This window comes from Hippopotamus amphibius, chromosome 9 (assembly GCF_030028045.1).
Source record: "Hippopotamus amphibius kiboko isolate mHipAmp2 chromosome 9, mHipAmp2.hap2, whole genome shotgun sequence".
NCBI lineage: Eukaryota > Metazoa > Chordata > Mammalia > Artiodactyla > Hippopotamidae > Hippopotamus > Hippopotamus amphibius.
The window spans coordinates 97,726,194-97,840,540 of record NC_080194.1 but is presented as its reverse complement, the minus strand read 5'-3'; the positions used below and the strand labels follow the sequence as shown (position 1 = coordinate 97,840,540).

General features: G+C 39.0%; 3 protein-coding genes across 15 annotated transcripts; 1 reads left to right on the top strand and 2 right to left on the bottom strand.

The window, feature by feature from the left end:
* Positions 1-869: 869 nt before the first annotated feature.
* On the bottom strand, positions 870-93,871 carry ALG9 (ALG9 alpha-1,2-mannosyltransferase). 11 transcript variants are annotated; one of them, XR_009047452.1, is made up of 17 exons: positions 93,649-93,860; positions 92,666-92,804; positions 91,702-91,836; positions 86,306-86,376; positions 81,895-81,983; positions 78,291-78,426; positions 74,415-74,502; positions 74,127-74,232; positions 66,961-67,083; positions 62,518-62,672; positions 59,940-60,069; positions 59,158-59,305; positions 57,862-57,991; positions 26,198-26,328; positions 13,870-13,970; positions 6,363-6,429; positions 4,343-4,479 (listed from the first exon to the last, which is right to left on the bottom strand). XR_009047452.1 is itself a non-coding variant. In XM_057695213.1 (16 exons), the coding sequence occupies exons 1-16, from the start codon at positions 93,777-93,779 to the stop codon at positions 4,036-4,038; spliced, it is 1,869 nt and encodes a 622-aa protein (XP_057551196.1). In that variant the 5' UTR covers positions 93,780-93,871; the 3' UTR covers positions 872-4,035. The 11 variants fall into 11 exon arrangements, 7 of the variants coding, with proteins under 7 accessions (XP_057551191.1, XP_057551192.1, XP_057551196.1 ...); XM_057695213.1 differs by lacking the exons at positions 6,363-6,429; positions 13,870-13,970 and adding an exon at positions 872-4,073 and having other exon boundaries at positions 4,361-4,479; positions 93,649-93,871; XR_009047451.1 differs by lacking the exon at positions 6,363-6,429.
* On the bottom strand, positions 92,678-101,644 carry FDXACB1 (ferredoxin-fold anticodon binding domain containing 1). Its single transcript, XM_057695204.1, has 6 exons — positions 101,362-101,644; positions 100,965-101,121; positions 99,828-100,031; positions 99,508-99,666; positions 95,423-98,469; positions 92,678-92,804 (listed from the first exon to the last, which is right to left on the bottom strand). Exons 1-5 carry the CDS (start codon positions 101,531-101,533, stop codon positions 97,287-97,289), a joined length of 1,875 nt encoding a protein of 624 aa, XP_057551187.1. The 5' UTR covers positions 101,534-101,644; the 3' UTR covers positions 92,678-92,804; positions 95,423-97,286.
* A 6-nt stretch (positions 101,645-101,650) lies between these two features.
* On the top strand, positions 101,651-105,340 carry CFAP68 (cilia and flagella associated protein 68). 3 transcript variants are annotated; one of them, XM_057695216.1, is made up of 4 exons: positions 101,651-102,000; positions 104,007-104,237; positions 104,775-104,841; positions 105,043-105,340. In XM_057695216.1, the coding sequence occupies exons 1-4, from the start codon at positions 101,959-101,961 to the stop codon at positions 105,210-105,212; spliced, it is 510 nt and encodes a 169-aa protein (XP_057551199.1). In that variant the 5' UTR covers positions 101,651-101,958; the 3' UTR covers positions 105,213-105,340. The 3 variants fall into 3 exon arrangements, with proteins under 3 accessions (XP_057551199.1, XP_057551200.1, XP_057551197.1); XM_057695214.1 differs by lacking the exon at positions 101,651-102,000 and adding an exon at positions 102,964-103,216; XM_057695217.1 differs by lacking the exon at positions 104,775-104,841 and having other exon boundaries at positions 101,659-102,000; positions 105,043-105,132.
* The last annotated feature ends 9,007 nt before the right edge of the window (positions 105,341-114,347 follow it).

Below are 114,347 nucleotides of genomic sequence, written 5' to 3'. Positions count from 1 at the left end.
AGTGCAATGTGGTCTTGACCCCAGATGTGCCAACAATGTTCTTGAGAGGCAGGTTTACAAGGGTTACATGTTAAGGTTCTATGTCATCAGTAAAGACACTAGGGACCCAAGAGGGTTCAGGAAGTAATCACAAGGGTCTGAAGTCTAGAAGAGAGGGAGACCCAACCTGGCCCTAAAAGTTAAGAGTAATAGGGAGAAGGATGACCTTCTGGGTGGGGAAAAGAAATTCATCAGGGTGTGGACTTCTCCCTCCTGGAATTATAGTAATAAAATATCCTCTCTAAAACAACTTGGGAGAAATAATCAAACCAACTTCCATGGGCACTTTGGGTCCTATGGTAACCAATGGTATGAAACCAGATGACTATGAGAAGTTATTGGCTATAAGGTGCAAGATATAGGGATATTATGAATTCATTCACAAAAAAAAAAAGTTTTATTGCTCCTGACAACCTCTGACAAATTACCTAAATGTTAGATATTACTAAATCACATTTCTGTGAATATTAAAACTCTCAAAGCCCAGACATTCTTAATCTAGAAACATAACATGGACTCAGAAACTCTCTTTTAGGCACCATGGTGACACACTAAGTAGTTCCTACTGTGCTTGGTTTTTCCACAAAATAATACTAACCCTCGCTGCGTTTTACAACAGCTTCTTCCCAGAGTTTTCAGAATAAACATTCTGGGCTAGTTGGTGTGCAGAGGGCAGGTCTATACACTGAAGGGTGAAGGTGGGGGTGATGGAAGGAGTTGACCCCCTTCAGGTTTCAATCTCTATCAAAGATTTAAGAGCTAAAAGCAAAAGAGGAAATAGCACCTTAAGAAAAGGAAAATCAAACTGTCAAGATTTATTTAACTTTTTCTTTCACAGAAAATACAAGTATGTAATGTAAACACTGACATGTGAAATAAAGTACAAGGATCAGGAAGACAAATGAATTGAACAATAGTCTTGCTCTAACACTGTAGTGCTTCCTGATTTCACTTGCAGCATGAATCACATGGTTATATAAATTATATACTGGAAAAATTAAAGGCTACATTCATTTAGATTTACCAAAACACCAGAGAGCCTCTGAAATCCAACAGTGTCATATGGAAGTCAGATCTTTCTGTTGCGAAAAAACTAAAGCTGAGCACATGTCCACTTATCTGTTGGCACACGGCATTTGATGTAGGAGCCTAAGAAGGAATTAACACATGAGCTTAATATGCCTGTGGAGGCAAAGATTAAATTGTGCCTCTTTTCCCGCTTCAAAGAAAATAAAATTAATCAAATGTAAAGCAGAGCTCCACAACACCGGCCAGAAAACGGCACAATCACAGTGAATTATTTCAATAAATCCCACAAAATGCAAAACACAGTAAAGGATTTCCATTTATGCTTTGCCCAAACGGTCAATCCAGATCTAATGCTGCAGAATTACATGCGGTTTTCAAGGTTCTTTTCCCAGAACTCCAAACTAGAAAAAATGACCCAAATAAATGGTTGGGATCAAGAACCACCTTGATTTAAAACAGAGAATCAGTTTCTAAGCTTGAATTCAGTAATAAATTGTGCGGGCTTCACTTTTCTGTTATTATCTCAAGAGATTAGAATGTGTGGTCTTTCTTAGATGATACCTACCAGCTGACAGGTATACTTTGATAATAGATGCTACTACACAGGCTGGTTCAGTAATGGGACTCAGTGTTGTAAGATGTGAAGATCAGAGAGCCCTGCCACTGCCAATACACCTGACTCCCCTGCTCAGCTCCATAATCAAAGGTTATTACCAATAACCTGTAGCCCTTCATTCCTTGATAGTCAACAATCTGTGGAGGAAAAAGTACCTCAGATACTTTATCCTTACAGTGAGCAGAGCAGTCAGCTCACACTGAACACTGATTCTCTGGAGGAGAAATGCTACCCTCACCAGGTGTTCTGAAACTCTTTTCCCAGGCAAAGCTAAACTCCCTGGATTGCTGAGGTGGAGATGTTCTAATGCATTTATATATCATGTGAACAACACCTTCACAACAAAAGCCGTTCGCTTCTATATCCCTTACCTACAGAACCTGGGAGAGTGTTCTGCAATTCACTGTGCTCTCACTAAAGATACACGTAGAACAGAGAAAACCAAAATCACATTTTAAAAGGGATAGGAACTGATATTCTCAAGGAATCCCTAGATCAATCATGGCTTTTTTTGTGCTATTACAATAAGTTCTTGCTCAGTAGGCTTTTTTTTTTTAACATGCAAGATGGTAAAAGCGGTCAGCATTGTACACTTTGATTAGAAATAAGCCACTCATTGTGGACCCCCATTACTGTACTCTCTCATTTACCTCTGCAAAAATACAGAGCTCTGGCCACTGTGAAGGACAGTACACTATTACTGCAGGCATGGCGAGATATTTAACTAAAACTTCTCTATCCTATAGTCAGACCACATGTGCCAATATGTGCCTTGGAAAACAGTAATCAAGTACTGAAAATGAAATGCAGAAACCTCTAAAGCAGCAAGCAGGACCCCAGTTTATTTTCACTCTCCAGTTATCACTGTTCTACGCTATCTAGACCTATTACCTCACCAGTCCTTCAGCCCCACTCCAGATATTCCTTCAGAGGGAATCCCAATGAGGAGACTCTTTATATGGTAACTAGCCATTTCTTCCTCTGTCACTTCTCCTCTCTTGGGACCCGTTCCTACTGAAAATCCCTTCTCTTTGAAAAATAAAAGATGGAAACTGAAAAATGAATGCATCCTACTTGCAGATACTAGACACAATTACCCTTAGGGAGATAAGGCACTATAATGTGACCCCAGACTGACTATAGGAATGGAACTGGTATTGGATCCTGTGTGGCTGCAAAGGAGCTTAACTTCCAAACATGAGCACTACTCTCCTGCCACAGGCCAGGCTGCATCCCGAAGTACTGCTGTGATGGTCTAACCAACAGGCAGACTGGAGGCTCCAAAGAACTCAAAGAAACAGATAAAATTCTTCCTTAAAATAGAAAGTTACATTACCGATCAGGTCTCTGGCCAACCTCATCATTCTTTCAAGTAATGTTTTCATAGTCAAGTGCGGAGTGTGGATGAACACGGGATGAGAAGTTAGGCAACCAAGGTTCTGGTCCTAGTGCTACTACTTATTGGCTGTGTGGTCTTGGGCAAGTCACCTTACCTCCCCCTGCCCCCTGGTCTCAGTTTCTTCACCTGTAAAACAGGGATAAAACCACTTGCTTTGTCTACCTCACGTCATGACTGTGAGGATCAAATGAGATAATGTGACAGTGCTTTGTAAACTATGAAATACTGTGTATAAAGGCAAAGTATATACTTATGTTTTAATTAATTTAATTTAATTACTTTTAATTAAGTCCTATCATTGCCTATTTGACTAGAGGTGCCCCATGCAGTATGTGCTTTGCAATAGGTGCCAGAAATCTACATTTGTTTTTTTTCACTAGGGTTGTTTACAAAAGGGGGATTCTTAATCTCCTCGGAAACAGCCTCAGAATAAATTACTTCAAAATGTGAGGTCATCCAAATCTACCAACTGACAGAATTAATTTTCTCCATGTACGTCCTGTACAGTTATAGTCTGGTCTGTTGATACCTTCATACAGAGAAGTCTTGAATTCAAGAAACAGCATGCCAAAACTTAAAAAAAAAATTAAAAAACCCACCGAACCCCATATAGTTACAGTTTGTTATAAGATGAAAACAAGAGGCATCCTATATAATGAAATTAAGCCACAGTTCCTCAAATGGTTGCCTTTTTCCTGAGATAACTCCAGGACAGGGTCCTAGTCCTGTGAAGGGCTTTAGAAAAGCTTAGTCTTCCTAGAGGTGAAAAGGACATGTAGGCTGGCAACTAGGCTGTGCTCGTTTTCAGTACTAGGATTTGAACGAGAAGGTCTGCTAGGAGCTGCCAAAGAGCTTTGGTGGAGAAGCTCATATGGCCCAAGGGAGGCTAGTTCTCGGATGCCAGGCCAGAGTGTAGAGAACAGCTCAACACAGCCATCCAGTCCCGGGACTTTCAATTCTTCCTGAAAGTTGGTTCTGCTCTTCTCCGGTCTAGTAAATAATTGAACAGAAGAAAAACAATGAGATGTGGAGCAATGTTATCTACCCGGACTTTAGGGCCTTTCTCCATCTAGCTGCACAAAGTGTACATGCAGAACAGAGACACAGACAAGAAGTGAATGTGATTGACTCTGACAAGCCCAAGGCACCCAGATTCCAGTATTCTTGTCAGTTGGCCTTTATTACATATGTTACAAGCAATGACTTGGAGGGAGTCCTGTCAGTGGAATCACCAGTTAACAGGATGGCTTCCTTTGGGCCACAGGCATGGTGCTAACCTCCGCTCTTCTTCCTGGTTTGCTTTGCTTTCCGGGGTTTGAGGATGGTGTAGTTTGCATACACTGTATACTGATCTGACAGGAAGGGAACATAGAATGCCCGCAACAACTGTGAAGATCTGAAAAACAAGAGAAAAAAAGGAAAGACAGAATTTTCTCATTTGAGAGAATTTACTAATGGTATTGAAAATGATTAAAGGAAATAAAAGAAGCACTATGGTAAGGATTATATTTTATATAAGCAGCACAGAAAAGTCTGTTATTTAGCTACTAGATCTTGATAAAAGACTTAATCAAGACCAAGTACCTTCTTAACTGCATCCAAATGATACTCTCTCAATTAAGCCACAGGATATCCTTCAGAATAGCTCTAGGTCTGCACTTTGCATTAGAATTTGCCATAGAAGAGTTCCAATTCAGGGACTTCCCAGGTGGCGCAGTGGTTAAGAATCTGCTTGCCCATGCAGGGGACACAGGTTCCATCCCTGCTCCAGGAAGATCCCACATGCCGCAGAGCAACTAAGTCCACGCGCCACAACTATTAAGTCTGCACTCTAGAGCCCGTGAGCCACAACTACTGATTACGTGTGCCACAACTACTGAAGCCCGTGCGCCTGGAGCCCGTGCTCTGCAACAAGAGAAGCCACCGCAATGAAGAGTAGCCTCGCTCACCGCAACTAGAGAAAGCCTGTGTGCAGCAACAAAGACCCAACACAGCCAATAAATAAATAAATAAATTTATAAAAAAAAAAGTTCGATTTCAATCAAAGAACTGCTATTACAGAAATAAATTCTTAACACCTCGAGGTTTCTGTACTTAAGAAACTGTAGAGATGCCAAATGCTCCAATGATGCTGACTCCAGCCCTAACTTTTCCTACAGAGGTGAAGAAAACATGTTCTGGGCTTCCTCTGCATACTGTTCTGGCAACTCTTAAGTCAGAGAGTCTTTTTACTAAAATATAGATAGGAACAGCTAAACACTTGAATTTCTCACAAGTTTTTAAAGAATGTGCAAAATACCTCACATTCATTGAATACCTAGTATTGAATACGCACTGGGAAAGTGCTTACACTTCAAAGGATATTATTTAATCCACCCAGTAACCCTATGAGGAAAGTGACATTATCCCTATTTTGTAGATGGGAAGATGAGAATTACACAGATTAAGTAACTTGATCAGGGTCACACAGTAAGTGGTAAAGCCCTCATGCAAATCCAGGTTTGATTCCAGATTCTGCATTCTTACCACTCAGGTTTATCCTACCTCCCAGGAACAGGCTAACAGGATTCATCACTTCCTAGAAAAAGCGGCAGTGACAGTTTTAAATTCTATATGAAGTATTACTTATTGACTATGGTTTCTAAGTCTAAAAACCAAAAGTTGGCCGAGAGACTGCCAACCTAAATGAGGTGGCTGAAGGGTGTTCCACTGCCAGTCCCCTTCCAGACTCTCAACTTGTAAATGTCATGTCAACGTGGCATTTGTACTGGCAGCCTACCCCAGGGTTTGGCAAACTCCTGTGATGCCTGCACACAATGATATCGTGCTTGGCATACACACCTCTTAGAGATTCTTCCCAACTGGGATGCTGGCAGTGCTCTGTGCTCCACAGAGATGCACTTCACTTCAACAGCTAACAGCTCAAGGGCTTCGATAGTGAAAAGAGGCTTAGAAGAGAGACACACGAGATAAAGTAGCGCGCCTGCAAACAAAATGAACAGGAGGAGGAAGCACCTACCTCAGTCAAAAAGAAGTTAACTTATTCTTTCTGTCCATGCTGCACAGATAAGGGGAAGGTCAGAACAGAAGGTTGTAAGCTGGAGCAAAATCCTGCAGGCTTCAGTGTAGTAGAGACAGGCTAAACCGAATTAAGCATCATTCCTGTTCCAGTTGACTCCACACTAAAAGCTTCACTATACAGTCAGTATATATTTCCAGTCAACTCAGTCCTTGGTATAACATCAGGTCCATTGGGCCTAATGTTACTTTTTTACTTACTTTTTGGAACTATCCCTTGCTATTTGGAAGGACTGTTATTTCATAATTTTATTCTTCTTAGAATCTTCTGAACAACAAAGGAAAATTATACTTATTTTCAAAAATAGAATAAAACTCATTCTATCTTGTAACTACCACATGGGTTCATTGCAACCTTTTATAAGTTTAAGCTATATTATAGAATCTTAGTAGTCTTTTTTTATTTCTGCATCTGGGATTATTTACGACTATGCTTAAAAAAAAAAGACAAATGATAAGAGAAAGGAAGAGTGATGAAATCCCCAAAAAGGACGATGCAAAAGTGATACAATTACATTATCCTTCAATTTTCACACAGCATCGTTCAAAGTATGCGTCATTTTCCAATAAGTACAAAAGACTTGAGACACCATCTTTCTAAGTCTGCATTTAGCTTTAACTGAGCGCAGCTGAGAGTTCAGAATTTGAAAATTTTCTGTCCATTATGCCAATGAGAAGAAAATTGACAGAGGAAGGCATTTCGCATTTAGACAAGTCAGAAGATGAATGCAAAGAGACAAACAGCAGCACTCAAGACTAATATGATGGTAACATTTATCATATAAGCAAAATTTCAGACTGTGAGTCTTTAGATGACCACATACTAGACAAGTTTTATAACTCAAGAAATGATGAGTGAACAGTATATTGCTAAGAACAAAAAGGAAACAGGTGTTCTCATTCAGTTAGTCATTCAACAGGAAGGACTCTGGAGGGGTTCAGAATGAGCCTCCCCAAAGCATACAGCTTTAGCATGCAGATTATTCTGAGTTGAAGATAAGGCCCAACACACTCAGGAAGAACTTTCTACCTCCCCCTTAACTACCTAAAAGAATCTAGATAGGGAACCTGGCTCAGAGAGAGAGATATTACCAGAGATAATTTTTTTTATCTGAATGACATATCTGTGTGACAGGGCAAACATCTGCCCTTCCTACTGTCCGGTCAGCGACCCTCCTCCCCTCCGAAGCCCCAGGACCTATGCTGTTCCTTAGCTCAGGATGGCATATAAGCCTCAACTGCCTGACTTGTCTTTGAATCTCCTGTTTTTATGGGGCTCCTGTACACATGAAATTAAATTGGTTTTTCTTCTGTAAATCTGTCTTATTTGATTATTAGGCCAACCAAAAGAACCTAGAAGGGTAGGAGGAAATGTTTTGCTCCCCTACAACTTCATCCTCCAATATTTCGCAACAAGAACTTGGACTATCCTGTTGTGCTAAAAGGGCATTCTTTTATCTTTTAAGGAGTCTGTGTGCCAAATCTTTTTTTTTTAATTAATTAATTAATTTATTTATTTATTTATTGGCTGTGTTGGGTCTTCGTTGCTGCACACCGGCTTTTCCTAGTTGCAGCGAGCGGGGGCTACTCTTCATTGTGGTGTGCAGGCTCCTCATTGTAGTGGCTTCTCTTGTGGAGCATGGGCTCTAGCCACGTAGGCTTCAGTAGTTGCAGCACATGGGCTCAGCAGTTGTGGCTCACAGGCTCTAGAGCACAGGCTCAACAGCTGTGGTACACGGGCTTAGTTGCTCCGCGGCATGTGGGATCTTCCTGGAGCAGGGATCGAACCCGTGTCCCCTGCACTGGCAGGCGGATTCTCAACCACTGCGCCACCTAGGAAGCCCAGTGTGCCAAATCTTATTTCATCCAGTTCACGAATGGACAAGTGCTGAGGGCAGGGTAATATGCAAAAGTGACCAGAAGGATACAGATAATAAAGAAATAAAAAATTCAAAAGATTGATCATTCTGATGATATTTATAAATCTGGAAGTGAAAATGTTTAAATTATGGAACAAAGAAAATAATTTTCTTCTCTTTGACAAAATTATGAGCCATTTAAGATTTCAAAAAATTCTTTAAGTTTTGCATTTTGATAATACAAATGCAAGAAGAATCAGAAATAACAAGCTAGAACCTATTAGAGATATATCTGAAGTCTGGAACCAGTATTTTCAAGATGTATATATTACAGGTTCATGCATGACAGCTGATGAATTGAGCAGTTAGTTGAATTCAGAGGTGCCCATTTCGGGTATGTATATTCAAAACCAGGAGAATATGGAATAAAGATTGGGGTTGCTACATTTAAATTATTACTAAATGTTGTTACATTATAATTATTAATAAAATTTCAAATGAAGTTTTTTTTAACTATCCTTTCATTTTTATTTTTATAAGTTATTTATAAAATAACTTAAAAAAATGAAAACAAAAGGGGTCTTTTCGGCCAAGATAGTAAATGGTGATGACTATTTTTATGCGGATAGGTCATGCCAAAGAGCTCTAAAAGATTTCAGAAAACTATCTTGGGCTATACACAGGACATAATCATCATCAAAAATACTGACCTCCCTAAAATGGAAGGAGGGCCATTATGCATTACTGCTGAATGCAAAAGGCAAGCTGAAACAAAGGTAAAAAAAATAAGAGAGATTGGGACAAAATATTAACCATATAATTAACAGAGGAAGAGAATCTAGAATATACAAAGTATTCTTGAACTCAATAAGACAAACAACTCAAAAGGAAAAAACGACAAAGGATACATACAGAGAAAACAAATGTAAATGGCCAATAATCATGTGAAATAATGTGCAATTTTACCAGTAATTGGGGAAATGTAAATTTAAATACAATTTTTCAATAATCAGGTTTCCAAAAATTGAAAAGTCTGACAGTATCAAACACTGGTGAGGAATTAGGAAACTGATATTGCCAGTAAGTGGAAACATGCAAGAGCCACTTGGAAAGGCAATTTTAACAATACCAATTAAAATAAAAATTATGCAGTCCCTGCAGATGATTTTTATTCTGTACTTTGCACCATACTGCTTTTTTAAAAAAGCAATCTACTTTGTTTTCCTTTTGTTACAATAGAAAACTTCAAAGATACACAAAAGTACGTGAAATATATTACTTGTAATAATTTTTTAAAATGAGTAGACAAAGTTTTAAATAAAGGAAACCTCAAATCCTTTAACTGAACAAACAAAAAAACCCTATGTGCTTACTATGCGTAGAGCTTTGTGTGCTGGCCCTGAAGACACAAAAGCCTCTGTCCTCAAAGAGCTAATAACCTGTAGTTGGAAGAAACAGACTACAAATGATACATGACCGTAACGCAGCATACACTAAATACTAAACAGCCGCTAAGGAAGTTCAAAGTGATAATACAACACATATTCAGAAGAGAGGACAAACACTGAGGGCTGCATAGGTGTGGAAGAAGCATTTACTATACATTATTTCATTTCATCCGTCCAACATTCCAAGGTACACTAAAGCAAAAAAAAAGCAACTTGCCCATCCGTAACCAAATTTATAGGCACCTCACATTAAATGCTCTGTCCACTCAGCAACAACTGGAGAATGGCTTGAATAAAATCCAAATTCTAATGATCTACAAAGCCATAGGAGACCTACCCCTCACTTACCTATCGCACCTCACCTGTGCCCTTTTCTTCCTTACCCACTACACTCTCATCACACCACCCTCCTGTCAAGTTCCTCAAAATTACAAGTCCTTTCTACTATCAGTGAGGATTTCAAAGCCCCACCGAATGTGTTGTTTGGAATAACCATCTTGCAAGGACAAGCATGTGTCTGATTTGGATACATCAAGACACCCAAGAAGCACTGGGATTCTCCCATGCTTCCTCAGTGTACAAAGCGTAAGAAATTTAGCATCAAATTCTAGATAATGTGTTTAGGAAGCAAGGAGGCATTTCTAGTTAAGCCTGAACACGAAACAACATAAGAGGTGGGAACTAAATGTAAGGAGAAGTTAAGAAAAATTTATCATCAAAGCTTGGTACTGGAAAAATCCTTATTAGAAGATAAACCATTTTGATTTTTTTTAAAGATTTATTTATTATTTTATTTATTTATTTTTAGCTGTGTTAGCTCTTTGTTGCTGTGTGTGGTCTTTCTCTAGCTGTGGCGAGCAGGGGCTACTCTTTGCTGCTGTGCGCAGGCTTCTCAGTGCGGTGGCTTCTCTTGTGGAGCACGGGCTCTAGGCACATGGGCTTCAGTAGCTGTGGTACATGGGCTCAGCAGTTGTGGCTCATGGGCTCTAGACTGCAGTCTCAGTAGTTGTGGTGCACAGGCTTAGCTGCTCTGTGGCATGTGGGATCTTCCCAGACCAGGGCTCAAACCCATGTCCCTTGCATTGGCAGGCAGATTCGTAACCACTGCGCCACCAGGGAAGTCCCTGCTTTTGATTTTTAATAGCATTATCTATCTCTAACACCTAAAGCCACTAATTTCTTCCAGTGGATGAAGTGAGTAAACAGTCAACACATACACTTTTGAGCTGGGATGGGAGGAGTCTGTGATTTTTTTTTTTTTTAACCAAAACAACAAGTTGATTTGAATTCTTCATTTCTAATACTATTAGCTGCTGTTCTAGATTAATTTCTTCCCCTTCAGTAGCTTTAATATGTTATGCATGACTGAGGTCTTTCAAATTGTTATACTGTTGCTGGAAGAAGGGAAATTAAATTGGTCATTTGTCTTTGTGAAAGAAAAGAGCAGTTGAGTGCTGGAATAACATGCACGTGCACAATTTCATACACACGGAAACAAACATAAGACAACCACAAATCAGAACAAAACGAGTGCTGATCAAAACGCACACAACGTCTGTAACAATGTGAAATGCCAAAGCATTGCCCTAGGGGAGCCCAGGCGGCATCAGCTAGGGAGATGCAAAATATGTGCCTCTATCATGGACACTGAATTACTTCCCTTCCCAGTGAGAAAGTCACTCAAGCAATTCAAGGATGAAACGGACGTGGACAAAGCAATTGTCTGTGTAGCATAATTAGCTGATGGCTCAGAATGTTTTCTAATTCAATTACCAGCCCTACTTATCAGGGCTGGGGAGCACTCTGCTGTGGAGATTTCAATCTCCTCTTGCGGACGTCAACGGAAGACTGGCTGCCAGTCCCTGATGTCACCAGTTCAACAGACAAAATGGAAATGCTGGGTCAATTTTTTGTTTTAAAAAGAAAACATCCTAGTGCTCAGGTTTTCTCTTTTATTTTTCTCTATCTCTCCATCCATCCATCCATCCATCCATCCACACATTACTATCCCTGTGAACCTGTAGTCTGAGTTCCCTGCCAGTTCTCTTTTTAATGCTAGCTCCCCCTCGTTCTGTCTTTGTCTCTTGCTCTCTCTTGCACTTAGTTCACATTTCACTGACAAACTTCCACAACTCTCAAAACAGAACTGGCTTTCCGAGAAATCATCAGTTCTGAAGAGAATATCAAAATTCAGACTTAATCTTAGCCATAGTCAGTTTTTAGTCTCATATCAAGCAATTGATACAACCACTATGAAAAACAGGATGGAGGTTCCTTAAAAAACTAACAATAGAGCTACCATATGGCCCAGCAATCCCACTACTGGGCACATACCCTGAGAAAACCATAATTCAAGAAGATACACGTACCACAATGTTCACTGCAGCATTATTTACAATAGCCAGGACATGGAAGCAACCTAAATGTCCATCAGCAGATGAATGGATACAGAAGATGTGGCACATGTATACAACAGAATATTACTCAGCCAGAAAAAGGAATGAAATTGAGTTATTTGTAATGAGGTGGATGGACCCAGAGTCTGTCATACGGAGTAAAGTAAACCAGAAAGAGAAAAACAAATATTGTATGCTAACGCATATATATGGAATCTAGAAAAATGGTACTGATGAACCCAGTGGCAGGGCAGGAATAGAGATGCAGATGTAGAGAACAGACTTGAGAACACCAGGGGGTGGGGAAGCTGGGACATAGTGAGAGAGTAGCATTGACATATACACACTACCAAATGTAAGATAGATGGCTAGTGGGAAGCTACTACAGAGCACAGGGAGATCAGCTTGATGCTTTGTGAAGATCTAAAGTGGTGGGACAGGGAGATTGGGAGGGAAGCTCAAGAGGGAGGGGATATGGGGGTATATGTATACATATAGCTGATTCACTTTGTTGTACAGCAGAAACTAACACAATACTGTAAAGCAATTATACTCCAATAAAGATTAAAAAAAAAAAAGAACTGCTCAAAAAGCTGATATGCAGCAAAAATGTGGCTGGTCTTTAGTATTCTTTAACAGGAATGGGGTGAGAGACATTACTCTTAATGGTAAGACAGACGTGACATTTATTACTTCTCCAAACAGAGAAATGGACACAGGAGTTACATGCTACATGTTAATGCTCCCCTAGAATGTCAGTCCCTTGAAGAGAGAACTTATCTGTCTAACTGCTGTACTCCAGCTTTAGAACAGTGCCACATGAGGTGCTCAGTATATATTCCGGGAACGAATGAATGACTATGCCCTGACTAAATCAGAGCATCTAGTTTACCTCCCTCACTTCTGGCAATATTGATCTTCTACAAGGAAAAGGGAGTATCAAAAATACTGTGAAGCTCTTCTTTCTCTTCTCTTTCCAAACAATTCAGTCCTAAAGCCATCAGCTGGGGCAGAACAAAGCCGGAGTCCTCAGTGTGCGGGGGGGCGGGGGCGGGGCAGCTGCCACGACCAATGGGGTGTTAGAGCGCAAGTGAGCAGCAGAGGGCAAGCATCTCAGCACACAGAATGTTTTTTCCCCAAAAGTTTTAATATTTGGGGGGAAGGGGTGACAGGGAGGGAGGCTTCACTTACTAAGGGTTTAAAAAACAAAATTTGGTTAAACTAGATGAGAAACACCTGTAGGACAGTACAACACAAATGGCCTACACGTCAGCAAAAGAGTAGCCAGGGGAACCGACGGTTACTGAAGGAACAAGAAGAGGAGGGAAAGGAGACAAAACCACGGAGAATGCTGAAGCCTCTGACAAAGTGGAGAGAAGTATTCAAAGCCATTTTAAAGCATCGTGCTGGCCACACAAGACATGTCCACAGACCTGTTTTCAGTCCCTGCGAGGCCCCATGGAGCCGATCGCATTACTCACACTCCTACAGGGTTTCACAGTACCTCCTGGTTCCTACTTCCTTTATTGCCTCGTTTTCTCCCCTCCAGCCTCTCACTTCATGCCCCAGCAATACAGAACTACATGCACCCTCCCAATTCTTAGCTAGCAAAGAGAATGAATATTAATGCAAAAGGTCAAGAAATCTCTCCAGGTTTCAGTTTACACAAAACTTGCTAAATCCTCATCAGCTGGGACCAGAATGACACTGTTTCCAGGGGGCATGTCCACAGACCACGACATTCAGTGAATACATTCACAGTTTTGACACTCTAGTAGCAACCTCCAAAGATCCATACTGTGTAACGACTTGGAAGTTTGCTGAGGCACAAACTAGAATCACGTCACCTTGAGACTGGTGTACAGAGTGAATCATCTCCCTGATTTGTGGCCTTGGTCAATCATGTGACATAACAGCATAACCTCTTGACCAGTCACCTTTTACCAATATTCAGAATGAGGGAGTTGAGAAAGAGTTGGAATTAAGCAAGCGGTCATTTTCTGACCTTCAGTCCCACCAAGGTTGCTGGAGAAATGCTCTTGACCAGCCTTTTCCCATCTGGTAGCTACTCAGATGTGAAGGTGCTACATGCTCCATTCACCATCCCTGTGGAGAAGACAACAAACAGTGTTCAAGAAGGTGTCCGTCCCTATTCTTTGGACCCTCATTTGAGCTACTTCTCCGTGACAAACAGTAAGTAGCACTGGAGGTCACAACAGGTAGATGATTCTGGCAAGTTTTCCACAGAGGAAATAATGAGTACACTTTGGAATAACTCAACCATCTTTTCTTTTTTAACTCAAAAAGATATTACTTCTCCCAAGTCTGTGGCTGACTGACAGGTTTTCTGTGTCACTGGGCTTTGGCTGGAATGTTGATGGCCGGCCATGGGCTGGGAGTTTGGCCAGCACTACAGGCCTCAGTCCTCCTATAGGTGGGCTCCTGTATCCACACGGCCTTTGGATTTCCTTAAGGGTGGTACCTGGGTCCTAAGAAGGAGCGTTCCAGGAGACAGGAAATAGAAGCCAATCAGCTAGTCGACAATTTTTATTTTACCAAATAAGAGCATGAGATGCTTCTGAATAAATTTTTATTTCACCTTTTTCTTTTCTTTTTCCTTTGGCATAAATCCAGCTTGAAATACACCAAATAACTGATAAATATTTCCTGAGATCCTAATATGTGCTAGGAGTTGTGAGATTCAACAAGAGATGTTGTTCTAACTCACAAGAAACCTGGAACAAACACCTCTGATAATGCCAGCTGCTTGGTCTACGCTAGCTCAAAGCAGTAGCAATTCTAAGACACTATGGAATTGCTGAGCCTGAGCGGCTCTATAGCATGGACCTGGAGCACAGTCTCTTTCTGGAGAACTAACTTCACAACAATGGAAAGCAGACTCTCTGAGTTTCAGAAAAACAAAAAAGGTTTATTCTCCTGAAAATGCCAGCAGATAATGAGGAAGTGGCTGAAGAATACAATAAGCAAAACACCAGTGTGTTCTGAAGCCAAGTCTAGCCTGAGGTAGTAGCGCTGCCAGACAAAGGGTCTCAGGAAGGCATCTGGGGAGAAGAAAAAACAGGACAGCCCCCAAACTGTGAGAAACGGAAGGTATAAGAGAATAATGAGGTGATAAAGAATTACAAAAGTGCAGAAACTCTGACTGCTTCCTCCTTACAGTTTCTCAGTATTCTTGGCAGAGATGAAGGAGCTGAAGGCACCACTGTGACTGACGTGCAGGGAAAAGACAAGAGCACTTCAATCACTGGTTAGGAGGGAGAACTAAGTCCACCCAAAGGATTTGAACACCATCTGAAGCATGTCGAACTGTTGTCCTGAAGCCGAACTGTGCCGGGGGAGTAGTCTCCCTTTCCACCTGGGTAGCAAGAAACTGCAGATGGAAACAGCCTGCTGGACTATTTGGGGCGCCATATGTCTCTTCTGCAAGAAATCTCCTTCAAAAATTTTTTTTCCAAAAATTATCTAATTTGGATGAAGAACAGTATCAAGAGCTGTGATGTTTTTAAAACATGTCCATAAATTCTTTGACATGCTCCCATCAATAAGGGCAGTCTAGCTCCTCCCCCCTTGAATATGGGCTATTGGAGAGCCTTGCTTTCAATGAAAAGAATGAGGTGGGAGTGATACTGTGTGAATTCCAAGGCTAGGTCATAAAAAACTATATAGCTGCTGAGATCCTAGTTCCTAGAAGCCAGCCACATGCGGTGAGGAAGCACTGGCCACACGGAGAAGGCACATGTAGGTGTGTTGGCCAACAGCTGCAGCTGAGAGCTAACCAGTAGCCACCATCAGCTGTCAGACACGTGAGGAAACCTTCGAGATGCCTCCAGTCCCGACCACCATCCGACGGCCAATGTATAAGAAGCCCGGGTAGCTGAAGAACTGCCTGGCTAAGCCCAGTCAGTCCACAGACCCGTGAGAGAAAACAATAATAAATAACTGTTGTCCTTTTATACCATTAAATTTGGGATGATTTGTTACACAGCAATAACTGGAACAAGAGTTCCCAACTAATTTTCACTTTACAGTGATTTTCCAATGGTCTTCTTATCTTCCAGAAATAAACAGTTCTGCTTATGCTGGCTTAGGGCTGGGGACACACTGGCTGCCATCAACTAGACAATGACACAGAACCAAGATGGATACGGATGCCATGGGCTCTTTAGGCTTCACAGCTGCTGGATTCACTTCTTTCTGGAGGCTAAAAAGAGTACCAGTCTCAGTAAAAAACCTCCATGAGAATCCTGTGCTGGGCATTGAAAGAACACAAGCAGCAGATGCTATCACCACAATCCCCACCTTGTTCTAAAGAAACTCTGACTAGTAAAGGCATCTCTCCTACCATACCAGCTGAAGATGTTAAGTTCTAACTCTTTGCTTGCATCTACCTGCAATTATAAATTTGGCAGGGCTTTGAAATCCTGCTCTATTTAAGTCTCCCCAAATTACCTCATGTCCCTAGTCAGACAAAGCCTAAAATTCAGTTGGATGAGGCTACTATGCTCCAAAATGGGGAAGAATAAAATATCACAATCCAAAAACCAAAGGTGAAAGCAAAGCAAGCAAAACGAAAGGGACCTATAATGAAGGGGGAAAGAGTGGGTGGAAAATGGCTGTGCAAAGCAGTGGCAGGGCCTCCCAACCTCTTTCTAAAGCTACAAACAGGCTCTGTTGCTCAGGATACCAACTCCAACATCCTGGAGAGGCATTTCCCACCAGACTCCCTCAGCCGAACATTCTCACCACACTTAGAAAGGAACCCACCATTGAGCTGGCAAGTTATTGCAACAGTCTCCCTTCATTCCTCTCTGGGGAATCTCAGAGTAAGCATTACATCCACCCACTTGTCCAGCTATTTTATACAAGCTGCCATTATATCATGCTTCAAAGAAAGAAAAAAAATCCTCTCATTTTAGAAAATATGTAATATGAGACGTCCACAGAGTAACAAATGTGTCTGGTTTAAAAAGTGATATTTCAACTAGTTCAGCCCCCGTATCTTGGGAGTTTGATAAACCTTTATAATATTAGCCAGACACAGACATAGCAATCTCAGGGAGAGGAAGTTGCAGCTCTGGTATCAGCTATGTGCAAGGGGAGACTAGAAAATGGTTATCGAGATCTTATGCCTGGATGCTCTCTCAAACTAATGGGATCTGGGGTCTTCAGTCCTCTGATACAGCAGAAAAGCATGGATGGGCATCCGGGCTGCCATTCTCCCAGATGAGCTAATGACATTCAGCCCTATTTGTGAGTCCTTCTCCAGTACCCCAACAGTAAGGGCCTTGCTTATCTTCTAACAATTTCAACAGAAAACACTCCTCTTCACATATTCATGGATATTTAGAATATCCTAAATCTGCACCAATCACAGTATTGTCCTTATAAGTTTAGGTTGCTTCCCCCGGGGTTGAGTCTCCATTGGCATACACTCAGAGTACAATTTTTTTTGTGTGCCAGTACTGTCTTCAAACTAGCCTCATCGCTTCCCGTTCAGACAGCTAAGACCCAATCCAGGCCACAGCACCAAGAAAGGTCAGCAAACTAAATTAAATAAGTAAACTATGGGCAAATCTACATGGTAAACATGGACTGTAGGGCAAAGGAACTATATCTATGTGCTCCATTCTCCCATCCTGCTTGTTGGAATAGGCTCTCGTATTCTGGTCGGATTACAACAGGATGACCACCTATCTCAATTCGCTCATGGCAGGGCTCCTTTTACTTTCAAAAGTGTTCTGATTTGGATGACACACTACAGATCACTTTAAAAGCAAATTTAAATCAAAGAGGTAAATTAAACTTTTCTTTCCTTTCCTTTCCCTTTCTTTTTTTGCCACACCTCATGGCTTACAGGATCTTAGTTCCCTGACCAGGGATCAAACCTGGGCCATGGCAGTGAAAGCGCCGAGTCCTAATCACTGGTCCGCCAGGGATTTCCTAAACTTTTCTTTATGGCCCCCCATCCAACAGGCTTCTTTTTATTTTTACACTTGTGCTCATGCTTTCTTCTCCTTGAATTACACATGTGATTCCACCCTCTCTACCACCAGTACAAATCCTCTTTTTCCTTTAAGCCTCAGCTCAAGCACCACCTCCTTCGGGAAGCCTTCAGAGGCTATAGGAGGTTAGTACACTCTAACCTCCACAGAGCTCTCCTTTCTGTCAAGTTCTAGCACACAATCTGGCACCTTCTATGGTCTAAATACTATTTTCAAGGTGCTTCATATGTGTAACTACAAAAAATGTAAATTATTCAAGGGTAAAAATCTGTGTCTATTGCTTCCTTTACCCCTTAAATAATCTAGCTCTGTGACAAGGATATAACAGCTATTCAATAATTATTTTCTGATTTCCAAACCTGCCTAACCAGCTGGCTTCAGGACATAAAAGAAGACTCCGGGGAGGTCCTGCTGCTGACTCCTTCTCTCCCAGCGTCCTGTACTTGTCTCTTAAAGTACTTAACATGGCTTGTAATTCTAGATTGATATGCATGGTTATTTGCTTAATGCCAGCCTCCCCATTATATTGTAGGGTGTAAGAGGACAGGGAATTTGTGTACTGTTCACCACCATATACTTAAGATCCAACACAGTTCCTGGCAGTGTTCAAAAAATATCTCTTGATTAGACGGATGTCAGACAGATAGACAGACAGACAGATGGATAAAGGAAGAAAGAAAAAATGATCTCAAAGTAAACTCTAAAGAAAGCAGATTTAAATTTTAGGGACTTACACAGATGTAGAAAAACTTATGGTTACCAAGGGGGAAAGTGAGGAGTGGAGGGATGGATTGGGAGTCTGGGGTTGACATATACACACTACTATCTAAAAAACAGATAACTAATAAGAACCTACTGTATAGCACAGGGAACTCTTCTCAATACTCTGTAATGACCTACATGGGAACAGAATCTAAAAAAGAGTGGATATATGTACATGTATAACTGATTCACTTTGCTGTACAGCAGAAACTAACACAACATTATAAATCAACCATACTCCAATAAAAATTTAAAAAATTAATACAGAATAAAATGGAAAAAAAAAACCTGGAAAAAATTTTAGGGATTTAAACAATTGAGAAACTCACCTGCTTACATTTCTAGAAAGACCATGTGGTGCTGAGTCACAGGCTCATGAAAACCTTCTCCCCTCCTCAGGAAGACCTAGATAGCAGGCTTGCAGCCCCACCTGACCTAGGGTCTAAGACATGAGTGACTATGACATGTGGACAGTACCATTCTTGCTCCTTGTTATATAAATTGCTAAAGTACAAAAACCACTGTCTCAAGAAGACAGAGGAGGGACTTCCCTGGCAGTCCAGTGGTTAAGACTTTGCCTTCCAATGCAGGGGGTGTGGGTTCGATCCCTGGTCGGGGAGCTAAGATCCCACATGCCTCCGAGCCAAAAACCAGAAAACATAAAACAGAAGCAATATTGTAACAAATGCAATGAAGATTTTAAAAATGGTTCACATCAAAAAAACCTTTAAAAAAAAAAAAAAAAAGACATAGGAAACGTAACAGCCCCATTCAATAGGCTCAAAGGCATTCCAGGGTCAAGCTCCCAAAAACCTTTCATGCATGGCCTCAGAGTGGTGTCTCCAAGGCACACAGCCTCTAACAGTCCAGTCCAGCTTAACTGGCCCAAGGTCAGCAACATGAGATGCCACAGTGCTGACAGTTACAAATTGCTGCGGCAAACGGGGCTGTAGGATCCTGCTGCTTTTGCAGTTAGGTCAGTATATACTAGGAAATGCTGAGGAAGAGAAATGTAAAGAAAATGAGCATAACTCTGGAACTTCAGGCAGCCTGCTAATTAATTGGAAGTCCTGATATTTATATCATGCTTTAGAATTTAAAAACACTTTCATATTTCATCTCTCATTTAATTCTTACAACATTCCCATAAAGTATATAAAATACTATTATCTCTGTTTTACCGATACAGAAATTTGGGAATAGAGAAGAACAACCAGCAAGTAACTGGGCTTAAATGCACACGTCTTCTGAGCCCATGCTCTTTTCACTATACTTTGCATACCTTCAAGTAACTGTACCTTTACAATTCTTAAACCAACTGATTTCTTCTCAGCATATGGTCATGAAAAGAATGCCAGTTCAGGGGAAATGAGTACAATTTATGGGAAATTAAAAACCTCTGAAGGGGGGTTTCCTAGGTGGTGCAGTGGTTGAGAATCTACCTGCCAATGCAGGGGACACGGGTTCAATCCCTGCTCCAGGAAGATCCCACATGCCACGGAGCAACTGTGCACCACAACTACTGAGCCTGTGCTTTAGAGCCCATGAGCCACAACTATTGAGCCCATGTGTTGCAACTACTGAAGCCCACGGGCCTAGAGCCCGTGCTCCACAACGAGAAGCCACAGCAATGAGAAGCCCACGCACCACAATGAAGAGTAGCCCCCACTCACGGCAACTAAACAGAAAGCTTGCACACAGCAAAAAAGACCCAACACAGCCAATAAAATAAATAATTTAAAAAAAAAAACCAAAAACAAACAAACAAAAAACCTCTGACGGCATTCCCCACAATACCTTCTCCTTCCCTCCACCTACACTAGAGGTGTGCTTAGAGGTCGAATGGGAAATGAAGCTGCACCAGGGACCAACAGGAGAAACAGGATGTACAACGAGGTAAGCTTAGGGTCTTGTCTCGTGAGTACTGCTCAGCTTGTGCAAGCTTCTGGTCAGGGACCAGCCCACTTAGAGAAAGCAAACCATAAAATGATTAGTACTGCACTTCTAATATAGCAAAGGAAAAACTTTAAAGCTTCATACAGGCCACTGGGGGAAGGTGCGGGCTTCTGGGATTTAAACTCTAGCCTGATCTTTCTCTGAAAAAATGTGTCTGCTGAGTCCATCCATCCTTTGCAGCTGAGTTCACTCCCTCGTCACCTCTCATCTAATCAAGCAGAAGAGCCTCCCAACTTGTTTGTATGCCTCCAACTTTCCCTCCTTTCAGTCTACCTCCACACTAGCAGCAGTGTAATCTTCAGATGTCATCTCCTCTTGGACTCTTCCTTGGTCCCTCTCACCCTAGCCTTTTGGAACTAACCCCTCCCTCCTGTGCCCCAACAGCACCTCTCTGAACAACAGTGTATCTCCCCAGGTAAACTACAGTCCCAGGGCAGCCGTCTTGCCTGCACATAGTCTACAGTCTTATATGTAGAAGATGTTCAACAAATATTTATCAAACTGAGCCAGTCATGCCCTATTTCTGCCCTTAAAATCTAGCTTGCTAGGGAAGCAGGATGTTCAGTGAGGAGCATGTCTGGGAATGGCCCTCATTTTCCCTGGTCTCCCAGTGTGTACCCTGCTCTCACTGGCTGAGGAGAGTGCTAAACACAGAGGGCCCTGAAGGAGCGCTGCTCAGCCACATCACTGTGTGACATGTGGTCAACTTTGGTCACTCTCCACTCACCACAAGGCAGGTGGGAAGGTGACCAACACCTTCTGCTCTTCCCTCAAAAGATTTCCAATTCTCCAGTGAGAAGCATACAAGCATCAGGCTTCTCTGCCTTGAGTGGGCTCTCAGTTCATGTCTACCAGCTGCTGTGCCTTTGAGCCACCAAAAGGGGAAACAGGAAGATGAGGAACCTTTCTCACTTCAATCCTTCAAAACCAAAAGGAAACAAAGTCGCCTCAAAAATACTCCCTTGCCCCATTTGCTATAAACAGAGCTTATTCTGTGAGCAAGGTACAACTGGTTAGGATTTGTGAACCACTAAGTTTCCCTTTGCTAATAAGAAGGTTGTTTGGGGTCTACTGATCCTCCAGAGAGGAGATCTTTTCAGGCCCACATCTCATGTCATCACAGTTTTCTCAACTCAAAAATGAAGGCACAATAGCGACCTGCCCCCAAATACTGTATCAAATAACAAGTCAGCCACCAAAAAGTATGTGTGACACAGAGAACTTCATACCTTCACTGACGCTTGAAAGAGAATTTCAGTGAGCTCCCTCCTACCGCTGTGCTAATTCTGACAATTTTTTGAATATCAGGCCATGATCCTACCACCTGTCACGGTCTTCCACTCCCTCAATGCCCTCCCCGCTCTCTCCTTACCCACTTAAGGCCATGATCAATCACCCATCTTTTCTACTGTTTCTTTCATCTCTATTTCACGTATTTCTGCTCTGATCTTTATGATTTCTTTCCTTCTACTAACTTCGGGTTTTGTTTGTCCTTTCTCTAGTTGCTTTAGGTGTAAAGCTAGGTTGTTTAAGAATTTTCTTGCTTCCTGAGGTAAAACTGTATTGCTATAAACTTCCCTCTTAGAACTGCTTTTGCTGCATCCCATAGGTTTCGGATCATTTCGTTGTCATTTGTCTCTAGGGATTTTTTGATTTCCTCTTTGATTTCTTCAGTGATCCAATGGTTGTTTAATGTTGTTTAGCCTCCACATGTTCGTGGTTTTTACACTTTTTTTCTTGTAGTTGATTTCTAATCTCATAGCGTTTGGTCAGAAAAGATGTTTGATATGATTTTAATTTTCTTGAATTTACTGAGGCTCACTTTGTGGCCCAGCATGTGATCAATCCCGGAGAATGTTCCACGTGCACTTGAAAAGAATGTGTATTCTGCTGCTTTTAGATGGATGCTCTATAAATATCAATTAAGTCCATCTGGTCCACTGACAAAAGTAGAGTGTTAAAGTCCCCCACTATTATTGTGTTACTGTTGATTTCTCCCTTTATGGTGGTTAGTATTTGCCTTATAAATTGAGGTGCTCCTATGTTGGGTGCATATATAGTTATAATTGTTATATCTTCTTAGGTTGATCCCTTGATCATTATGTAGTGTCCTTTGTCTGATATATGAGTATTGCTACTCCAGCTTTATTTTGATTGCCATTCGCATGGAATACATTTTTCCATCCCCCACTTTCAGTATGTATGTGTCCCTTGATTAGAAGTGGGTCTCTTGTAGACGGCATATATATGGGTCTTGCTTTTGTATTCATTCAGGATATGTGTCTGTGTCTTTTGGTTGGAACATTTAATCTGTTTAAGGTTGATATGTATGTTCTTATTGCCATTTGTTAATTGTTTTGGATTTGTTTTTATAGGTCTTTTTTTTTTCTCTTCCTCTTTTGTTCTCTTCTCTTTTGATTTGATGACTAACTTTAGTGTTGTGTTAGGATTCCTTTTTCTTTTTTATGTATCTGTTGTAGATTTTTGGCTTGCGGTTACCATGAGGTTTTGATATAGCAGTCTATATATAAACAAAATTGTTTTTAAGTTGCTGGTCTTTTAATACCAAATGCATTTCCAAAATCCTGCATTTCCGCTCTCCTCTCAATTGCTGGATTTGATATATTTGTGTGCAGATTACTTCTTACCTTTACTGTATGTTTTCATTTACTGGTGAGCTTTTCCATTCGTAATTTTCTTGTTTCTAGTTGTGGCCCAGAGAAGTTCCTTTAGCATTTGTTGCAAAGCTGGTCTGGTGGTGCTGAATTCCCTTGGCTTTTGCTTGTCTGTAAAGCTTTTGATTTCTCTGTTGAATGTGAATGAGAGCTTTGCTGGATAGAGTATCCTTGGTTGTAGGTTCTTCCTTTTCATCACTTTAAATATATTGTGCCATTCCCTTCTGGCTTGCAGAGTTTCTGCTGAGAAATCCACTGTTAACCTTATGCGAGTTCCCTTGTGCATTATTTGTTGCTTTTCCCTTGTTGCTTTTAATATTTTTTCTTTGTCTTTAATTTTTGTCAATTTGATTAATGTGTGTCTCGGTGTGTTCCTCCTTGGGTTTATCAGGACTCTCTGCACTTGCCGGAGTTGGGTGACTGTTTCCTTTCCCATGTTAGGGAAGTTTTCAGCTATTATCTCTTCAAATATTTTCTCAGGTCCTTTCTCTTTCTCTTCTCCTTCTGGGACCCCTACAATGCAAATATTGGTGCATTTAATGTCCCAGAGGTCTCTCACTGTCTTCAATTCCTTTCAGTCTTTTTTCTTTATTCTGTTCCACACCAGTGATTGCCACCATTCTGTCTTCCAGATCATTTATTCATTCTTCTGCCTCAGCTACTCTGCTATTGATTCCTTCTAATGTATTTTTCATTTCAATTATCATATTGTTCATCTCTGTTTGTTTGTTCTTTAGTTCTTCTAGTTCTCTGTTAAACATTTCTTGTATCTTCTCAATGTTTCTGTTCTGCAGGCTGCAATGCTGTATTTCTTCTTGCTTCCTCTGTCTGCCCCCTGGTAGATGAGGCTGTCTAAGGAGGCTTGTGCAGGCTTCCTGGTGGGAGTGACTGGTACTCACCCACTGATGGGTGGACCTGGGTCTTGTCCTTCTGGTGGGCAGGGCCATGTCTGGGGCAGGGGGTTGTGTGTTTAAATTTATTTATTTATTTATTGGCTATGTTAGGTCTTTATTGCTGCGTGTGGGCTTTCTCCAGTTTTGGTGAGCAGAGGCTACTACTCTCTGTTGCAGTGCACAGGTTTCTCATTGTGGTGGCTTTTCTTGTTGCGGAGCATAGGCTTTAGGTGTGCTGGCTTCAATAGTTGTGGCACACAGGCTCAGTAGTTGTGGTGCATGGGCTTAGCTGCTCTGCAGCATGTGGGATCTTCCCAGCCCAGGGATCGAATTCATGTCCCCTGCATTGGCAGGTGGATTCTCAACCACTGCACCACCAGGGAGGTCCCTGGGGTGTGTTTATTACCAGGCAGCTGTTCATTCAGGAAGACTTTAAGCAGCCTGTCTGCTAATGGGTGGGGCTGTGTTCCCACCCTGTTGGTTGCTTGGCCTGAGGCATCCTAGCACTCTGGAGCCTACAGGCTGTTGGGTGGGGCCAGGCCTTGGTGAGAAAATGGCGGCCTCCCAGAGGGCACATTCCAATGAGCATGACACCACTGCAAGTGTCCCTGTCCCTGCAGTGAGCCACAGCCACCCCCTGCTTCTACAGGTGACCCTCCAACACTAGCAGGTAAGTCCAGCCCAGTCTCTTATGAGGTCACCGCTTTTCCCCTGGGTCCTGGTGCTCACAACACCCTGTGTGAGCCCTCCAAGAGTGGACTTTCTGCTTCCCCCAGTCCTGTGGAATGCCTCTGACCAAACACCATCAGCCTTCAAAGCCAGACTTTCTGGGGGCTCCTCCTCCTGTTGCCAGACCCCGAGGCTGGGGAGCCCAATGTGGGGCTCAGAACTTTCACTCCTATGGGAGAACTTCGGTGGTATAATTATCTTCCAGCTTCTGGGCCACCCATCTAGTGTGTATGGGATTTGATTTCATTGCGATTGTGCCCCTCCTACCATCTCGTTGTGGCTTCTTCTTTGTCTTTGGATGTACGGTATCTTTTTAGGTAGGGTCCAGCATTTTTTTGTCAGTGATTGTTCAGCCGTTCATTGTGATTCTTGTGTTTCCATAAGAAGGTATGAGCTCACGTCCTTCTACTCCACCATCTTGCTTCCTTCCTCCCTGCTATTTTTGCTTTGACCCCTCTAATCTCTCAAATCCTTATGCCCTCACCACTCCACCAAAATTGCATTTGTCAGCTGCCAAATCCAATGGACAGTTGTTATTCTTCATCTTACTTGATTTATCAGTAGGTTCTAATCACTCCCTCTGCCTGAAAATATTTTCTTCCCTGTTTCTGAGTCCCAAATCCACCTCTCAAGACCTGGTCCTCTACCTTTTGGTTTCTGCCTGACCTCTTGGATCCTGGGCTCTGCCCACCAGGCCTCCCTGGACCTCCTTAACTTCAACTGTCTGTCTACCTAGATCTCTGCCCACAGACAACCTACACCTTCTAACTCTCCCCTGCTCCTTCACCTGGACATCTTGACTCATCCTCTTATCATGAATTCTGAGGCCTTTCTGAAGAGCCAGCCAAGCCCTGGTCTATTTGGTCTCTTTACTTAAGATCTGGTAAGGCCTGGCCCCATCTCTGACTGAGCCTTGAGCCTGAAAATAATGGATATGAACTTCTAGCTCCATAAAGAACATAGTCAATCTTCCTAACAGTACAGAAAACTCATGGTTAAGAAAGCTGAAGCTGATTGCCAAAAATAATCAATGTCAAACACTTATTTGTATTTTCTTCAGTGGATCTATCTGTTTAGATTCTGTTATTTGAATGATACCAGAATATACTTTGCACTCTGATGCCTAGAAAAGGAGAGCACTCAGATTTCTCAAGGAACTGGACAAGAACAGATGATATTTGGGCCCAAATAAAAATAAAATGGCCACTAGAGTTAACCCAGGACTGGAAGTAATTTAATCCCAGATTCCAATTTTTGCCCTTACTAGTACATTTCTTAGGACTAAAGCCACATACCTAGAAGCATCAAGGAATGGTCTAGAGGCCAAGTTGATCCATTCTTCTCTATTGGATGAATATTTTGGCTCCCGGGGTGTTTCTCTCATGGTGTCCAAATCCACTAAATAATGGCATTTACTGATGTCAACCTGCAACAGAGAAAGGCCAACTCTTCATCAGTAATTGCAAAGGCCCTTTCAGGGTAAGAAACATCAACTGTAATCCTAAGGATTCCCACAGGGTTTTAGAAGCACAAACATCTAAGTCCTCAGACAAGACAATATTACCAGTGCTCTCTTCATTCAGCTAAGAGTGCTGGGTACTGGGGTGTTATTTAGGCTCCTGGGGGCACAAGTGAGACATGCATTCACCCAGCCAAATATACATGTAAGCTTTGGGAGTTCTGACTTTCGTTTGGGTGTGCCAGTCCCTCTAGTTCACAGACTAGCATGAGTCCACAACCTACTCAAAAAACTTTCTTCTGCTGCTTGCTATTGCTGCCTTCTAATCTATCACCTTTGGTTACAGAGATGAAAGGGCATGACCAAACACAAATGCTAATGTGTGAGAAGCCCTATCTCTGCTGACAGAGAGCCATGAGGTCACCCTACACCTCACAAGTGGCACAGGGACATGCACACTATCTCCTTCAAAATTCAACAGAACTGACAGAGACACAGGAAGTGTCCCTGCAATAAAAGTTCAGTAAAACAGATATAAGAACTGCAAGAGTAGAGATTATGAAAAATATATAGTAACTACTGGCAAAACTAGAGTCATCCAGTTGCTCACAACATGGATATAGCAGAGCATCACATGCACTCATACAAGATTATTAATACATTTTATTTAAAACCATGTTGGTACTGCGCTTCTCACAAAACTGATTAATTCAACAGAATGTGCTACAAAATCCGCAGGATACTTCTGCAGTTAAACGGTTCATTTCAAACGATAATTACATTCTTCCTCTCATCTCAAAGCCATCAGAATATTTAATAGCCACAGGGGAAATTTTTAAGCCTTTTGAATTAAAAAAAAAAGTTTAAACTTAAAAAAAAAAATACAATACACACACACCAACATTCACAGCAGCACTATTTACAACAGCCAAGGCAATGGAATCAACCTAAGTGTCCATCAACAGACGAATGAATAAAGAAGATATGGTGTATATATACCATAGAATATTACCCAGCCATAAAAAAAGAATGAAATATTGCTATCTGCAGCAATATGGATGGATCTAGAGATTATCATACTAAGTGAAGTCAGACAGAGAAAAATAAATATTATATGGTATCACTTATATGTGGAATCTAAAAAAATACAAATGAACTTATTTACAAAACAGAAATAGACTCACAGACATAGAAAACAAATTTATGGTTACCAAAGTGGGAAGGGTGGGGTATGGGATTAACAAGTACACACTACTATATGCAAAATAAACAACAAGGATTTACTTTATAGTACAGGGAACTATATGCAATATCTTGTAATAACCTATAATGGAAAAGAATCTGAAAAGAATATGTGTGTGTGGGGGGGGCACTATCTGAATCACTTTGCTGTACACCTGAAACTAGCACAATATTGTAAATCAACAATAGTCAAAAAAAAATACAATACACAGTCATCACTGTGATATTTTGATTTGTAATAAATACTTTTTTTGGCCTTCTTCTAAGGTTTCTGGCTCACAGCTCTCCAAACCCTTGTAATTCCCTAAGCGATAAGAGCAACGAGAGCATCTTTTGTTATCATATTTGGTCTCTTGTCCTCAGTTCCTGAAATCCCTTCAAAGCCATAATGGTGAAAGAGGTGTCTTGTTATTCATAACAAGCCTCTTTCAACCACAACTGAGCTTATGTTAATGAGGTGACTTTTGGAAATCCCCTGAAGATGGAGGGGGTGCTGGTCACCAGATGAACTAACCACGTGAATAGAAGGCTGTACTTTTCAGTCAGCAGAGGAGGCATGAGGGACTAGAGACTGGCCAATGATTTAATCACTCATGCCTGTGTAATGAAGCTTCCATAAAAACCTAAAAGGACGGGTTTGGAAAGCTTCCAGGTTGGTGAATGCGTGGAGATTCGGTAAGAGTGCTACACCTGGAGAGGGCATGAAGATTGCCACTCTTCCCCCACACCTTGCCCTATTCATCTCTTACATCTGACTGTTCCTGAATTACATCCTTTTACAATAAACCAGGAATCTAGTTAAGTAAAATATGTCTCTGTGTTTTCCACTCTAGCATATTAATCAAACCCAAGGAGAGGGCCACGGGAACCTCTGCTTTATATCCAGTCAGTCAGAAGTACAGGGAACAACCTGGACTTACAACCAGCACCTGCAGTTGAAGGAGGGGGTCATGGTTTCCATCTGTAGCCAGGCAATCAGATTGGCATCTGAAGTAGGCAGGAGAAGGGGGCGGGGTTGTAGGACTAATGGCATCTCTGGGTAGACAGTAAGAATTGTGTTGAGTTGTATGTAGGACACCGGATGGTGTCTGAAAATTGTTGTTACTGCAGAGAACCTCCAACCCCCCAACATTAGAAACTGGGTCCCAGAACCCTCTTAATTACTAATGTAGTCAGCTAAAGAAAAGTAAATCTCAAGAGAAAGAAACCAGTTTTTTCAGTGTTTTTTTTTACATGCAACTATGTTACACATATTATTTTTTAAATAATTATATCAAGGGGATTATTAATCCCTATTTTATAAATGAGGAAGCCAAGACTCAGAGACAAATTATATGATTTCATTTTTTTCAAGATCTATATTAAGCCCCTACAATGTACCAGGCATTAATGTCCAATGATAGAGAATTAAATAAATAACACACAACTCTTGTCCTAAAAGGATTTACAGTCCTAACCAAAATCACATGAATTTATAGTGGAGCCGTATTTGGATTCAGGTCAGTGTGACTTCCAAAGTCATACATCAAGACTACCAAAAATTACCAAATCAGAGGCAAAGGACTCTCAGGAGCTCATCTAAATGTGTTTTGAAAATTAAAACCAAAGATGAATTATCCTAGAATGCCAGGTTTCAGCTGAGATAAAAACCATTTGAAATATGAATACATCTACAGCAAACCTCGTATTTAACGGTGAAGGGCTGGATGCTTTTCCTTTGGAATCAGGAATAAGCCGAGGCGGCTTATTACCATTACTCTATTCAACACGGTACTAGAGGGTCTAGTCAGCAGGGTAAGACGAGAGGAAAAAACAAAGGGCAGAAGAAACAAAGAGAAACACACAAAACTCATTTATTCATCACAATGATATGACTGATATATACAAAATCCAAAAGAATCAACAGATAAATTTTTGGAATTAAGACAGTTTATCAAATTTTAGACTCTTAATAGGATGTAAAATCAACATCATATATTCCTACATAACAGCAATAAACAACATATTAAATTTCATTTTTAAAAATTATGTTTTCCAATTATATTATAAAAATATCATTTACAAGGATTTGAAAACATGTGCCTTGGAATGAATCTAACATAATATAGGCATTATAGAATTTTATTGACAAGTGTCTACCAACTGATGAATTTATAATGTGATATATTCATATAATTAAAATGTGGTGTATATATATATGTGCAATGGACTATTATTCAGTCTTAAGAAGGATACATACTACAAACAAAGATGAACTTTGAAAACATTATGCTAAGTGAAAGAAATGAAACACTAAAGACCATATTTTGTGTGACTCCATTTATATGAAATGTCCAGTAGAGGCAAATCCATGAAGACAGAAAGCAGACTAGTGGTTGCTAAGGACTGGAGGAGTGACTACTTAATAGGTATGGGGGGGTTTTTAGGGGGGGAATGATGAAATGCTCTGAAATTAGATAGTGGTGGTGGCTGTATAACATTATGAATGTACTGAAAGCCACTGAAAAAGTTCCGGAGATAGAGAGTGGTGATGGCTGCACAACAGTGTGAATGTTCTTAACGCAACTGAAGTGTATATCTAAAAATGATTAAAATGGTAAATCTGATAACAAAAAATTGTTGAAATGATGAATTTTCTCTCAAAAAAAATGATAAACAACAAAGCAGACCTTATTAAATGGAGACATAAACCTTATTTCTAGATTAAACATTCATTATTATAAAGACATAAATTCTAAATAAATTGATAGATTAAATGCGATCTCAATAAAAATGCTAACAGACTTTTTTGATGAAACTTGACAAGCTGATTCTAAAATGTATATGAAAATGTAAAAGGACAAGGATCGCCAAGGCACTCTTAGAAAAGAATGAAGTGGGGACTTACCATAAAGTGACAGTAATTAAGACAATGAGGTATTAGTGCAGGAGTAGAATAGACCATTGAATAGAATAGAGCCTGGAACAGATACAGGCACATATGAACCCTGATTTATGACAGACGTGACACCTCAGAGCAGTGGGGAGAGTATGATCTCTTCACCAACTGGTCCTGGGACAACTGGATATCCACTGGGGGAAAAATGAAATTGGACCTCTGTACACAATGAATAAACAACAAGGTCCTACTGTATAGCACAGAGAACTATATACAATAGCCTATGGTAAACCATAATGGAAAAGAATATTAAAAAAAAAGAATATGTATGTAAATATATATGTAACTGAATCACTTTGCTGAACAGCAGAAATTAACACAACATTGTAAATCAACTATACTTCAATAAAATAATTGATAAAGTAAAAAAAATCAACTTCAGATGGATTACAGAACTAAATGTGAAAAGAAGAGCTCTTGGAAGATAATACGGGAAACTATCATGAAAATCTTACATATGGCAAAAGTCATTTTAGACAAACACAAAAAGCATTAACTATAAAAGAAATGAGAATAAATTTGACTACATTAAAATTAGGAATATCCGTTCATCAAAGACCCCAATTAGAGAGTGAAGAGAAAAGCCACAGAAGGGGAGAAGATATCGACAACACATTACAATCAAGTACTCACATCTAGAATATACAAAGAACATCCGCTGATCAATAAGACAAAAATGGACCATCCAACAGAAAAATGGGCAAATGACCTGAATAGGAACTTCGTAAGAAGAAATCTAAAGGGCCAAAAACCAACCAAAAAGTACTCAACCTCATTAGTAACCAAGGAAATGCAAATCAAAATTACAATACCAAACGTAGGCCAGAATGTGGAGCAACTCTTATATGTTGCTAGCAGGAGATTAAGTTGGTAAGATATTTTAGAAAACTATTTGCCAGAATCTACTAAAATTGAACATATGCACTTCTTATGAGCCAACAATTCCACTCTTAGGTATTACACTGAACCATATGGAATTGTTAATATGTGACTGATCCACAAATATGGTAATTTCAGGGACTTCTCTGGAGGTCCAGTTGTTAGGACTCCACGCTTCCACTGCAGGGGGCACAGATTTGATCCCTGGTCAGGGAATTAAGATCCTGTAAGTCGCATGGCACAGCCAAAAAAAAAAAAGGTAATTTCACATGGTTTAAGCTAATATGTATCCAAGAGGAATGCATGCACGAAAAGACAAGTTCAAGAATGTTCAAAGTGGCATTACTTACAGCTGACCCAGAGTGGAAACAACCAAACAACAATCAACAGTAAAATAATAAATAGTGATACAGTCATACCATGAAATACTATACTGTAATAAAAGAGAACTACAGCTATATTCAACAACGTGCAATTACAAACAAAACGTTGCGCAAAAGGATCAAGACACATAAAAATGCAATATGATTCCATGTATATGAAGTTCAAAAACAGGAGAAACTAATTTATGTTGTTTAGGATTGCATATAAAAGTGGTAAATCTAAAGAGAAAAGCAAGGACATTATTACCATAAAAGTCGGGAGACTCCTGAAGGAGGAACTGGGTAGTGATCAAAAGGAATTGCTGGGGGAGCTTCTGGGTGCTGATAATGTCCTAGTACTTGAGCTGGGATGATTACACAGGTATTTGCTCTATTATTATTAATTATTATTAATTTATTGTACATTTATGTTTTGTGCACATTTAGGCTTATGGGTTATACACAACTGAAGGTTTGAAAAAGTGCGTATAAAAACAACTTGGTCATCTCTGGCTTACAGTAAACTCTGTTCTTTCCCAACCTCTAACTCACAGCAATGTTCTCATTCTCTCCCAGCATTATTTATATGTAAAAAAGACTTCAGTCTCACATCTGTCTCTACATATGGGCTATTCCTCCAGGGGAGAGAAAGCACACTGAGAATTGACGTCAGACTCAATTCCATTCCACATAACTCTCTAAAAATGATCCTTTGCATAAACACTCCAGGAAGCAGTCTTTTTGGTCTGAACACCCACTCAGTAGCTCCCAAGGATTTTAAAAACATGAAACAAATTTTCAAAAGCTTTGCAAGTGCCATGCCTCTGTAATCAAATAGAATCAGCAAGGGGTAAATATTCATGGTCTCAGGCCTAGACCTCCTTTGGTAAGGGAGCTCTGAGTATGACATTTCAGTACTTGACCTCAGCCTGGCCTTTTTTGGCCAGGCATACTAAGGTCTGATTATCTAGTTTTGGTGCTGGATACATGTCCACCAGAGATGTGGGCAGTAACTAATTAATACCCAACTACACCAGCTGAAGCTTTAGGCTTCACTCATCACACCATCCATACGCAAATTTCATTTAAAGTTTTTAGAAAGATACCAAGGCAAAAATCATATTAATTGAAATACTAGTCCATTAAAATAAAATGTAACCTCTTTTCATCCTTTCCGGGAAGCAGCTGCGGAATATCCTTTTTTCCTAGGAATCAGTTATTGAACAACTAAAACACAAAGGGATAAAGGTCTCTGGCAGAAAATGGTTAGGTACGATCAAGGGCAGGTTCTCTAGTAGAGAAGAAATAAGGTGGTTAAAAAAGGAGCCCCAAATAAAAAGGCAACCTATGAAAGAGAAAAGTATTTGTAAACCATATATCTGATAAGGGGTTAATATCCAAAATTTGTAAGGAACTCACACAACTCAATAACAAAAAGCCAAATAAGATGATTTAAAATGGACAAAGGACCTGCGTAGACACTTTTTCCAAAGAAGACGTACCAATGGCCGACAGGTACACGAAAAGGTGCTCAATATCACCAATCATCAGGGAAATGCAAGTCAAAACCACAATGAGATGTCACCTCATACCTGACAGAATGACTATCATCAAAAAGAGACCACAAGTACTGGCAAGTATGTGGAGAAAAGAGAGCCCTGCGTTGCTGGTAGGAAAGGGAACTGGCACAGCCATTATGGAAAACAGGATGGAGGTTCCTTAAAAACTGAGAAATACCCTATGATCCAGCAATTCCACTTTTGGTATGTATCTGAAAGAAATGAAATCACTGTCTTGAAGCTATATCTGCACCCCTGATGGTCACTGTAGCATTATTCACAATAGCCAAGATGTGAAACAGCCTAAGCGTACGTCAAAGGATGAAACATGGCATGGATCGATCTCTCTCTCTCACACACACACACTCACACACACTCAAGAATATTATTCAGCCCTGAAAAAGAGAAGGAAACCCTGCTATTTGTGACAGCATGGATGAACCTTGAGGGCATTATGCTAACGGAAATAAGTCAGACAGAGAAAGGCAAATGGTATATGACTTCACTCAGATGCGGAATCTAAAAGTCAAATGCATAGAAACAAAGTAGATTGGTGGTGGAGAGATGCTGTCAAAGGCACGAAGTTCAGTTACAGATGACTAAGTTTTAGGGATTTAATGTACAGCGTGGTGACTGTAGTTAACAATACAGTGTTGCATACTTGAAATCACCTAAGAGAGTAGACCTTAAATGTTCTCTACACACAAAAAATGGTAACTACATGAGGTGATGGATGTGCTAACTTACTGTGGTAATCATTTCACAAAATTCACATATATCAAATCGTCATATTATACACCTTAAACTTACACAATGTCATTTGTCAATTATATCTCAATAAAGCTGGAAAAATTTTTATTTAAAAAATTAGAAGAGGGACTTCTGTGGTGGTTCAGTGGTTAAGAATCCGCCCACCAATGCAGGGGACACAGGTTTGATCCCTGGTCCAGGAAGATCCCACATGCCAAGGAGCAATGAAGCCCACGCGCCACAGCTACTGAAGCCCACGTGTGCAACTACTGAAGCCCATGCGCCTAGAGCCCGTGTGCCTAGAGCCCTTGCTCTGCAACAAGAGAAGCCACTGCACTGAGAAGCCGCGTACCACAACAAAGAGTAGCCCCCAATCACAACTAGAGAAAGCCCGCACGCAGCAACAAAGATCCAATGCAGTCAAAAAAAAAAAAAAAGAGAGAGAAGAGGAGCTCTAAGTCAGAGCCCTAGATTGTGGTCTGAGCTCCATCACAAACTAGCTGGGTGACTCACACTCATTTAAGTTTCTTATACCTCAATTTATTCTTCAGTAAAAAAATAAGGATAATACCATTTACCTCAAAGAGCTGTAATGAGGATTAAATGAGATGATTCATTTAAATAAAACTTGCAAACTATAAAGGAGTACTATGCAAATTGCTGTAATATTAGAAGGAATCCTAATTAATTCTGTGAAATGCAAGAACTTGACTAACATGAAAGAACCGTCGAGCATTAGAGCCTGTTAAAATGAATTACTCTTGTTTTCAACCTGGATTGGTGTTTATTGTCAATTCAACTTATGTCCAACGTGTAGGACACGATGGTTACAATATTAACTACTCACAGTCCTTGATTAGCAGCATCCACTAAATGATACCAAAATGAATCTTCTGGGCTCAAAGAAATAGAAAACAAACCTACGGTTACCAAAGGGAAGAGGGAGAGGGGAGAGACAAATATATCAAATCATCACATTGTACACCTTAAACTTACACAATGTTATTTGTCAATTATATTTCAATAAAGCTGGAAAAATTTTTATTTAAAAAATTAGAAGAGGGACTTCCCTGGTGGTTCAGTGGTTAAGAATCTGCCCACCAATGCGGAATTAACAGATAAAAACTACTACACACAAAATAGATAAGCAACAAGGATTTACTGTATAGCACAGATCTTGTAATAACCTATAATGGAATATATTCTGCAAAAACCCTGAATCACTATGCTGTATATCCGAAACTGATGCAATATTATAAGTCAACTATACTTCATTAAAAAAAAAACTGGAAAAATCAACCTTCTGGGCATCATCAAAGCCTTTATTAAGTATCTCCTATACTCAGGTGAATCCTAAACCAGGCTATATAAAATTCCTGTAAGACGTGTCTCTGTTATTAAACTTATAATTTATGTCAGGAAATAATATTAGCTTCTCAGTGCGGTGGAATATCTACTTGCTCCAGAGGTCTGTGTTGAGAAACAAAACTAGAGAGAGGTAGTCCGAGACTGATAACCAAGGACCCAAATAAGGGGAATCTGAATTTTGTGCATTAGGAATCTACTCTGGGTTTTTTAGCCAAGGAATAATATAATTAAAAAATGGGTCTCAGAATGAGAGGTCCATATTGGCTATGCTGGGGAGGGTGGAGCAACGAAGTGCTGGAGGAGAGGCTGGAAGCAAGGACTCTAGTCACTATCATGGTATCCAGCTGTCAAGTGACCACACCTTGAAGCCCTATGGCAGACAGAGGGAATGAAGGAAGCACAAAGGACAGATCTCAGTTCTCTTTCAAGGGAAATCAGTAACACCAAGATTTCTAATGCAGTGAACTAGAGAAAAGAAGGAATTGCACTGAAGAATCAGTTTAGGTAAGGTTGAGAGAAGATGATAACTTATGTTTCCTCACCTACTGAGGTGGGAAGAAAGACGGTGTATTCAAGAAACTGAAAGAAGGCCCACCTGAGTAGAATTCTCAGTTAGAGTACTTATTTATTTCTTTATTTAGCTGCGCCAGGTCTTAGTTGCGGCATGCATGCGGGATCTAGTTCCCTGACTAGGGATCAAGCCCGGGCCCCCTGTGTAGGGAGTGCAGACTCTTAACCGCTGGACCACCAGGGACATCCCCTGAGTTAGAGTCTTCTGTTCCTATTGCCTGGAACACTCCCTGCTTCTACCTCAGGAATTCCTATTCACCCTTCAGATTTTAGCTAAAAATGATTTCCTAGCAAAGACTTTATTGTTCACTTAAACTAGGACAGGTCCCTAAACTACATACTCTCCTATCAACCACTACTTCTCCATTAAAACACTGCACAATTTTAATTTATGAATCAATTGGGAAAATAGTAAATTCTATGGAAGCTGGGGCTGTGTCTATTTCATTCACTCATGCATTCCAAAAACCTAGCATAGTACAAAGCACACAGTAGATGCTAAGTAAATATATATTTAACAAATGTGCCCAAGAGTGCATGAATAAAAAAGTGAAAGTAAGATGGGGGAGGAAAAGGTGAAAGGGTAGGAAAAGGAAGAGAAAGGAACAGAGAAGAGAAGAAGACCCCAGATAAAACTTGGGGGAATACCTAAAGTACTGGGCAGAAGAAAGTGGAAGAAGTAGGGGATGAAAAGAACCCTTAAGAGAGATGGTAGGAGAAGGAGCAAAGAAGTACACCGTTTTGAAACAAAGTGAGAGTGGATTTCAAAAGCCACAGAAAGGCTGCGGAGGAGGCTGAAGACTGAGAAAAAATAACAACAGGAATGGGTTCAACAGTTTTACCAAACAATAAATTTATCACAGCTTAGAATGTCATGTGGGGACAAGGAAAGAATTAATAGTCTAACCTCCTTTTCTCAGTGACCTTCCCTGCTGTGTACTCAGCCGCCTGAGCCAAGCCCCTACAAGTCCTAAGGCAGGAAGGATGTGAACTTGCATTCACGCACCTATCAGCTGGAAACGGCAATGACGCACATAGCTGTGAAAATAGAGATCTCCGGCAGGGGCCAAGGTGAAGTTCAGGGAACATCACAGAGAAACCATCTCCATATAGAAAACAGACCTTATTTCTCAAATGTCACGGAAAATTCTCTGGTAAACAAATGCAGTAAAGAATCCTCTAAGAGCTTAAGGTGATGATGTTAAACACCAGTCGCAGTCAGTCGTCCTGTAACCGCCAAGGCAAGTGGAAGAACTGAAGCTGAAAAATCTGTTTACTCACTCTGCCCAGAGCTACGTAAATCTGGTTATAACTGAGGCTACTGAACAGCAACAATGGCTGACATATACTATGAACTTCATACTTAACTTTTAAGCAGTATTCAGGATGTCCTCTTTCCAAAACATGCAATACATTTTGATTCATTACGTGTTCTCGTGTCCCTCTGTGAGCGACTGCAGTGAGGCCCAGGACTCCCTACAGCTGAGCATTCTAAGCTCTGTGAGGCAGGGACTGAGCCCATCTTGATCACCACTGTCTCCCTGGTGCCTGGTACCTTAGCTGGCACACAGCAGGCAGTCACGAAGTGTGTAGTTGTGGTGCCTGAGCTTAGCTGCTCTGCGGCATGTGCAATCTACCCGGACTAGGGATTGAATCCACGTCCTCTGCATTGGTAGGCAGATTCTTAACCACTGCACCAGCAGGGAAGACCCCTTAGCTACTAATTTTGAGTAAGGCTAGACAATTCATCATAACAAGACTTGACTTACTTGGATATTTTATAGAATAAAAAAAAAATAAAGTATGGGAGTTACCTAGAAAAATCAATTTAAACAATTATTCCGGGCCTTTCTCACCTTCTGAGATGGCCCACACTCTGTCTATGGAGCGTGTTTCTCTTTAAGTAAATCCACTTCTTACCTATCACTTGTCTCTCACTGTGATAAGACATCAAGAACCTGACCTTCATTAAGTCCTGAAACCAGTTTTAAAATTGTAACACTAAAACTTCAAAAATCAACATCTAAGAAGTTCATTAGGGGACTTCCTTGGTGGTGCAGTGGTTAAGAATCTGCCTGCCAATGCAGGGGACATGGGTTCGATCCCTGGTCCCGGAAGATCCCACATGCTGCAGAGCAACTAAGCCTGTGAGCCACAACTACTGAGCCCGCATGCCACAACTACTGAAGCCTGTGCATCTGGAGTCCGTGCTCTGCAACAAGAGAAGCCACCGCAATGAGAAGCCTGCACACCACAACAAAGAGTAGCCCCCACTCGCCGCAACTAAAGAAAGCCCTCATACAGCAATGAAGACCCAACGCAGCCAAATAAATAAATAGATTAAAAAAAACAACAACAATTATTCCGGGATCCCACTACCTGAACAGAATATGTAACTCCCTTCAGATATATGAGGGTACTCCTGCTCTTAGGAAGGGGATTCGAGAACACAAAGAACACAGACAATGAACAGAAGAATCACATTTAAGAGCAAACCAAAACTCAGCATGGACATCCCTTGCTCTATTCTCAATTCACAGACAAGATGTTAGAGACAATTAAGTCCAGTTCTACAAGCTTGCAGAACTGTCTGCATGTGAAGAATTTCTCTGAGAAGATATCTTTTGACTCCATGTTAGCCACAATGTTTCATTATAAGAAATATAAATACATAAAGAAATTATATTGTATACAATCCTACTGTAATTAAATGCGGATTATGTCAGCAAGGAATCATAAAACAAACAAGTGTTTGAAACAGCTAACTCACTGAAATGACAGCAACAGAAAAGCAGAATAATGCTCTGAACCCCTTGCCCCCAACTGAGCACTCTTCTTATTTAAACCTATCTAACATTTCCATTTGCGTCAAGAAATTGGAACTCTAAGTACCCTGCCTCTAGCTCTAGCTCTGTGATTTAGGGAAGTTCTTAACCTAGCCTCAGAGGTTTTACCATCTCTTCAAAGGATTTAGACCACTAAAACCCCTCTTAACTCTAAGGATTACTGTAAAGAAAATTTCATTATACCTGTAAATATACTCCACATTACTGATTCTACTCTTCTCAAACTACCGCTGTTCATCATTAGATGTATTTTCATATTGAAAGACACCCCTGTACTAGAGGTAACAAATATAGGTGTCTGCTTTTCATATTGCTAAGACGTGGGCAATTAGAAGGTCTGTGTTACTACCACTGAACACAGTGGAAGATACATATTTGTCAGGAATGGCAAAGGCAAAATGAGATCATTCAGTTCTCTGAATTTGCTGATGTCAAGGAGCTATTTAAAGCTAAGGTATTATCATTGTTATTCTGACATTGTTAAATATGTAAAGGTTTAGGGAAATTTTGTGGGCTTGTGTGCTTGAAAAAATGTTAAATTTTTTCAGAGCTTCTTCAATTCCAAGAGCTTTATCAATGTATATGCAGTGAATACCCAGGATAGTGGGAATGCCACTCAATGAAGTCCAAACTACATACCTCTTAGTTCTTAACAACACGTCTCAATATAAACAAACCTAGTATTTTGTACAAAATGTATATTCAGTAAATTGAGAAATCATGGGCAATTGTTTAATTTCTTTTGTTTTACAACAGCAAATTCAGGGTTTATTTTGCAAATTTGATTTCTTTTTTTTGGCCACCATGTGGCTTGTGGGATCTTAGTTCCCCAACCAGGGACTGATTCCAGGCCCTCAGCAGTGAAAGCGCTGAGTCCTAACAACTGGACGACCAGGGAATTCCCTGTAAATTTGATTTTTTAAAATATCAGTTATATAAAATATTCAAGACACATCTATAATACAGAATAAAATTCATTAGTTTTTATGATTGAAGTCACTATCACTACCATCTTTAAGAAAAGTCTATTAAGTACCAAATTAGGGAAAAAAAAGAAAAAAAAAATCACACAACTTTCAGAAAACTTCTACTTGAGTCATACATACAAAAAGCCATACACCATTTTTGTCAAAAATTTCCATTTTTCCTTTAAGGTTTTTATATTGTTACTGTAATCTAACAGAAGACCAGAGGAAGACAAACATATAGATAGATACCTACCCTTCCGGAGCTCACTACCTAAAATGGACGATACCAGATGAATAAACTTTAAATGGCATTCAGCCAACAGAATAAAGCAATTATTCCAAAGTAGAAACAAAAAGTAATAGAAAACTAATTTTCAATCATCCAGAGTTGGTAAAACATGCTCACAAAGTTTTTTCGTAATTTTCTCTGCTTAATCAGTCGACTGATATTATCATCAGTTCCTGGTATATATTTTGCGTTCCAAGAAGAAGAAATGACTTTTTTTTTAAGCTCTTTATTAGAATATAATTGCTTTACACTCTTGTACCAGTTTTTGAGGTACACCAAAGTGAATCAGCTGTATTTATACACATATCCCCATACTCCCTCCCTCCCGCGACTCCCTCCCCCATTCCCTGTCCTGGCCCTCTAAGGCATGGAAACAACCTAAATGCCCATCAACAGATGAATGGATTAAGAAGATGTAGCACATATATACAATGGAATATTACTCAGGCATAAAAAGGAATGAAATTGAACTATATGTCATGAGGTGGATAGACCTAGAGTCTGTCATACAGAGTGAAGTAAGCCAGAAAGAGAAAAACAAATACCGTATGCTAACACATAAATCTGAAAAAATGGTACTGATGAACCCAGTGACAGGCAAAAGTGGAGACAGAGAAGTGGAGAATGGACTTGAGGACACGGGACTGGGGTGGGGGGCGAAGGGGAAGCTGGGACGAAGTGAGAGAGTAGCATAGATGTATTTACACTACCAAAAATAAATAAAATAGATAGCTAGTGGGAAGTTGCTGTATAACAAAAGGAGATCAACTTGATGATGGGAGATGCCTTATAAATGATTTTTTAAACTCAAACCTTTCACAGCTGTTTTCACCCATTCAAAGGGATATAAATTCAATAAATAAAGTTCTGCCTAGGTTAATATTTGTATCAACCTATGAAATCATATAACTTGTTCTGTACATGAATGTTGGGAAAAGCGAGGTAGGGAAAACGGACTGGGGAAGGTGATAATTTTCTGGTGATTCTTACGCTGGGTTTCAATGGGCAACTTTGTTAGTTTATTTGAAATCCTGTGAATTCCCAAAATATTGACAGCAAAATATATTCAGGAGTAGGAGTTACTTATGTACTTTTTCTACTAACATAGATAATTGAGGGGTGGTTATAAATGTATTTTTTAAAAGATTAAGATTTTTAGATTTTTTTAAAAGGGAAATGGATGGTGCCTAATTAACAGGGGACTGGAGAGGGTAAACACCCATGGGAAAATCATGTTGCAATAACAAAAAGAGAAACATAAGACGCTCTCCTTTGCTCAATCTGCAGAAATTCTGTAGAAAACAAGATCTGTAGTCCGAAAAGTGGTTTGGCAGACTAGCTGGAGGAAAGGCAGGAGAAAAGAGTGGCATTACAGGAATAGCAAACTACCTTTGTAAAAACTCACAGGTGTAAGTGAGCCAGCCAGACAGGCCAGGTGGAAGAGGTTAAGTTATGTGAAGCCGCTGTGGCTTCCAGGCTTTGAATTAGAGTTTCTGTGCATGCTCCTGACTGGGAAGTTCAGAAGCATCTATGTGAAAATAGACCTAACATAGCTAAAACAAAAGTAGAAAAGTATTCCATCTTCCTGCAATACATCAAACTTGACAGGGGACCAGCTAAGACACAAATCTGCCAAACACTAAGCTCTGCCAACTCACATCAGAAACAAGCGACAGAAGAAAGCAAGACTGTATCTTAAAGTGACTCTGAGGTCACAGACAGTATACTGAAGGTCTTTGAAGCCAAGACATGATATTTTCAATTTCTTTCCAAGTTAAAGGTTGGGATTTTGGAAGAGAAAGATAAGGGAAGTGAACAGCAGGATATAAACAATGGAGTCAAATCATAGGACTGTATTTCTGAATTATGGCTTACACACTAGTGAGTTCTTGGCAAGGGTCAAAATACATCTCCCCAAGACCAGAGTGAATGTGCTTAGAGAAACTTCCAACCAAATAAAGAAAATTTTAAACTAAAATCTGAAGGAGGAAGAAAACACCCAGACAAAAATCATAAAATCAGACACTCTAGTCCAAAAGATGTGATATTTAAAAAAACACACACAGAAGAAAGAACTTAAATTTTAGGAGAAAATAGAGAAGAGAATTAGAAATAAAAACCTATGGCCTCAAATATCAATGAAGCATTTAATCTAATATGTTAAAAGAAGGTGACAAATAAAAAACCAGAGCAGGTATTTTTCCATATTCCTCCTGCTGAGTCCAGCTGAAAAGCCTGGACATTATGCATGAAACAAACATAAAACAACTCCAAAGAGTAGACAAAAGAAGGCAGACCGGCTAGGAACCTCAGGACCCAGGAACAATATTTTTAGACAATAACCACTCTACTCCAACAGTGATAATTAATTTTATGTGTCAACTTAGCTAGGCCACAATATCTAGATATCTGGCTAAACATCATTCTAAATGTTGCTATGAAGATATTTTTAAGAATAGATTACCATTTAAATCAGTAGACTTTGAGTAAAGGAGATTACTCTTCATAATGCAGGTAGGCCTCATCCAGTTAGTTGAAGATCTTAAGAGAAAAAGAAGTATTCTCTCAACCTCCTAGGGAGAGAAAATTCTGTCTCCAGACTGCCTTCGGACTGGAGCTGCAACATCGACTCCTCCCTGGGTCTTCAGTCTGCTAATCAACCCCGCAGATTTCAGACTTATCAGCTTTCACAATTGTGAGTCAACTCCTTAAATCAATCTCTCTCTAATGTGTACACACACACACACACACACACACACACACACATGCATGCATACATATACACACATGCTACTGACCTGTTTCTCTTCAGAAACCTAACATACCAGCCAATACTCCATCAAGAACGTCATTCCACCCATACCTCTGACAGTTAATGTCCAGTAGAGAGCCTAGCTTTCCACCTTCATCAGGCTGTAAGAGGGACCCCTCCTCCCAGCCTGGATGGTGTCAGAGAAGACCACGTAGGGAGCTGGGCAGTAACAAGCTTCCCCTTTCCCTCACCACCCCGTGGCAACAGGAGAAACCATGCAGGGAGCCTGGACTCCCATCCTACCTGGCAGTAATGAGGCACCCCTCCTCTTACATGCTCAGGTGGTGTCAGAGAGGACCTAGTGGAGAGTCAGGACCTTCACTGCTGTCCAACAGTAATAAGGCCACCCCAGCCCCCAGTGGTATCAGTTGAGGCTACTTGGAGAGCAGTGACAAGGCATCCCTGCCCCTCTCAGCCAAGCAGATATCAGTAGAGGCCTAGTAGAGAGCATGAACTCTTGCCGCCATCCAGCAGCAACAAAAACACCCTGTCCAGCCCCAGGTGTCAATGGAAGCCAAGTGGGGAACCTGGATTTCCATCCCCATCTTGCAGTAACAAGGTTACACTCCCTTTCTCCCATCACTGAAGGGTCAGAGGAGGTTGGCTAAAACAGAAGCTTTAAATAAGATTCAGGGTCTCATAGTACTCAAAATGTCCAGGTTTCAATGAAAGGAAGATCTCATGACGTGACAAATGACAACAAACTCCAACACAGAAACGACAGAGATGTTAGTTATCTAACAAAGATTTTAAAGCCACTGTGATAAAAATGATTCAATAAGCAATCAAAAACATGCTTGCAACAAAAGAATAGACAGTCTCAGCAAAAAAATAGAAAGTCTCAGCAAAGAAACAGAGAAAGTAAAGAAGAACCACATGGAAATTTTAGAAATAAAAAGCACAAGAACTGAAATTAAAAGCTCAGTACAGGTGCTAAACAGCAGGACAAAGGAATCAGAGGAAAGAATCAGTGAACTGGAAAACAGAATAATAAAATTATATAATCTGAATAAAAGAAAGAAGAAGGACTAGAGGAAAAAAAGGAGAAGAGAGCTTCAGAAGCCTGTGGAACTGTAACAGAAGATCTAACACTCATGTCACTGACTCCCAGAAGGAGAGAAGAAAGAGGGCAGGGCTGAAAAAGCACTAAAGTAATGACTGAAAGCTTCCCAAATTTGTCAAGAGACTTAACCTTATGGAATCAAGAAGCTGAGTGAACCCCAAACAGACTAAACTCAAAGAAATACACTCTGAGACATGTCATAATTCAACTTCTGAAAACTAAAAACAGAGAAAAACTCTTGAAAGCAGCCAGAGAAAAATGACACCTCACCTACAGGGGAGAAACAAGAAGGCTGACAACAGATTTCTCATCAGAAACCATGAAAGAGGAAAAGACATAATATTTTTCAAATGTTAAGTGAAAAACATTGTCAACCCAGAATTCCATATCAAGGGGAAATCAAAACACTTCCATATGCATACCAGTCAGCATGGCCATCATCAAAAAGTTTACAAATAATAAATGCTGGAGAGAGTGTGGAGAAAAGGGAACCTTCCTTACACTGTTGGTGGGAATGTAAATTGGTGCAGCCACTGGAGAACAGTATGGAGGTTCCTTGAAAAACTAAAAATAGAATTACCATATGATCCAGCAATTCCACTCCTGGGCATATATCTGGAAAAGATGAAAACTCTAATTTGAAAAGATACATGTACCCCAATCTTCACAGCAGCACTATTTACAACAGCCAAGACATGCAAGCAACCTGAAGGTCCATTGACAGATGAATAAAGAAGATGGGGGTGTGTGTGTGTGTGTGTGTGTGTGTGTGTGTGTGTGTGTGTGTGTGTGTGTGTGTGTGTGTATAGAATAGAATATTACTCAGCCATAAGAAAGAATGAAGTTATGTCATTTGCAGCAACATGGATGGACCTAGAGATTATCATACTATGTGAAGTCAGACAGAGAAAGACAAATATCATATGATATCACCTATATGCAGAATCTAAAAAATGATCCAAATGAACTTACTTACAAAACAGAAATAGACTCACAGGCACTGAAAACAAAGTTATGGTTACCAAAGTTGAAAGGAGTGGGAAGGGATAAATTACGAGTTTGGGATTAACAGATACACACTACTACATATAAAATAGATAAAAAACCAGGACCTACTGTATAGTACAAGGAACTATATTCAATATCTTGTAATAATCTATAATGGAAAAGAATGTGAAATATATATATGTATAACTGAATCACTTTGCTGTACACCTGAAACTAACACAACATTGTATACCAATTATACTTCAACTTAAAAAAAGAAAAAGAAAAAAAGACATTCCCAGATGAAGCAAAATCAAGAAACTATGTTGCTAGCAGACCTACCCTGAAAGAATGGCTACAGGAATTCCTGAAACAGAATGGAGATGATAAAAGAAGATATCTGTAAGATTAGGAAGGAAGGAAGAACAGAAAGAGTAAGGATATGGAGAAAAATAATAGATTTTCCTTCTCTTTTCTAAATTATGTTTAGAGGTTGAAGCAAAAAATATAACATGTTCCAATGTGGTTCTCAATATATGTAGAAGAAATATTTAAGACAATTATATTATAAACAGGGGAAGGTAAAGGAATGCAAAGGGAGGTAAGATTTCTACACATCACTTGAACTGGTACAGCCAATCTGAAAAACAGCTTGGCAGTTTCTGAAAAAACTAAACATATACCTACCATATGAGCCAGCAATCACATTCCTGGGCATCTATCCTAGAGAAATTAAAATGTATATTCACACAAAAACCTGTACACAAAGATTTATAACAGCTTTATTTGTAAGAGCCAAAAATTGGAAACAACCAAAATGTCTTTCAATACGTAAATGGTTAAACAAATTGTAGTATATCAACAATACCATCAAATACTACTCAGAAACAAAGAGGAACAAACTACTGATACAATTTGGATGGATCTCAAGAGCATTATGCTGAGGGGGGAAAGCTAATTTCAAAGGTAACACACAACATAATTCCATTTATATAAAACTCTCAAAGTAACAAAATTATAGAGAGGAGGAACAAATTAGCAGTTGCCAGGGGTTAGGGGTAGTGAAGGTGGGCTGTAGCTATAAAGGAGTAGTACAAAGATGATCTTTGTGGTGCTAGAATAGTTCTGTACCTTGATTGCAGTGGTGGTTACATGAATCTATACATGTGATAAAATGGTACAGAACTGTACTAATATCGATTTCCTGGTTTGGGAATTATACCATAGGTACACTGCAGGAAACTGCATGAAGGGTACATGTACCCTTCTCTGTACTGTCTTTGTAACTTTCTGTGAATCTGTAACTATTTCGAAATTAAAAAGGTTTTAAAAATGAAAATAGAGCAGCAAGGCGCCTCTAGATCTGGGGGGGGATGGTATATGTGACTGAACTGTTTAACCTGTATCTATGAGAAGGGTATATCTTTCTCAAAACAAATTCAAACAATATAAACTGAATGGCAAAAACTCATGAAATCCTCATGAAAACCCTTCAACATAAGAGTAGAAATGGAGAGGACTGAACATATTCACGAGACTTGAACAAGAACTAATGAAACAATATTAACAAAAAGGAAGAATCAATCTTGTTTTCTAAAAAATAAACTAACCCATCTTGTAGTAAATGCTATGATATTAAGGCAATAAATAATATGAATCTTTTTAGTGGGTTGGCATCTTGGTAGGTAACATAAACCTGTTTAGTTCTATTCCTTACTAAAGGCAGAGACAGCTATAGAAATCTGGGTTTTTGGTAATTTAAGGATCTCACTATTAAAACAAGAGGAAGCAGGAGCATTATTTCTTTCAGTCTGGCATCTGTTAATTAATACTGAAAAGGTTCATTCAATTAGTATCTGTCAGTGCTCAGCCACATGGGTGAGGCAATGATGGAAAGGACATGATCCCTGCCCTCCAGGGGCCTATAACCTGGTATGCTAACCTTGAAGAATGACAGTGCTTGAATCCTAGTTAAATTTCTACTACTATCAGGGTCTGAGGAGGCCTCTCGAGTTCAAGAAGACTAATTGAAGGGCTATTTGAGTATTTTAGTTAAATTTTTAAAAATATTTGCTGTGTATAAGCCCTATGTGAGGTAATGTGGCAGTACATGAACTCTTGTCCTTAAATAAATGTATAATTTAGAGAACACAGTCACACACATAAATAATGAGAATAAATGAAACAGGGAAATAAGAAATAAATGCTCTGCCCAATTATTTAAAATCTAGAAACGTCAAACAATTTTTTCCCCCCTGAACATTCAATGTTTTTTCATATTTCAAGGCTTTGCATATGCTGTTCCCTTTGATGGAAATGTTCACTTTCCTTCCTCTGCCAGAGAACTCAATCTTCCACTAGGGACTTCCTGGTAGCACAGTGGCTAAGAATCTGCCTGTCAATGTAAGGGATACCTGGTCCGGGAAGATCCCACGTGCCGCAGAGCAACTAAGCCTGTGTGCCACAACTACTGAGCCTGTGTTCTAGAGCTTGCCAGCCACAACTATTGAGACTGTGCACTGCAACTACTGAAGCCCACGTACCTAGAGCCCATGGTCCGCAACAAGAGAAGCCATCGAAATGAGAAGCCACCGAAATGAGAAGCCCACCACAATGAAGAGTAGCCTCTCCTCTCCCCAACTAGAGAAAGCCCACGCGCAGCAATGAAGACCCAACGCAGCAAAAAAACCAACCAACCAAACAAAAAACAAAAAACTTCCTCTAAGACCCAGCTCCCCTGCCACCAATCATGCGAGGCTGCCCCCAGGGAGAGAAGTAGGAAGAGTCCTTCCTACTTTCTCTGTGCTCCCACATCATACTATGGTACTCATTACGTTGTTAAATAATATTTTAGAACTCTCTCTCCTACTAAACTCTGAGCAGAAGATTTACATTTTTTTCTGAATTCATCTTTAGGTCTATCAAAATAATGTATGTGCATAGTTCCAAATTTACATAGTACAAGAAGCTTATTATGAAAAACAGCAGTACATTCTTATTCCCTGATCCCACTTCCCAGAGGCAACAACTCATAATTCTTCCAACGTTTTCTTCTGGTAGTTCTTGATCTTTCAATTACACACTAACTTCTTTTTGGTACTCAGTAAATCTTGGTATGAATCACTTCTCATTCATCATTTTAGGTACACTTCGTGGGCTCTCTCAATCTGAAAAGCAATGTCTTTCAGTTCATAGGGAATTTTCTCACATTATTTCTTTGGCAATTTTCTTTTCTCCATTTCACTTGTTTTCTCTTTCTGAACTTCCTATTACCTAGATGCTGGAGTCTCTGATCTCTTTTCCTTTTCCTATTTTCTATCTCTTTGTTTTTTTGTTCTGTTTTTGTATTTAACAATACAAAAACTGTATTGGAAGATTTCTTCAACTTTGTCCTCTATGCTGTTGATTTTTAAAATCTCTATTATCTTATTTTTAATTTCTAGGAGCTCTTATTTTCTGCTTGTCCCCCCTTTTCAAAACATGTTTTTGTTTTATGGTCCCCAAACTTTTCTTTTAACCTATCAAGGAACACTGATTATAGAAGTTAAAAAATTTTTCTGCTTCTTACATTGTTTTCCAAATTCCTTTTTAACCCCATAAATTTTTTCTTTCCTTTTTTACTTGTTAGGGACTTTTCTTAAATGACAGGAGACTACTTTTTTTGTCACCTTTGTATCTTCAGCACATAGTCTACAACAATAAAAAGTTAAATAATGAGTGGATTGATAAACAAAGAAGGAACAAAATCAAAAAACATTTAAAAATAATTAAGAATAAAAAGATGACAAGGCCTTTTGTCCAAACCCCAACAATAGGCAAATTATTTATTTTTATTTAAATTTTTATATAATTCTTTAACTCCCCTCCTATCTGGAAGAACTGAACATACTCCTTCACAGTTTCTTTGCCATAGCAGCATCCTCTTTTAGTTTTAGGTTTAAAAGAAAATTTTTTTCCTCATAGCTTGCAATAGGTAGGCCAAATTTATTTCTTTGGCACAATCTAGATCTAGTTTGCAGAAAGAGCAGCAAAAGTAGTCAGATATAATGACTGAAATGACTTAAGAGGCCAGAAGGCTAAGATACAAAAATTATTTAATAGGAAACCTATCTCCCAATTTTGAGCTGACAGTTCTTGTGCTCCAAGACAGAAACCTGAGGTCAGGTGACTGCATGCCAAGTATTGTTTGTAAAGCCTACCAGAGATCTTGGTAGTTTCAAGATTGGATATCCATAGCCCATATTATGGTAATTTTTTTAAAATTATGAAAGTAAAATATGATTCATTATAAAAATATTTTAAACTGCATTTTTAAAATCACCTATAATCCAACCACCCAAAGAAAAGCAACATCAATCTGTTAATGTTCCAGGCTTTTTTCTTTGGAGATAAAGATTTTTCCTCACAAAATCTGGATCATGCTATATATATTATTTTACTGTGACTATTTATAGTTTGAGATTTCTCAGTTTGAATCCCTGGTAACACCAAGTGACTACTGCCCCTTAGGTCTAAGATAATCAGGAAGAACAGTTTCTTCTCTCAATTTTATCAATATCTCAGTGCAAAATCTGAGACCACACTCCATAACCACATCATCTACAATTCAAAAATCAAAAGGCTGGATTTAAATTTGACTTAAATTGTAACCAAAAAGCTCATTTTTTTTGTTTCTTCAGATTTAATCATTCTTCCTTGCATCAAAAATAACAAAATTGTAGGGTAACATTAACACATGATCGTGAAACAAAAATGTGTTTCATTTCATTAGTCACAGGCTACATATCAACCAGCTGTCGAAGCTAAAAATATGCCTTAGTTTAAAATTTTGTAAAATACAAGCATTTAAGACTCATTTTGAAAGAAATGAGGCTTCTTTCAGTTTTTAACAACTCACTAGGAGCTCTGAAGAAGAAAAAAATTAGCACCTCTAAAAGAAAAAGAAAGGTGGTGGGAGGGGAATTCAAACAAATTTGTTGTTAATCAATATCACATTATTTACATCTTATCAGGAAGATGTAAGGATGTTACATATTAAGGATGACAAGGCCATCTCAGATGTAAGCAAAATACAGACTCTGAAAAGAAAAGGCCTGAGACAGAGGTCAAGACATCAATGGTGAAAGGTGTGCGTTCTGCTGGGGGAGGAGTGGGACAAGGGGCCTGGGCAATAATAAACATTCTCACAGCTTTTCCTCATCAGCTGCTACAGAGATTCCGCCAGGGACAGAGTCTGCAGTGATGTCTTCCCATCTTTCAAACATCACACTCAGGTAGCAGGACACAGATATTTACCTCCTTTGGGACAGAAGCAACAGACAGACTTCCATCTCTGGTCATTAGGTCACATGGCCCAGAAATCAGGTTTCAAGATTTGCCACCATGAAATATTTGATTAGAAAACAGGTAATGGGATAAGCTGAAATCTGAACCCTGCAACTGGATTTCATGTGTAGTTACAGCAAACTACAGAGATGCAAAGCTATTTCAAGGGTCTTAGAAACTCACAAAATCACATAAGAATAAAATACACTTCACTGAATTCCAGAAAAGAATCACAGGCTCTCCAAACTCCCAGCCCAGTGCTCTTACCACTCTATCATTTTGCCAGGCATCAATATTATCCTTTGATTGTCTCCTTTTTTTGAAATGGGAACAGTGGGGTCTAGGAGGAAACATCTGATAGTGAAAGATTTCAAGTATTTTTCTGGATTTTCATTTCTTTTATATATACTAAAATTAAATTTTTAAAAGTAGCTGTCACCCAGAGGCACAAACTGTCTTATAGTTTTACTCTCTTCCATAAAGCCTTGCTAAATACATTTGTTGAGTGAATCTAAATTCACAAATAAAAATTTACTGCACTATAAAAATGTAAACTCGGGGCTTCCTAGGTGGTACAGTAGTTGAGAATCCGCCTGCCAATGCAGGGGACACGAGTTCGATCCCTGCTCCAGGAAGATCCCACATGCGGTGGAGCAGCTAAGCCCATGCGCCACAACTATTGGGCCTGCGCTTTAGAGCCCGTGAGCCACAGCTATTGAGCCCATGTACCACAACTACTGAAGCCCGTGTGCCTAGAGCCCTGCTCCGCAACAAGAGAAGCCACGGCAATGAGGAGCCTGCGCACCACAACAAAGAGTAGCCCCCACTCACCGCAACTAAAAAAAAAAAGCCTGCGCACAGCAGAAAAGACCCAACACAGCCAATAAAATAATTAAAAAAACAAAACAAAAAACGTAAACTCACAGGTAAAAATTTGGGGTCATTCAATCACTAAAAATCACTTCATTTCTAAATGCCAACAGAATGAATACTAGTGAGTTAATTTTAAAAAAGCATTTTGAACAGCCTTAACTTAAATTCTGAGTGGATTCCAACCTCATTCTACTGCGCATATTATAGCAATTTTAATCTGCTTGCTCTGCTACTCAAGGCTAATAACAATTAGTAAGAATATCTATAGGGCAATTAATTTTCTCCTTGAATAAGGACTTCCAATAAGGGTAGGAGACATGATTAAAAGAGAGAAAAAACAAAAGGGAGAAAAAGGAAAAAGGAGTGGACCCCAATCATTTCCTTTGATTATTACATAAAGTATCTGGTGCACATGTAACAGCACTAGAAGTGGAAAGCAATGCTCAGCCACTTAACGTCTATTCAGCCCTGTTACATGAAAGAACAATTAACCACTGCATGCAAACATATACTCAGGGGATTCACCAATGGTATAAACTATAAAGTAGCTTTGGAAGTAAGAGGAGGCCTGAAAAGAATACTGGAGAATCCTGAAACCAAGCTTCTTATCCTAGGACTAACCTTTGTCAGGTTACAACCTCTCTGAGCCTGTTTTTTCACCCATACAAAGAAGAGATCATAAACTTTATGATACCTTAAGTTCCCTTCCAAAGTCATAATTCTTTCCACTGGTTAAATGGTAAAAACAGGGATAAAGAAGAAGAATATACACTCAGTTCTGTTGTAATACTTGCTTTGAAAATGCAAATTTGTTCCAGCAAAACTGATATATTAGGGAACAACGTAAGCATAACTCAGTTTCTGCGTTTGCTGTATGTCATTTAGTCCACAAGAAATTACATGAATCCAGAAAACTGCACCCAGGTGAACCAATCAGCCCAGAAATATTCAAAGTGCACACAAGCCCACACTCAAATATCTCCCAGCTTCCTCAGCTCGCTGCCTGCTGAGCCACGCCCACCCACAGCATCCATATTTGACATTACAACTTTCTGTCATGTTTCAGATAACCCTACTTCACAAGCTGCAGCCATCCCAACACCACTTCATGAAGCAAACCTGAGTTGTTGGTTTTTTTCCCCAGCTCTTTATTGGAGTATAATTGCTTTACACTGTTGCGCCACTCACAACAAAGTGAGTCAGCTGTACTTATACTTATATCCCCATATCCCCTCCCTCCCGAAACTCCTTCCCACCCTCCCTATCCCACCTAAGTCATCACCAATCATCGAATTGACCTCCCTGTGTTATGCAGCAGCTTCCCACTAGCCACCTATTTTACATTTGGTAGTGTACATATGTCAGGGATACTCTCTCACTTCGTCCCAGCTTCCCCTTCGCACTACCCCCCTCCATGTCCTCCAGTCCGTTCTCTGCATCTGCAGCTTTATTCTTGCCCTGTCTCTAGGTTCATCAGTACCTTTTTTTTTCATATTCCATATATATGCATTAGCATACAGTATTTGTTTTCTCTTTCTGGCTTACTTCACTCTGTATGACAGACTCTAGGTCCATCCACCTCACTACAAATAACTCAATTTCATTCCTTTTTATGCCCGAGTAATACTCCATTGTATATATGTGCCACATCTTCTTTATCCATTCACCTGTTAAACCTGAGGTCTTCAGGGTAAACTACCATGTTATTGCTGCATCTACGTATTTTTAGCCCCTGCTTTTTTCAGGTTCCTATGTCTTTCATATGTCGCTGACAAAGTTTGTGAGTATTGTGTCCTTAACCCCATTTTTGCCACAAGCCTTGTGGTTTTCCACTCAATTATCTTTAGCAATTGTATACCATGTTATAGCAGAACCAACTATCTTACTATTGGGGAAAAAAATAATCAATGACCAGTTTTATTTTTTCTAGGTAACAGATGGACAAGCTTCCTGAAAATCTGCTTGAGCCTTAAGTCAAAGTCAGAGATGTCTTCATCTGTAAGCTTCCTCCTGAACACGTGTTTTTTACTCCAAACTCTATCCATTGACTAAGCAGTTTCCAAATCAGATACCAGAGTTGGAACCAGAAGGTTATCATTCACCTTGAAATAGTGAACAAAAACTTGGTTGTGTTAAGAAATAAAGAGGAAACACAATGTAACTTCTAAATTCAGACCTTGATTCTGGCAGAAAATCTTGACAGGTAGCACTGAATAATGCCACCTGTTCAGCAGCTCCTCAGTATCTATCATGAAAGAATATGCAGCAAAAAAAAATACTACTGCTGCAGTATAGTTACAACAGTACAGCAGAAACCAAGGGCCTTTACAAACATTCACTCCTAATTCTTGATAAACTCAGACGTAAAAGAGCAGAGGGAAATACGGGAGGTCATGCATGTTTCTTAGTTTCCACTCGGACTAGAAACAGAAGACGGACAGAATCATTTAGCACTGCAGCCAAGGGTTGGCTAAAACCTGTCACTCAGAACCAAAGGGCAAACAAAAATAATGCTGTTATTTAACATGCTCAGGAAAGACAGAGAACAATTATTTTGCCTTTTTGAACGAACCTGTACTTAAAACCAGGACTGATACCAGAAGTGACAAACATATGTGTAGTATAACATGTGCTCTTGCATGTTGGGCAAAGGGATTTCGTCCTTACAGTCTTGATCCTGGCACCGTTTCTTAAGGAATTACATTATTTTTCAAAATAACTGAAATTTTTTGTTTACATATATAAGCACACACGAATGCAAGAGGAAAAAAAAGTGAAAGAAGAAAACCATCAAAATGGTAACAGTGGTTTAATATTTGGATAATTTGATTATAGCTGACTTTTTTTCTCATTGATAGCTTTCATTATTTTATATGTGTTTATTACTTTCATCATCAAAGGAAAACAAATTATCTTTCTAAACAGTTAACTGAAAGAAATTAATCCCTGATCACAGTTCATGTAGAATTCACAGTAAGCCATCAAGTGTCTCTTCCACTTTCTAAAGGGTCAAATGTGAGTGGATGGCACCTCCCACCATGCAGGAAAATCCAAAGAGAACTCTGCAGGCAAACTCAGTCACAGAAAGGTGTACGAGCACAGGGACAGACACTACACACTCAGAAAACACACAGGACCTGTCTGTCTCTGCTTTTACCTGCCAGCATTCTGATGACTCCTATAGGTATTCTAGATAATCTTCACCTTTCGGGTAAAGCTAATATAGTTACTTAAACAAACTTAACAGAACTGGTAGTAGAGGATAAGAAAATATAATCTAACCAGAGACAACCAGTGACCAAAGCTTAAGAAACGTACAACAGTACATGTAGCTTTTTTTTTTAACTGAAGTATAGTTGAGGGACTTCCCTGGTGGCGCAGTAGTTGAGAATCCGCTTGCCAATGCAGGGGACACAAGTTCGATCCCTGGTCTGGGAAGATCCCACGTGCCATGGAGCAACTAAGCCCATGTACCAGAGCTACTGAGCCTACGCTCTAGAGCCCGTGAGCCACAATCGCTGAGTCCACGTGCTGCAACTACTGAAGCCCACGCCCACCTAGAGCCCATGCTCTGCAACAAGAGAAGCCACCAAAATGAGAAGCCCACATACCACAACGAAGAGTAGCCCCTGTTCTCTGCAACTAGAGAAAGCCTGCGCACAGTAACCAGGACCCAACACAGCTAAAAAAATGAAAATAAATATTTTTAAAAAACGAAATATAGTTGACTATAATATTTTATTAGTTTCAGGCATATAGCACAGTGATTCAGGCTTTTCTTTGTAAATTATATTTCATTATAGGGTATTATAAGATATTAGATATAACTCTCTGTGCTATACAGTAAATCCTTGTTGCTTATCTATATACTACTATACCTATAGTAGTTTGCATCTGTTAATCCCACACTCCTAATTTGTCCCTCCCCACCTCCACTTTCCTCTTTAGTAACTATAAGTCTATTTTCTATGTCTGGGAATCTATTTCTGTTTTATATATAGATTCATTTGTATTATTCTTTAGATTCTACATATGAGTGATATCATACAGTATTTGTCTTTCTCTGTCCGACTCATTTGACTTACTTCACTAAGCATAATATTCTCTATGCCCATCCATGTTGCTGCAAATGGCAGTATTTCATTGTTTTTCATGGCTGAGTGATATTCCACTGTGTGTGTGTGTGTGTGTGTGTGTGTGTGTGTGTGTGTGTGTGTGTGTACAGCACATCTTCTTAAGCCAATTGTCTGTTGATGGGCACTTGGGTTGTTTCCATCTCTTGGCTATTGTAAATAGTGCTGCTATAAACACTAGGGTGCATGTATCTTTTCAAATCAGCGTTTTTGTTTTTTCCAGATATATAGCCAGGAATGGGATTGCTGGATCATATGGTAAGTCTATTTTTAGTTTTTTAAGGAACCTTCATACTGTTCTCCATAGTGGCTGCACCAATTTACATTCCCACCAACAGTGCAGGAAGGTTTCCTTTTCTCCACACCCTCTCTAGCATTTATTATCTGTAGACTTTGATGATGGCCATTATGACTGGTGTAAGATGAAACCCCACTGTGGTTTTGATTTCATTTCTCTAATAATTTGCATTTCTCTAATAATTAAAAGATGTTGAGCATCTTTTCATGTGCCTGTAAGCCACTGTTGATTTTATAGCCAGCTTTCTCTTAACATCACTATCCCAGCAATGGTGAATATTCACTTCTCAAGTCAGAAAGCATGCACAAGCTAACTACTAGATATACAGCACTATCCTAGCCACTATGGCGAATACAGAAAAAATAAGGTGCAGGCATTCTCTCCATACCATTCACAAGCTGATGGCGAAAAATATGACATACACATCAGAAATATTTAAATAACATAAGGTAACAAAATGAAATGGCTAAATGAGCTATACAGATAAATATTTAAGGCATTTAAAGAAGGACACCACTCACTATGGACTTAAATAGCTGGCAAAGGCTTCAGAGAAGAAGAGTTTTAATAGTGTAAGAAGAGGCAGGGAAGTCCAGGCACTGTCACCAAGATAAGCAAAGTCACTGGGATAAAAAAAAAAGCAACAAGTCTGGACAGACTATAATAAAAATCAAGTTAGGGAACAATAAAATTAAGGAAGGAGAGAGAGATTTGGGCAGACTATATATCCTCTTAAGGTTCTTTTACCTCTAATCCATCAAACACACCATTATCACATTAAGGACACTTGCAGGAAAATCTATGTACCAGACACTATGCTACACACGACAGAGAGATATGATATCCAATCTCATATTATTTCTTCCAAAAGTAGGTATCGTTATTCCCACTTCACAGACAAACTTAAATTAGTTCAACAGAGATGTTAACTAATTTGCCCAAGGTCACCAAGGTAGGCAACAGGGTTGCGATCAGAACTCAGGCCTACTTGACTCCAAAGCCCATGCTCCTTTTTTACTACCCTATACTATCTCTTCCATAAACACAGCTGTGACAAGATCACTCTGAAGTTATATTTTCCCCTATCACAGCATATTCTCCTACCCTTTTGACTATCCAGTGTCCCCATGGTGATCCCCTATACATCAAATCCTGCTCTCAAGAGAGTACCTGCAGCTAAAATAAAAATGACTAACAACAGTATATACTGCCCAGAGATATTTTCACTGTTACAGGAATCAGAAGCTTAAGTTAGAAGGAAGCTCCAAGATAAGTCACTTAGTGACACACATCTCTTATCTTCTCAGGGAGCCAAGCCAAACGTATTTTACAATGTCCATTTTCATAGCTTATAAAATAAAGCTCACACAGTAAGAATCTCACTCATAAACCCTGCAGGTCTCTGTGGAAGTCTAACCTGTCCCAATCTGGAAGACAAAAGGCCAGCTGTGCAGCTGTGGCTGCAGGTTTGCTTCAGAAAAGAAAGAAAAGTCCTGATATTTCACACTTTAAGTATATGACATAAGAAAATCTAAATGAAATGTATTTGACATTTAAATTGCTAAATGTTTCTTTAACAGACAGGTTCCAAAAAATGTGCTTTCTAATAATTCTACAAAATAGTCCTTTACTGTCTCTGGGAACTAGGAACAGTATCTTTATTGCTCTCACCTTTTCCACAACCAAAGATTTTACAGGTATCAAATGGCAAAAGTGTCATCTTTCAAAGGAACCAAAATAAAATCCACATGGGATTTCAGAGTGTGTAAAGATGAGTGGGTAGAAGAGCACAGCCCTGACAGAGATTGCTTCATGGACTCAGTGTGAGAAGAGCCTTCACTGACTGTCCACTTGCTAAAACCAGAATATACTAATAGTTAGGTCAAAGGTCTACCTATAACTCGAACGTTCCCCATGAAGCATTTTAATGGACCAAAGAGTGATAAGAGTTGATAAGAGTTGCAGAATGTGTTTCAAAATGATGATTTGAATTTAACCTAAGAAATTTTCCAGCCCAGCTTAGAAAATATGTTGAATTATATATTTTACATAGAAAATAAAGGAGGTCATTTGAAAATAAAAATGATACTGTTCATTCTTTCTCAACAAAAGCTGTTATATCCCTAATGAAACCACTTTCTAAAATATCCCCACTTCATCAGCGCTCCATTATGTATGCCAACAGATTTTAAGGGTAGAACTCTTTTCAAAGTAGTAAAAGAAGAATAACGCCCTTACATATCTGGATGGCTCCTCTAGGTTCTGGTCATTCATGTCAGTAGGAACAATTCGGGTGGCCAGTGGTCCCTCCGCAAATGGTTTTGGTAACTGGCCTCTGAACTCTGATGGAATGAACTGAAGCTGCCAACTGTCAGAAACACAAATAAGAAGAATAAGAAAAACACAAGGGGCTCACATTGCTAAATGTACTTGAAATACACAAGCAAAAAAAAAAAAATTACATGTGAAAAACATTCTACTTGGAGACAAAATATTTCTGCTAAAACCTCAACCAAAGAGCATAGAGACAGAGGTCACAATTCTGTCCAAAATCGTTGAGAAATTTTCTACTAAAGTTCTCTCAACCCATTTCACCAACTCTCAGGAGTAAAACTTGCAACAGTGGTCATTACCATCAAACAACCAGAGAAACATCAAAGTTTACTGCCAACTACCTGTGATCAGAGGGACTTCTCAAAATTAAAGCAAATTCACCAGGTATGTAGAGAAAAGGGTGAAATGTAAGATCTCACTGTGGGAAAAGTACTTTGTTTCTGAGTAATCCTTGAAAGTCCTTTAGCTATGAAACTATTTCAAATATAAAAGGCAAAGGCTAAAGTTAACACTTAAAAAATTAGTTTTAATTAATCATTAATGACTGATACAGAATCTTTATCAAGCAAAAGATACTACCACTAGTTAAGCTGCTGAAGCCAGTCCCCAAATGGAGCAACATGACTCATCTTAACCTGACTTCCCTTTTCCCTAAATAAGACTCTTCACTGTCACATGAAGCAAATACAAGGGAACTCAGAGCCTAGGCCATCACACCCAACAACAAACAGCATCAAGGAAAGTGGTACAGAGGTCTTAGCCACAGCCTTCCCAGTGTCTACACACAAGTAGAGAACGTTCACTGTTGTTGGAGACGACAAACATGTCTTCTCTAAAAATGCTCTAGAAACCTAGAGCCTCTAAACCACTTTAAAAAGTGGATTAATATCAGTTAATTATAAAAATTTAAATATGAATCCTCAGGAAGAGCCACGAGCAGAAGCCCAGGGCCCAAAGTGTCTTCAGAAGTCCCCAGGCCTCTGTGGTTAAGGGCAGTGCAGGGTACATTACTGGACACAGCACTCAGGCTACCAAACACAGGCCATGGGTGCTCAGCACAGTTCCCACAGCCTCTGAGATGGTAACTCATTCCAAAACTTGTGAAAAACCTAAAACGAAGGAAACATTAAGCAGACATTACCACAGAATTGCTCTTTTTACACCCCGCTTTAAAACTCTGAGAATTAAAGGGCAACTTACTTATCGGGCAGAAGGAAGCTGCTGGGAAATCGATACCACTCTTTTCCTACACAGACATTAACAGGTCGGCCTTCTGGGACTGTGTGGATGGTTGGGTCTGTGGCAATTCGGTAAAATTCAGGATACAAATCAAGGGGCCCATGATACCCTGGAAAGAGAAAGGTTTGTGAAAGCCAAAGATGAGTGAGATGAGATTCTGACATTTAATTATAATGCATGTTAATGTCCCACTGTGATCTATGTGAAAGGTACACAGCAACCCCAGCAGGAAGCCCACTCTATGGTGTAAAATGCCTCTATAGTTAGGAAGATGATTGAAGCAGAGACCCTATTTTTGCCAGAAACAATTTGCTTTCTTGCCCTTCTCTATACCCTTCCACCTTTTAAATTTCATGTTCTTTGAGCACATTTCAATATTTGGGATCCAAATAATGATTATAAAAAAGAATATAATTATGGCACTTGAGCCCCAAATTTGAATCCTAAGTTTAAGGCTTCCTTAATTCCTCCTTTAAAAGGAAAAAAAAAATAGAGAATAGAGAAAAAAAAGAGAATAGAGAAGAAATTTATAGTTAATCACACTAAAAGGAATTCTCAATCTTCTCTTCAATCCTAAGCTACAGAAGTCACATCCCAGTCTTAATATGAAGTCCACAGGTTCTCCCTATAGAAAAGTCCTCCTCCCCATCTTAAGCTGAACTGTATTACACAACCATGTGTCAAGCAAAACCCAAGGTAAAGTGCTTTGTGAGTACAGGTTAAGAGATTCTCAGTACATCTACCTCTGAACAGTGCCACAGAGCGAGAAAAAGATAAGAGCCCAAACAGGAAGAGTGTTCCTAAGGCCAGCCAATTCGATGTCACAGTATAATGCTCCAGGCGATATCGCTGAAACACGAAGTGGTAACATTTCTAGAAGGAAAGAAAACTGTATTGAAAAAAGAGGCTACACCTTGCAGGACATACATAATCACAAGACATCATCATAACTAAGGGGAAGGAAGCAGAAAAAGAAGTTCTACCAGGGGTCTGAGAATTGCAAACAGTGAGGTACCCATTCCAAATTTTCAGATTAAAGCACTCTGCTAAACTGTCTGTAGATCAGCCTAGCCAGAGGGCTTTCCAAGAATGAAATCTCACTAGCTTCATAGGAAAGTTATTTGAATATTTCCCTAATGCTTAAAGTCCTAATAATTAATTTTTTAAAATATTTAAACAAAAATGCTTTTTGGTAATTTCTTTTATATATATGGAGTATCTCAATCTATTCTGATATAACTAGTTATTAACGTTGACTTCCCTTCAAACTGTTCATCACAGTTTTTAGTAACAACAAAATGTCTCATAATCAAACAAGAAGAAAAAAGAATTCCTCTCACAGAACATTAGGAAAATTCTGTTAATTATGTGCTAAACTACTTCACAAACTAGATGAATATCATTAACAATATATACACACCTGCATGAGTTCTGCAGCCTTTGAACACCTTCCTATGAGATTTCTTTCCTTCCTTCTTTCCCTCCTAGACTAGAAACTACTTTTGGAAAGCAATTTTGCAATACATAACAAGTGCCATAAATATGTTTGAACTCCTTTCATATTTTTTGGAATCTCTCCTAAGAAAACAATCCAAATACCTAAACAAAGATATTTATCCTAGCATTATTTATAATAATAATAAGTGACCAAAACTCTAACACAAATTATATCTAATCATTATATATAACCAATTCAATATACTATATATTACATAATAATGTTACATATTATATCCAACTCAGAACATTATATCGCTACTAAAATGATGGGTATAGATATGGCAATACAGAGAATGTTATAATTATTTTGAGGGATTTAAAGTTATATGAAACTTAGACTACAAACATAGATTCTGTTATACGATAGGCAAAAGTGCTAGAAGGAGATTTTGTTAGGGTAGTAGGACTAATTCAGAAAGTGGTGGGAGGGTGGGGGGGACTCGGGGGGGGGAGTCAAGGAAGGGAGGGAATACAGGGATATGTGTATAAAAACAGATGATTGAACCTGGTGTACCCCCCCCCCCAAAAAAAAAAAGAAAAAAAGAAAAAAGAAAAAAAAAAATGAAAATATATCTAAGCCAGGACAAGAAAACTTACATCTTATAGATCACTAGCCTTTTAAAATTGAGTGAGTCACTTGATAGGACTAATAATCACATTTGTATAAGAAAAATATACTTATCAACCGTGTTTTACTTTCTGTTAAGAGTTTGAACATATGTGTAAAAAAATTAGGTAGAATACTATAAAATGTTCTAATGTTGTTACCACATGTCCTAATGATGTTTCTGAAAATAAAACATTTTGAAGTTTGAAAAAAAAAAAAAAAAGAAAGTGGTAAAAGAAAAATTATCTGCAATGAAGTTCAATTACTTTTATAATTAAAAAAATTTTAAAGCCATCATCCTAACATGGATGAGCTTTAAAAACATGATGCTAAATGAAATAAGTCAGTCACAAAAGACCACATATTTTATGATTTCGTTTATGTGAAATGTCCAGAATAGGCAAATCTATAGAGATACAAAGTAGATTAGCTGTTGCTTATGGCTGAGGAGATATGGGAGGGGGAGTTACCACAGCTAAAGGGTATACAGGGTTTTTGAGGTGATGAAAATGTTCTAAAATTGATTGCAGTGAGGCTTATACAGATCTGCGACTGGCCTAAAAAACACTGTATCATATACTTTAAATAGGTAAATTCTATGGTTTTGTGAATTATATCTTAACATAAATCTGTTAAGGAAAAAACCTATCACCCTAATTATTCTTTTTCTGCTAATTGCAAATGGTAGCAGAGGTTAAAAAAAAAAAAAAAAAAAGAGTCTGGCACTTCTGAGGCCATAAATACAGAGACATTCAAGATTAGTTCTGACAGAGAATTGATCTGGACAGGTTTTAAGCCAGGATTACAAAGTGTTCCATATTGCTAACTGCCTGATGTAATTCCAAACACCTGAGCCAGATTCATTCAGGTCTTGTGGTTGAAGAGCAGACATTCCACTGGTTCTGCTGTGGTGCCACCATTCTGCGACAGGCCCATACAATGACTTAAAAAAATTCCTTTCATAGCAACTGGATTCTTATTGGCAACAGAGACAAATTAACACACAAGATAACACTGCAAATATGTAATCAGCAAATAAGAGTACAAGCAACATTTAAGCAATCAATACATAAAGCTTTATAACGTGATCTGTATCAGGTTTAATGTATGGATGAAATATCTTATATGGAAGCACTCTGTAATTTGCCTTTAAGCTTTATGAACGATTTAAAATGAAACAGAATGAAGCAGATAAACATATTCCTGAAACTCACCTGAAGTGCAGAAAGCGCCACAGCACCACACAGACATATAAGTGGATACACAGGGAAGAGAAATCTCTCCTCTTTGTGAGGCTGGATGAAGAAAATTATAAACCAAATATACATTGGAGCCAAGGTAAGCCAATATGGGTGGCCTAAATTCTGAACTGTAAGACACAGAAAAATATTAGAACAAAACAGCATGTTTCACCATATTAGAACAAAACAGCATGTTTATTTTCAATGTTCTCTTGATCTCAAACTCAGATGTATACCCTAGGGCACCCCATAAAATGTTTCAACTCTTGTATTCACACTTTCTCTGATATAATAAAGGAGTCAAGTAGAAAGAGGTATACATTCCTTAGCTCTCCCAAGAGATCCAACATTTAAAGGGAGGCACAATACTGGATTTAGCTAGAATACAAATGAAAGTCAGGTGAATGGGTAATAGAGCTTAATAATGTCTACATTGGCTGAAAAAAAAAAAAAAAGACTTCTCTCTCTAATGAGTCCTGCCATTAAGACTAAATGTTCCTAAGATTAACCAAAAGCATAACATAATTCATTTATTGGAATTTAATTCCTGTGTTCTGTTTACTGCATTAATCTTACTTATACACCAAATAGCTATAGATCAAAGGAAAGGAAAAAAGTCGGATTCTCAAACCCATCACTAGTTTTCATCAAGCTACAAATGACAGGGTTTGTTTCAAAGCAAATATAAAACACTCTTAAAGGAAGTTTACTGATCAAGTTTCCTCTCCTGTTCTGCAGTACCCATCCACTCTGTATCTCAAAATTAAAGCCAAGATGTACTTAAAAGCATGTGAAAGAATTAAAGGAATGTAATGAACACTAAGACCCAAGCACCTGCTGGAAAGTTCCCGTGGTTAGGTACATGAACACTGAGTGATAAGCCTGCAACCCACAGTGAAGGCATCCCCTACTGTGCTTACATTAGTGACAACCAGCAGTGCATAGGAATCACTGGCCAACGGTAGATAAACAGCGCCCCCTGGTGTTCATTACATCCACAATGAGCAAGTGTAGATGAAAAGATCAGGGTTGTCAAAGCCCAACTTAGCAATGCTCACCTAGATGCTCCTTAGTTATTTGTGCTTTTGCAGAAACTCTTTAGGAATAAAAATTCTTGAACTGCAATAACAAGCTTATCTTTTAAACTTTTCACTCTAAGATTTTATCATGAGATTCTGGGCTATAATTTAGGACTTATACCTTTCCAGGAAGTACTTTAAGTTGGAATTTTATTCATCATAAGAAAAAATCTAGGGACTTCCCTGCTGGCACAGTGGTTAAGATTCCTCGTTCCCAATGTGGGGGAAAGGTTTGATCCCTGGTCAGGGAACTATATCCCATATGCATGCTGCAATTAAGACCCGGTGCAACCAAATAAACAAATAAATATTTTAAGAAAGGAAGAAAGCAAGGAAGAAAGGAAGGAAGGAAGGAAGGAAGGAAGGAAGAAAGAAAGAATCTATCTTCTACAAGTAAACAATCTTCTCCTCTTCCGTATCTTAAAAGCTAACGAATATATTTTTAAAATATGGCCTAAAAGTTTGAAAATTTATAAGATGTACAAAATTTTGAAAATTTATAAAATGTACAAAACTATAACCACAGCTGTACTACATGATGAGATAATGGGTAATTTCTTTTCTGCCTCCTTATATTTTTCTGTTTTTTCTTTTATTATTTTTATTTATTAATGTTTTTTCTTTTTAAAAAGTATTGTTTCTATTATAAAATACACAAAACTTTTAAAGAAAAAAAATGTTTTAAAAAGTATAAAGAAAAGTATGAAGGAAAGCACTAGGTAACCTAAGGATGGGGACTAGCTACTAGGCGGACATGTGGATACCCACACACTTTTAAACCAAAACTGAATTCATACTTTAGAAAACAGTTTAATATACTGACTTGATTTTATTTTTACTGTTTTTATACTCACATCACAAGCATTTCCAAATTTTCCACAAGCATAAATTATTCTTACAGTCAGAAAAAAAGTTACTTTTCAAAAAAAAAAAGAAAAAGTCATCCTTAATAAATACAAGGAATGGAGGAATATGTTACTACCTCAAGGGAACAAACAGCTGAATTCAAATGTGGGACACAATGCAAGATGAATGACCTGGTTTCTTTAGAAATCTTAAAGAGGAAAAAGGTGAGAGGGGGAACCTCTAAAAAGCTTCTGAAACATAACACCAAATTCAGTACATGACTCTTCTTCAGATCCTGCTTTAAACAAACTATAAAAAGCTATTTTTCAGACAATGTAGGAATCTAAATATTACCTGCGTGTTAGATGATATTAAGAAATTACTAAATATAGATCAATGGAACAGGATAGAAAGCCCAGAGATAAACTATGGCCAACTAACTAACCTATGACAAAGGAGGCAAGGATATACAATGGAGAAAAGACAGGCTCTTCAATAAGTGCTGCTGGGAAAACTGGACAGCTACATGTAAAAGAATGAAATGAGAACACTCCTTAACACCATACACAAACATAAACTCAAAATGGATTAAAAACCTAAATGCAAGGCCAGACACTATAAAACTCTTAGAGGAAAACATAGAAAGAACACTCTTTGACATAAATCACAGCAAGATCTTTTTTGACCCACCTCCTACAGTAATGGAAATAAAAACAAAAATAAACATGTGGGACCTAATGAAACTTCAAAGCTTCTGCACAGCAAAGGAAACTATAAACAAGACAAAAAGACAACCTTCAGAATGGGAGAAAATATTTGCAAAAGAATCAACAAAGGATTAATCTCCAGAATATATAAATAGTTCATCATGCAGCTCAATATCAAAAAAACAAACCCAATTAAAAAAAAATGGGCAGAAGATTTAAATAGACATTTCTCCAAAGATGACATATAGATGGCCAAGAGGCACAAGAAAAGCTGCTCAATATCACTAATTATTAAATAAATGCAAATCAAAACTACAATGAGGTATCACCTCACACCAGTTAGAATGGGCATCATCAGAAGATCTACAAACTATAAATGCTGGAGAGGGTGTGGAGAAAAGGGAACCCTCTTGCACTGTTGGTGGGAATGTAAATTGATACAGCCACTATGGAGAATAGTATGGAGGTTCCTTAAAAAACTAAAAGTAGAGCTACCATATAACCCAGCAATCCCACTACTGGGCAATACCCAGAGAAAACCATAATTCAAAAAGACACATGCACCCCAATGTTCACTGCAGCACTATTTACAATAGCTAGGTCATGGAAGCATCCTAAATGTCCATCAACAGAGGAATGGATAAAGAAGATGCGGTATATATCTATACAATGGAATATTACTCAGCCATAAAAAGGAATGAAATTGGGACATTTGTAGAGACATGGATGGACCTAGAGACTGTCATACAGAGTGAAGTCAGAAAGAGAAAAACAAATATTGTATAGTAACACATATATGCGGAACCTAGAAAAATGGTACAGATCAACTGTTTTACTAGGCAGAAACAGAGACAGACGTAGAGAACAAACATATGGACACCAACAGGAGAAAGCAGGGGGAGGGGTTGGGCTGAAATGAACTGGGAGATTGGACTGCCATATATACATTACTTATAAGAAAAAAGTATCAAATTGTACACTTTAAATATATGCAGTTCATTGTACGTCAATTATATCTCAAAAAACTTCTTTAAAAAAAGGAAATTACTCTTAATTTTGTTAGGATCATGGCATCATGGTTATGTTACAACGAAAGTCCTAAAACGAAAGTGACTCTGGAGCCTGCTTTCATAGTCCATGAACACACTGAACTCTTTATAAACCACTACTAGTAGAAAAGCATAATGGCGAGTGGTACAGAGGGATATGGCATCCAAATCAGACTGAGAAGCCTGAAGTTAAATCTCCTTCCAAAGCTCATGTGAATTTTTGCTCAGCTCTGTCTTCCATAAAGGAAACACGGGCACTAGCACCCAGAGCCACGACGCCCTGAGCAAACACTGGCTGTGCAGTACAGAGTCAGGGCAAGCATCTAACTTGGGGGAGTCTCCACAGTGTTTCGTTTCCAAATTTTTGGTTGAATTTCCCAAAGAATGTTTGCCTCTAGCATTGATTATCTTAAGCAATCTACCGCGGTAACGCACAGTTCTTTAAAAAACAGAAGACTCAAATAGGCTTATCTTCCAAGATTTTATAAATGTTTTGGCCTCCCCAGGTGGTTCTGTAAATCATACACACTTCCTCACTTGCAATTATTAACCAAATTTTCACACAGGTTAACAAAGGTTAAATAATCTACGAACACAAATGGAAAATGCAATAAGCCAACCATTTCCATAGGAAGAAAACGGAGAATAAAATAAGTAGGTTCTTTTTCACTTCTTGGTATCCACTGTTACTTCTCTTCCCTCCCCGTGAAGTCTATCATCTGTTATGCTACTCACCAAGAAATCTCTGCAGTAGGTACTCCATAAGAGAAGTCAGCGGTAAGACCAAGAGAGCCAAAGCAAAGACTACATTAAAATTCAGAAATCCATTAATTAAATAGAAATACCAGGGTTCTGTACCTGAGGGAGATAAAGAGATAAGAAATCATGAGTGGATGCCTGCAATACCTCTTACAGCACTTGACTCGTACAGCTTCTGTTCCAGTAACGCCGATGGCCCAGTGCCTCACGTGCATGCGTCCACAAGCTGCCCCCTCTTGTATTTCCTATCATGACCACTGTATCTAGCCCAAACTGCCAAATCCCAAGTGCGACAAATACTTTTCGGAACAACCAAATAACATAAATAGCTTAGTGGTGATACTGTGACTTATAATAAGAAGTATTTATTTGGTCTTCACCCCCAATTCCCAGTACAAAGCTCCTAAAATTACCCTTGTTATTTCAGAAGTGGTGAGAGTAATAAAGGTGTCTTTTGTTACGTTAATGAGGGGACTTCTGGAAAGCCCTAGGTAACCTAAGGATGGGGACTAGTTGCTAGGGGAACCAATCTAGTGACTGGAGGGTTGGAACTTTCAGTCCTGTCGTCCCCTTCTCTGGGGAGGTGAGAGGCACTGGTGACAGGATTTAATCACCAATGGCCAGTGATTCGAGCAATGGTACTTCTGTAATGAGGCCTCCATAAAAACCCAAAAGGACAGTATTCACAGAGCTTCTGGGTTGGTGAAGAGGGAGAGGAGCACACGGGGCTGTGGCGCCCCCCACCAGAGAGCAGGGCAGCGCCACAGATCTTCCCACACACCCTGCCCTGTGCATCTTTTTCATCTAGCTTGTAGCCTTATTAACAAACTGGTAAACACAAGTAAATGTTTCTCTGAGTTCTGGGAGCCACTCTAACAAATTAATTGAACCTGAGGAGGGGTTGTTGGCACTTCTAATATATAGCTGGTCGGTCAGAAGCCCAGGTGAGAGCCTGCACTTTCAATTGGCATGTGAAGTAGGGGCACAGGGGTGGGGGGAGGGTGGGTGCAGCAGGTTGCAGTTTTGCAGGGCTGAGCTATTTTCGTCCCACCTGTTTCTCCTATTTACATTCTTGTTTCCTTTCCCTTGATACACTCAATCGCTTTTCGATATGTGTATACAAGGCACCTGTGTTCCTTAAAAAGCAACAACTTGTTTTCCTTAGGAAAACCATGTTCAGAGACCCAGACTCTGCTCAGAAGTTTTGGGGATTCAGAATGAAACAAAATGACCGAAAACACAAGCCTTACTCATACAAGTTTTGATTCTTTAACTCAAAATCCTTAAACTCAAACTATGAGAAAAGCCCCCTCTGCACATTTAGCATATTTTTCATCTGCTCTTCCCCTCCATGTGATTACTTCAATCAGGCAATGAATGACACATGCAGGTTTTAATCACTGTGTGTTGTGACACTCGTCTTGCACCACAGCAATTTCCTGCAATCAGCACTGCTTAAAAGGGTAATCAGAAGGCAGAGGAATAGTCAGAAAAGCCTGACATTTCTGCAGCTTGCACAGCAAAATAAGATTAGAAACCAAACCCATAATGCTAGAAACATCTAAGGGAGGAGTAAGAGGAAGAGGGGGACCCTAAGGAAGGACTCAAGTTCAATTGTGGGTCACCTTTTGGGAAAACTCTTTCCTGTCTAAATACAATAATAAGGACTGTTCAGGAACAGAGATTTTGTCCCAGGCCAAGCTCATTAGACATTTATATCTTGTATTCTTTACAAACAACCTTTTGGGTTACAGAAAACTAATGGATGGTTTTATTTTCAAAACAGAAATACATGTCTTCTCTAGATTTTAATCACTATTTAACAACACATTTCCTAAATTGAGTCCTTTAGAAGTCCAGTCTCCAGAGAAGTAAGTTTTTGCACAATCCTCTCCTGACTGCCAGTGTGGAGGCAATGCTGTCAACCTTGACCCACCTTTTTCTTTACAAAATTCTGGAAATCTGACCCTGAGAATAAAAACCAGAGTGACTAGAGAAAAGAGGGTCACCTTTCACATCATCTATTACAGATGCTAAACATCAACAGAAAAAAGCCTCTCTTTGATCCTTGCAAATACATGTTTTTTCAGGAAAGCTCTTTAGTTTTTTGTCTTTACCACAACTTACTATGCCCTCCTGTTAGGGTTATCTTTTTACCAAAGTATACTATACTCTGAGATGTGGAACCAAAGCATTAAGTTGGTAAACTCAATTATTTTTATGTGTTAGAAGCTCACAGATCAAGTTCACAGCTAGGCAAGTGAACATTGCGTAATAGACTGTTACTTCCCTGAAGGATGGGGTAAAAATTGGGGGATAAAGTCAAGATTTATGAAGGTTCAAGTGACAACAGTCTTAAAAACAAGGGCAAAAGGGGACAAAAATAGTGAATTCTGTTAGCCAGTGTCCTCTCCTACTTAATGAGGCATCTGCCTTAAAAGAGTAAAAACTTTTATCTCTTTCCAGTGAGATATTCAATGTTGCTCTCAGAAAATATCAAAGCTGAATTATGTAGGAAAAAATGTGTTAGAATGACAAGCTAAGCATTTAACTGGTGCAAATGCAAGGAGAAAGGAAGCTGGAAGCAGAGTCTTGCAGAGAGTGACTCACCTATCTCCCTCTTTATGGAAAGTGCCTTAATTCCTTTCGTTCAAATGAGCTAAAGGGAGCTTTGCAAGAGGCTAAAAGAAGAGGGAATAATGTTTATTGTTGCATAGGTTGAATCAAGGGGAACCATTTTATAGGCCTACAATGTTATAGAATTCTAGGAACTAAATTATATCATCCTTATAAATGTCAAATTCACACCACCAAGAAGAAAAAGCCACCAAGGTTCAACAGAAATGATTAACAAACGAGGGAAGGCTCTAGAACAGGTTCTGGCTGGCAGGTGACCCTAAGCATGGCTCAAAAGACTCCTGTGGGGCTTCACCCTCTGCTGCTGCAGGAATGGAAAACTGTGGGCCTTTTGATAGAGGGCACCAGCCTTTATCTTCTGCAATCTCCTGTGATCTGACGGACTTGATAAAACACACAAACAGGCAGAGATCACACCCTCGGCTGCCAATGGCATCCTTGAGCAGACCCACTGTTATTTTTTGAGGAAAGGGCATTTCTTACACCTGTCTTCCCACACCTTCCCTGGGCCTGTGTTCTCCTCATCAGAGAGCACTGCTCTTCACTCATACACAAAAATACTTCACCTCAATATCTGAGAACTTGAAATGTTACAAGGGAAAGAGGCAAAATCAGTGCCAAGCCCAGTCACTTTCTTTTGTGCAACACTAAATTTCATCTCTTGCTCTTTGACCCTATAGAGATGTTTCCCCTACAACTTTGCAACTTTATGTCTACACTCTAAATTTCCTAAATGCCAAGTATTCTTTACCTCGTCCAAGTAATAACTGCAAAAACTCTTTCTTTCCCCTGGCTTCAAAAGACAAGAGTCAGCCCAGGTCTGGAATGTGTCATTAATATATGTTATCTGGCCAAGAACGTATACTAAGGTCCCTTTGAAAACCAAGAATAATAGAGAGAATAAATATTTACAGATCTCCCTCGACTTACAATGGGGTTAAGTCCTGATAAACCCACCATAAACTGAAAATATTCTAAGACAAAAATGCATCTAATACACCTAAACTACTGAACAGCATAGCTTAGCCTCGCCTACCTTATATGTGCTCAGACATTTACATTAGCCTACAGTTGGGCAAAATCACCTAACACCAAGCTGATTTTATACAACAGTGTTGACTGCCTCATGTAATTTACTGACTACTGTACTGAAGGTGAAAAATAGAATGGTTGTCTGGGTAAAGAACGGCTCTAAGAGTTTCCATCGTTCACCCTCGTGATGGAGTGGCTGACTGGCAGGTGTGGCTCGCTGTCACTGCCTAGCATCATGAGAGATATCATACTGCCTATTGGAAAAGATTAAAATTCATAATTCAAAGTATGGTTTCTACTGAATGTGTATTGCTTTTGTACCATCATAAAGTAAAAAGAAAAATCATAAGCTGAACCATCATAAGCTGGGGACCATCTCTATATTATTACAATCACAACAGAGAGTCTGAAATTATCTTTCTCATGCCTGTGTAATTCCTACCTAAAATTCAGCTAATGCTATAAAACTACTTAAAGTTTTTAAAAAAGAACTCAATATTCAATCTTTTTGTCTCCGCAGTTCCTATACTTCACATTCTATTTTTCTGCAATGCACCCGCATAGTGTCTACCCGGCAAACTCCTACTCTTCCTTCCAGGCTCAGCTCAAAGACGGCCACCTCTAGGAAGCCTTTCCTGACACTATCGGATAAACTTGCTCCTTTGATTCCCTATCTTTCCACTGCAGCAGATAATACACTGGACTGTAATTATTCATGTGTCTCCAGCCTTATTAGACAGCAAATTCTAGGAGGACACATGATAAATGCTCAAAAGCAATTGATTCAATGTTTCTTTAACTGAAGTCATTTATCCATTCATTCAAAAAGTATTTATAGGCTTATTATGTTCCTACATGTAAGAAACAATACTAGGAGATGTATGCAAAAACTATCAGGACAACACATTTTAAGTTTTCAGATAAAAAACTAGGCCTACCACAGCTAACAAAGCACTTGAAGTAGGAGAGTCTTAGAAAATAGTCAGAATAATGCCAAAAAGTGCCAAACATGTTAAAGAGTTTCCATCACAAAAGAAATGCTGTCTAACAACTGTACAGCATCAAAGCATCTATTAAAAGATAAGTCTTTGGTATTTACTGAATGGACTCAATAATTACAATAAAATTAGCTGACAATGTTAAAGTACTACTTTTACCTCTATTGTTCTTCATTTGTATCAAGATAAATCCCAACCTAGCACACCACAACAGGTCTAAACAAAATAGTTCTAGGACATAATCGTGATCAGGGCATTTATGTAATCTGATGGGTACTCTAGAATTTGTTCATTCTTTCATTTATTCATGAGAAATCTTTACTGAAGACCTCGAATACACAAAGACTACCTACTCCTAAGATGGAAGAAACATTCTCTGCAAGCCTGCTAAAGTAAAACAGAGTTAACATGGAAATCAGACATCCCTGAAAGTTTGTCAAATTCAAAGATGAGGAAAAAGCACAAAAATTCTACCATCAAGGAACAACCCCCTAAAGTCTGGCTGACGACAGCCCCACATCAGTTCTGTTGACGCCCAGTATGACAATTCCCTCTGTCTCAACAAAGCTTTTTCTATCACTAGAAAAGTGACCAGTTCCTGCACATCCAAAATAGGAAAATCCAAACTAAAGCTAACCCAGGTTCACTAAAGCTGGCAGAACAGAGCCCCAAGGAATCTTCCTCGTAAAACATTGGCTGAAATGAACAGCGGATGCCAACATCCAGGGAAAGACTGGCCAGTGCTCTGCTGGATCCCAAAACCTATCCACTGTTAAACTATGAACATAAACTTGGGTCAGAATTTATTTTTTCTTTCCTACTCTCCCTACCAACCTGCTTATTTCTAGATGTAAAAGCCTCATCAATTTAGAGGACTATAAAAATTATGAAACTTTCATATACTCTCACCCAAAGTTTTATTTACAAATACATAGAATATCAATACGTACTAAGCCATTTAAAAGGTGGAGAAGCCATTTTTTCAAAATTAGACTCAAATTAACACTATTTACTCACCTATATATAATGTATATTATGTTTTCAATAGGTTCCATGTAAATCAGTTTCTAATATGCAGTCTGGATCTAGGAGGATCCCCCTTCTATTGTCTTGTAGAAGCAAATAAAATTTTACAAGCAAACTAAAACAATGGGCAATGAAAAACACGCAACTCTCCCTAGATAAAGGGAGACATCTAGAGGCAAAAACTTAATATTGGGGCTTTTTCTCAATTTCTTAGGGATCTTGGAGACACATAAAGAAGCCTTTCAAAATTCCTTCACTTAGCAATTATTTTCTAACTACGCAGTTTGTGAATTCAATTCACTGAACAAAACACTGTTTATTTTTAGCCTATTACTTGCCATCTAAAATGAAAATATTCCCCAAATCCCAGGAGGCCCAATTAAATCTCATTCATACGCTTACTTTAAATCTCCTCATTCAATCTGTTGGTTCTATAGGCAAAGTGGCACAGAGAAATGATGGGCATAAGTTAAACTGATAAGAGACACAGAGATAATATTAACCTGCTTCACAGCAGAGCCCAAGACAATCACATATACAGAAAGCTTTAAAACCTTCAAAAGGTTAAGGCAGAAAAAACTACATTTACTTGATGAGAAACTGTCTCATAAAATGTTCACTGACTTGGCTGATCTGATCAGAAAGATCTCTAGCTTATTCCTCTGTAGTGCTAACTCAAATGCCCTCAATGGCCGAAAGAAAAACAAACAAAAAAACCAAAAACCAAAAAACAGCTTCAAGGGCTGGCTGGGAAAAAAAAAAAGACTAGCTGAGAGAACACCATCATGGGAGGGGTGGAGATGGACAGAAATTGAAGAACTAACCCCAGAAGAAAGGCATTCTCTTTTTTTCCCTCTTAATCCTAAACTGGCCAAACCATCTACCCTCTCATGCTGACCTCACATCCATTTGCTACACTTTGTCTACAGATTTGCTAAGCTTTCTCCCCTAATGCATAACACTGAAGTAATGCAAATTAAAAAAAGAAAAATACCACATATGTATAGAAAATGTCTGGAGGAAATATTTTCCAAGGTGTTTACAATAGCTATCTGGGGATGATGGGATTATGAATGTTTTAATATTCTTATTTTTGTTATCATATTGATTTTCTAATGAGGAGAAAAAAGTAATTTTAAACGAGTAGCATCAAAAGCCAAGACATACCCGACAGAGTCCTCACTACTCTGAAACTGAGAATAAGAGGCAGCAGGACTTATTCTCAGAAAGCCAGATTTGAACATCACATTAATCTAGGAAAAATATTTAGTGGCTATATATCATCTCTGTACTACGTTCAAATGTCATTTATTTTTAAATAAGAAAAGATTACCAGCAAAGAAAGGCTATATTTGATTAAAAAAAAAAAAGAGGCAACTGAATTAAAATTTCAAAGCTGAAGCAAATTAAGCTCTCCCCTAACTCTTCCCTAATTTCATAAGGCCTTACCATAAAGATCAGGTCCGTGAGGAGTAAAGACATTATACAAAACAATGTTGAGTGGTGCAATCACCATCTTCCCATAATAGTAACTGTCAATGACCACCACAGGCACCTAAAATAGAGCAGAAAATATACAGCAACTGTAGAGTTTTGCTCTGGGAACATTCTCACAATGCTAACAGGATAAACTTCAGAATGAAAAACAGAATCAATTCCTAATGTTCTCTTTTCCTTCACATCAGAAGTTGCTTTCATCACAACTTTAGAACAAGACAAGGTAAAAAGAAAACTCACCAGAAAGAGCATTAGGGCAACCAGCGACCAATGAAAGAAACTCTTCCACCTGTGTTTCATGACCAGCAAGTCAAAGGCAATAGGCAAACTATTAAACAGAGAAACAAAAAGTACGGAGTTAAACACCTAGAGAGAACATAGACTCAAACAGATCAAATTCACACCTCTTGCTGAACTGAGAATAAAATGTCTCCAGCAATTACAGTGAAGGAAGAAAGCTAGTACATGAAACGATGCCTTCACAAAAATAAAAAATGTAATCTCTTTGCAGAACTCATGAGTGTGATGCATCCCACAATGCACATGAAATATAAATGTTCAGATTCAGAATGAGCTCCATTTTATATGAATTTATGTGTAATGGAGATTTAAAACATATTAATCATAAGCAAATGTACCTACTGTCCTACTCCCACCATTCCAAATAAATAAATACTGATTTCTCCCTTCCACGATTTACTAAGATTTTAGTAATAAAATATTACAAACTTTCACTTCAATTCTGATATATCCCTTTCCAATATATAATATTGCTCCAAAATGTAATCTGTAACGTTTGCTCTTCCTTTTTCACTTAAATTCCTCAAGCAAGTAGCATATGTGTGTTGCCTTCACTATTTCTTCCTTAAGGCCTAACATCAAGCTATTAAGACTGAACTAAGGTCACCAGGAATCTCCCCTCCGCCAGACGCCAGTATCTTTCCACAAGCTTCATCTCCCTTTGTTTTTCTATGCACGTGACACAAAGCATCTGTTCCTTCCTCTTTAGACTCCCTGGCTCCAATGTTTTTTCTGGTCTCTTCCCAACTGCTCCTTTCTAGGCTTCTTTTTGCCCTACACTGGTGTGCCCTACTATGGTCCTAGCTCCCCAAAGCAAGGTTCTACTTTTCTCTCTCTACACTCATTTTCCCAGCAGGTGCTTCAACTCCTGTTGCATGAACAATCACCTTCATATCCATGACCTTCTAATCTAGGACACTAGTTAGAGCCTTCACCCATGCCCCAGTCACAAAGAATTCTGTCCCACACCAATCTATTTACTTACATAGAATCTACCCAATGTCAACTACAGGCACTCCTGCCTCCTCCATAAAATCTCTACATTATTTACATGGCACTATCATCTCGACCTTCTATTTGGCAATGTCATGTGGACATCTCTTCTATGATTTGAAAGTCCACATTCTGTTTCCTAAATATTGCACTAACATTCTGTGTTTTTTTTTCTCCCCAACTAGTTACATTTCCATAGCACCTGCATTTCTCCTTTGGTAAGTCAATAAATGATAGTACACTGCTAACTGACTGATTAACTATAATCCTGAAATCACTTATTTAAAGGCAGACTAATCAAAATGTGCCAACTCAGAGGTATTTGGGGAACTCACAAAGTTCAAGGTAGATCCAGTAGAGAGTAACAGGAATTGAGAAACTGACAAAAGAAGGATGGAGAAGTAAAAAGGAGGGAAGAACAAGGCTTTGTGACTCACATTAAAGTCTAGACGCCACAGAGCAGGGGTTGGCAAACTTTTATTTAAAGGACCTGATAGCATACATTTTAGGCTTTGCAGGTCCCATATGATCTCTGTTGCATATTCGTGTGTGTGTGCACGTGTGTGTGTGTGCGTGCTGTTTTTTAACAGCCCTTTAAAAATATAAAATTTCTTAGTTCTTGGGCTGTACAAAAAAAGGTCAGCTGGATGTGTGACCCACAGGCTACAGATTGCCAACCTCTGTGACACAGAGCAATGGGGAAACTATTACAGAGTTTAAGACAAAACAGAGGGTGATAAAATCATATTTGCATATTAGGAAGGTAACTCTATTTGAGTGGGGAGAGTAGATTTATAAGGATCAAGGCCAGAGATGGGAGGATCATTCAGGAGGCCACATCAAGGAACAGAGAGAAGGGAAGAAAAATAGATTCAGAAGATATTCAAGAGGTACAAGAAATTAATAAGACATGAGAAAGAGAAAGACATAATTTTCAGGTCCTGGCTCAGCACAGATGGTGATACCATTTACTGGGCTAGAAACACAGGTACAGCACAGATATGGAGGGAAGACAACAAGTTCGGTTTTCTAAGTGCTTAGCTATATGAATGGAGATATCCAAGAGGCAGCTAGGCGTACATGAGTGATGCCTGAGAGGTGGCTGGACTACATACAAAGATATGGGGCCCATCAAGATGATGAAGACACAGCAGAAAGTACAGAACAGTATCTCATACAAAATCTTGAGAAATATAATAATTTGAGGATGATATGCAGAATAGAATAGAAGATAAGATTGGAGGTGGGGAAACCAGCCTTTAAAATCCAATTAAGGGACTTCCCTGGTGGTCCAGTGGCTAGGACTCCGCAATCCCAATGCAGGGGGCCTGAGTTCAATCCCTGGTCAGGGAACTAGATTCCACATGCTGCAACTAAAGATCCACAACTAAAAGATTCCACATGCCACAACTAAAGATCTCTGGTGCAGCCAAATAAATAAATAAATATTTAAAAAAAGGGGGGGGATGACTTCCCTGGTGGTCCAGTCATTAAGAATCCGCCTTCCAATGAGGGGAGGCGGGTTGGATCCCTGCTTAGGGAACTAAGATTCCACATGCCGCAAAGCAACTAAGCCCACACACCACAACTACTGAGCCCACGCACTCCAGAGCCCACTCGCCACAACTAGAGAGAAGCCCACACGTGCAGCAACAAAAGATCCTGTGTGCCACAACTAAGACCCAATGCAGCCAAATAAATAAATAAATTTTTAAAAATCCAATTTAGAAAATTTTAAATACCTATTCTCTGACTTTGTAACTCCCTTCTAAATATTTATCCAATAGATAATTTTCCACAAGTGTATAGATATATGTACAAAATGTTCACTGAAGCACTGTATATAATAGAAAAAAAACCTGAAAACCAAATGCCTACCCATAAAGCAATGGTTAAATAATTTATGGACAGCCACATAATAATGGAATGTTATGCAACTGATACAAAGAATGATATAAATCTATGTACAACAGAAGATATACATATGTATAGGATAATCTTATTTGTTTTAACAATTTAAGTATGTATGTATAAATACGTGTGTGTGTGTGTGCATGCATTTATACACGTAAGGGTAATTTCTGGAAAGATATACACAAAACTATCAGCAGTGACTATCTTTGAAGATCAGGTTAGGGGAGAAAAGAACTAAGAATTCTTTTTACCTCATACAATCTGGTACTTTTTTTTAATAATAAAGATATACTACCACGAAAATAACCTTAACATGAAACGAATATATTTTCCTAAGTAACTACTGGTACTGGCAAGAGCTTAAGGCAGCACAAACTAGAGAAGTTATGGGAACAAAAAGTACAAAAGGAATGAGAGATACTAGGAACTTGGAATAAAAGATGTTGCAGACAAGAAAGGAAAAGAACTGAAAGGAAACTCAGATTCCAAGCGTAGGTGACTAGGAAAATGCACGGCACAGGGTGGTGCAGTGTGGAAAAAACATCAGCTGTTAGAGTCAGAAGGCCTGGATCCAAAAGCAAACAATCTTGAAGGCAAATTACTCAAAGCCTCTCGGAGTCCATTTTCTCATTTATAAAGCACTAAATAACTTGCAGGGTTGTTGTAGGTTTAGGAATAAAGTCCATAAAGTGTTGAGCTGTGCCTAGCATACAGCAGATGCTTAACAGTCCATCTTCTTATTAATCATAACAATAAGTACTAAGAGAAATATTCTCCTACTTCCCAGAATCTTTGTATAATTAATTCCTATAACTTTAGGCCCTACCCAGAGAATATGGAGATAACCTAACATTAAGATTGACTATATGCCCAGTCATATACGGAAGATGAATCATGTTAGCTTCTTACCCAAGAGCTGCACTGAACGGCCAGCCTAAGATAGCCCCAGCTGCTACTCCAAGCACAGCAAAGGAAGTTTTGTCCATATACCAGCCAGTCATGGCTATCAAGGTCGTGTACATACAGAAGCTGCTAGGAAGGAATGCTGTAAGACAAAAGAAATGAAAAAAGGGGGGGAAGGGACAAGGGATTGAGCTTTATTAGGTATCAATTATTAAAAATGTATCTGCATTACAAAGTGTCAATAACCAGGAACATACTTTGAGCAATGGTATATCAGAAATGAGAAGCAAAGTGACACTCCTTAAAAAAAAATGAAGGTCAATGATTTTCTTATTTTCTCACTCCTTTTTTTTACGTACCAACATGTCACCCAATTATAGAGTGCCAACCACGCCATTTATCCCCTGGCCCATACCCCAAGTCCAAAACTTACATGATTCCAGCTTCCCCAGGAATACCCCCAGGTTATATTTCAGGACAGGAAACATGATTCAAGAAATTTAAAGCCATTGTCATTTTTTACTTAACTAGAACAAAAAATCCTGAAATTTGTATAGAGACACAAAAGACCCTGAATAGCCAAAGTAATCTTCAGGGGAAAAAAATGGAGCTGGAGGAATCAGACTCCCTGACTTCAAACTATAATACAAAGCTACAGTCATCAAAACAGTATGGTACTGGCACAAAAACAGAAATATAGATCAATGGAACAGGACAGAAAACCCAGAGATAAACTATGGTCAACTAACCTATGACAAAGGAGGCAAGGATATACAATGGAGTACAAGGAATGTACAATGGAGAAAAGGCAGCCTCTTCAATAAGTGGTGCTGGGAAAACTGGACAGCTACATGTAAAAGAATGAAATGAGAACACTCCCTAATACCATACACAAACATAAACTCAAAATGGATTAAAAACCTAAATGTAAGGCCAGACACTATAAAACTCTTAGAGGAAAACATAGGAAGAACACTCTTTGACATAAATCACAGCAAGATCTTTTTTGATCCACCTCCCAGAGTAATGGAAATAAAAATAAAAATAAATAAGTGGGACCTAATGAAACTTCAAAGCTTCTGCACAGAAAAGGAATCTATAAGCAAGACAAAAAGAAAACCTTCAGAATGGGAGAAAATATTTGCAAATGAATCAACAGACAAAGGATTAATCTCCAAAATATATAAACAGTTCATCCAGCTCAATATCAAAAAAACAAACAACCCAATCAAAAAATGGGCAGAAGACCTAAATAGACATTTCTCCAAAGAAGACATACAGATGGCCAAGAGGCATATGAAAAGCTGCTCAACATTACTAATTATTAAAGAAATGCAAATCAAAACTACAATGAGGTATCACCTCACACCAGTTAGAATGGGCATCATCAGAAAATCTACAAACAGTAAATGCTGGAGAGGGTGTGGAGAAAAGGGAACCCTCTTGCACTGTTGGTGGGAATGTAAATTGATACAGCCACTATGGAGAACAGTATGGAGGTTCCTTGAAAAACTAAAAATAGAGTTACCATATGACCCAGCAATCCCACTACTGGGCATATACCCTGAGAAAACCATAATTCAAAAAGACACATGCACCCCAATGTTCACTGCAGCACTATTTACAATAGCCAGGACATGGAAGCAACCTAAATGTCCATCAACAGAGGAATGGATAAAGAAGATGTGGTACATATATACAATGGAATATTACTCAGCCATAAAAAGGAATGAAACTGGGACATTTGCAGAGACAATGGATGGACCTAGAGACTGTCATACAGAATGAAGTGAGTCAGAAAGAGAAAAATAAATATCATATATTAACGCATATATGCGGAATATAGAAAAATAGTACAAATCAACCACTTTGCAAGGCAGAAATAGAGACACTGATGTAGAGAACAAACATATGGACACTAAGTGGGGAAAGCGGGGGAGGTTGGGGTGGGATGAATTGGGAGATTGGGACTGCAATATATACATTACTTATAAGAAAAAACATCAGATTGTACACTTTAAATATATACAGTTTATTGTATGTCAACTGTATATCAATAAAAGTTCTTAAAAAAAAAAAAAGAAAGAAATTTAGAGCCATTGTAACAATCTGTATCTGAAGAAGTTTGTCTTCTGATAGTCTTCTGAGACCTCCTAGTAGCAACCTGTACCTCACAGGAATTCTCGGAAGCCTTCTCAAGGGCAGCACTGCTTTGCATCCTACATCCACTGACACAGATAGTCTGGCCTTTAGATGCCCCCCTAATTATTTCCATCAAGCATAACTTTCTTGTTGCATACAGCAGAGGACAGACCACCTTCAGGGTTTGTGCAACAGTAACATTTCATCCAAGTGTTTCTAACAACTCTACACAAAAATGCAGACCTGCCTCTCCCTGCTGTTTAAGTGCTTCACCTAGCACTAGGGAAGAAACATCAGTACCAACTCCAACAAGAACCACAATGAACAGACAGTACAACTTAAGAAACTCAGCAAAGGGTTCAGAGGCCCTGTGTCAAGGGATGCCTTTAACTTATCTGTGCCTTAACATCCTCAGCTGAAATTATAAAACTGAAGATACTCCCAGGTATCTCCCTCATATAAGAATCAATTTAAGGAGTAGCAAAGTAACTAAAAAAACATGTGAAGTACAACTTTCCCAGACAAATGCTAAATAATATTGATGCCATGCAAACCTGTCAATTCCGGCTCCAAGGGGAACAGAGGAATCCAAACTCTCTGCCAGCTCTAAGGGCAGAGCATAATCTCATTTAGGACAGCGGCTAAATTATTCAGGCTTGAGGCCTGAGGTCTCTACAGAACATGGATTTGATACAATCAGTGAAGAAAAACTAAATACATACTTTTCCTCTAGATACTATTTTTTGTATATATTTAGTGTATACACTAGATTCTGGTACATAAAAAATTAAAATTGAGCTAATCATACCTAGTAACTTAATTTTTCTGGATAACTGGGAACAGGCTAGCTTTCGGCAACAGGCCACTTTGGCTTAGCTCATAGAAGACAAACGTTCAATGGCAGCATCGTTTGAAAGCCAGCATTCTACATTAACGATTTTATTCTAAACTTCCAGAAACTTACTGTAAGAAATAGTCCAACAGAAGATGTATACTTTTATAGAATACATCCAAATAACTGGCCTAAAATAGAACCATCAAGACCAGGGTTTTTAGACATAAAGAGCTTCCCTGAGAGAAATAACAAAATTATTTTCCTTCCCCTAACAGCAAAGAAAGGCAGTGGATGCCTCTGTTTTTCAGCCTTACAGTGATTTTTAAAAAAAATACAAAAATGTAATAGAGAGCAACCTGATGAAAATAACAGCGCTACCACTTATGAATTCTTTGACCTTCGGGAAGTCATTTCACCTATGTTTCAGTGTCCTTACCTGCAAAAATGACAAAACCTCTATCTTGCTTATACCATAGGATTGTTGTAAAGGTCAATCAAGATCATCTAGATAATAAGACTGTAAATTACTGACATGTGATACAAATATAGCCTACATCTGGACAAGTTCTTCTGCTTGCGGCAACTGTGAAGTGTCAGTGAGCCTGTTATGCCCTCACCTGCTCTCGCACTTACCTGATGATGAGCAAAACATGCCAGTGCTGAGAACCAGGAAGGCCAGCATCATTCGACTCACATGCAGCCCAAACTTCTTGCAGACAGCCCTAGAGGAAAGGCAAAGGCTATCAGCACAGCGAATCTCCGGGATGAAAGTTTCAAATCAAAGGACAAAAACATGCCTGCATCACAGAGAACACTGAAGATCTAAAGTCAAATACAGAACTGTCTCAATAGGTCTGTTAGCAATTCTGTGTGCGTAAGAAACCCAAACATTCTTATTCCTTATGCAGGAGAGAAGCTCTCTGCCTAAGTAAGAGGAAATGCATACTTCCCGTGCTAACTGATGTCTGCTATCAACAGGAGAACAGCCTGACTGTAGGAAAAAGAACAGGCCTCAGATGGGCACGGGTTAAAATCCTGGCCCTTCTACTCACTAGCAGTGGTACCCTAGTCTAGCTGCATAATCTCTGTCGGAGTCCTCATCTGTTAAATGGGGATAATGATAATACTTACTGCATAAGGTTTCTGTGAGGACAGTGCATGGCAAAGTGCTCAGAAGAGTGCCAGGCACAGAGTTGCCCAATAAATGGCAGTTATCAGAAAGAAAAAAAAAAAGACTAGGAGATACATTTATCTTACTTATACCATAGAATTGTTGTATAATTCTATCAACAATATCTAACACAATTCTATCCTTTGCTTCCATGAGTTCAACTGTTAGATAACTCACAAAAATGGAATTATGCAATATTTGCTCCTCTGTGATTAGTTATTTCACTAAGCACAATATCCTCAAGGTTCATTTACGTTGTCACATTTGTAGGACTTCCTTCTTTTTTAAGACTAAATAATATTCCTTTGTATGTATATATCACATCCCCCCTGCACCCACCCACCCATTTATCTGTCGATGGATATTTAGGTTGTTTCCAATCTTGGCTATTGTGAATAATGCTGCAATGAATACTGGAGTGCAGATACCACTTTGGGAATCCTGTTTTCAATTCTTTTTTTTTTTTTTTGGGCTGTGCAGTGCAGCATGTGGGATCTTAGTTCCTCAATCAAAAATCAAACTCACATGCCCTGCATTAGAAGCACAGAATCTTAACCACTGGACCACCAGGAAGTCCCTGACTTCAATTCTTTTATATAAATTCCCATAATTAAGTTTGCCAGATCATATGGTAGCTCTGTTTTTAATTTTTTGAGGAACCTCATACTGTTTTCCACAGTGGCAGTACCATTTTGCATTCCCACCGACAGTGTGCAAGGGTTCCAACTTCTCTACATCCTCATCAACACTTGTTGTCTGTTTTTAGACAAGTCATCCTTTTTTCTTTTTTTTAAGTGGAAGAATAGTTGATTTACAATGTTCTGTTAGTTTCTGGTGTACAGCAAAGTGATTCAGTTACATATACATATATATATTCTTTTTCATATTCTATTCTATTACTGTTTATTACAGGATATTGAATATAGTTTCCTACAACAGTAGGACCTTGTTGTTAACCTATTTTATATATAGTAGTCTGTATCTACTAATTCCAAACTCCTAATTTATCCCTCCCACACCCCTCTTCCCCTTTAGTAACCATAACTTTGTTTTCTATGGGAGTCTGTTTCTGTTTTGTAAATAAGTTCATTTGTATATTTTAGATTCCACATATAAGTGATATCATGTGGTATTTGTCTTCCCCTTTCTGGCTTACTTCACTTAGTATGATAATCTCTAGATCCATCCATGTTGCTGCAAATGGTATTATTTCATTCTTTTTATGGCTGAGCAGTATTGCATTGTATATATGTACCACATCTTCTTTATTCATTCATCTATCAATGAACATTGAGGTTGCTTCCACGTCCTGGCTTTTGTAAGTAGTGCTGTTATGAATACTTAAGTACATGGACCTTTTCGAATTATAGTTTTCTCTGGATATATGCCCAGGAATGGGATTGCACGGTCATATGGTAGCTCTATTTCTCGTTTTTTAAGGAACCTCCATACTGTTTTCCATAGTGGCTGCACGAATTTACATTCCCACCAACAGTGTAAGAGGATTCCCTTTTCTTCACACCCTTGCCAGCATTTATTATTTGTAGACTGTTTGATAATGGGCATTCTGACAAGTGTGAGGTGATACCTCATTGTAGTTTTGATTTACATTTCTCTAAAAATTAGCAATGTTGAACATCTTTTCATGTGATTATTGGCCATCTGTGTCTTCTTTGGAGAAATGTCTACTTAGGTTTTCTGCACTGGGGTTTTTTTTTTGGTTATTGAGTTGTTTGCATATTTTGGAAATTAAGCTTTGTTGGTCACATCATTTGCAAATATTTTTCCCCAGTCCATAGGTTGTCTTTTTGTTTTGTTTATGGTTTCCTATGCTGTGCAAAAGCGTATAAGTCTGCACAACGTTGTAAATCAACTATACTTCATTTTTAAAAAAATCTTTTTTAAAAAGCAGTTTATAAGTTTGATTAGGTCCCATTTGTTTATCTTTGCTTTTATTTCTACTGCCTTCAGAGACTGACCTAAGAAAACAATGGTACGATTTACGGTCAGAGAACATTGTACCTATGTTGTCGTCTAAGAGTTCTATGGTGTCATGTCCTATATTTAAGTCTTTACGCCATTTTGAGTTTATTTTTGTGTAATCGTATGAGAATGTTCTAACTTCACTGATTTACATGTGGCTGTCGTTTCCCAACACCACGTGTTGAAGAGACTGTCTTTTCTCCACTGTGTATTCTTACTTCCTTAGACAAGAGCCATTCTAACAGATGTGAAGTGATCTCACTGTGGTTTTGATTTGCATTTCCCTGATTAGTGATACTTGACCATCTTTTCATATGCCTGTTGGCCAGATTATTAGGTTTTTTACTACTGAGTTAGAGGAGTTACTTATACATCTTGGAAATGAACCTCTTACCAGATATATGGTTTGCAAATATTTACTCCCATTCTGTAAGCTCCTTTTCACTCCATTGATTGTTTAGTCTCTTGTTTCTTACTTATGTTTTCAATTCCTTCTTTTATTTAAAAGTATTAAATTATTTTATATTCTTATTTTAGTAATTCCTAATAAATGAAGTTTTGCAGGTCAGCTTTCTATTAATTATCTTTGTTGGGTTTCACTCATAATGTTTTGTTCCCTTCTGTGCTTTGCCATTTATTTTTATTATAATTTCTGGTTCACTAGAACTTTATCTTTGGTAATTTTTTGACACCTGGATTAAGGATCTACTTCTCTAGAGAAATTTTACATTTGTTTTTGCAAGATGCCTGAGAACACTACCAACCCAGGACAATTTAAAATAAATTCTCAACTTGGGGTTTAGGGGACCAGGTGGGTGATTTGAATTCAGTCCTGAACTCATATGAAGACCAACTTAAGGTTACAGTCCTCAAAGACAGCACTGGATTTCTTTTTTTCCTCTATTCCACCCAGAGTCAAGGCCAAAGAACTTTTTTATCTGATATTTTTGGCTCTTTTGCAGTGGGAAGACTTTAAGTAATGATTACTAACTCCAAATACCTTTTAAAGCATTCTTAAAATAAGATGTTTGTTAGGTTTCATGTAAAAAGAGGTAGCTATTTTTATTACTGGAATACCAAAATGCTTAATAGTTTCACTAATATTCATTCAAACAATAGGTACTTGGTGAAACACAATGTACTGGGTGCAAATAAGAGCAGTGAGTCCCACACTGGGAATAATTTCCTATCAGCTAAACTCAAAGGGACAAGAGAGGAATCATGATCTGTCTCTTAGGACCAAAAAAAAAGAAAAAAGGAAAAAAAGGCTCTACTAAATCCTATCAACTCAAATACCAGGGCTCTAGGCACGCGGGCTTCAGTAGTTGCCGCCTGTGGGCTCAGCTGTTGTGGCACACGAGCTCTAGGGTACACGGGCTTCAGTGGTTGTGGCTCACGGGCTCTAGAGCACAGGCTTAGCAGTTGTGATACACAGGCTTAGCAGTTGTGATGCACAGGCTTAGCAGTTGTGATGCACAGGCTTAGTTGCTCCGCGGCACGTGGGATCTTAGTTCCCTGACCAGGGATCAAACCTGTGTCCCCTGCATTGGCAGGCGGATTCTTAAGCAATGTGCCACCAGGGAAGTCCAGCAGTTAGATATATATTAACAGAATTAAAATTAATTAAATATTAAGATATGGCATTTATCACCTCAGGAAAGAAAGTGATAATTAGAAGTATTCCCTTCCAATTGTTTGTTTCAAACAAGAAATCACACTTTAGAAACAATATTAGAAGTTAGAAGGAAAATGTTTTCTATTTTTAAATGCTTTCAATAGAAAATGTTTAAAAGAATATTTTTTCTATTTCTGCTTCTACTATCAGAGAAATAATCTATGCTATATTGGGCTTCCTCAAAGCACTTTTAGAAGCAAAGCTTTTATACTCACTTGTAAAAGTAAAGTTCACATATACAGCTCACAAAAGCCAGCAGACATCGTAAAAAGTAAAAGACAAGAATCTGAAAGAAATCCAGAACAAGAAAACAGAAGTCAGAGATACAAGTTAGAAAAAACTCTTAAAGATGAAACCACTCTCATTTGTCACTAATAACTATAAATTGGTATAATCCTTTTGAAAAGCAATATGTATCAAGAACCATGCAAATTTCCATATCCCTAAATTCAAGTATAGACATATATCTACTTCTCTGATTTCAGCCCACAGATGTAACACAAAATATGGGAGGGGAGTTCTATTCATAAAATGTTAATTGAAGCTCTACTAATTTAGAAAAACTATTTTAAAAACTACAAAATGTTCAATTACAGGGAGATGGTTAAATTATATCTATCTCATGGACTATTATACAGATATCAAAGTGGTTATAAAGACAGTGGAAAAATTCTTATGATATAAAGCTCATTCAACAAGCATTTCTTAAACAATTATAATAACTGATTGTAATTATTACAAAATTATTATTACAAAATACTAAATGAAGATATAGGCTATAATATTGATATTATTTATACATCAGAGTTATAGCTATGGAAATCAGAAGTATATGAAAAAAATGGAAAGAAATACGATAAAATGGTAGTAAAAGTGGCTGTATCAGGCAAGTGACCCTTAGATGCGTATTCTTCCTCCTATCTTTCAAATGTCTGTAATGTGGTTTTATTAATTTTATGAATTAACATGAATTTTAAAAATAAAAACAACAAAATAATAAGAATTGTATCCAATCACTTTTATACTACAGTATACTGGTATGATTAAGAGCAATGAATACCTCTGAATATAAGCACTATTTAAATATATTCTATAATTAATGTTACTGCATATAACTTAAAAGTACTTTCTGTTTTCATCATTATAATCAAAAAAATTCCAAAAAGAATTCAATCAAGTGATCAGCAAATGCCCGAATTCATTCATAATTCAATAAAAACGTACTGAAAACCTACTATGCACTGAGCACTCTTCTAGATGCTACTAGGAATACAGATAATTTTAGTACAAACTACCCATATTTAAGGACTCCTCATCTGGTTGGGGAGGGTACAATAACACCTTTAGAAAGTTAAATATTAACACAAGTTAATATAAGAATTATATTTGGGAATAGGACAACGATGCCCCCATAGCAACTAATATTCAACATAACTGGATGTCAGGTCAGTGCAAAAAGACACAAAAAAGAAATGAGATATAAGGAATGGAATAGAAGAAACTAAACTCTATAGGCACAGATGAAAGAGAATCCAAGAGATTCACCTGGCAAACCACTGACACTGAAAAGGAAATTCAGTGAGATTTAGATTAAGATCAAAAAGCAAAAATCAACTGTGTTCCTCTTTACCTGCAATGACCTTCTAAAAATATTATGGAAAATAAGACACCATTCATAACAGAAAAAGTATAAAAAATCTAGGCATTATCCTAATCAAAGAATGAATAAGCCTGAGATGGATACATTCTTTAAATTTTATTAAAAGACACAGAAAACCTGACTAAATGGATAAGTATATCATTTCTGGAATGGAATGACTTTAACATTCTAAAAATATTGATTCTCATATTAATACAAAAACTCAATGAAACTCCAATCAAAACCCATGAGAATTTGGGAGGGGACAAACTGATTCTAAAATGATTTTTAAAATACAACTTTAAAGTGGATAAAGTGAGAAATTCATCAGCCAAATATTAACATACACCACAAAGCCAAAAAACAATATGGTACTCGCTGACAAACTGACCAGTGACATACTATAAAAAGACCAGAAACATACATGGGAATGAGGTGTATGACAGAGATGGTATTACAATTCAGAAGGAAAAGCATGAGTTATTTCGCAGATGGTGCTGGAAAATCCCGTTCACCATATAGAAAAAAATAAAGCTGGATCTTTCCACAATTCATAAAAAATAAGTCAAACGGATTAAAGCCTTATATGTGAAAGATAAAATTATAAATTATAAATTATAAAGTTACTGGGAAAAAATACATAAGAATATCTTTGTGCTTGAGGTTTGGGAGGGGGCGGGGGGTGAAGGGGAAGCTGAGACGAAGCAAGAGAGTAGCACAGACATATATATAGTACCAACTGTAAAATAGATAGCCAGTGGGAAGTTGTTGTATAACAAAGGGAGTTCAACTCGAGGATGGAAGATGCCTTAGAGGACTGGGATGGGGAGGGTGGGGGGGACTCGAGGGAGGGTGGGGGGGAGTCAAGGGAGGGAGGGAATACGGGGATATGTGTATAAAAACAGATGATTGCCCACAAAAAAAAAAAAAAAAAGAAAGAAAAAAAAAATATATAAGCTACAAGGATATATTGTACAACACAGGAACTATTTTATAACGACTATAAATAGAGTATAATCTTTAAAAAAAAAAAAAAAAAAAAACAGATGATTGAACTGGGTGTACCCCCCCAAAAAATAATAAATAAATAAATAAAATTAAAAAAAAAAAAAGAATATCTTTGTGACCTGTGGTGAAGGATTTCTTTTAGAAAGACCCAAAACCCACCAACCGTAAGTCAAAAACTAATGGGTTTGACACTATCAAAATTAAAGATTTCTGTTCAACAAAGGACCACAGACAAAGTCAGTAGGCATGTGACAGCATAGGAGAAAGGATTTCTGGTATCTAAAACCTACAAGGGATTACTACTGAGAATTTCTATAAATCACAAGAGAAAACCAGAAAACCCAACTGAAAATCAGGCAAAGGATGTTAATAGGTAATTCACAGAAAAGGAAATGTGAATGACTAATAAATATTTGAAGAAATTCTCCACCTTACTGGTTGTCAGAGAAAAACATCTGCATATATGAGAAGGATAAAAATTGGAAAGTCAGAAATATCAAGTGCTCAGGAGACACTAGGAAGCTGAAACTCCAAACACTGTTGCAGGGAGTTAAAGCTGAATAGCCATTCTGGAGAGCAATCTGACAATGCTCCACAAAATTAAGTAGCCCATGGATCTATACATGGGATCCTACTTCAGAGCGTTTAGTTCAGAGAAATTCACACCCCACTCCACAGGGAGACAAAACAAAGCCGTTCTTGTTTAGGGTAGCAAGAAGCTGTAAAGGTAAGCATCACTAAGGGTGCCAATTACAACCATATTGTCTTTCAGCAACAATCTACCCTTTTCCACTCTGAATTATCATCTGGGGCTGGGAGTCTATAAACCACAACTCTCCCCTGCCCCGTGTCTCCCACTGGCAGAATTTTAAAAGGAGGGAATTGAAAGAAAGAACAAAAGATGGGAAATCTTTATTCATGTTTCGCTTGCTGTTTGTATCACTGACGTAAGAGGAAGGACTCCGCGTTGGATATGCCAATGGATATCCGAGTAGAAATGGAAACTTTAAGCTCTATATACTGTTATTTCTCTATTAAGTCTCTCATCCTGTACATCTTTCCTCTGATAAATAAGTTCAAAAAATCAGAAATAAGATACTAGTTAGGGAACAGAGGGACAGAGTTCTATCACATTCTACAGGTGATACCTTTCTGATCATTCTAAAATGCAAATGTAATCATGTCTCCCCTCTGCCAAAAACTTTAGATGGCTTCACAATACACTTGGAAAAAAGAAAGTCTAATCGCCTAAACCCAACCAGGTATTGTATAAATCTGCCCTTTTCCTATCTCTCAGTCTCACCTAATCCACTCCACCACTCATGCTCTCTTCCAAGTGTCAAACCTACTGGCTAGGGACTTTGGGACTTGAGGAACAACATGGTGTTAAGTTCCCTGGGTTTTCCTCTCATCTTCTAGATTCCAGACTTGGAGCTAAAGAAGTTGGAAACTAGAAATGCCAATGTACACAGACAAAAAAGCCCCCTCTATCTAGCCATAAGACCAAGAAAGGAGCAGCCTAGCAAGATAGAAAACTTTTAGACAATAACCACTCTACTCCAGCCAAGCACCCCAGAGAAAAATGTAGCCCCACTGCCACCCATGCCATCAAGGGCCAGCAGAAGGCAAGGACTCCCCGCCAGTGGTAAGGAGCTCCCTCTTTCACCACAGTATCAGTGGAGACCACTTGGAAAGCCTGGACTTCTGCTCCCCTAAACCTAGCAGTAATGAGGTACCTATACCCTGACCACTAGGGTGGTATTAGTGGAGGCCTACCGGGGAACCTGGACCTCTAGACACAACTGGCAGTAACAAGGTAGAGAACCGTCACCTTTTTCCTACTGTAGTGGTATCAAAAGAAGTCAGCTTTCAATAAGAGACAGAGTAGTGCAGAGGTAGCATGCTAGGTCCATGAATAAGATCCAGTCTCATACTGTAATACCCAAAATGTCCAAGTTTCAACTAAAAATTACTTTTCAACCAGGAAAATCTCAATCTGAAGGGAAAAAAGTCAATCAACAGATACCAAAAACATGATGAGCTATTAGAATTATCTGAAAAACTTTTAAAGGAGCCATTGTAAAAACACTTCAATAAGCAATTAAGAACACACTGGAAACGAAAAAATAGGAAGTCTCAGTAAATAATAAGAAGATAAAAAGAAAAAACAAATGGAAATTTTAGAATTGAAAAAATACAATAACCACAATAAAAGCTCAATGGATAGGCTCAATAGCAGAATGGAGGGGACAGAGGAAAGTATCAGTGAACTGGCAAACAGAAGATAGAAACTGTTCAACCTGAACACAGAGAAAGCAGACTAGGAAAAAATGAAGAGAGCTTTAGGGACCCAAGGGACTATAATAAAAGATCTAACATTCACATCATTGAAGTCTCAGGAGAGGAGAAACATGGCAGGAGTGAAAAAGTACTAAAAAAATAAAATAACAGCTAAAATCTTCCCAAATTTGAAAAAAGACATAAGCCTAAAAATTCAAGAAGCTGAGTAAACTCCAAACAGGATAAATCCAAGAAATCCATGCTAAAGACATCACAGTCAAATTTCTGAAAGGTTGTCAGGTTAGGTCTCAGTTAACTCCTAATTATCCTTCAGTACTCTATTTAAATGAAGCTCTCCTAATACGCTAATACATTGCACATTGCACTTTTCCTCCAAGACCCACTGCACTTATAATTACTTGTTCCATGTTCATCTTCCCCACTAAACTATAAATTCCATGAGGGCAGGGATTTGGTCATGGTTATACCCACGGCACTTAACAAAGTATCTGCCAAATAAAAGTTTCCCCATTAATATTTGTTGAATAATGAATGAAATGATTCTTCTTCAAAAAAAAGTCCCCTCTTAACTACCAATATGTTTTGTCCTTTTCACAAAACTGTTCCAGAGACTCACTCACATCTTAATCAGCAGTGATTGTTTCCAGGTTGGCCTGCTCTTACCTTATTAGTTTGTAAAATTCTTGCATGAAATGCAGCTGGCCAGGCATGAAGCAACAGGTAAGCATAGGAGCGAATGGCATAAGCTGGGGAATATTCCCAAGTCTGAAACCCTTTCCCATAGATGAGGTAGTGTGTCTGAAAGTACAAAATGGATGGATTTGGGGTCATACTGGCCAAAAATCCTTGTTAAGAGGATGCAGTAAAGTTTCTAATAAAAACATTAACTAGACAAAGGTACACAAAAATAATGAAATTCTCAACAAGAGTTGCAACTAATGGATAAGAATCAAAATGACCCAATAGTGAAAAATATTGACATTATAAATCCTATAAGATTATGGTTTGACCAACATTGAAAGTTTGAATTTTACCCTTTACTCATTTTTTTAAAATACTCTTTATAGACAAAACAGGAAAACTATAAATCTTATATTTTCCTTAAACTACCTACACAAAAGGATTCTTTATTTTTTATGCAAAATGTGATCAGAAAAATTTCACCCCTGAATTTCCTATATCAGGGAGTCCTACACTCTTATAAATGTATAAACCAAGAAACAGCAGTATAAGCATAGCATGTAGTAACATTATTTTAGTAAACATCAAAAGAAAAAAAAACTAAAAAGTTTAAAGAAAGTGGTTGCCTCTGGGGACAGGGATTTGGACATGAGAAGTGGAACAGAGAATTACTGCTTTTCCTTTACATTTAACATTTTTAAACTACCTCAAAGTATTATTTTGATTTAACAAAACTTTTAAGAAAATTACAAATTACGTCTTTCTGTGCAAGGGCCGAATTCCTATATCCTTCAATAGTAGGTAAATCATCAGCTTAGAATACATACGTCAAAATAAAGTTATTTTACTGGTAGTCACACTTGTATGTTATTTGTATCTTGATTAATACCAAGATCCCAAGCAGTGAAATCAAGAACAAAAAAAGAAAACTAAAGAAATCACCTACTGGTTCCCAGTAGTTGAATGTTTCATCACAGTCAGAGATGTTGCTCAGGAGAGCAGCACATAACCTTGCTGAGAGCAGACACTTGAAAGCAGTAGATCCTTCAGGTGCCCACACTTGTCCTGCTTTGTTCCCAGATAACCTGCTCAGAAGCAAAAGTATGTGTCAGGAAGGACCTGCTAACTGGAAGGACTAAAAAACTAGACAGAAAGGACAACATGGCAAGAGACACCAAAGCCTCTGAGTCAGTTCCCTACAAGGGTGAGCCCTTAACTGTTCTGAGGAGAATAAATAAGGAAAGACTTAAGACCTTAATCAACGTCCATTCCTTCCACTTCCTGCTGTTAAGGCGTAGGCTAATTCACGCACTTTAGTTCTTTGCATCTATGACACTCCGTCTATCCCAAACCAACAAATCGCTCCCTTGAAGGCTACAAGCTCTCATTCGCCGTTTCTTTCTTCGCCTAACAAGGTCATTACTTCCAAGGCTTTATTCACGTCCCCACCTGTGCAGATGCCCAGAGGCTAGTTTGTGCAGTGGACAGCTCCCTAGCGCAGTCTTAACCTGCAGCCCCAGGCTTGGGGAGAGAGGCGGCTGCTGGGCCGGGAGGCGGCGGGGCCCACGAAGAAGAGTTAAGGGTCGGGACTTTGGGGGGACAGCAGGACAGGGTGCTCTTCGCTCTCGCCAGCGTCCCCCACGGCGGCTCGGGCACGCGAACCCCGCGACGCCAGCCCCCCCGGGGCCTGCGCCGGAAGCCGCACAGACCTGCGCTCCAGGCTTTCTTCCCTAGCAACACGGGCCCTGGGCGGAGACCCAGCGTCCCCCCGCCCTGAGAGCGCCGTGAAGAGGCTGCGGGCCCTCCAGGAGCGAAGGCCGGGCCAGGCTGGGCGCGGCCCCGGCCCCGCGGCGCGCGGGCGAAACCCTCCGCCGGCAGCCCCGCGCCGCCCGCCGCCTGGCCACGCCCCCGCCGCGCCCGCACACCTACTCGGGCCGGGGCTCCGCGCCGCCCGCCTCCCGGCTGCACAGCAGCTCCCGCAGCTTGCCGGCGGCCGAGGCCGTGTCCCCGCCGCTGCCCCCGCTTCCTTTCAGGCGCTGCCGGGCCCCTCGACTGGCCATGGCAAGTGTGGAAGAAAAGGTACAACTCGGCACCCTACGAAGGCCACAAGCACGGAGACGTAGCCTTAGCAGGCAACGGTGTCCTCCGAGGGACAAAAGACCTCGACATGCGCAGACAAGACAATTCCAGCGCTCCCGGGCCAGTTGGGGCAAATCGCTGGATGGAAGAGAAATGCGACCTGAGACCTTACTTTTGCCGTCATAGCTATCCCTTCCACATACTTGTAAATCTGGGCATGCCTCCCTCCAACACTTCCTTCACTTCTCAGCATTCTCCACTCTCCTACAAAAACTGTCCTTCAGCATCCCTGTTTAAAGGAAAGCACAAATAGAAAGTGATAGAAAACTCCACAGAGTACACAGTCAGTTAAAAATCATAGCACAGCCGCCCGAAGAGGAAGTTCTTTAAACATCACTGACACCTCGTCCTCTGTATTTTGGCAAGTGATAGGGACAGCCTGTAGTTAACTAACTGCTTCAGAGACACAAAGCCAGCAATGGCAAGATACAGAATGAGGAAAAAAAGACTGAAGAAATTCTGTGCAGCAAATTCAACGAGACACCAGTCACTGCCACTGCTACTACAGCATTATGTTACACGTAGTATATTTTATCCTTTTAAAATTTAATACTCACAACAACCTTGTTTTATCAAAAAGGAAACTGAGGCCCAAGGCTGCGTAGCTAGGAAGTGGTGGAACCTTGTTCCACCTCAGGTCTTACTACAAAGCCCATGCTCTTCCAACCAAGCGAGCAGGAGAAAGCTCTTGATTTCATACAGGCATTTTTACACGGGCACCTTGATGACATCATGCCTGTGTCTCTCAGGGGTCATTCATCTGTTCCTGACACTCTGCCTACTCCCCCAGTCACAGAGCTCTATCCCACCCTGTGGAGCTCTGTACCCGTAACTAAAACAAGGTCATAGAGGGAGCACTAAACTTGACAGGATCCCAAGTTACGATTTCATACTAAAAATTCCCAAGCGTTGACAACAGAAATTGACCCTATTGCTCAATTCCCACATGAAATTACTAGTTACCAAATTCAGACATCCCAACCTAACTGTATCTCATACATCCACCTCCTTTTCATTTCACTCTAATGCACGCCCCTCCCCGACTCTACCCAAGACTACTACAATAGCATCCTCACAAGGATCTCCCACCTCAAACTGACCCTGTGCAACACTGTCCAATTAATTTTCAAAAATACTACAGTGTCCCTTCCTTAATCAAAAATCACCAGATTTTCCCTATTGCCTACAAAATACATACTTCTTATTCTAGCATTCACAGTGAACTAACTCCAGCCCCAATCTACTTTTCCAACTTTATCTCCCACTACTTTCCTATACCCATTTTATGTTTCAACTAACTAGCCTGTAAAGTACCCCAAATGCTCCCTTACCTATACCTCTGCTCATGTATGCCCTCTGCCTGGAATGCATGCCCTCCTTGCCTAAAAATCCTCCCAGTACGTCCCTGCCCTTGTTTTAAGAACCAGCTCAAGTGACACCTCATCCAAATGATGCCAAACCAAACTTGGGTCGGCTCACCCATGCAAAGTAAAGACAATGTACTGACACCCTGCTGTGGTGAAGCAAAGTACAGCATTTATTGCAAGGAGAAGGGGCAGCTCACACTCAAAAGATCTGAACTCCCTGAAGCCTTTCAGGGACCGTCTTTTAAAGGCAAGGTGAGGGAAAGGGTCAAGGTGTGCATGACCAGCTCATGGACATCCTTAATTGGTTGGCGATGAGGTAACAGGGTGGTATTTCGGGAGTCAACACCATCAATCTTCTGGTTCCAACCAGCCTGGGGTCCATGTGCTTGTGATCAGCATGCAGTTAACTTCCTCCACCTGGTGGAAGTTTAGTGTCTATAAAACACACAAGGATATGGCTCAGAATATTAGCTATAGCCCTTGAGGAGGAACTAAAGGTTCTTGAATTTTGTTACCACTAAACTATTATTATTTTGTCTTGAATGACCGTTTTCCTTCGCTTCTGCATTTTCTCATTTCTCAGATTAAATATGCTCTTTGGAACTCAGGGAAGGCCTAGGAGGCTAAAGCTTTCTACAAACAAGAGGTGGGAGACATAGAGGGGGTGGGGGGAATCTGTCCCCAGGAAGGCCCTGCAGGGTCCTACTCTGTTTCACGTGTACCAGGCACTATTGGGGATGGAAGAAAGCTATAAATCACATTACCTGCCCTCGAGTAGCTTAAAGTCTACGTGGAGAGCTAAGCAATACATGTGTCCATAAGAGAGCCCTTGATTCTTCACTCCCCAAACTTACTCCCATGCCAGTTTTCCTATTGTGATTAAAAACACTTCTGTTCTCCCAGGTTTTTGGGTCAAAAACCTAGGGATTCTGTTTGATTCCTCTTTCTCTAACGCCAAAATATTCATACATGCACATATATATAATTTATCAGTAAGTCCTTCTAATTATTATCCAGTCCAAACACTTTTTACCACCCTGGTCCAGGTCACCATCATATCTTGTTTGCATTATTATAATAACCTCCTAATTTGTTCCTTTGCTTCAATTCTTGCCCTTCCACATGCTCTTCTCCAAATATAAGAATAAATAACATGACATTTTAAATCAACTATACTTCAATTTACAAAAACAAAACAGAAATTAAAAAAAAAAGAATAAGTAAGACCGTTATTTCCTTCACAGAGTCTACAACATAGTTCCAATGGGCAGAGCCTAACTATAAATTAACAGGAACACACATTAATTCACAATATAGCACCCCATTCTGCAGAGTCCTGTGCTGAGCCAATCTCCCAATGTTCCTTAGAGATGCTTACAACAGGAAGTCCCAAAATCTAGGGGAGGCAAAGTTTAGAGTTAATCACAGTTCAGAGATTACTGTTGAAAAAAACTAAGGAAGAAATAAAGTAACAGAAAGTGGCAGAAAGAACACGGGCTTCAGAGTCAGACAGACCCAAGTGTGAACTCTAAATCTGAGTTACTTAGTTCCATGACTTTAACAGCAGTCAGCCACAGAATAAATACAATGATGATACCAATAATAACACGGACCATTGCGACATACCCAAGGTAATAAATGCTGGTCCATCTGACTCTAAAAACTACTCTCAATTGATTTCAAGATGATATGATAGAGTTAAGTAAAGAGGAATTGACAACGCGTAAGATACATTTATAAATATATTTGATGAGACACAAGTTCTACTGCCTCTTCAGCATTACAGCATCTAGTATATAAGATGCTGTTTTGTTTTCCTAGTCATTACTCATGATCAAAATATTATACAACTCCAAAGGTCACCACTCACATTATGGTCTGTAAGTTTTAAGTGATCAAGTCACAGGTATCTTTACAGTCAACCATCAATAGCTATAGTCACAAAGTAAAAGATTTTTACAAAAAAAAAAAAAGTCTAGAAAGAACTACCAGTTGCAAATTGGTCTTTTTCATCCATACCCACACCCATGAGGATCACTACATAGAGATGAATTTACTAAACTACCGAGGTGTCACATGTAGTTGTTGCTGAATCTCCTTCCTAAGCTGGGACTGCATTTTTGCTACCTGCTGCTGGGTGAGGGCCTTGTCACAGGTCTGGTAGGTCAATCTATAGCAGAGGCTGACCTGTTCAGTCTTTGGATGCTGAAAACGACTAAGGAATTGTATGGATATGACAGTGTCCTGGGACACTGCTCGGGCCACAGTGTGAAACTCTACTTCATCAAATGGTTTCTTTTCATCTAACCAAAAACTAATATCATGCACATAGTATGGAGGGTATAGGGAATAGCTTTTAAAAGGTTCTGTTTTCGCAGAGGCAAAATTCTTCAGGAAACGGTTATCAAAGGTCCACAACATCCTCCAATCAGAGATACCCCAGACAAGCATGGCTAACAGGTCCAAGTTCATAGACACACACACAAAACACTGGTCTTTGTGTATAATGCTTGTAGCAGATGTGGTAACAGACCCAATAATCAAATCCTTAACACAACCTGGGCCAAAATTTTGAGACTTCACAGTAATCATATAATCTCCCCCAGCTGGTTGAAAGACAAATTCCGCTGAACTGCTTAGCTTAGAGCCCTCAAGCAATGTGTGGGTCAGAAGGCTATCTAGAATGCCCTTCAGATGACCCAGTAGTGACTGAAGACAGCCATCCTTCAGATTTTTATTAAATCCAAGGATAAACAAAGTCTCGTGAAATGCTGGCATTGTGAAAGGTGAGATGCAGCACTTCTGAAAGACAGGACCACTGAGGATGTGCAGAGAACCTGGGAGGAAGTCTGGTGCTTGGATTACAGCCTGAACATGAACTAGAAGAGAAGGTCTAAGGCAGACCTTGGCCTGGCTATACATTCCTTCATGAACTTCTTTCTTACTGTCTCTTCTAGGGGTCTTGGGAAGGCTGAGTTCTGAAAAGGACACTAGAAAGTCCTCCATGTCTTGTGTTGTCCCACCAGTCAGGGACTCAAAATTTGAGTTATCTTCACAGAGATTAATCCAAAAGGCAGATGATAGGATGTCACAGTTGCAAGAAGTGAGAACACTGCTGTCCCCCTGCGGCAGCAAAGAGGAAGAACACTTCAGCCTTTTTAGAGGGAAAGCTTTTCCCAATTCAGCAATGAGTTTCTCATTTATGGTTTTGATAGGATGACATGAAGATGCTTCTAGGAAACCCCTGTTGAAACACACACAAAAATAACTTTTTTAACTTAAAAGTATTAATAATTATAATGTAGCTAGAATTAAAAGCACAAATAGCTGTTCAGAAAAGAATTATCCTTAAGTTCATCCACAAAGGAAACAAAAAAATCATCTACCATAGGGACTTCCCTGGTGGCGCAGTGGTTAAGAATCCACCTGCCAATGCAGGGGACACGGGTTTGAGCCCTGGTCCAGGAAAATCCCACATGCCATGCAGCAACTAAACCCGTGAGTCATAACTACTGAAGCCCACGTGCCTGGAGCCCAGGCTCCACAGCAAGAGAACCCACAGCAATGAGAAGCCCCCCATTCACCACAACTAGGGAAAGCCCGCACACAGCAACGAAGACCCAACACAGCCAAAAACTAATATAAATAAATAAATAATCTTAAAAAAAAATCATCTACCATAAAGAGAGATATCATGTTTCAGAACTCTGACAACCTACAATATACCAGAAAACATGACAATTTCTTAAAAAATTTTTATTAGAGTACAGCTGATTTAAAATGTATTAGTTTCAGGTATACAGCAAAGTGAATCAGTTATACATGTACATATATCCACTCTTTTTTTAGATTTTTTTCCCATATATGCCATTATAGAGTATTAAGTAGAGTTCCCTGTGCTATACAGTAGGTCCTTATTAGTTACCTATTTTATATACAGTAGTGTGTATACATCAATCCCAATCTGCCAATTTATCACCGCCCCCCCTTACCCCCTGGTAATCATAAGTTTGTTTTCTACATCTGTAACTCTATTTCTGTTTGGTAGATAAGTTCATTTGTACCCTTTTTCTAGATTCCACATATAAGTGATATCACATGATATTTGCAGAAAATATAACAATTTTTAATTCTAAAGAGGCTTGTGTAGGCCAGACTGACACAGTAATCACAGCACAACATCATTAACAATTAATGTAGCATCCATTCAGTGTAGGGCTGCCTGATTATCAAGCCAATCAAGATAGAACTAGAGATAGAAGTTCTGGTAAAATCAGGTTACCTGTTCAGCTTGCCTACAAGTACTTCTGGTTCTAAAAAAGAAAACCACTGGTCACCCAGTTTGATCCTGGAAATTCTTGGTTGCAAACCTTCAAAGGGTAAGCTCCAAGTAAAGATGTGGTTCAAAGCACCTTCTACATGAAAGGACTTATCTTGACTCCTGGCAAAATAGACAGCAATTATTAAGTCTGTCATTATTCAAGAAAGCAAGTATTTCTAGAGACTGAATCAAGAAATTGGCAAGGAAAAAGTTTGTCTATGAGATTTTTTTTATCATTAGTGAGAGAGATGGAAAAGGCTTAGACCTCTGTTTTTACTTACCTATATCCAGTGCACTTGTACCCTGGCACTTCCTCACAGCTGAAGGGATGCACATCACTTAAAATGAATCCCCCCAGAGCTGCCATAGCAACCACTTGCCAACTGTTGTGCCATTCTCTCATGGGCTTATCAGCAGGAGTCCCACCTTGTCCTCTACACAATGCCACATGGACTTCTCCTTCCTCTGCGAGAACATCTGCACAGCTGATGCAGGTAGGGAACCGCCAGCCATTTATCAGAAACAAGCAGAAATTACAACAGGAGTTAGCTATATATATATATATATATATATATATATATATATATATATATATACATGGTTTGGCTGTGAAATAATTAAAATGCAATCATATCTATTTGTAAAGGTCTGTCAGACTACAAACATGCAAAAAAAGGTAGCGGGAAGTAAATAAGACTTTAAACTCAATGTTCAACTAGTAACTGATACTAGTGGCAGACCAGAGAGTTATCCAGCTTTGTATTTGTATCATTCATCTATATCTCATTGAAAAGTCAGTGTCTGTCAACTTCCTATATGTGATTCAGTGAAAAGGCTGTTCCTCCTCACTTAGAAAGTTGTGCTTTTCACTCCCCTCCTGTCTGTTAAAATTCTATACGTACCTCAAATACTAACTGAAAATACTGCCTCTGTGAAAAGTTTCATGACAACTATGAGCCAAAGAGACCTCCGATAGTATCACATGTTTTGGTATAAAAGTATAAAGCACTGTTTTAAGTTCACAGTAATTTTATGAGGTAGTTACTGTTAATATCTTCAGTTTATGGATGAAGAAGCAAAAGCAAGCAAACAAGGATCAAGTAAAGTTAATCACAAAAATCGCAAAACTATTAAGTGGTGGGTGGACATCCAAATGCAGGCAGTTTGGCTCCTAAATTAGACTGTACTGGCTACCATCAATTTACGTTATCAAAAAAAGGTGATCCTCCCTTTGCCGGCCCAACGGTACGTTATTTGTACTTTTATTTGGCATTTAGGGTTAAATGTCTGCCTTTCCAACTAGGCTGTGGGTTCCTTTGGAGCATTACATTCTCTTGTATGCCATATTTCCCAAACTAACATGTTTGAGTGCAGTAACTATGTAATGTACATCTTAAACATCTGGCCTCTTTCCTCACCTCTGGAAAAACTTGGCAAGCAGTTCTCTGTTCTTAGCTACTCCAGCTTTGCGTCCACAGTGCGGAAAGTTAAAATAAATTCGATCAAACTCTCTGTCTTGCAGTTCAAAGGCATCTGCCAGCTGGGTGCAGTCCACACCAAAGCGTACCTCGATATCTGGCACGAAATACGGACAGGAAGATGTCTTAAGACCTAGACCGGGAGAAAACCCCTCCCTAACCTGAACCGTGCAAAACAAGCCAGGTCCGGGCACAGAGCGGGCTATCTGTAAATGCCCACGGGAAGACCACGAGGAACCCACGATCCCCTCGAATCCGCACGTGCCCACCCCTTCCACTTTGGGCGGTGCCGTCGCTGGGCGTGGGCGGGTCTTCGCGGAGGGGTGGGCCTCGCTACCTCGTTCGCGCAGGCGCTGCAGGTTCTCCTGGGCCGCCGGATCCCGGGCCAAGTCGGCCGGGCGCTGGAGGCAGGTGGCGGTCAGACTAGTGTTGGGGTCCAGGGTCTCGCTCAGAGCGGCGGCGAAGGAGAAATTCCCCTCCCCAACCAACAGGAGGCGCCGAGGGGCCATGGCCTCAACGTGCTGCCAGCGCGCGTTCTTGCAGGCGCTCTTTTTTTACGTCACTTCCTTCGCCGGCCTCCTGCGGCCCCACCTCTTCACTCGTCGCTGGTTGATGAAGCGCCCAGTTGTCTTGACAAACTGGTGCCCTCACATCCGAGGAGGAAAATAGCCATGCTTGCCAAAGCGAGACACCGACCAGCCGGTCCCCTCACTCCCTCACCCCATCGGAAGTGTTAAAACAGATGCCCTTCAGTCCTGAGCGACTTCGTCACACCTGCATGAGGTCACGAGCGGTCACTCGTGCCGAGGGGCAGATCGAAGGTGAGGCGAGTTCTGAGTGAAGGAAGCAGGGCCGAGCCGAGGCCAAGGAGAGGCTGGGCTCTGTCCTGCCTCCCGACACAGAGGATTGTGCAACATCCTTCATCTCATCTGAAATGACTGCAACCCATTGCCACTGTTGTTCGGAATGTCTCCAGGTGCTTCTATCTCCTACCTTTTATTCATTCAAGAATTATCGAGTGTCTGTTACGTGCCAGGCCTGTGAGGACGGTTAGATATACACAGGAACAAGATGTGGCCTGTGATTTCACTGAGCGTATAGTCTGGTGGAGGATGCACAGCAAAAGAGGCAGTTCTGATTTAGCGGGATGCACTGCTATGAGCGGAGTAATTCGGGGTGCTGTGGGAGCACACAGAAGGGGAACCTTACCAAGTTTGGGGGTGAAGTGGAAAGATTCCCTGGATGAAGTACACCTGGGTTGAAAGCTACGCCGCCGGGGGCGGGGCGGGGGGCCCACATTACCTGAGTCAAGAGGAGTGAAGAGGCGGAAGGAACAATATATGCAAAAGCATGATGGAAAACCACAACTGGGTTTGGCTGAAATGTACTTTGAGGGAGAGTGGGTAACAGATGAGACTGAAAAGTTAAGCAGGGACCAGGTCATATAGACATTTTAACAGCCTGAACCTTTCTCTGAAAACAGTGGCCAGCCGCTGAAAGATTTTAAATAGGAAGATGACACAATTCGATTTTCATTTTGAAAAAGTCTGCTTTCCTAGGAGAAGAACAGCGTTGATGACCAGGAGGTCAGATAGAAGGCTACTGCGGTAATGGAGATGAGGGCTGATAGTGATCTGAATTGGAACTTGGCAGTGGAGATGGCCTGGTTAAAAAATCAGCAAGACCTAATGATCAAATGGATGTAGGGAGTTGAAAGAGAAATCAAAGTCAAAGAAAAGTCCGAAGTTTCAGGCTTGGATAACTTCGTGGGTGGTGATGTCTGTCCTTACAGCCCCAAGGACAGTGTCATCTTGGTCTGCAGTCTGAGTACTTGGCCTGTTGGACTTTGTGGGAGCAGCTACTCTTTAGTCATCATGCTGTTTGTTGACATCAGTGCATGCATCTGTCTTCACAAAGGCACATGGTGTGAGGGCAGTTACCTTTAAACCTATAGTGTTGGCTTTGTCTCTACCTGTGGAAAGATGGGTGGGTGGTGACTCCCAGATCATGGCCACGTGGTGATCTGGGTGCTCTATATTCTTTCTTTGCTTGGAGAACTGGAAGGGCCAGGTTTGGTGACATCTCTTCCTTTAAAGAACATGGAACATCAGAGTAAGCTTTTCTGTCACTCTACTATAAAATCTTCAAACAACACAAGCTGCTCAACTTCAAATTATTCATCTTCAGGGAAGGTATTGTCTTGCTTCTAAGCCAAGGGACCAGACTCATCTTTTAGCCAAAAATAAAAATGATTAGGCTTCTGATTCCTTACAAAAAATTGAAATTCAGACATTGGTTGTCTGGTATGTGCAATGTACTATTGATTAGGAGGGTAGACAGAAGGAGATGGTGTGGTGAAAAGGACACAGATCTTGTCCTCAAGCGATGCATAGGTCAGTTTAGGAGATTCCACACTTACTTGAAGAACTCTTACATATGATATAAAGTCATAAATACATAAAGATGTGAACATAAAGTTCTGTGTGAGACAAGTGAAAGAGAAGTAAACTTGAGAGAAGGCATCATGAAAAAGGAATGCCGTATCCTGAGAAGTGGCATTTGAGCTGGGCCCAGAAGGAAGGAAGCTATCATTTACTGATATTTATTGATCATTTATTGTTATCTAGTTATCCAACTCTCACTTCTCCCTGTTCTTTTTGACAGTAGCAACACTCTTAGTCCTTAAATTCCTACATCTCAAAAATACTGAAACATTTTCTAGTTCTCCATATAGTATTGGGGGTACTGAAATTCTCCTGTCTTTTTGGGGGGGGCATTTAATCTATATAGTCATCTACTGCTGATTGAGAGGGTAGGTCAAAGGATTCATGAACTTGGAGAGAAACAGAACCACAGTTAAACTGGGAGGAAAGCTTAGATTCTTAGAAGGTGTTATGTTATGCTTGGTGAAGGATGAGAAAGGGATGCCTTTTCTGCTCTCTGGTTTGTGCAACAAGCTTTTCTATTCCTGCCTTTTCCCAGAGACAGTTCCTCACCTGTTTCCTTACAAACCCACACTGTGGCAGCCTCATTAATGCAGATGGCCATGCTGAAGTGTGGACAGATTGGAATGATATGTCCAAGTTTTTCCAGTATGGATGGAGATGCACCACTAATGAAGATGCCTATTCTAACCGTACCCTGATGGGAAACTGGAACCAGGAAAGATATGACCTAAAGAATATCATGCAGCCCAAACCCTTGCCTTCCCAGGTAATCAAACTTTCTCTTTGTTTCCTTCTGTTAGCAAAAGAAATACCAATGGGCATTTGAGAGGCAGGAATCTGATAACTTGCAATGCTGAAATTTCTCAGGCTTCTGTCCAGTGAGTGGTTGGGAGAGGGCAGGACTCCTCCGCTGGAATGCCTATCCTACTTACTATCCAGTTGAATATTATGTTATTGTAAGGTAATAAAAGGAGGGGTAGCACGTTTTTTCTCTTGCTTTTCTTTGGACTTCATTCATCTATAGAAATATATGTATATATATATAATGTCTTCTGACTCAGGCTAGCTTCTCCCCTGGTCCCTGCCTACCTAGACTCATCATTTATCTTCATCTTGCTCTTAAATCTCCTAAGCAAACAAACATACAAAGGATATGAAAGTTAGTAGGATATAGGCTAGTGACATACAGACCTCTAGTCAGTCTAAAATATGACAGAGCCTGTTAGAATTCATGTCATTGTGTCCTTTGTATCCCGATGTTGGCTACAGACTCCTGTACTTTTAATCTACTTTTTCTTTCCAGTTTGGACACTACTTTGAAACAACATATGATACAAGCTACAACAACAAAATGCCACTTTCAACCCATAGTAGGTGGACTGTTCTTTTCAATTCTTGTATTCTCGGGACCTAACTTGGTGCTTGGAACACAGAACGAACACAAATAGAAATAAACTGAATGAGTGAATGATTTCTCTTTTTTCTCGGTTTTGACAGGATTCACTGTCTCTTTCCTCAGAAATAAGAATGAGGTTGGTTACTGAGACTCCTTCTCTTTTCTCTTCCCTCAGGGTTTAAGCGAGAGCCTCACTGGTTCCCAGGACATCAACCTGAGCTGGTTCCTCCTCCATACAAATGCACGGAAAAGTCGACTTACATGAGTAGCTATTCAAAGCCTCAAATTGAGCGTCACCCTCTGTGTGTGTGGAATCCTAGTAACTGCCAATTTCAGAGTCCATGATTCTAAGAAAGAATAAGAAGGTTCATTTGTCCAGTGTAGAATGTAGGAAGGAGCACGTTCTAAGCACAGCTAAGTTTAGCTGACTGTAGCACAGTTTTACTCTCTGAATAAATGAAGCACAAAAAATATTCTCTATCCCTTTTTTTTAAACCAAGATTTAAATGTCAAATTTAAGTTAATTATATCTACTCTTAGGTCTACATTACAGGTGTTGTAGGAAGGCATTCAAAAGAATTATTTCTCTCAAATCTACAACCACTCTGCTCTTCCCTGCCTTCCATCAGAGGCAGAACTGCCCAGTCCATCTTCTAGGATACGTTTGTCTAGATGCTCTCTGGATGTGAGCCTGGTAGTCATGGTCAGAGAGTTTACATTTACTGTGGTCTTAATGAATATCCCCTCTTAAGGACTAGAAAAAGAAAAATAACTTTATCATAGAAAATTTTAAACATACAAAAGTAGACAGAACCATATCATGAACTCCAATGTACCGCTACCCAGGTTCAGCAACTGATGACCAATCTTCTCTATCTCGATCTACCTTCTCTATTTTTTAATTTTTCTCAGAAATTATTTCATTTATAAATATTTCAGTTTGTATCTCAAAAAGATAAGGACTGTCAATTTTTGACTCCCCGACAAAGATCACCAAACAAAACTGTTGATCAAACAAAGCTGAGTTATTTATTAAACCCATGGCAAGGAAGAACCTCAACTTGACACAGTTTTGATAATGATTCAAAAAAGGTGATGATAGGGTGGGGTATTTTTAGGAATTTGAGATGACTCAGCTGGCTTAAGATAGGTCATTCACTGCAGGGACTTGGCAGCGATTGAGAAAAGGTTGTGGATAGTTTAGGGATGGTTAACACTGGGAGACAGTAGTCTTAACATAGCTAAACAAAAGTATTTTCCTATTTTTTGGTCTCCTGTTTAAGATGACAGTATACAAGGGTGATCTCTACAGCCAGCGTGTGGATAATTGTTGACTCACCTTCATAATATATGGGAGCTGTCTCCCATATATTACCTCCCAAACCATTATTTTATGTTACAGGTATAAATATGGAATTTATGTTGCATATGATGTTAGGTAGTGACTAAGTTTCATTTTTTTCTATATGGCTATCCAGTTGTCCCTGTATTTGTTATTAAAAAGAGCATACTTTCTTCACTGCTTTTCAAAGCCATTTTTATTATAAATCAACTATCTGTGTATACTTGGGTCTGTTTCTGGGCTCTCTATTATATTCCATTGGCCTAATCGTCATTTTTTTTTATCCCATCTTAGCTACAATGCCTTAATTACCCCACTATCTTAATTATGGTAATTGTATAAGTCTTAATTTCCAGTAGATCAAATCATTTTACCTTGTTTTGCTTCAAGAGAGTCTTAGCTGTTTTTGACCCTTTGCATTTCCATATAAATTTTAGGATCAACTTGCCAAGTTCCACAAAAAGATGCTGTTAGGATGTTAATGGAAATTGCATTGTATTGTTAGATCTGCTTTAGAATTTGAGTTATTGTCTCTTATTAATACTAATAATTCATTGGTGCATGTTCTTGCAATAGGAGTATTTTATAGGCACATGTTTTAAGTTTATATGTTACATATCTGTCCTATTCCCTAGGTATCGGGCATATTTTTTATTGTGATAAAATATACATAACATAAAATGTACCATTTTAACTGTTTTTAAGTATACAATTCATTGGCATTAAGTACATTAACAGTGTGTGCAACCATCACCACTGTCTGTTTTCAGAACTTTTTCAGCATCACAAACTGAAACTGTACTAATTAAGCAATAATTCCTCATTCCCCTCTTTTCCTGCCCCTGGTAACCTCTATTCCATTTTCTGTCTCTATGAATTTGCCTTTTCTAAGTACCTCATATAAGTGGAATAATACAATATTTTTCTTTTTGTGTGTGGTTTCTTTCACTCAGTGTGTTTTCAAGGTTCATCCACGTTACAGCACGCATCCTTTTTAAGACTAAGTAATGTTCCATTGTATGTAGAATACCACATTTTGCTTCTATATTCATTTGTTAATAGACACCTGGGTTGTACTTGCCTTTTGGCTAGTGTGAATAATGCTGCTATGAATATTGGTGCACAAATATTTGTTTGAATCCCTGCTTTCGATTCTTTCGGGTATATGCCCAGAAGTGGAATTGCCGGATAATATAGTAATCCTGTTTAACAGTTTGGAGATGCCAGTTTTCCACAGTGGCTGCACTTTTTTACATTCCCACCAGTAATGCACAAGGGTTCCAATTTCTCCACATCTTTACCAACACTTATATTCTGGTGTTTTGTTTGTTTTCATTTTATAACAGCCATCATGGTGTAAAATAGTATCTCATTGTGGTTTTAATATGTATTTTCCTAATGGCTAGTGATCTTAAGCATCTTTTCATGTGCTTGTCAGTTATTTGTATGTTGTCTTTGGAGAAATGTTTATTCAAGTCCTTTGCTCATTCTTGAATTGAGTTGTTTGCTTTTTTTGTTGTTGAGTTGTAGGTGTTCTTTATATATTCTGGATATTAATCCCTAATCAGATACTATATGATTTGCAAATATTTTCTCTCATTCTGCTGGTTGTCCTTTCACTCTCTTGATAGTTTCCTTTGATGCACGAAAGTTTTCAATTTTGATGAAGTCCAATTTATCTTTTTTTCGTTTATTGCCTAAACTTTTGGTGTCATATCCAATAAATCATTGCTAAAAATCAATGGCATGAAGCTTTGTCTCTCTTTTCTTCGAAGAGTTTTAGCTCTTATGATTAGGTGTTTGATCCTTTTTGAGTTAATTTTTGTATATTATATAATGTAAGGGTCTAATGTCATTCTTTTGCATGTGGATATCCAGTTTTTCTAGCACCATATGTTGAGAAGACTGTCCTTTCCCCATTGAATGGTCGTGGTACGTTTGTCAATAATCATTTGACTATATATGTGAGGGATTATTTGGGGGCTCTCTATTCTGCCTTTATGTTAGTACCACACTTTTTTTGATTATTGTAGTTTTGTAATAAGTTTTGAAATTAGGAAGTGTGAATCTTCCAACATTGTTCCTCTTTTTCAAGGTGATTTTGGCTATTGCAGGGTTCTTTGATATTCCATGTGAATTTTAGGATGGAATTTCCTATCTCTGCAAAAAATATTATAAGGATTTTGATAAGAATTGTTTTGAATCTGTAGATCACTTTAGCTAATACTGATATCTTAATACTGTCTTCCAATCCATGAACATAGATGTCTTTCCATTTATGTCTTCTTTAATTTATTTCGGCAATGTCTTATAGTTTTTCGTGTACAAGTTTTTTGCCTCCTTAATTGAGGTTATTCCTGTGTATTTTATTCTTTTTGATGTTACTGTAAATGGAATTGTTTTCTTAATTTCCTTTTTTGGATTATTCATTGTTAGTGTATAGAAATGCAACTGATTTTTGTGTGTTGGTTTTATATCCTACAATGTTGCTGAGCCTCTTTATTAGTTATAATGATTTTTTTTGATGAAATCTTTAGGGTTTTCTACATGTAAGATCGTGTCTTGTAAATATAGTTTTACTTTTTTCTTTCCAATTTGGATGCTTTTCTTTTTCTTGCCTAATTGCTCTGGCTAGGACTTGCAATAATATATCGAATAGAAGTGGTAAAAGGAGATATTCCTGTCTTGATCCTAGTCTTAGAGGAAAGGCTTTCAATCTTCACCATTGAATATGATGTTAGCTCTGGGTTTTTCATACATGGTTCAGGTAATTTCCTGATATCTACAACTGAATTCATAATCTTCAGTCTCAAGTTTTTCCTTCTTATATATTTCATATCTTGGTGAATTGCATATGTGTCTTAACCACTCTTTCTTATTTTTAAAAGTATATATTGCATAATAACTTCACACAGTTGTCAAAAACAGGAAGCAAGGAATTATTTTGACCCCCCCTTTCTCATCCTTACCATGGAAACAGATACCAAGCCCTATAAATTCTCTCTCCACATTATGTCTTGATTGTGTCCCTCTTTTTTACATCTCTGTTACCTTTGCCATATTCTACTTTCCCATTGTTTCTCACTCTGACCCTTTTGGGTGATGTCTTACTTTCCATTTTGGTCCCTATTTATCAATCACTATATTGCTCCCAAAATAAGTCAAAAAATGCAGAGTTGATCATGCTACTCACTTGGTTAAAATCTTTCACTGGCTTTTATAGCCTTCAAAATAAATTTCAAACTCCTTAACAGAGTTTTCTCAACTTTTTGACTCTTTTTCCTCATCTCCCACATTCCCTCTCATGTATCTAGTGCTCCAACCAAACATAAATACCTGCCTGAGCACTTCATGCTGTGTCCCCCTTCTACATGCATTGTCTTCCCTCTTAACCTTGCTAAGTCCTATAAACCATTAAGAATTCAGTCAGACACCCACTAGGGTGGCTATAACCAAACAGATAAATGATGATAACTGTTGGTGAGGATATTGACGGACTGGAACCCTCATACACTGCTGGTGGGAATTTTAAATGGGCGGCTGCCTTGGAAAATAGTCTCACAGTACCTCAAAAGGCTAGATGGAAAGTTACCATATAATCCAGCAATTCCACTCCTAGATATATACTCAAGAGAAATGAAAATGTATGTCCACACAGAAACTAGTACATGAATGTTCATAGCCACGTTATTCATAATAGACAAAAAGTGGAAGTAACTCAAATGTCCATCAACTGATGAATGGGTAAATAAAATGCAATAGATCCATGTAAAGAAATATTATTCGGCAATAAAAAGGAATGAAGTACTGATACATGTAACCATATGGAGGAAACTTTAAAACATTCTGCTAAGTGAAAGAAACTAGTTCATGAAGGGCCACATGTTGTATGATTCCACTTATATGAAATGTCCAAAATAGGCAAATATATAGAGACAGAAAGTAGATTAGAGATTGCCTAGGGATGAGGGGTGGGCATTGGAGAGTGATAACTAATGGGTATAAGTTACCATCTTGGCTAATGAAATGTCCTAGAATTGATTGTGGTAATGGATGTACAACTCTGTGGATATAAATAAAACCATTAAATTGTACGCTTTCAATTGGGTGAATAGTAAGAGGATGATATCTCAATAAAGCTGTTAAAAGATTTTGGCCAAGGGTAAACATCTCCAGGATTCCTTCCATGTCCAGAGTAGGTAATCCTCTTAAGGGTCCCCATAGCAGACATTTTGAGTGGACATCGTAGAATCTTGAAAAGATGTCTTTTTACTTGCCTTCTCTTCTACTTAATTCTTAATTGTGTTAGGGCAAAAAGCATGTCTTATTTTTGTAGCTAGCACATAGTAGGCATTCAAATAATTGTTGAATGAATAGTCATTGTATACCTTCAGAGCAAAGATCAAATCCAGTGCAATATTCAAATAAAATGAATTATCAAATAGAATAGGATTTTTCTAAGCATGAAAATATGTATCATTCCAAGACTCTTAGGCAAAACATCCATTTGGTTTCTAAGGGTTACATCTTACTGAAATTATATTGAATTGGCCAAAAAGTTCATTCATTTTTTTTTTCCTTAAGATGGCTCTAGTAGTGCTTAGTTATCTTTAACTTCATTTGAAACAGTTTTGTTAGATTGTATTGTGACAGCTGTCATAGCGTGCATTTAAAAAAAACTTACTAAAATTGGTGAATTTTTGTGTAGCCATTTTAATATTGAAGGTGGAAGAAAAAAAGCAACATTTTCAGCATATTATGCTTTATTATTTCAAGAAAGGTAAAAAAGCAACGGAAATGCAAAAAAAAGATTTGTACAGTGTATGAAGAAGGTTCTGTGACTGATCAAACGGCAAAAGTGATTTACAAAGTTTCGTGCTAGAGATTTCTCACTGGACGATGCTCCACAGTTGGGTAGACCAGTTGAAGTTGATAGTGATCAAATTGAGACATTAATTGAGAATAATCAATGTCATACCACGTGGGAGACAGCTAACATACTCAAAATATCCAAATCAAGCAATGAAAATCATTTGCACCAGCTTGGTTATGTTAATCACTTTGATGTTTGGGTTCCACATAAGTTAAGCAAAGAAAACCTATTGACCATGTTTCCACATATGATTCTCTATTGAAATGTAATGAAAACATTCTGTTTTTAAAACAAATTGTGACAGGCGGCGAAAAGTGGATTCTGTACAATAATGTGGAATAGATTGTGGGGCCAGCAAAATGAACCACCACCAACCACACGAAAGGGTGGTCTTCATCCAAAGAAGGTGATATTGTGTAAATGGTGGGATTGGAAGGGAGTCCTCTATGATGAGCTCCTTCTGGAAAACCAAAGAATTAATTCCAATAAGTACTGCTCCCAGTTAGACCAACTGAAAGCAGTACTGGATGAAAAGCATCCAAAATTAGTCAACAGAAAACACAATCTTCCATCAGGATAGTGCAAGACTGCATGTTTCTTTGATAACCAGGCAAAAACTGTTATATCTTGGCTGGGAAGTTCTGATTCATCTGCTGTATTCACCAGACATTGCATCTTTGGATTTCCATTTATTTCACTCTTTACAAAATCCGCTTAATGGAAAAATTTTCAATTCCCTGGGAGACTGTAAAAGGCACCTGAAACAGTTCTTTGCTCAAAAAGATAAAAAGTTTTGGGAAGATGGAATTATGAAGTTGCCTGAAAAATGGCAGAAGGTAGTGGAACCAAAACGGTGAACATGTTTTCAATAAAGTTCTTGATGAAAATGAAAAATGTGTCTTTTATTTTTGCTTAAAAACCAAAGGAACTTTTTGGCCACCCCAATATGTATGTACTATACACACATTTCCCAGATTTATTCTTTAGAAAAATGATAGTTTAAAAAAAGTTAAAGCACTTAGCACAGTGCATACCTAATAGCAAGTGCTTAATAAATGTTAGCTAATATTAAAAAACAAAATAAATGCTAATTAAAATTGCCTCAAACTTCTGGCATGATTCAGAATGAAGTAGAATTATGGATGAGCTAGCTATAAAGCTGAAGAAAAATCCCTCAAATATGCTAGACTAGAAAAGTTCTATACTAATAGCAGTGAACAAATAGTTACAGCAAAACATGTGACCTTGAAAAGAATAACAATTAAAAAAACTAGTCTAACTTGGAGATGGTAATAACAAAAAATGGTTACCCTGCACATTCTGAACAAATCTGTCAAAACATAAATATCACACTTTAGTAGACAAAGTGTGATTCATTTAAGATCAAATCATTAAGATCATGTCTGCTTGAGAAATCTGATAATTCACTAAAATGATTGAAGCTGACACATGGATTCCAGAGCATTCTTCAGTTTTTCACACTAATTCAGCTTCTATCAGTTAAGGTGTTTTTGCATAAAACCCTCATCAAGAAGGAACAAAAGATGTAATAAGACATTCTGAAGTAAGGAAACTCTAGAGGTGACCAATTTAGCAATTCAGTGACCCATCAGGGTCTCAGAGTTTTACCATCTTCTTGCTCAGCCACCACCAGTACATCATGGATGCTCCCCCATGGTTCTAAGATGCCTACAGCAATGTGAGTATCACATTCTCATGCTCCAACTCGCAGAGGAAGAAAAAAAATCAGTCTCTTTCTCTGTCTCTCCCTCTTCCCTCCTTCTCTCTCTCTTTTTTGGCAAGTATATTTTCTTTCTTTCCTCCTTTCTTTTTTTTGCCACACCACACAGCATGTGGGATCTTACTTCCACACCCAGGAATTGAACCCCTGCCCCCTGCAGTGGAAGTGTGATGTCCTAACCACTGGACCACCAGGGAAGTCCCCTGGTGTGTCTTTTTGAAAGGTAAAAAGCTTTTCTAGAAGCATCTCCAGCAAATTTCCCTCCTGTCTCATTGATTATAATTGGATTGTAGCCCTTTCAAGACTAATCCCTACAGAAGGAAGGGAATTTCCATGATTGATTTGGACCAACGGTGACTGGACTTGGGTGAACCCTTCACTTTCTTGGAGCACATGGTGGATACCTAAAACAATCTGGGGTGCTGCTGGAAAGACTGAAGGTGGTAAATAGGTTACTTAGGCAGCCAACAGTGTCAGCTACACAGCCATAAAAATTGGCTCTAAGTTTAGAGAAATCTGACTTCTGGCTAGCTCATAGCATTTCAGACTACTAGGAAGTTGTTTTTTAAGAGAAAACATTTTGAACATGCATAGATTTGCAATGTATATTGTCCTACCTCTACACCCCAGCATCATGAAAACTTTCAACAATTGTTTCATGTGTCATATTTTAAAAGCATGGCCAATCCCCAAACTGTAGGCTTTGTGAAGGAAAGAGTCCTGTCAGAAATCAGCTGGAAGCGGCTGCAGAAATAGTGAGCTGTCTCTAAACATTTATACCAGGGCTATTTTTCATTAATTGAATCAGAAGTTTGTCTAGACTCACAAAAGTGAAATAGAGGTGTTTTTGTAGAGCAGTATGTCTTTGTTTAAGCTAAATAATAGAATCACTTATTGATCAGTTATTCACTGTAATTCTTAAACCTTTTTAAGACAAATACCATATGCTATCACTTATATGTGGAATCTAAAATAAGACACCCTCCCCCCCCCCAAATAATAATAGAAAGGGACTTCCCTGGTGGTCCAGTGGTTAAGATTCTGTGCTTCCAATGCAGGGGGTGCGGGTTCAATCCCTGGTCGGGAAACTAAGATCCCATGTGCCTCATGGTGCAGCCAAAAAATTTTTAAAAAGAAAACTAAAATATAATAAAATATACAAATGAACATACCTATGAAACAGAAACAGACTCACAGAGAACAGACTTGTGGTTGTCTGGGGGGAGGATGGGGGAGGAAAGGACTGGGAGTTTGGGATTAGCAGATACAAACTGTTATATATAGGATGGATAAACAACAAGGTCCTACTGTACAGCACAGGGAACTATATTCAATATGCTGTGATGAACCATAACGGAAAGGAATATGAAAAAATACATATAATGTGGATAACTGAGTCACTTTGCTGTAGAGCAGAAATTCACACAACATTGTATAATAAATCAACTATACTTCAATAAAATTTTAAAAATTAAAAAAAACCTTTTAAGTGATGGATCAATGAACTGTGTATTTCCCAGTCTT

Coding starts and splice junctions, on each gene's coding strand:
- FDXACB1 (XM_057695204.1), bottom strand. CDS start 101,533: ATGGCCCCTCGGCGCCTCCTGTTGGTTGGGGAGGGGAATTTCTCCTTC. Junction 100,032..100,964: donor CTTGCCAAGTTTTTCCAGAG/GTGAGGAAAGAG, acceptor TACCTGCATCAG/CTGTGCAGATGTTCTCGCAG. Junction 98,470..99,507: donor CTTGTAGGCAAGCTGAACAG/GTAACCTGATTT, acceptor GTGTTTCAACAG/GGGTTTCCTAGAAGCATCTT.
- CFAP68 (XM_057695214.1), top strand. CDS start 103,124: ATGGAACATCAGAGTAAGCTTTTCTGTCACTCTACTATAAAATCTTCA. Junction 103,217..104,006: donor ATTATTCATCTTCAGGGAAG/GTATTGTCTTGC, acceptor GCCTTTTCCCAG/AGACAGTTCCTCACCTGTTT. Junction 104,238..104,774: donor CCAAACCCTTGCCTTCCCAG/GTAATCAAACTT, acceptor TTTTCTTTCCAG/TTTGGACACTACTTTGAAAC.
- ALG9 (XM_057695213.1), bottom strand. CDS start 93,779: ATGGCCAGTCGAGGGGCCCGGCAGCGCCTGAAAGGAAGCGGGGGCAGC. Junction 78,427..81,894: donor CATGTTTTGCTCATCATCAG/GTAAGTGCGAGA, acceptor TTTGTCTTACAG/CATTCCTTCCTAGCAGCTTC. Junction 60,070..62,517: donor TGGCGCTTTCTGCACTTCAG/GTGAGTTTCAGG, acceptor CTTTCCTTCTAG/AAATGTTACCACTTCGTGTT.